This window comes from Conger conger, chromosome 5 (assembly GCF_963514075.1).
Source record: "Conger conger chromosome 5, fConCon1.1, whole genome shotgun sequence".
Taxonomy (NCBI): Eukaryota; Metazoa; Chordata; class Actinopteri; order Anguilliformes; family Congridae; genus Conger; species Conger conger.
Window position 1 is genome coordinate 57,853,924 of NC_083764.1, and position 142,637 is coordinate 57,996,560.

The following is a 142,637-nucleotide window of genomic DNA, read 5'->3' on the forward strand; positions in this document are numbered from 1 at the left end:
GCTTATTGCAATTTGTTTTGTCTTTTAATTCTTCATTATATCTACCAAATAGTTTGTTGTCACCAATTAGGAATCCATTAATACACCTCTGCCTTTAATTTGATCAGTTAAAAATGTTGCATCTTTGTTATGTCATTGTGCAATATAACACAATAAGCACAATGTGAACATGGGACTGATATTCTTCATGGTGCTGTATGCATAGCTATTTCTTACATAACATGGCTTGAGAGGATAAATAATCCCTCTGAACATGAGCACACAATAAAGGAAAATTAGCGGCTTGGTACAATTCTGGGATTGCAATTGTGGCTGGAAAGAAAATCGACATACTCAGTGTTCCCCCAGGACCGAGTTTGGGAGCCACTGCGATTATTTAATGTGAAAAGCCACAATTCCACTCTAGTAATATAGGTGTAAATATATCAAATATTGTCTAAATAATGAACTTATTCTACAAAATGTCATCTGTATGTATTACAATGTAGACCTATTAATAGAAAATAGTTTTTAAATCAGTGATCTCAAACTCGTTGCATTTAACTGCATTAAAACACAGAATCCAGTATAGGCAACAGTTGCCATTTAGACACCAAAAATAACACAAATTCTACTTATAGATATTATGTGCAAACGCACAACGCTAATTCAGTGCTGTATATAAATAAGTGAACAACATTCATTAATTTGTTCATTCATTATCCTAACCCACTTATCCTGAACAGGGTCGCAGGGGGGCTGGAGCCTATCCCAGCATACATTGGGCAAAAGGCAGGAATACACCCTGGATAGGTCGCCAGTCCATCGCAGGGCACATACACCATTCACTCACACACTCATACCTATGGGCAATTTAGACTCTCCAATCAGCCTAACCTGCATGTCTTTGGACTGTGGGGGCAAACCGGAGTACCCGGAGGAAACCCACGCAAACATGGGGAGAACATGCAAACTCCGCACAGAGAGGCCCCGGGCAACGAGGAGGCGGCAGTGCTATCCACTGCACCATCCGTGCCGCCGAGTGAACAACATACTATTATGTAATCAATTCCTTTTGAGACCACTGTTTTGAGACCAAGACCCGTCCTATCAACGATTACTCAAAGTAATCTATCATCCGAAACAGAAGGGGGCAGAAGTAATTTTAGTGATCGCAGACAACAGTGACTATGTACGGCACATGCGCAATACATACCTTCCTTTCCCAGTGTAGCAGAGTAGAAACCTTAGTCTGTAGACGCTGGTCTCCAGGCTAACTGGGGGCGAATAAACTGCGAAATGGTCAGTAAATCATAAAAATATACACGAATACCAATAAATAAGATGCATAATATATGCTCGAATTATTTTCCTGTTAGATGCGGATTATAAAATATTTGGATGCTGTTAGATATTCGACTGCACTACTTTCGCCGGGCAATCTTCAGCATGGCCTAACATGCACGTTTTTCTTGTATTGCGTCTCATGATTCCAGAGAGAGACATGCGACAGCGACGCGAAACATGTCTTGTTAATTTGTTGCCGATTCGAGTTATGGTTTTGGTTATTTTGAGTACAGAACATATCTGGTATCCCGCGGCTAACATCTGTTAGCATGCTAGACTGAATAGCAGCTAATGTTAGTTAGTTCGCTAGTTAATCATCGCCATGTTTGATGCTTTGACACCTGTAATGTAGGCTAACGCCTGCATATTTACACAAATGGATACATTAATAAAAATGTCCTGCTTCTACTTTACACGATTTGCCAACGTTAGTGTATGTCCGTATTTAGTTAAGATATTTTGTAAAGACGACTCTCTGCATGTTGCTGTATTGCTATTATCTTTGTACCTTTAAATAAGTCATTTTCTCTACAGGGTTTCGTTAAAGTAGTGAAGAATAAGTCGTACTTCAAGAGGTACCAGGTGAAATTCAGGAGAAGGCGAGGTAAAAACAATTTTTGGACAATTTTTGTAACGTTAGCAGCTGTCAATGTCCGTCGCAATTGTAAGCAGTGATGTAGTTTTGGTCCATTTGCAATGTTGTCCTGTATAGTGTATTTGAGAGTGACAAAGGTGGGAGTTTTAAAATCAAATGGCTGATGTTTGTACTCCTTCAGAGGGTAAAACGGATTACTTTGCCCGCAAGCGCCTGGTCATCCAAGACAAAAATAAATACAACACCCCCAAGTACCGGATGATCGTGAGGTTCACCAACAGGGATATCATCTGCCAGGTGAGAATACATCTCATCTGTGCGTTGCTTCTTTTACTTTTGTGTGTAAATATGTGTAATATATGGAAGCAAGAAAACCATTTTTGTTGCACGTTCAAGTTATTACAACTGATGGATATCTTGACTGACATTCTGTTGGTCAAAACATGTTAAAGCTTGCTAATTTAAACCCTGTTACCCCCCAGTAGATCCCAAGTGAGAGGGCAGGATAACCGTTGTATGCTCACAAGTGATGTACATATTAAGGGAATTACAGTTGACTACAGCATGTCAGATTGGTGGCAGCTGGGATCGGTGCCAGCTGAACCAGCTACAGAGGAGCTGGTTAGGATGTGTGGATGGTATGTACTGAGCATGCTGGGAAGACGGGTAACCCTGCTGGCGGCTCCGTTTCAGATCGCCTACGCCAAGATCGAGGGGGATGTGGTCGTCTGCGCGGCCTACTCCCACGAGCTTCCCAAGTACGGGATCACCGTGGGCCTGACGAATTACGCCGCGGCCTACTGCACAGGGCTGCTGCTCGCACGACGGGTAAAGACTGCGCTCCTTCCTGGGGTGGCAACACAGATTGTTGTGTTTGGACTTTGGGATTATTTCCCATCTTGTCTTTTTTGTTCCTGTGGAGTTGCTGTCTGGCGGTTTGCTGGGAGACTGCTTATTTAATGCCCGAGAGCTGTGCAAGTCATGCCTGCTGAATTCGGAACCTTTATTAGTTTCAGATTGTTTATATTCCTGTTGCGATATTGGAGTTTCCTGACTGTATTGGAGTTTTTCCTTCGGGACAAAGGAACACAGCAACATGAGAGTAGTAGGGCCTGCCAGATGACTCACCCTGTTAAAGCACTGAGTTTCAGTGTGTGGTGTACCCCACAGTCTGGTATCGGGACTATTCAGTGCTTGTAAGTGGCTAATGCTTTGCCGAGGAACGCAAAATAAAAGGATTGTCTTTCTTCATTGAGGCTGCCTGGGTATCTGCACTTGGTGTTCGCATCTGATGCAATAACAGTGAAACTCTGGACAGCGGGGGGAGGAGTGTATGCTGGCAGCACGTGCAGCTGAGCGCATATGTGTTTGTGCTCTCCTAACCAGGAGTCTTAAGGCTGGCCTACAAAAACAATGGGATTTTCCAGATCTTTCGCTGTTGCAAATGTAGGGTATAGTCCCATAGTCTATTAAATGGTGTTTTAATAAAGTGAAAAAAGTAGGGCTGGGCTATATACTGCAGCAATAATTACCGAATGTAATGATGATCACCACCACCTTGTAGTTTATTGTCTTGATTTTTGTCTTCCCCCCCCCCCCAGTAATTATACCTGATGCCTTAATGAACATTTAGAGTTCAGAGTTCATGTGAAAGGCTGCCGGGAAAATATGTATTTGGTGTTGACAAGCTCGTATAGCTTCCGCGTGATGATGTGATGTGTTCTTGTCAATTGCATAGCAACTGCAAGGTCTTGCTGCTGATTGGCTGTCTTTATCAACCGTAGATAACTGAGGTGACTTTTCTTTCCCTGAAGAATTTCACGTTTACTATGGCATCAGGGTAATTAAACAAATAAAGAATTAAACAGGTGAAAAGAGAGGCAATACCCCACATGGTGGCGATCTATTGCACTGAAAAATCATCATTGCAAAAATCAGCAAGTTTGAGAACCCAGATTTTATGGACAAACTATGAGCAAAAATTTTGGTATTTTTATGATTGGTAGTTTGGGAGGTTAATGTGTTTGTCCCATTCCCCCTCAGCTCTTGAACAAGTTCGGTCTGGACAAGGTGTACGAGGGCCAGGTTGAGGTGACGGGCGACGAGTTCAACGTGGAGAGCGTGGACGACCAGCCCGGCGCTTTCACGTGTTACCTGGACGCAGGACTCGCCAGAACCACGACGGGAAACAAAGTGTTCGGCGCTCTCAAGGGGGCGGTGGACGGAGGCCTGTCCATTCCTCACAGGTAAAATGTTGCGTAAAAACAGGGTGTATGCTCCAGCAGTGTAGGGTAGAAACAGTCTAAACCTTGTTCCTGGAGGTCTACGGTCCTGTAGGTTTTCACCCCATCCAAAACACAGCGCACATCATTCAACATCAAGAGAACTCATCAAGTTGCTAATTGGTAGAGTCAGGTGTACCAAATTAGGGTTGGGTGAAAACGTACAGGATGGTAGATCTCCAGGAACAGGGTTAGTGACCTGGTCTAAACACTGGTCTTTGCTGGTCCTTAGCAACATTGCGATTACAGTTAGTCAACTGAAAGGCATGATGTTGTTGACCTTACAATGTGCGGCGGTTCCTGAGACTTTGAATTGGCGGTCCACAGGCTATTGGGAAACACTGCGCTAATATATTAGAGCCACGGTGTTTTGGGAAAAGATGTCATTCACAGATAAATATTTTAAAAGAATGTTGGAAAGCCAGGTAGTCCTTTCTTTTCCTCCTGGTACTCGTTTGGAGCTGGGTAGTGACGTTCATTCTTTTCCTGATTGCATTGTCACTTTCTGCGCCAGATAAGGATAGCGAGTCTGGATTTGCAGACTCAAATCGCATTAGAGGGTAATATGAGGTGCTTTGCTTAATAGATTTCCTTCCTTCACTGCCTGCTTTAATGTCATTAAGAGACATTCAGAAGGTCAGTCAGGGATGAGGAGTGATTGTCAATGCAGAAGCGGGAGTCTAGTCTGCATTACCTGAGTAACCGCCGCAACCTCTGACTACCCCCCCCCCCCCCCCCCCCAGCACTAAGCGTTTCCCCGGCTACGACCCCGAAAGCAAAGAGTTCAACGCAGAGGTCCACAGAAAACACATCATGGGCGTCAACGTGTCCGAGTACATGACCTACCTTATGGAGGAGGACGAGGATGCGTACAAGAAACAGTTCTCCCGCTTCATCAAAAACGGCGTCACTCCCGACATGGTAAGTGCCCCCCCCAAACCCAGGGATGTGTGCGCTTGTGTGTGTGATTAATAGGGGTGTAATGGTAGTTGACCTATATCGATGTATAGGTTCAAAGGGCAACAGTCTGATCCAGTTGATATAATGCAAAAATTACAGTTACTAGAACTAGCAGCACTGCCAACACCATTGTTTACATTTCCAACTCACTCGCTCTAGTCCCGTTTTTCCTTCTCTTAAACATGATGTCAATATGTTTTTACGCTCTCAACCTCATTTTTGTTGTATGTGTATGTTGTAACAGGATTGTTACATGGATCATGTAGACTTTGTATACTGATTTTTTTTTTTTATTACTATATTGGTCCGTTTTGAAACTTTGAAAATATTGGGCCGTTGCCTGAAGCATCAAAAAGTAATTCAGGCTCTCAAGAGTACTGTGTCCCTTTGCCACTGACAGAATGGCATGTGGTTTAAGCTAACAGCACTGCTCGATGATGACTGCTTTGGGACTGAGCAAACTGTAGTTGGTCCTTGGTTTGCCCGGCTGATGTAACCTTGTTTCAAGACGGGGCTGAGAGCAACATGGCTGATTTAACACTGGAACGGGAGCAGCAACAGTTGCGTCTTACACTGGTGGCTTCCCTGTTGATGCTGGCTGGTGTGGATGTGTTCTATTGGTACTGGGTTCCTGAGTTTTAGCTGACCGTATAGAGTAGCATGGTGATATGCATGCTTTGACTGTGTCAATTTGTTAATGTGGGTAATATATAGTTTGCTTGCATCAATGCTAATTCTTCAACAATTCTAAAAGTGACTGTTAAAATGTAATTTTACTGGCCTAGTGTTGAAGTATTTTATCTGACCATCTGAATGTGCCTTACTACTCTAAATGTACCTGTACCATTCTAAATGTTGGTTGGTGTGTGTGGTCTCAAAACAGAATTTTGAATGGGCAGTTGGAACCCAGGTTGTGAATAAATCCACATTGAACTTGTATAAAACGGAAAAGGCGGTCTGTCGTTGAGCTTTGTGTTTGAGCTGTATGAGCAGGGTGTGTTCTTCCTGCAGGTGGAGGAAATGTACAAAAAAGCCCACGCTGCCATCCGCGAGAACCCAGTCCACGAAAAGAAGCCCAAGAAAGAGGTCAAGAAGAAGAGGTGGGTTTCGGTCTCTTACGGATATTCCTCCCCAGTGACGCCGAGTGGATTTCAGCTGGCCTTCATCTGTACCAACACTCATCGAGCACTTTATAAGGAACATTTTTACTTTAGCACACCTACTTATTATCTGTCAGCCACTTGTGTGGCAGCAGTGCAATGCATACAATCATGCAGATACGGGTCAGGAGCTTCAGTTAATGTTCACATCAACCATCAGAAGGGGGTAAAGAAATGTTGTCTAAGTGACTTTGACAGTGGAATCATTGTTGGTGGCAGACAGGGTGGTTTGAGTATCTCAAACTGCATATCTCCCGGGATTTTCACGCACACTAGTCTCTGGTGTTTGCAAAGAATGGTGCAAAAAACAAACAAAATAATCGAGTGAGCAGCAGTTCTGAAGACGCCTTGTTAATGTGAAATGTCGAAGGTCACAGTAACTCAAATAACCACGCATTACAACAGTGGTATGTGGAAGAGCATCTCTGAACTTAAGTTAACACATCATAACTTTTAAGTTGATAGACTACAGCAGTAGAAGTCTTAAAAAAAATTAAAAAAAGTAATAAATACCTAATAAAGTGCTCACTGAGTGTATAGAGCAATGATCTTTATTACTGGTCCTACCAGGCTGCAGGGTCTGCTGGTTTTTGTTACTAATTGATCGATTAAAGCACTTGGATTACACCGTTAACTCACCTGGTTTCTTGGGTCTGAATTGTTTGCTGACTTAAGGTGTAAAAACAAAAACCAGCACAGCCTGTGGCTCTCCAGGACCAGGTATGAAGATCACTGCTATAGACTCTGGCGTTCAGCCCATCAACCATCACAGCGTTTAACTGTAAAATGCATTTTGTAGGAGTCGGGGTTTATTTTTTTTTTAGGGTTAAAAAGGAAAGGGCAGACAGAAATGAGGAATATCGTGACTGCGTTTCAGCTAACTTCAGAATTGTAGATGTGATAAACACAGCGCAATCATTACGCTGCAGTAAACACTCAAAAATAATCAATTCCGTAAAGATGGAGCCAACGCCATGTTTACAGCCTACAGCTGCTCTGGCACCACAGACATTGTTTGTTGTGCAGTTCCACTAAGTGTTTACCTGTACTTGACCTCCTACTGATGCAGTACTGGAGTGCTTGGATATAAAGTGAAAAGCAAAGCCTGTGTTTACTTGGAACAGGCCTTCTCACAGTGAAAAACAGAGACTGGGGAAAAACCACAAACGGTGAATTACAGTACAGAGAGCTGGCAAGGGCTACCTTTCCTTGGCTTTATAAAAGAGCTGCAACTGCCAAGTAGAAAGCACAAAAACCAGGGAAGATCACACTTTTAACAAGATGGTGGATAACCTACCATTACAGAGGAGTCATTTTTGTGGAATTAATGTATTTTTAATGGTTTGCCTTGCGGTCTTGGATCAGCACAGATAGCCGGTACAAGACTAGTGCTCAGTTTGCCAAGAAATGCTCCCACTTTCCAAAGTGTCTGAACTTAAGTTGCTCAAGTTGACTGACTGTTCAGATGATTGCTTTTGCCATTCTGGCTGCATTGAATACTGGCTATGAGGCTATAGCATGCAGTGTGAATGTTAGGGGTTTATTGTAATTGGCTAGCTTTGAGTACACATGAACTAGCAAAGCAGATCATTTCAGGATGGAGTATTTAGTATTTTAATCCGCTTAAGATAGTCAGAGAAGATAGTCCTCTAGAAATATTACACATTCAGCAGATGCTTTTATCTGGATAGATCCAGCTTACATTCAGCTGAACATTGTAGGTATAATACTTTGCTCAAGGATAGAACAGCAGTGCCCAACCTGGGAATCGAACCACAGAGTTCAACACCAATTCCCTAATCATTCTGCTTACTCCGCAGCAATTACTACTTCTATTATTGGCAATCGGCTGTCCACCATCTATTAAATATGTAATGCAAATCAGTCCCAAAGGTCTTTCTGGCAGTGGATAGAGCATTCTCACCATGATGCCAGTTAACTTCTTCCTTTTAGGGCCTGATGAATGGCAGTAAAAAAATAAAATAAAAAAAAAGCGTGTAGAAACAGGATCCCAGAGTTCACCCTTGGTCGCAGTACGGACTGTGGGGGGGGGGGGGAAGAGCTCCCGTTGTATTTTGCTGCAGCTAGTAAGCGCTAACGGGAGCGCCGCTGTGTTGCAGGTGGAACCGTGCCAAGCTCTCTCTCGCCCAGAGGAAAGACCGCGTCGCTCAGAAGAAGGCCAGCTTCCTCCGCGCTCAGGAAAAAGAGGACGACGACAGCTAAACCCCTCCCTCCTTCACCCCAAATCAATGCTTTGTTCTAATAAATCTATTAAAAAAAAAAGACCCCATGTGTGCGGCTGCTTATTGGGCATTTCCTGTGACATTCCTGTGCTGCTTCTCTGGGGGAAGGAAAGAATGCCCATTCCAGAATCTAGTTTTGTGTGCTTCATGTGATACTTGGCGTCTTCCTATAAGGTTTGCTCTTTTCAAGTACTATTAAAGACTATTTTATGCATGAACTATATAGTTCACCTCAAGTTGAGGCTTCCACAACTTTTAATTTTTTCAGCTTGATACTGGACCACTCAGTTTTCAAGCACCTGTGGCTAGGTATCAGGACTGAGGAGCCTGTTTGCACCACGGCCAAATGTATTTCAGATGCACTGCGGCAAAATAGTTTTGACAGTTTACCATCTGCCCTTGCTGTGTTTTCAAAATCTGTTCTCTCATGCTGTTCAATAAGTGCCCATTAGATTGACTGTAGTGGCCTGTAAAAATGCCTAATGGCTCAATAGCGTTTTACACGTTGAAAGGTTGTCCATTCCACAAGTCAAAACATCAGATAAATGGAGGATAAATATCACTGTTGCACATCGATCCCTGGTCGCTGCCCACTCACCACTGTTTCCATCTGCCCAAGCCATTCCTTTCATTTGTGCCAACAAGCATTTAACCACCTTACAAAACCACTTCAGATCTCTGCTTCGGGTGCTTTTAAAAGGTGGACAGACCCCCTGACTATAACTGTCTACAACATGACGACAACAAGCTAATGCTCAAAACGCCATTGGACCAATAAAACGTCTGTCTGAACATATTGAACAGACAGCTGTGCCTATACGGCCAGACCAATAAATGGAGAAATAATCATCAGTATTGAGTGGAGTCTGTGAAACGAGACGGCTCTATTGACCATGATGTCCATTTGTGGATATATAAACAGCAGAGTAGCATTGTGGTTACAGTATTGGAGCCGTTGTTAAAGCACTGGTACCATGCAGTGATATGCCTGGGTCTGGTACTGTAAGCCGCGCAGCGATGTACAATTGGCAAGCGTTGCCCAGGGTTTCTGTTGGTGCGATTATCCTCATCCCAGCATGCACCTGGACTCAGATTAAATTGGCAAATTACCCAGTCGGCTTTAGCTGTTGGACTAAAGCGTGTAAACAAGTCACAGATAGTGACACTTAGGAGGAGAGCTCTTAGACACGGATGGAAGAGACGATACAAAATCTGGGATATAAACTGGTAAAGAAATCTGACACTTGACCTGAATATTAGAGGATTTAACCTGAGACAGGACACTGAAGCCAGTTACAAGATTGCATTACATTCTAGGGGAAATTTAAAGGTTTACCTTGATCCTTGGAACATTTCAGTGGATATGTGTAATCTAAACCCAGGATTTTGATGCTTTGATTAGGCACTGTCTGAATACATATATTTTTGCAATTTTCTCTAATTAAAATGAATACTAGTAAGGGTTCTGACAGTGACTATATCTTCATTTTGAGAACACCAATGTACCTGATGTGTAAGAACAGCTGGGCAGATTTGCCATCCTTCTATGATGGATCTTTAGAAGTTACATCGGAGACACACTGTGTTGTACATCATTTAATGTGCAAATTCATCATGCTACTTCAAAATGTCAAGGTAAACATAATTTTCTGGATTGTTACAATTCATTCTCATACAGCAGCAGTGGCCTTGAGCACTACATAGTGGTTCCTCGATTAAAAACCAAAAGACGTTACAGGAACATCGTACTCGCATTAACGAAGAGACTAACAAACGAGGCGGCAGCACCAAAATGCTGCGATGAACGAATGCACTTCATTCAGAAGTGAAAAAAAAAAAAAAACCCATGTTCCTTTAATTATGGCAAAGTGGCCGCAGGCGAATCTTTCTGTGCCATCTTGAAGGCACTCCTTTTCTTCTCTGTCCAAATCATACCCACTTGGTGCCAGATCGTCTTTTTTATGGCACAATCCAAATAAACAAAATAAGATGGTAAACGTAAAAATGCAAAAATGTACACGGTACACAAACGAACAAAGAAACAAAATAATGCCAATGCATTTTTATTTTTATTTTGTCCCCCACCATGATTGTAGTTTTTATTTTATTTTTTCTTCACCAGCTTGTCGGCGTTTCCCCCGTTAGTTCCACAAAAAGGCCCGAGGAGGGGAGAGGGGAGGTGACAGCACCCATCCAGCAGCCTTCATTAGGAGTCCTTCGTGTAGGAGATCTTCTTCCACAGCAGGGTTTTCAAGTTGTTGAGGATGAGCGAGTGCTCCATCTCCATCTGGTCGCTGGCGCCCTTCAGCGCCATGCAGGCGTAGAGCTGCTTCTCCAGCTCCTCGCGGATCTCCGAGGGCGCCCCGCGCAGCAGGTAGTCCTTCAGGGCCAGGCAGGCCTTGGCCAGGTTGGGCTGGACCACCTCGGGGGTGCAGCGCCTCTTGGTGAGGTCGCAGGAGGTGCGGCAGTCCGCGCCGTACACGCAGTCGGCGTCCTCGCCGCAGCGCCGTTCGCGCATGGCCTCGCGGAGGCTGGCCTCCGGCACGATGCGCCGCATGTCCACCATCTTCAGGTCGTGCTTGTCGTTGTAGCCGAAGTTGGCGGCGGCCACGTCGCACATGAGGAAGTTGCCGAAGGTGCCGTGGAAGACGTCCTCCACGAACTCCAGCAGGCCGATGGAGATCTTGGCCTTGCGCGGCCAGGACGGGGTGAACCACTGGTCCATGCCGCGGCGGAGGCCCGACGGGATCCACAGCTCCAGCAGCCAGGGCACGCTGATCCCGTACAGGGAGGTGTGCTGCACCTTCTCCATCACGTACAGGTCCCCGCAGAAGCCCAGGAGCTTGGGCGTGTGCTCCTTGTCCTGCAGGATGATCATCAGCAGCACCTCGTTCAGCTGCAGCAGGGCCCAGGCCGACTTGGCCTCCGGCAGGGAGATGTGGCCGTCCTTGTTGCCGTCGGCGACCGACAGCACCAAGGAAGCCAGGTCCAGCAGATTGGCTTGTTCGCCCACCTTCTCCTGGAGAGAAAGAGAATTCAAATTTTAGCAACTCGGAGATGAGATGCAAAGCTAACCAATCGCAAAAAATACAAATGCTAAAGAATTATAAAAAAAACAAAAAAACAAAAAAGAGAAATAGCGAGATGGATTGAAAGAGAGCTAGAAACAAACAGCGAGAGAGAGAAAGGACACAGAAGACCCATGGTTTAGACCATTTTAGTTTTTCACAGGCCTTACATACATACATACATACATACCTCCTGTTGCTCACCTCCACTGTTGACTCAAAAACACACAGCTAATGACAACGTTTTTGTCAAGGAATGCTGGTATGATTGGAGGGAGGGTTATAACCACAAATACAGTTAAATCTCTTTCCTATTTAAGCTCCTCACCTTCAGGTGACTGAAGACCATCTCCTTGAACTTCTCCACGGAGGTGCCCTTTGTGGGCTTGTCGAAGAGCGCCCCCTCCTTCCGGGGCTCCATCTCGGCCCCCAGCTCGTAGTGCAGCACGTCCCCCATCTGGCACTTGACCACCCCCTCCACATCCCCCCAGCTGCCCGTGTACACCTGCGATCGGGAGGGAGAGGGGTCAGTTAAGAGCTGACGGTCGCCCGGGGGGGGCGGGAGACACCAATCGGGGAAGGGCGAACGGCGGGCCCCTGACCTGGTTGTTGGGTTTGGTGGACAGGCATTTCCCCAGGTACAGCGTGTCCTTGTCGCACAGGCTGCTGCAGGCCGAGCCATCGATCACTCCCTTCCTGTATTTATCACACTGGCAGGGGGACGAGGAGGGGTGAGAGATCTCACAGGCCTGCCAAGTGAGAGCCACCCAGTGCTCTGCACACACACTGATGCACACAGACACACACACAGATGTACGCATACATACACACAGATACACAGATGAACACACGTATACACACAGATACACGCATACACACACAGATACATACATACACACACACACACACACACACACACACACACACAGATGTACGCATACATACACACAGATACACAGATAAACACACGTATACACACAGATACACGCATACACACACACACACACACACACAGATGTACGCATACATACACACAGATACACAGATAAACACACGTATACACACAGATACACACATACACACACACACACACAGATGTACGCATAAATACACACAGACACATGCAGATACACAGATACAAGCACACATACAAACATACACAGTAACAGTAAGCCACATAACGGTATATTGACAACACCACCCATACATTCTATTTTCAAAGAGCCAGAGATGAATCAGTGAGGAAAGTGGTGTTTGGTTTTTAAACATCTTCAAAGGCGAGTTTGAGAAATGGCCAAATCACACTATAAACACATACTGTGTGACAGATGGAGACCGTTCTTTGCATGATCTCACCAGTAGGTGGCTCCATTAACCCGTGCTCTTAAAACAACCAAAAAGAACCAAGAAGACTCCCGCTTGTCATTGCGTGTCCGTTACGAGCGAAACTGTACATCTCTACGCATCAACGGATGCATTTCCTCTTTAGCGCACAGAAATTAATAATCATCAAAAGACATCAATCTACGAGTGCCACCGATCTGAGGGGGTGGGGGGGGGGGGGTGGGGGGGGCGGAGAGTGTGGCATCCGGGAGGGCCGCGACAAAAGACGAGGCGCAGCGGAAAGCACGGCGTTGGGCAGATAACCATCTCCCAATTATGCAAGAGAGGCAGCGGAGCGCTGGGGAGAGGAGCTCCTCAGAGAGCCGAGGCTTCCGTCTGTCAGCGCGGACGAAACGAGTCGCGGGGCCCCGGCCAGAAGCCCGACGTGGGGCGCACGCTGGGGGGGGGTCAGGGTTTTGTGTTCAGCCCTTCCGCGAAAGGGACAGGGGGCTCTTTCATCGCGCCCGCTCTCGGCAGGGGGAAAGCCCCCGCCAGCACTCGGAGACGGCTCTATAATCCACTCTTTGTGGCTGGTGTCCCTGGGACTGCAGACTGGTGAATGGGAAGTGGAGGGTTCATCGCTGGAGCAAGCTGGCTCAGGAGCAGTATGAGATTTTTATGCTTTTTATGTCTCTCTTCTGGGGCCCTGTTATTGTTGTACCTGTGCGCATTCAGAATTTGGACTTTCGGTTTGTGGTTCGCATAGTTAACGGATGACGTGATTTAGTAATGTTACCTCCACTCTCAGGTCTGGGACGGTTACTAGTCAGGTTTGACAGTATTGCTCATATTAATCAGGTGGAGAAACAACACACACACACACACACACACACACACACACACACACACACATTTCCCCTACATGGTATGCTAGTCTGGATAAGGGAGTCTTCTAAAGGAATGTATTTTCATGTTACGAAATCAAACCTCCTTAATGGAAAGAAAAGGGGGGGAAACGCTGTGTACAGCATGTTTCCGAGTATGAGGCGGGCTGGTCACAGCAAGAAAGGACTCAAAATACATAAGAAGCAGACCTGGATCAATTATGCAATTGTTTTGGATTCAAATACTTTTTACTGCACTTGGTTGATCTTGCGCCTGCTGAAATTTAGTGTTTGCACTTTTTGAGAGTATTTCATAGGTTCCTATACATCAGACAAGCTCAGTAAAGCGTAGAAAAGTATTAGAAAAAAATGAATAAAGTAAGAACAAACTATCAGTTTTCATAATAAAAGAACTGGGCGTGGAGTGGCGGCGGTTACTCACGATGGCGCTCTTGCACTGGTGACCTCGGCACAGCTCCGTGTAGGAGGAGTACTGCACGTAGACCACCCAGCTGCTGACCAGCACCGCCAGCCAGGTGAAGAACAGGTACTTCACCCTCAGGTAGGAGATCCGAGCCTGCGGAGGAGAAACCAGGTCAGGCGGACCCGCGGACGTGATGGATGGGCAGCGACGTTCCGGGTCAGATCTGGCAGTTTCGATGACGCTCTTTCGTAACGGGAGTAACGGGGGCAAGTTTCTGCACTCAGAGTTGCCATTTTAAACCTCCTTTCATAAACACAATGTACACCTATATCCAGGTCACGTTATTCTTTGTCACCGTCTTTACCTGGGGTGAGGAAAGACAAGACCACGAGAGAAAGGAAGCCCCTGCACCCCACCCAAAAACCTGTTACCCAAGAGCTAACCACCAGGGCCACGGTCCCACACAAGCAGGTTTATTCAGTAACAGGGCTCCAGTCACTTTTAATTAGAGATGTGTGTTCAAATAATTCAATATCTGAATATTTATGTGGTCCCCAAGTGTGAATATTCAAATATCGATCCCCTGTTGCCAAGCAGAGCTTTAGATTATAGTTATTTTTCTTTTTTTTTTTGGTACTGTGAATAATGACTACAAAGACTTCTGCATTCAGTCAGGCCTTGAAGCAGAAAAATGGAATAAAATCAAGGGCAGCCTCGTTTGGTGCCAAGGTTCAGGCTCTCCTCGAATTCAGATGAGATAAATGCACCGTCCGAACGCTTTGTTTTTCCAGACGCGTTTGAATAAAGATCCAAGGAACGAACCTGTGATCTAGCTCTCAGAGTCAAAGTCAAACATCTATCTAACAACAATGATTGGCTTTCATCGCTGTTTTCAAACAAGCAGCCGTATGATTTCCCCGCTGGCCTCAAACGGGCGAAGACCGCGAGGTACACTTCCCTGTGACATGCAGCAAAATGGCAGATTTTACGGTTGGCTGCAAGCCCATGTCAGGCTGCCACAGTGCTGGCGGTGGTGATTATTTAAGTGGGGTACAAAGTTTTGGAAAAGGAGGCTCCTGGGCAAGGGGAGAGGGCAAACGCTGCTCTGTTACCTCAGGTTACACGCCACTATCCCCCCACCCTGCCCTGCGTGGTGGCCTGACTGAACACAGAGTTTTCTGAGGCTCCACTTGCTGGCTGTTTGAATGGCGGGGGCGAGGGAGGGGAGGGGAGGGGAGGGGGGCTGTATGCATGACAAAACGCTGTCTGGGAGGGGAGTCTGATTGACTTGGACGCGGTATAAGGCCTCACTCTGAGCCGTGTAATGAAATGACTCAAATCCATTTGCGCTGCGTTTACAACCCAGGGCCAAAGCGCGAGCCGTTCATCTTTGGTCCAGAATAGCTGCCTCGAAGATCATTAGTACTCTTCCCAGGCTTTGGAATGCACTGGGCACATAATGACAAGATGGCTGCGACTTCCTTCAACTCATAATGGGCTGCGGCAGCTAAGAAACCCCCACACAAAACACATCCTTCTGGAAGCAGAATGCAGGAACAGCACATACACAGTGTTTGGCAACTGAATGACCAGCTGGGCCTATCAGGTTTACGGACAGGGCTCCATCTGCAGTACTGAATGAAATCAGCCCTGACTGTGACTGAAATAGTTCATTAAAGCCAGGTCAGGACAGCACATGGACATTAATAACAAGCTGGTTTAATGAAGTCTCTTAAGGCGGGGCAGGAACGGACTTTGTCCTCGGGGCAAGGGGTCATGTAATAAATGTGTCACTGAAATGTTCTTAACTGATGAGGACGAGAACAAGACAACGAGAGAAAAAATAAATGGAACAACGTAGGCCTATATAATTTTCCATAAATTAATCTATGACTACACATTGATTTACTGTAATTACAGTAGAGAGCGATGTTCGTATAAAAAAAGAACCGCAGCATTCTTGCAGCTGAGTAAAACGGTCAGCGTCTCCTTGACACCGCGGTGGAAGATTTAGCGACCGAAGCTGAAAAGGCCCTGAGATCCGCCGGCTCAGTGAGACATTAAAACGGCTGAGGAGAGAACGCGCGCCTTCACCGCTCGAGCGGCTTCACGGCGCATTAAACCGTCGGCTTCAAATTCACCGCAGCAGCCGACGGCTTCCGTTACGGCCATAGTAATACAGGAGAAGTGCGCATACATCAGTACTGCAAATAGCTACACCAGCTTAAATTAATTCCCAGTGCAGAATTAGTGCAGCCTACACATCAACCCGTCAACCGGTATCACAAGTTCACTTCGAATGTCCTCTCACTCACCGACGCCTTAAGTGTTCTTCCGCTCAAAAGTTTCTAGAATGTCAGCATCATAAAAAAAAACCTTGTATCACAGTTTTTATGCATAAATCTAAAGCTTGAGTCATTATTTGAGCACTGTCAGCATTTCGTACTGTCAGATAAGATGCCTTTTAGATAAATAGGTGAACTATTATAGTTAATATACTCAATAGTTTATAGCCAAATGACACTAAATATAATGAAATTACTGAACCATAAGAATCACACAGCTGTTAAAGTATTGTCTATCACGCTCAGTGGGACGGTGCTGCGCTCATTAGCACACTATTCCAGTTACTCAAGCGTACCATTGTTAGTTCTGAATGATTAACTCGTCAAATTGACTGTCAAAAATACGCATTCAATCGGTGAACTCGTAATTTTCCAAAAACTTGAATGCATAAAACCGCAAAATCATTGACGCTTTTGGAAGCATAAATTATTCTCTCTTGGTAGACTCTGAGCTCACTAAAAGTTTAATTTTGTGGAGATTATTTTTTCAAGAAGAGCAATTAAACTACATTGTTAATGTGAGCTATGTAATATAATGTAATCTTAAAGGGGAGGATTACTTTAATAAATACGGCTTTGTAAAATCTGTATTGCCTTTGGCACGAGTCCATTAGGTTGAAGTGTGTCTCTTCCCTCCACTTACAATACAGCATTAATTCCGTTTTAATTGACCTCAATTATGAGTTCTATCTGGAGTTGAGTCACTCTCACAGATATGCACACAGCCGTACTATACGCAAGTGTCCCACTCGGTCTAATTGTCAGTTTGTCCAGAGCCAAATTAGCATTTCTGTATCCTCTAAAACAGTCCTAATCAGCCCTCTTCACAGTCTCTACTCGAAGTGTGAAATTAACATTCCAGAACAAAAGTACTGATTTTACAAATTAGTTCAAGGTTAGACTTTCATTTTTCAACACTCAACAAAAACATAATTGCTGAAGATAACCATCTTTCACCAAAGTAACTACTTAAAACTTGCATGAACTCTTGTTATAACAGAGGTCTAACTCCTCCTCATTATCCTCCACCTAACATATACTATAAAATAGTTTTTCATAAGTTATAAGAGTCTCATTTAATTCCCAGGGCAGAATTAGTGCAGCCCACACATCAACCCGTCAACCGGTCTTCGAATGTCTCACGCAGCGACGCCTTAAGTGTTCTTCCGCTCCAAAGTTTCTTGAATGTCAGCATCATAAAAAAATATCAGTTTTTAATTTTTATGCATAAATCTAAAGCCCGAGTCAGTCAGTTGTGTACCGTCAGCGTTTCGTGGCCCTGTGATTAATAGTGTTTATTCACAACACCATGAAACTGTAACTCTGTTCGGAAAAGTCACTCTGATTACTGAAATGACAGCAATGACGCTGTACGTAATCTTGGCTAGACTCATGAGCGGGTTCACTTCCAGCTACTCACTTATATTGAGCAGTCAGCTCCCCTATACCTGAGGTCATCCCTGCCTTCGTGTACTACAGATTGCCATTAGAGTACTCTAAGCGTTGCGGGTCAGCATTAATGCCAGCTCCAGGCTTTGATGAATCAACTGTGTTTTCTTCACACCGCGTCCCCCGTGGCCACACTCGCTGTTCAAAGCCAGAAACACTCCCGATAAAGAGCCGTTCTGCATCCAACGCTTAAATCGATGCCGGGAGATCGGACAGGGCCAAGAAACGAGGCCCGTTTCGCCGATACCCGACCCCGCCGAATGTGTGAGTAATTAGAAACCGACGTTAAAAATACATATCGGTAGAACGCAACGCAAGCCCTGTTGCTGTATCCGGCTCCAGATCAGTAGATACCAGTAGATAAGATTTTAAACTCGACTGCGTGTCAGGAAGTTTCACGATGGTTTTACAGATGAGGGTGAAAATTCAAGGTAAACACCACAGTTACTTTAAGCACATTAAAAAATAATAAATAAAATAAAATAAAAAACAACTGAACGGTGATTTCTGCAACTTAATGTAGGTCTGTTTATAAATAGATATAATATAGAGCTGCTGTAAACAAGACGCCTTATAAAATATGCAGCAAATTACCCAGATAGCACAACATGAATAATGCAGCTAACAAGCAGCGCAAGTCTAAACCTTACAGCTGGAAAGTCTGTGTAAAAGCAGGCATCTGTAGTCATATGGGGCCACTGATGCAGTCTGAAGCTTAAAGTGGGAAAGTCTGTGTAAAAGCAGGTAACTGTAGTCCTATGGGGCCATTGATGGAGTCTGGACCTTCTAGCAGGAAAGTCTGTGTAAAAGCAGGCATCTGTAGTCATACAGTATGGAGACACAGACAGAGACTGTAGCTTAAAGCAGGAAAATGTGTAAAATAGACCTGGGTCAAATACATAATTGTTTTGGATTCAAATTATTTTCGATGCATTTACCAAACTTGTCTGGTGTATTGGAACCTATGAAATACTCTAAAGAAGTGCAATCCCCATCATCGGGTCTGCTTGGTTGGCTCAATTGCATCAGGCAAGATCAATCAAGCACAGAAAAGTATCTGAGCATTTCACCCAGGTCTGGTGTTAAAGCAGGGTTCTGTAGTGCCACTGAGTCTCCCCACAGCCGGGAATCCGATCCCCACCCTGGCCCTCTCTCAGCTGTGGTCCCTTCTTTAGCCATAACCCTCTCTGCTTTCTAACCATCTGAATAAAGCAAAACATAAAACAAACTAAACAAGGGCAGACTGTCTCGCTGTTTCCCAAAAATACAAATCCACAGGAACAGATTGTGGCAGGGGGAAAAAAGCGTTCAATACCGTACAAGACGCAAGCTTGTTGTGTGGAGACCATAAAACAAATTACGGCTTTTGTGCTCCAAATCATAATCTGCCATTGAGGCAAATCCATTTATTACCCGTCGCGGCTGCAATAAAAGCAATTAAAGTTGCATTACAATAACAAGAGCGAAATGCGACTAGGTTCTGGGAACGTTATTAGTAGTGGTAATTACACACAGCTTTTTAAAATCCCATTTTAGCACGACTGTCATGTTTTCCGCGGAGCAAACGGCGCAAGAGGAGACGCGCCTCTGCGGAACAGCGGGAGCGCGGCGTGACATCTGAATCGAGCCAGGCGGGAGCCGTCAGAGGCGCGTTTATTGACGCGGCGTGACCCCGGGCGTGCCCGAGCCCCGCTGGGCGCGGCCCCGCCCGCAGCCGGGGTAACCGAGGAGGACTCGCTTCGGGCCCGGAGCGGCCTGACATTTCTAATCGGAAATCCAAGACCGCGGCTCACGGTGGCGTCTCTTTGTTGGGGCGGAAGAAAAGGCGCGGCCGGTGTGAATGCCGCGGAGGGGCTCTCGGCCGTGAAAGACAAGGGTAACGTTCCCCCTGCCCATTGTGCGCTGTGGGCGCCGACACCGATAAGGATCCCAGCTCGGGGGGGGGGGTTGGGGGGGTCAGTGGTAGTAATAGTAGTACAGGCGGCACAGTTTCAGAGCCACGGTTCAGTCTTAACAATTTTGTCTCAATTTGCTGTTGGTGAAGACTGGCTGTACTCTGGAGCTGAAGATAACATGGGGGGGGGGGGGGGGCAGAGGAGGGAGGGAGAGAGAGAGAGAGAGAGAGAGAGGGGGTGGAGAGAGGGGGAGAGCCAGTTCTGAAAGTCTGAAGGCGCCTGTGGATCTGACAGCTGGGGTGGAGGGAGGGAGGGAGGGAGGGAGAGAGAAACAACCTCCTGTGCTATCCCAGCTTGTAGATACTGTAAGTTTCTCTCACTGGAGTCATCTGCTTTTATGATTACTCTCTCCCCCTGCCCTTTCTGCTAACTGCAACTGCTGCGCGTGTGTACTGTGTGTGCATGTGTGCCTGTAGGCATGCGTGTGTGTACTGTGTGCGCACTGTGCGTGCGTGCGTATGGGCATACACGTGAAAACAGGAATGTGTGCCAGTGTGCACATACTTGAAGTATGAGTGTGCGTGTGTGTCCATCCTGCTCTCGAGTGAAGCATATTTTGTGCAACTCCACTTCCTTCCTGTTTGTTGCCGTCAGGGCCAGCATGGCAGCAGTGTGTGAAGACGTCTCCCAGTCAGTGGAGACTCGACCCAGCTGCGCAGTCTGGAACAGGCAGCACCATGCGGAGGAATTCTCTATAAACTGACAGCCGATTTGTACTACTAAGACTCGCCTGCATAGTAATCATAAACAAATGAACGAAAATGAACACGTTCACAGTTGCCGCCATCTGGAGATAAGCTCACTGCACCTATTCATCCCCATTTTGTCAAGTACAGTCAAGTTTCACTGAGCTAGTTGAACATGGTTAACTACGTCATTACCCGTTAAACATGGGTTATCTACACAGCATCACCTTCCATCACCCAAGAAACAAGTTTACTTATACTCTATTTTACCGGCCGAGTCCCACTGACACAGAAATACTTAATTCTAAAAGAAATGAACTAATTCTCTGGTCATTACCACATTAAAACAATTCACAAACCATAAAATGCAATGCAGCACAACACAAAAACAGCAAGCATCAAAAACAACATATCAGTGAGATAAAAAAGGAAGGAAACAGGGCAGGGAGGGGGGGTGGAGGGAGTGTGGTCAGATGCAAAGTGCACCATATCTATAAAAATGACAACTTTGAGCTAACATGGCTGCCATGAGGAAATTCTACAGACAGAAGCCAGCTCAGCTGGCCACAGGGTTCTCCAGCGCTCCGATTTTAGAAGAAAAATCGATGTGTGCCAACTGGAAAAATAATTCAGGATCTACTAATTGGGATGCATTAGTGTGCTCCTACATTTTCTTAAACTTGCTCCTTGGAAAAAGTGTTTAGCGTAAAGCCCTGGTTCATTCTGGCCACGATGCTAAGTAGCGGGCTGCACTGCGGATGCTAACGTGCTCTCTGCCTGCATGCTCGGACGCTAACGTGCTAACGAGCTCTCTTCTTGCCCGCGGCGTTTCTCACAGCTCGCCGAGGGGCCGTCGCGGGTCCTCATGTCTGGCCACAGTCCCTGTGGTGAATTAATCACCCAGGGTTCCTGGTGCTGGCAGCTAGCCTCCCCCATCCCCAGACATTCATACCCACGGCAACGTAGTTTACTGCGCGCTGGGCGAGCTTGTGACAGCAGAAGCGAGCTGGCTGGACTCAGCTGTGCACTTATGGACCACAGTAGGGGGGGGGTTAGACGAATGGGAAATTCAAACAGTCCCAAGCGAGGCTCTGGGTTTCGTTAGCACCGCTGAGGTGCTAATGAGGGATCTGGTGAATCCGTCTAATTAAGCCGTTGCTGTGAGACCGGCTTCCTTATTACCCGCAGACTGGAGGTTCTGGAAAGCATTTGACCGGCTCCTCTGGCGGTCGATAGGACTCCGTGGCGCAGCAGAAGACCTTTGGAGAGTTTGACTCCACTTACATGTTAAATAATGAATGCGCCGGCACTACACTGGCCGAAAGAGTTAACGGCACAGATGGTGTTCATTAAAAAGGCTTTTGCTGTCGTCAGCTTCAAGGCAAACTCTGTAAAAACAGGAATTGTGGACACTTCCATAAATGTAGCCTATAAAAATAAATTGCTTATTGTCATGGTGTTTTATGCTGCCTGTCCTCTGCAAATATGATCTACTTCTACCCGTCCAGGGCTGAGGTGGCTGAGCGCCAAGCCACAAGGCTGAAGCCGCTGTTAAAATAAGCAATGCCCACAGGCCAGAGGTGAGGGTGTCACACCAGGCTGTATGATGAGTATGATGTCAGACCAGGCTCTGCCCAACGGGCAGCACTAATGGTTAATTGCCTGTGTCGAAGGTTGGATTTTTTCTCCCAATTGGACGTTGGGAAACTGCAGACTTCCGAGATGCCGTGAACGCACCATAAGCATGTCACAGCAGGCTCCGCCCACAGGGCAGCACTGAGTATGATGTCATAGCAGGCTCCGCCCACAGGGTAGCACTGAGTATGATGTCATAGCAGGCTCCGCCCACAGGGCAGCACTGAGTATGATGTCATAGCAGGCTCCGCCGACAGGGCAGCACTGAGTATGATGTCATAGCAGGCTCCACCCACAGGGCAGCACTGAGTATGATGTCATAGCAGGCTCCGCCCACAGGGCAGCAGAGTATGATGTCAGACCTACACCGAAACCAGAAAGCCAGGAAGAGAGGCCTTCAGAAGTCCTGCCAAATGACATATTTCCTTTAGGGGAGCTTTAACAACCCTCTGCTGAGATAAAACAGCTCGGTTTGTCTGAGGCTGGCTTGCAGATATTGATGAATCGCGGGTCTTGAAAGGATTCCAGCCTTCATAGAGCTGAATAATTGGATGTTTTCAGTCATATTGGCTCTGTCATTAATTGCCAATTCAAAGATTGATTGCTTAATTACCAAGTGCGGCATTCTGATATGAAACAGGTGGAAGTTTTAAGAGGCTCAGGGTGGTTATTCTGGAGGGAAACCAGAACTCACCCCTCTCTAGTGTCAGCAGGTGAAGGAGCCTTGCCTTGGAGGCGTTTCCTGACCCATTTCAGCAGGTCACTCAGGTCACACAACCCTCTGGTTCCCGTGTCCTCCCTGTGGGCCACCCATCCGTGAAATTGCAGCAACAGGCCCGAGACGAGAACCGCAATGGCCACACAGCACTTTCATCTGATTTATTTTACCCCCAGATGGGTGTGCGTGTGTGAATTTGTCTGTGTGTGTGTCAAGCAGCTCCTCTCTCATGAACGAGAGTGCTCGTGCGGTCTCTCTCACCGAACCGTGACACAGCCGGGATGTCACGGGGAATGTGGGAACGTCACGCGCATGCTGCCGCCAGAAGAGGGAACGTTAACCCCGTCGACCTTTTCTCCAACGCCACGCTCTCAAGACGAGTGTGCCTGTTACGAGTGAAGAGCGAGATTGCACCCAACCTGAGAGGTGTTAGACGAAATATCCACTCCTTCTGGAAGAACAGAAGAAAACAGACTCACGGGTTTCATCGGCACAACAGTGAATTTCCAGCTTAGACCGGATTCTCTCGTGGTGAAGTCTCCACTCATGCTCTTATCCAGAGCGACGTACAGTTGATTAGACTAAGCAGGAGACAAACCTCCCCTGGAGCAATGCAGGGTTAAGGGCCTCGCTCAAGGGCCCAACGGCTGTGGTCACATACTTTAACCACTACGGTACAGGCCGCCCCACTCGTTTCTCTGACTCGAGTTACAGCGTTGTGGCTTTGCGCGCAGAGCGGAGGGGCTGCCCCCTGAAGGAAACCCATTTGATCGTAAAGGGCTTGTGGGGGGAAAAAAAAAAAAGTGGAGGAAAAAGTGGCCCGCGTATTCCTTTTGACACCTCTCCCGCGGTCTGGGAGCGGTGCGGGCCGCGTGGTTTAGAGTGCACTCCCGCTGCACTGCATTACCACTCGTTTCAATTCACCGGGATCGCAGTCACCTGCACGGGTAACTCACACAGAGCACTGCGGAGACGCTGCGGTCTGTAGCACAGGCCGAGACTAACAGACCCCTTCACATCCGCGAGCGACACAAAGCCCTGCGTCCGTCTCCCGACCTATTCGTGTTTAAACAGGACTCGCAAAGAAGGAGCGGGAGGATTGTAAATGTCACCGCGACCTTTACTCCGTGCGGGAAATGCTGAAAAGGCTGACTTGCGTGCCGTTTGAACACGGGCAGGGGAGCGGCCTGGGTCTTGCGGCCTGAGGAGACCACCACTGCTCAGCTTTGCTGTAAAGTCTTGAAACCCCTTTAGCGCGGAGAGAGCGGGAGCCGTCGCGAGGCGGTTGGTCATTATGTGGGAACGGTCCAAATTGATTCTCGCGGGGGTGGGCGAGCGGGCAGGGGGGTGAGGGGGGGGGTTGTGAAACTTATCCTGCCGTCGGGCAATTAAGCGGTAACTCTCGAAAGAAAACAAATACGCGACTGGCTTTGCGAGTCGATACTGCGAGGCTTAAATATCAATGAGGCTGCCTTTTTATCGTCAGGATTTCCACAGCGCCCTTCGGCTGTGGGGAAAACCGCGCAGCACAAGCACTTGTGGCTAATGGCGGTTTATTGAATGCGGCTTTCTTCTCTGCATTACTTTACACGTGCAGAGGCAAACCCATCTCTGCTGGAAAATGCTGTCATGTACAATGAAAATATCTTTGAACCTAAATAAAAAGGAATGCGATGGCATTACCAAAGTGTTTAGCATATGTACGGTTTCTAAAATCGCATTTGTTCCTGTTATTAAACGCAAAAACTATTATTGCTTGTCCGCGCCCCCCCGCCCCCCCTTTCTGAGGATTCAAGCTCATACACTTGCAGGTTTATGGAAAATAATCTCTGTTTCATGAAAAAAAAAACACCTAGGGAGAGTAGATTATTGTGGTTGGGTGTGGGTTCCCACATCCTGCCATTTCTGTTAAATGTACTGTGACTGTAGTCAACAATGACAAATACCTGTGTGCCTCTGGGCAACGGTGCAATCTCTGCCTCGGGCAAAACGAATACGCACTCTTACCACAAGACTGAGTAAATAAAACCTATTCTCAAAAGACGGAGGGGGGAAAAACCTGGAACGTAGCCTGGATATCAATTACTAAACCGAGATTATATCCCAACTATTTCACCATGCTCAATTTGTCATCGGGATACAATAAAAAAATAAAAAAAAGAACAATACACCACCTATTATTTAAAAACAAAAAGAAAACAAACACTCTGAGAGAGGAATACAATTCCACAGTAAGACGCCAAAAGAAGATTAAAATAGATTACTGTAAAGCTCTCGGGAGGCGTCACTGGTTCACAATGCACTGATGAATGAATGGAATCCCAGCTGAAACAGGCCCACCGCTGGTGGAGAGGTCCAGCGTATTTAACTGGTCATAGGATCAGCCAGAGATGGTGGGCTTCGGTCAGAAGGCAATTCTCCACCTCACTGAACAACACCGTTCTACACAGAAGCACCGGGTTGCACAGAAACTCAGAACGGTGCATGGAAGTTACGACTGCATGAGTTAAAGTGAGATACTGTGGTGTAATTTTAAACTGTGAGTTCCAAGACATCTTCAGAAGAAAGCCAATGGATCGATTGGGGGGGGCTGTTCCACCAATGAGGACAGAGGGGAGAGGGGAGCTGGGGTAGTACAGCCCACTGGCAGGACGAGGCTAGAGAGTGTGTGGTGTTCATCACCATCGGAAGATGGGAAGGGTCAGTACAATTTGTAGCTTAGTATATCGGTGTGGGAGATTTCAATCTATTGTGGGCAGCCAGCGGAAGCCAGTGAAGGGTGGTGTAGCATGTGTGTACTTTGGCAGGGTTAAGCCAGGCAGCAGCAGTTACAGAGGCCATACAGCCCAGGCCAGTAAGCCATCATAAGACCTCACAGCAGCAGGCCAGATCTGTTGGCTGCCTCCCTTGGACAGACAAGTCTGCCATAATGACGATTCCAAGAATTCCACAGAAAACACGGAGAGAGTCCAAGGAAAACTTCTTCAAGAACAGGCGATCCAAACTTCCTGGGGTTTGAATCCACCGTCCTTGTCCTTCTGCGCACCCTCCCCAGACCCAGCACCGAGATCGGCCTTATAGGGTCCGATCGTTCATCGGGACCTCGCCTGCTTCTGTGCCAGCCAATAGGCGTGGCCATCGCAGCTTCAAGTCGCATTGAAAACAGCAAATTAGGAGATGCACGGCAGTGCTGCTCGTAAGGGCCCAGGGCCGCTCCGGCGCTCCATCAAATCAGCGGAGTGATTAATGGCTGACGAGGCCGCCTGATCAATGCCGAGCTCGACAGGGAGGAGGCCAGCCGAAGGCCCGTTGTCGACAGCCAGCTATCCCTTCCTCTGCCGCTGCGCTGACCTGGGTTATTGTTCCCCTTCCGAGCGGTGGAAAGACCAACGCGTCGATCGCGTCGCAGGCCTGCAAATTGGCGAGAGGGGGGGGGGGGGGGGGGGGGATAACGTTTTCCCGGGCCTTGCAGCTACCGCCATCGCGGTCCCTGATTGAGTCCTGGCCTCACAGTTGGTGGCCTCACAGACCCTCCAGGGAGATGAGTATCGGCTCGCACGGGCCGATGGACGTTCGGTTTAAATCTTTTTCACAACATGGGGACAATGAAAAAGGAAGTGAATCTCAACACCAACACTTGTTCGGCTGACGACTGAAAGCTCATCTATTATTTATGACCGCAATGCTATTCCACAGAGTTTCATTTCTAATGGGACTCTCCAGCTTGCTGTGGGGAGGGAGAAGAAGGGGGAGGGGGGGGGGTTGGTGGAGGTAATGGACAACTTGTGTTATGCATTAAAATAATTCAAAAAAATACTTCCAGAAAGGGAACATTAATCAGCTTACTCTGACACAGGGGGATAATCAAATGTGAAAATATTCTGGAGCAGATGGTGGGGGCTCTTTGAAGCATTTGAGCCTCCTGTTTGGAGAGGCTCTGTGAAAGAGAGAGAAAGAGAGAGGACAGAGCTTTTCTCATGCTCCCCTGGGAGACGAGCACTGCACTGGTCTCTGAGCTCACAGCCATACTGAAACATGCCACGGCCATTCGGATGGAGTCCCGTTTCTGAACGGCAGCAGCCTAGAGCAGACGCAGTGACTCACTATCGCAATGCAGCGACCATTGTTCTTCTGTGAGGAGGGCGATTCAGTCAAGTCCCTGGTCTGCAGCTGGGGGTGGATGACCATGTGCCATCCTGCAAGGATACAGTCTTAAAACACTGCTTTATAAATACATTCCCATATTGAAAAAATTGTACTCTGAAGTACACACAAGAATACTTGACACATAATTAAAAGTTTATATCAAGTATGCTTGGTATACCATTACATCACGTGGGCTGGGCTCAGCCATGACAGATCGGTCGTCATTGATAAATGACTCTCAACAGTCCAAGTGTTGTAAATGATGAGCAGCATGACACTTTACACAGTCACGCACGGCGCATTCCGCGCTTCCCACCAAGTGTCCATCTCACCAAAACCGTGGTCATGCTTCCCCGACATTCACGGTCACCTTGCGAATATAATTGGCTTGGCGAGCGCCGCTCGTTCGGAGGATCACGCCAAGAATAAGCACATTCGAGTTTCGGACGGAGTCAGCGTTCTGGGAGAGACCCGTTTCTCAGGCGTCGTCAGCGCTCCGGCAGAAGCAGCCCTGCCTTTTGGGGGAAGCACACTTGGTGCTCCCCGTCGCCATATGCAGAGCGCGTAATTACCCGCTGCTGTATCTCTGCCGTCAGCGCTTTTTAAAAAAAAACGGGCAGGATGGATCAGCAGGACGCTTCCCGCTGCGCTTACCGCGCGCCTCTTCGGCGGGAGACGGGTTTTTCGGGAGCGCTGGAGAGCGAGCGCGAGTCCGGGTGCGGCGGGGGGGGGGGGGGGGGGGGGGGCGGTCAGGGAGGGTCGCAGTTGTGGAAGGACACAGACTGCCGGCAGACAAATGGGACTCTGCTTCTAAAATTGGCTGGAGTCAGTGGCTGCTTTCGCTGTCTTATGCAACACAGAGATTGCAGCCAGACACAGTGGACACCATTATATTCATTACCCGTCTCCCCCTGGCCTTCAACCAAGATCATATGTGCCTGTAGGTAATGCAATTTTCTGTTAAACGAATGGATTAAATATAGTTTACTGAAAGCATATTAAAATGTTTTTAAAACAGCACAAATACTAAACATGATTAAATGTCATATGTTTTCATTTTGAAAAATTAAAGGACTGAAGTATATAAGGAAATAAAATGGATACCAAAATCGTAAAACCTCTCCACCCAGATTAGGAAACTTTTGTTTTTCTATGCTATCCCTTAAGAAAACAAAGCCACAGCTGCACATTCATGTTTTCCCCCTACTTAAACTGCCAGTATTACGGAGAAAAGAAAATCTCCCGGCTGTCCATTTTGCATCCTAACAATAATATTTTGGAATGGCAATCAGCAGTACTCTGAGCAGACAAGATGGAGGCAGTGCCTTTTCTTCAAAGCATGGAAGCAGGGCTTCCTGGACTCCTCAGACATCAGTATATTGTGAAAGGGAGCAGGACAATGGGCTCGGCATAAGGCAGATTATTTGTCCTCCCCTCTCAGCTGGAGGTTTCCCTGAGCACAGAACTGGCCGCTCCTTGTAGCTTTTTCTCCCGCCTTTATTTTTAACCCTGCATTTTTCATCTGCCAGCCCTGCGAGCAAATTACACAGACCATCTTATAATCAACTCAAACATCCCATCAAGAGCCGATTACTTACTGCGACCCTGACACGCGCACACCATCTTTTATTTATCCTCTCATACGCGCGTGAGACCTGCCATTAGGGCTGGCTCTATGGACTGCAAGTGGGTGAGTCATTCTTTATTTAACCTTCTCCATGTCTTCTCTGGCAAGCTCAGAGACCTAGGGCATTATCGTGTGTGTGTACCATGGCCGATCTCCAAATGTAAAGACGCTGAGCTACCTCACTGGAGTCATCAGTAAAAGGTCTAATCTTAGCTATTGTGTGACCGATCGTTCCGGATGTCTGATCTCAACAGATTATTTGAGGCTCCTGTACGGCAGAGATGAAGGCGAAGGAGAAAAGGAGAGAGGAAGATAGGCGGGACCACTTTGAGAACGGTGGGATTGTGTAGGAGGAGGCCTGTTGTAACTCTGGCACATTGGTTCTCCTGGAGGAGGAATCGAGAGGGCTGAAGTTAGATTTATCTGTAAGTTGGGGGGGGGCAGGGTAGAGTGGGGAGACTGAGTCCGTCAGCTGTTCCCAAATCCACTCTCCAAAGCCTCCCAAGGTCTGGAATGTTCCAACAGAATTACTGCCGAGGAGAAGTGCATTCCTTTAACATAAGCCTTCTTTTCATCTCTATTAAAATGAAAAAGAAAAGAATAGCACTGGCCCGATATTATTTGTATGCCTTTTGACATCTGCCAGGCATCACTACAACACTGGGGAGATGGATGCCAGATCTCCACCCTGATTTTGCCAATACCCAAATGTTGCTCGAACACAAAAACGCCTCGTTTGAATTTATCCCTAGAAGCGGTTGGCCCACGCTCTGTACCCAGTGTTATCAGTTAACCAGGGAATTACTTTTGGGTATAAAGTGCACCACAAAATAATGAAACCTTCCCAGCACCTTGATTGATCATTTCAATTACTTTTGTGGACAGAAAAGGCAAGCCCTCCGGCTTTATCTGCAGGCCGAGTCCTTTTCGAATGGGACCTTGTTCTATTAAAAAACTCCACATCCTAAATCTCCCCAAATCCGTTTTATCTCAGCGCGACCAGGAAAGCATTCTTTTGGGGCTTTGGTGACAGCTGCAGAAACTAGTTCAAGCATTACGGAAAGAGTATTATGTGACTTCAGTAGTAACAAGAATAGACGAGTTCAACAGCCAAGTTTCATATTTAAAAATCACCTTCCAGGGTACAGAAGTCACAGAGGAGGATGGTAAATGGTAAATGGTTGGCATTTATATAGCGCCTTTATCCAAAGCGCTGTACAATTGATGCTTCTCATTCACTCATTCATACACACACTCACGCACCGACGGCGATGTCTGTTAGCCAGCAGCACCTTGTGTTTTGGTTGGTTGGCGGTGTACTGTGTTTAGTTTAGTTACCAGTCGATACCGTGCTTCTGTTGGTTAGCGGTTCACCATGCTTCGGTTGGTTAGCGGTGTACCGTGTTTCGTTTAGTTACCGGTCGGTACCGTTGGTGCGGTGGCAGATTTGCATTGCGTGTCCCAGCCGTGACTGCAAAGCCGCAGGGGTCAGACTGCTCTCGCTTGTTTTCGCACGCCGTCATTATGAGTCGACACAGAACACCAGCGCAATGTTTCACTTTCTATCGATTTACATCTCAAACACATGTCATGAACACGCTGACAAGCCAATGAAGAAAATCATGCCAATGATTAAATACAAGTCAGAATTTGTTATTTCCATCCAAGGTCTCTAAAATGGCAGAACAGGCTAAGCACCATTTTAATAGCCTGCTGGCTGACGGCAAAGACAGCTGCTCTGATCCAAAACTAAGCATTTAATGGACATGCATATTCAACGCCTCTGTTGTTTCCAAACTTCCAGCAGAGATGGACAGCCCAAAAAACCAGGCTGTGCATCACACGAGCAATCGCATCGAAAGCCGCTGTCCAAAAGCAATCATTTTCCAGACCTGAAGAGGAAATGCTTCTGGAGAGCAAGCTTAATACGATCAGAAACTGCGCTCAGGCAATTTTACACTTCAAGGGCTCAGAAAAACCAACATCATGACAGTAGGACTGTGTATTAAAAAAAGAATGTGTAGCGTGCGGCTGTTTGGTCACCTGTCACATCAAGTCTGAAGAAGCCTGATCCTCTCTGAGGTTTGAGAAAGTACACATCCTCATCATTTCAACTCTGAGACAAGGACAGAACATTTTTAATAAAACACTCAATTCCCCCATGACCTCCTGGCTGGGGCGGGCATATCCGGGCTAAGTCCTGACTGTGTCAGTGCCAATGGCAGGCGGACTGGACTGGGCACCGCTGGCCACAGCGAGGCCCCGAGAGAGAGCCACAGTCTGCCCCTGACCTGACTGAGCAGAAGCAGCTCCACTGGGGCACTGAACTGCAGCCCCTGAAGGGCAGTCCTCCTGCGGCAGCAGGCCCTGAAGCGCAGCCCCTGAAGCGCAGCCCCTGAAACGCAGCCCCTGAAGCGCAGCCCCTGAAGCCCTCCTGCGAGATGCCTGCGGTGGGCCGCGCCTGCTAGTCCTGCATTCGCCTCGGCTGACAGGATGTCGCACATAAAATAGCCCTTCACATGCAACTGGGGCACACTAAACTGCGAGACGGGGCAAAGTAGAGCATAAAAATTGATTCGAAAATGTTTTAGATAATCTCTAGAGGTGGGTCTGAGGTGGTAGAAAAGTGTTTGTCGTTAGGGGTAAACGGAGGGCGACTCTTCTCCGCGTGAGGTAGCCTGTTCGTCATGGTGCCGATACCTCATCTCGCTTCAAACCAGGAGCAGCTTTTTTTTAACGTGAATGCTGCTGAGGGAGTAGCCGTGTGACAGATTTATGGGAAGGAGCAGCCGTTGATGGGGAGAGTCCCTGGCTGAAGTCAGCCACACCGCGCATTAAAAAAGACATGCAAACCCCTGGCTGAAGACCTGCGTTTTTCTCCAGGCCAGCGCCGTTTTTTTTACTGCCGAAACTTCAGAGGAAAGGGAAAAGAACTCTCCGTCCCTCGAGACGGCCGACAAAAGGTTGGACACGTTGAAAAATGGCTTCGCTTTTCATCAAAACTGCACAGATCAATTTGCCTGAGCCAACAACAAAACCGCGGAGTCAAACCGACATCGTTCTTCAGAACCGGCCTCCCGGTCGGTCCGCGAGCAATCAGTCTCATTTTTCCATTTTGTTCCTCCCGATGGAATTACACCTCCCCCCCCCCCCCATGTGCAACACACGCGGGTGCTGGAGTCCAGTAACAGCACGGCTCCACTGGGAATGATGCAGTCTGCACCACAATTCACGGCCCCCCAACAGCTTTCCACCCACTAGGCTATCATTTTATTCAAAACCAAAAACTTTACTTTTTAGACTGAGAGAAAACTAAAACCTACTATTGTTCAAATGTGAAATGTACACTAAAATGTACGCTGTTCTGTATTAGAAAATGTTAGACGCCTTTTTTTTTTTTTTTTTTTGGCTTCAAGCTCACTGCAAATTACTGAAGCAATCAGCAATGATTCAGTTGAAGTCAGCAGCCCTACTCATTGGCCTCTGAAGGAGACATCTGTTATTTCAGATAAGACCTTTTTGCAGGTCACCAGAGGGAGAAATAAATTTGTGGCTGAAACAGGAAACAGAAGAAAGCAATCGTGCATTGAACACGAGCAAGTTAAGCTATAGAAAGCAGGCTCCAGGCCAAAAAAAAAGGTATACGTTAACACTGTCAGGGGTATAAGCAGTGAGAGGGGCGCTCAACACCAGGGCCATTTCCCTCGCTGAAGTGCTCAGCCGTGCACTTGGGTGAAATGCTGGAACCAACCTGCTGCAGAGTAGGAGGGTGCTACTCTGAAACCAGTCATACTCCGGGGAATGAGCTGTACATCAATCACCCCTCAAGGAATTGGGCCAGGTTTTGATGCAAAGCAGATAACAGAGTTGTGAAATCCCCTGCTGAAATATGAATCGGTTTGAGGACAGGGAAAATCTCCCTGCTTTGCATTGTGTGCCGTCTCGTGTCGCTTAGCAGGACGTGCAGCGAAGCAAAAAGCATCGTCTGAAAAGCACTGCAACGAATCGAACTGCACTTTACAGAGTATAGCAGTCAACAGGAGTAACTGTGCCAACTGTGCCAACATCAACCATCTAGCGCAGCCTCAGTGTCCTGCTTGGAAAAAGTGTCCCTGAAGCTTCGGTGATGACACTAGATCATATTTGGAAACGGAAGGGCCTTGTGCCCTTGCACGTGGATTCAGTGCAGGTACGGTGTAGCTTACTATTCAGCAAGGTAGCGAACTAAGCATTTAGACGACAAAAGCATAAAAGGCGAGCAAGGATAAATAGCTACGGCCTCGTGCATGTCAGTTTGGGGAGACCAGGCAAGGTCTGAAGAGTCTTCAACAGGTGCCAGAAGTGTTGAGTCATCACTTGGCAGTCCTCCGTTGGCTGGGCCAGATATTTCCACCACGGAGGGACTAGAAACGTACGAGAGTGCCCTCGCCGTAGGGTCAAACAGTGATTTATGTACGTAATTTACCATTTCCACCCCAGACGTTCGGTAATTTGATTTACAAACGCAGTAACGTTCTCACCGCGTCTCCCCGTGTTGAGAGTCGATTCCCCAAGCTAATAACGGGCACACGGTTCATTTATAAATAATTGAAATAAGATTAATCCTCATGAGAAACGGGAGGGAGGGAGGGAGGAAAAAGCCTTGTTGCTGGGAGAAAGTCATCATCCCAGAGAGGGTCCACGTGCAAGGGCACAAGGCCCTTCCGTTTCCAAATATGATCTAGTGTCATCACCGAAGCTTCAGGGACACTTTTTCCAAGCAGGACACTGAGGCTGCGCTCCTTCCTGGCACAGAAAAGAGGTTCCTGTCATCATTTAAAGAGGTGAACTATCCCCAGAGTTCCAGTCACAGTGTGTCAGCGTTAGTCATTCAAGTATGGCGCTGCTCTTGTCCTGAAATGCAGCAATATTCAAGCTGATTTTATTTTAAGGAAAGTGACCTCACGGCACTTGCAGGTCCTTGACAAAATTATGTTTACGTTTCCATGTCTTCACTCGAGCATTTGTTTTAGGCACCAGATTCTACTGTTTGTTTTTAGATTTTTGTCATCAAAACAAACAAGGGAGGAGTGAAATTCAAAGTAAATATATTTTATACAAAGATCAAAGCGTAAGTAAATATATTTAGTCCGATATATTTATAAAAGTATGGATGGACGTGTGTAAAGGTTTGAAGACAGAGTGACTCCTTGTGTTTATCAGGTGATCTTGTTGGCATTTTCCATCTCGCTATATTCAAAGAAACCCCTTTCAGTTCACATAACACAGCCTTTCCAATTCTGCCCAGTCAAAATGCGTTGGGCTGAGGTCACAGACAAATTCAGTCTCAATGGACATCATTTAATTGGGGGCAGCAATACCATTACATTCAAGGCCCAGTCTTGATATGGGTTAATGATGGAGCCCGTCTCCAAATTTATACTGCTTACAATTTGCTTAAGCCTGGATGAATCACAATGAGGTTTTATAGGGATCAGTGGATTTCCTGAATTTAAGGACACAATAGAACAGGAAAATATATTTGTGTGCAGTTTGGGATTATTGATTGTGTGTTGCAAAGAAGGTCAAATTATACATCAGTCAATGCTGTCTGAATGCAAGCATGACTCTTTAGGCAGACGGGACATATAGATCTCTGTGTCCTAATTAATATGGATTTGGACAAACACACCGTGGAGCTCAATGTTCTTTACGTGTCAGACATTGACAATAACTCCAGGATGTTTGAACATGCTTGGCCTGTGTTTCATACATACATAATTCATCCAGCGGGCTAAAATGCCAGCATTAAGTAACCATATAATTAATGAATAATAAGTCTCTGAAGACCATCCCACAGGCATAACAAATAGAGAGAGCCATAGGGCTCATTTTTCCCTTCAGCTCATTTTCCCTTCCCTTTTGTACACAAAAGTGCAAAAGTTTTGGTGGTTTTGTCCGTGTTACATCCACAAGTTAACATCTGTGGAAAAACTATTTGATGGATGACCATGAAAACAACTGTTCCTCCAATGTTTTCTTGTGGGTTATTGTTTCTCTGCTGGTGAATAACATTCTTTGTGCTACTCTAAATGATACACATAGTCAATCAGAAGAATAAAATAAAAGGGCGTTCCATTTTAATGTTTTTCTCCAAGAATGTCATACCGTATGAAAATGACCTGAGCACATAAAGGGTATAGGGAATGAGACCACCAGCCGTCAGCAAACGCTGACCTTTGATTGGTGCTTGGTGACCGAGCTGCTATGAGCGAAACCGCCAAGCGCCGAGAGATCAGGTATTCGGCTGTGGTTTGGGAGCCCATTTGGAAACGCTCTGGGGGTAAATGGAAACGCTCTGGGGGTAAATGGAAACGCTGGCACTGGAGGCACTGAAATACCGTACCACAGAGCACTGCAGGTGAAATTAATTCTGCTGGTCCGGTCCGGTCCGGTGGGAGAGGGACAAAAACATCTTTTATGGCCCGTGTACAGTGCAATCATGGGGAAAGTTTATTCCGGATCGATACCGTTGACAGTGAGTTTTAATATCGCCCAGCAGCCTCTTGCGTGACTTGCATCAGCAGTGATTTGTGAAGCGCTGACTGCAGTGGAACTGGGTGGAAGTTCTTCACGCAGGCAATGACAAGGCTTCATGTGTTCGAAGCATGCATGTGGGGAGGTGAGGGGAGGGTGGGGGAGCGCCCTACACGCTACACCAGCATGCTTCTGTGCCATTCCACCAATCATCACCTTCACATCTGCTGACCATGCAATATTAAAGGCCTTCTGCAATCACTTTCTTTTCTTTACATTAAAAGCGTTCATTAAGCGACAAGATAAAAATACTTTTTCAAATGTATGAACAGGAAAATTATAACATTTCCCTTTGGTGGAAAGTTTCTCATTTCTATACAGGAGAGCTGGATGTCTGTTGCAGTGTCGGTTCTGTAGATATATTCACTTTAAATTCACGTCAGACAGACTGCACTGCAGAATGGCTCAAATGTAAAGTGCGATGTTAGCTATGCCAGTAACACAGTCTGGATCCTGTCCCAAACCATTCTGTAGTGGACAGAATCAGAACTTTGGGGCATATGGGATAAAAAAAATTAATAAATAAAAAAACCCTCATAAAATGTTAATGTCAACTGAATAAAATAGGCTTGGTATAATATTTAAGTTCATGCTTCATGTGTAGAATCACTGAAAATAATCGGCCCCATGGCGCCAGAGAAAGGCGAGAAACGCGACGGTTTCTCAAGTGGAGGAGTTTGTTTTTCAAACAGGAAGTGCTCTGGATGCGGCGTGAGTGACAGGCCCTGCCTCGGCTGTAAGCTCCTTACTCTCAGCGCCAGGACGCACGCAGACTGCCAGGGGCAGATAACCTCGGCCTTAACTGTGTCCAGCACGGCGGATTATTCATCGGCAGCGCATAAACAAACCGCCGTGACCGGGTCCCCCGCTGGACCGCCGACTTCTCAGGGCACCGAGAGCGTCGCTCCTCCCCCTGTTCGCCTGAGGCGAAACATTCCTCAGGGTCCATTCCCCGGTCCCGGGCCACTAAAATGTGTTTCAGCATAGAGCACCTGAACATTTGAAAAGTGGGTAATGTTGAATGATAATTTCTGTCAGATGTGTGTATTTACAGGATCAGCCAGCTGGGGAGTGCAAGGTTATATGCAACATTTTAAAAGTGTGTCAGGCTGAGGTCTGCTTGCTACTGACAGGTCAAGAAATATTATATCGGCTGAAGAGGAAAACAATCTCTGTTGGAAAACAATCTCTGAAAATATAAAGAATGCTGACAAACAAGCAAAATAACCTGTACCAAGGCTTATATCCAGGATAAATGTTTTCTTTTTCCTTTTGCGATTTTATGTTTATTAAAGCACAACTAATAAAAAATAATGAACACTCCAAAGAGAGGAATGGTTGCACGGGGGGGAGAACATAAACTAAAAAACGGGCGGCATGCTGAAGAGAATCTTCCCTGAATAAGTGCGCGATAAAACAAGCTCCCATCAGAAACCGCCTCGGGGATGTGGAACGTGACCGGAAAAGTAAACATTCTTCGGGGGGGGACCCAGGGGCGGAGGAAACCGCTCTTCCTCTCCTTTTTGGTTTCTCGGCAGAAAAGTGCCGCGGCCCACCAGTGACCGTTGTCAGGGCGTGTCAGTCAGCAGGCCCGCTGTAGGGAGCCCAGGGGCGGGGATCGCGTAACGGGCCACCGCAGAAGCACAGCGCGCGCAAAACGCGTGCGCGCCTGGCTCCACTCGTCAAGCACACAGCTGCGACCCGGCTTTGAAGAGAAAGCCGGTCAGGTGTTCACAGGGACGGGGCGCAGGAAAACATCCATTCTCATTCTCGCGTCAGCCGCAGTTGTCCCAGCCCGTACACCTAAGCCCTATGCCAGGCGCAGTGGCTGTTTATACAGCTGGGGGCGAGATACGCCAACTTAGACAAATGTGTCATTGACATTTTCATAATGTACACCCAACACCCAACAGCCACAAAGCAAGAAGACTGCAAGGCTGCAAGCCACAAAACAAGAAGTGGAAGCGGTTTCCCCTCACACATTCAATGCACCATGAATGCACAACTATAACCTAGCAAGCACTCAACACAAACACATTTCAACTCCTACGAAACTGACATGCCAAAACCAAACAAATCCATTCTGGAAGTCGTTCGAATTTCAGAAACATTACCCCCATTGTATATAGTCTCAATGGGTCTCTCACCAGCATTAAAATGATACAATAGGCACACAACTTATTATGCAACAAGAAACCATGCCTGCTAATCCTCATTAGGGTTTATTCCACAACCACAATTGATGCCATGAAAAAACCACTGTGACAAAAAAGAACCCCCCAAATCAATTAATTTCTCTTACTACATCATGATAATGCTTCAACAGGAACAATATATATCATTATACAAATAAGCTACAAGGCATATTTGAACAATCATATGTGGTGCAACGGTTATAAAATAGAGAAATGCTGAAATCTGTATCCACACTGTGGAGTGAAAATCAGCTCCACAGCATCATCGAAGAAAGAGCACCGGTGAACCAAAGATGTTGCCCTCAGGCACGCAATACAATAGTGTCAGAGTAAAAGGCTCATATCGCTTTCCTCACACATCACAAAAACAAACAGGATGTCACACTTCCAGAAATTTCACCCGATGACATTTGCGTGCCTCACAGTCATGATGATCACAATGTTTTAGTCCTTGGTGCTCATTCCCCGTGATTTAAACATCGGGGCTCTCAAAGCTTTCATCTTTCAATTATTCCCTTCTCCCCCAAAGCCCCAAAACCCTGAATTTCAACTGAATTTAGGAAAAATTGTATGGAATGATGCCATCACGCAAGTGTATAAAATATGCGCTGCCAATTGCCAAAACATAGATATGATGATAAATAGCCTACAATTTATACCCATATGACAATTCATACATGCATGGACTGAACACAACAAATGAAGACCTGAACTATCACAGGAGACGGGCAATCCACCCAATGCAGCCAAAGCGTTTCGAAGGAAGCGAACAGAATAACTATTTTCCCAGGGGGAACTCCATGTATTAAAGCTTCATGATGTAGTCCCCACTGTACTGCGGACGTAAAGCACATAGTGCTAGCAATTTTTAGTTGAGACATACGAACATGACCAACCTCCACACTTTAGCTTCCATTCATGCATGAAGACGAAAGCATAATTTGTGGTACTGTCTTAGCTAGCTAGTTAGTTACAGCAGCGCTGTTGCTACAGCAACGTCCTCAGTGGAACACTGGCTGGGCGTAATTTTACTGCGCTTTCTACAGATCTAACGGAGGCCAAGTTGGCTATTTATCCACCTGAATAAGTATTTGTGTAAATAATTGAATCATTAATGACGAAAGCCAACATCGTAAAGTTACTTGAACGGTTTTGTACATGCATGTACCAAGCATATGACATAAAATTAGCACGTATAATCATAGCTCAAAAAAATGGCAAACTACTTGCTGGCCGGTGATATAGGAAGGCAACTTATAAACTGTAGCTGGGTTCCGTTACCAACCCATAGCCAAGTTCGGCGTATTTCTTCTGTTGTTGCACAAGTTCATTAAACATTTGGGCATTGTAAAACAAGTCGAATGACCTCCGAAGTTTGAAGTAGAAACACCACAACTATTGGCTTGCTAACTCGCTTGCTAGCTGTAGTCTACTAATTGCATTTCGCTACTTGAAATGTGCCATTGAAATCGGTTCTGTGGACACGCCGTCCCGCGGCACACGTCACTGCGCTTAGGAGAAAATAGAAAAAAGAAGACAGAAATGCCTCTTACCTGAATATAGTACGGCTTTTTCAGCCAGGCCCATGAAATCAGACCCTTTGCCATCGCGAAAATGGCACATCTCACCACATCAACCTGCAAAAAGGATTGCCGGAATTAACAAATGTGTGCTTAGCTTGTCTATAAACTGGCTAAATAAGCAATGGGCGTTCCGTTACCTAGTAATTCTTGTTTTTCTTTGCAGATATTTGCAAGTCTGCCTCCGGATGCCACAAAAGCACCTCCTCGGTCAGTGCAGTTGTCTTTGCACTGCAGCTGTTAGTAGACCACCGCTGGATAGTTCAGTCAAACGCAGCCCATAAAGGCGCAGGCACAAACGATTATGCCGACAGAAAATAAGTTGGAATATCGACTAAGACGAGGAGCCTAAGCAAGCATTTCTTATTATTATTTTATTATTATTATTTATTATTCTCACCTTCATTTCGCTTATCTCGTGAAATGAGTCGCATAACAGATGTCAAGAATGCGTCTGTGCGCATGCTGAGCTGAATACCTTTCAACGGTAACTTAAAATGCCGTTTTTCACCGTACCGTTCCCTTTGGACAGCCGTGGGCAGTTCACAAACATTTTAGGAATAAAGATCACTGTCAGCTGTCAAGCATCACTTGTTGCTTTTAATGACACACGAGAGTATTTGAAAGATGTATTCAAATCACTGCTTTAAATTTGGGAAACAAAAAAAGAAAAATCAATATACAAAAAGTTTACACCAAATACCGGATTCACAAGTACCCTCTTTTTATTGCGTATTTCAATAGCATGCAATTTTTAATATGCAGTTTAATTCAGAATCAAACCGTGTCCTTGGGGGGGGAAGAACACTATGCAGCACTTATTTTTGAATAGACTGACAACACGCATCCTTTTTGAGATTTTACTCATGTCATCTTCTGTTACATAAGGTATGGTCTTCGTGATACAATTAAAGGGCATGCAAAGCATTACCTTGGAGTGGTAGGCTACAATGGCCAGGGAACTGGGCTTGTAATTCAAAGGCTGTCAGTTTGACTCCCAGTTGGGATTCTGCCGTTGTACTCAAGGTACCTTAGGTACTTAACCTGAATTGCTTTACTAAAATATCCAGCTGTATAAATGGATTCAATGTAAAAAAAATGTAATCTGCGTAAACTGTTCTGGATAAGAGTGTCTGCCAAATGCCAAAATGCAAAATACCATAAATTCCAAGCTATAAACAGTGCATCCGGAAAGTATTCACAGTGCTTCACTTTTCCCACATTTTGTTATGTTACAGCCTTATTCCAAAATGGAATAAATTCATTTTTTTCCGCAAAATTCTACACACAACACCCCATAATGACAACATGAAAGAAGTTTTTTTGAAATTTTAGCAAATTTATAAAAAATAAAAAACTAAGAAATCACACAATTTTGAGCTTCATGGCAAAGGCTGTGAATACTTATGTACATGTGATTTCTTTGTTTTTTATTTTTAATAAATTTGCAAAAATTTCTAAAACTTCTTTCATGTTGTCATTATGGGGTGTTGTGTGTAGAATTTTAAGGAAAAAAAAGAATTTATTCCATTTTGGAATAAGGCTGTAACATAACAAAATGTGGGAAAAGTGAAGCACTACTTTCCGGATGCACTGTACGTGTTAATTCACTGTGTTGCATGTCAGACTTGGATATACATGTAATCTTACAAGTGAAAATTGGTTCCTTTTTAGCCCAAATGCCTCCTCCACAGGAAAGCATTTGACTGAAAAGGTGTTTACTTAATACAAATCAAAACAATCCAAGCTTCATGACAGATTTTTTAACAGATTTCTGAGAGTTACAACATTGTAGCATTGTCATGACTGTATAACTAATCAGACAACATCAGTGAAAGCATGCATTTTGAATCAGGCTCTTTTAAAGAACATTGTCTACCTTCTGCGAACAACTCACTCGTGCATTAATACTTCCACAAACAAATTTCATCATAATGCTTGTATATTGCCACATATGAAATAATTAATCCACCTATTAATCACATTGGATTGGTCCATTTCAAAATTAAATGCATGTTGTGTTGGCGACCACAAACGTCCGTGTTCTCCCATTCATTTTGACGGGTCTAATTAAAATCAACATAATCAAGACAGCTGTTTACAACACAACTATGCCATCAATATGCACCATAGCTACTTTTTTATTTTCAGCTTCTCAAAATTAGTACATCTTCGAGCGCACGTATACTTTCATTTTGTTTTATGGGCAAAAAAGAGAAATAAATTATTTGAGATCTCACTCCAGTTAGTTGGTCACGTCGACCATACGATCGTCCAGTGCCACCAAGTGGTTAGTGCAAGTAGGGCAAGCTAGTAGAAATCTCCAAGGTTCAGCATTCAGGTCGTTGCTAATATTTACCAACATAGCATTCTGTAACGTGCTAACAACTGATTTAACCGAGATTAATTAAGAATGATTAAAAGATCACCTTGAAAAATAAGGCAGAAAGACTAAGTCCACTATTGCTAAGCGTACTCACTTGTTGTGGACTAGTACATTTTAGTGATAAGAAAGCCAGCCTGTGGACTGCAGTCCACATGTTGTTTTGATATTTTTGCTAGCTAGCTAACTTAATCACTTGACTTAATGTTAACTAGCTAGCTGACAGATGCCACAAGTTTAATACGAGAAAGCAAACGGGGAACAGCGAAAAGTTTATTCACCTCACACAGCAGCCACTTCACTGTGGAATAACCAAACTAACTACCACCAATAGCAAGTCTAGATGCTACGCTAACCGATAACGTATGTAGATGATAGTTAACGTTATTTGTATAGATCCCGATGAATATGAAAATGTTAGTTGGCAAATAAGTGTAAGGGACATACACACCTTTCTTGTCTAGTTGCAGAAAACCATGACATCGCAGAATGAACATGCACAGCTTGTTTCTGCAAAAGGCTCTGCTACTAGTTAGCTAGTTAGCAAATGCTGCCTTCCACCCCATGCCTGCAATGATATCCCGTCCCTCCTTTTCAAATATAGCTCGCTAACGTTGCTAAGCGAGTATTCTGCCGTTTACAGGTTGGGTTCTTCCCACAATGCAACCGAATCTCTCAGCGGGAAACCAAAATGGCGAATACGCTGGGAGAGAACGACTCGTTTGTAATTTTCTAAAAAAAAATATTTTCGAGCTCGTGAAACCGAAGAGAAAGGATCTGCGGGTTTATCAATATAAACATAAGACTGCGCGTTGAGGAGAAGACCACGATTATCGGTTAAGGCCGATTTCTTAAATATATGAAACATTTTGACCCCCTGAAGTGACCGAATGAGGTAAAACTGCTGTGTTTTTTCTGTGAGGTGTCTTGCTAGCTAGGTTCAAATATTCCGCATGATAAAATCCATCGGGTTTCTGCCATATGCACAGTTAACAATGTGCAGCTATCGTCTTAAATATATTTGTACCGTTAAGTTGCACGTTTCGGATTGCATTTACTGTAACGTTAGTGCTTGGTTGTGTTTGGTATAAGTCAAGTGATGAGCATTTCATTGTTCGTTTTGCTAACTGGTCAGCTTGCTAACAAAAGGGGACTGTTCTTCGAAAGGGGAAAACGCCTTGCGGACAGGACACGAAACGAATTTGCTTAGTCGGAAGCTAACGTGACCTCTAACTTTTCATTCGTCCGTTTGGCTAACATTTCGATGCGAAGTCCCACCTGTGTCGCACATGCAGAATGGAGGCATGTTTGACTTGTCTCACATCAATCATCCTTAATGTTGCGCCAGTGGGCTCTCTCAGTTGTTGGTCAATCATGAAATCAAAGGCCGAGTAAATGAGCGTGTACCAGCATAAGTAGTGAATGCTGCCTAAGAATCAGGTAGCCAAGTGAATTAGATACTTAGCGACATTCTTAGCCATATTTGTACCCTCTTATTCGTTATTGTCGCATTTGTATCAGGGAGGATGTTTCAAATTCTAATAATGTTAGTCCCGAGTCAATGACAATGTATTGGATGCATAGCCCGGTACGATCATAACATCCTTTCAGCTAATTGGCTTGGCAACCACTTGCAGTTAGCGAGGGTAATTGGTTAATTAACGTTAATTACGTGATGCCGAATTCTGTTTATCTACCGATGGAGTGTAACTTGACTATTCCCCTAGATTATCTAAAGTAATGTATCTTTTTCCACAACAGAGACGCAACGGGTGCAGCGAACTTGTCTGACCACCAGAAATCGCATTCCCATCGACTAAACAAGTCGCCTGCGTCCCCGGCCAAACTCTCTTTCAAGGATGGGCAACGGGGCACCACGAAACTTGCGAGCAAATTTGAAGAGGGACAAGATGTCCTAGCTCGCTGGTCGGATGGCTTGTTTTATCTGGGAACTATCACGAAGGTAATCTGTGTAACACTATTTCAGAAAGTACCCACATTAACGATTCTTGTAGCAAGTTTAGTTAAAATTTACATTGTTGCATTGGTGAATACAGTGGCCATAGTTATGCGGCGTTATTTGATTTTTTTTTTTTTTTACAGATAAACAAACAAAACCAGAGCTGCTTTGTTGTTTTTGAAGATCGTTCCAAATCCTGGGTTCTTTGGAAGGACATTCAAACGGGCAAGTGCTTTCCAATTAATTTGAAATTCATTACGATTTTTCCATCCCTTTGCAAATGCCTTTAAAACACAGAGCCTGGCTGTAGATGTGTAGTGTGGACTTTGGCATGAAACTAGTCTTTGCTTTTCAACCCTTGGAGACATCAGCACTGGTATCTTTACAATATTGCACATAAAAGCCATTCAGTTTGTTTTGTCTCGTTTTTCCATTTCAATGCACAAGAGTAGTTTTAAGCCTTTCTATTTTCTCCACAGGTATTTCCAATAGAAGACTGACCAACAACCTTAGTTTTTAGATTCATTTAATTTCAGACTGTAATTTTATAATTTTGGCCTAAGTTAATTTTAGCTCTTATTTACTTGGTTCACTCCTCTCCACTATCTGCTTGAGTTCTTTAATTTGTCTCTGACAGTTGACAGACCTCAGGGTTTCTGGCCTTACACAAACTGTAAGTTGCACCAGGCGTCCGGGGACGAGATTAGGGAAGGTACTTTGAGTCTGTGTCAGTGTCCATGTATGTAATCTGTACCTTTACTTTCCCTTCTGTGGTCTACATGATGTTTCAGTGTCCTGTGTTTCATCACAGTGTAGTATCCTTACTGACATTGTTTTTGACACTTAAAGCTATTAGGCCACCACCCAAGTCTTATACTTTGAAGATGGTTGGTCCTTTTAAAATGTCTGACATGGTAAACCAGGCTTATTTCAATTCATGCATACAAAAACTATTCTGATGTTCTATTTGGCATATTTTGAATATTCCTGTTGATGTGTTGACTTGGGGGGCGTTATGATCTATTTGGGAGAATGCATTTTATTAACAGCGAAACCCATTTATACCTGGCTGATGAAAATGCAAGGATTGAAATCTGAATGAACCGCTGCAAATCTTGGTGTTTCTCTTTCCACCCTGTGTGTAAGAGTCCCTCCACCACCCCCACGCCACCCCCTTGGTTGTTTAGTGGGTCCACATTTATTATTTTTGCACTTAACGTTTCTCTTTTTTGCTCGCACCCAGAGCAGGAGCCCTTGAAGTGGTGGTAATGTGTGGCTGTTTGTTGCAGGGGGCAGCGGAGGTGGTGAGATGGTCTGTACGATATGCCAGGATGAAAGCTCCGAGCCTCCCAACGAGATCGTCATCTGTGACAAGTGTGGCCAAGGTACACTGCTTTCACATTTAGGCACTTGGCACAACGCTCTGATCCGGCGCAACATACGAGTGCATTGGGCAAGCCTGGAACAACAGTGCTTGGCCCACAAATCGGTCTGTTGGAACAAATAAATTGTCTATATATGTTTTAATCTTATTTGTAGTCAAGATAAGGGATTAGATTGTAAGTGCAGGGGAAATGGGTGGTTGGTAAGCCCATACAAAGTCAAACTAGTCAAACTAGTAGTTCTTTAATCCTTGATGAGGGGCATAACCGTGACCAAGCAGTTCAGAAACGTGCGTCTTCCTTGCAGGCTATCACCAGCTCTGCCATGCTCCCAACATTGACTCCAGTGTGATTGCTTCCAACGACAAGTGGCTCTGCCGGCAGTGCGTGTTTGCTACGACGACGAAGGTGCGCGCGTCAAAGCCGCTAGCGCCTCTGCAATAAAACGGGAGTGCCGTTAATGCGACCCGTGGCACGTTTGTGTGGTGTTGAGGGAGTGTGTGTAATCGGTGTGTTTCTGCGGCAGAGGGGCGGTGCGCTGAAGAAGGGCCCGCACGCCAAAGCGCTACAGGAGATGAAGCAGTCGCTGCCCTACGCCCTGGAGGACCTGGTGTGGGACCAGGGCCACAAGACAAATGTCCAGCAGTGCTACTGCTACTGTGGGGGCCCCGGAGAGTGAGTCACACACACACACACACACACACACACACACACACACACACACACACACACACACACAGAGTCCAGGGACACCGTCTTTTGTTACTCCTTATTTAAAAGTGAAGACTTGAGCCATGAATGCATGCACAAACAAGCACAAATGCAGCTGTACAAAGTGCAGTGCCCACGCTAATGTCACTGTTGGTGTCTCACACACACTCACTCTCTCTCACACACACACACACACACACACACACGCACACACACGGTCTCTCCGGTGCAGTACCCCCGCAGTAACACAGCTGTGCTCTTTCCCCAGCTGGTATCTGAAGATGCTGCAGTGCAGCAGGTGTAAGCAGTGGTTTCACGAGGCCTGCATTCAGTGCTTTCAGAAGCCCATGCTCTTTGGAGACAGGTGCACTGCTGCCCTTTGAAATATCACCATTTTCATGAAATTCAAAATTGAAATGCTGGAGCGAACTGCCTTTGAGAAAAATAAATATGTTCTTGTACTTTTTTCACATTAGGTTCTATCTATTTATTTGTTCAGTTTGCAATTCTGGACCAGAGTACCTCAAACGTCTACCTTTAAGATGGTGGGTTTAACTTTTAATTTCCTGTCATTTGAGTCCTGTAATATATTTGTTTGATCCCATGAGAAATGTACTGGAATGAAAAAAAAAAAGAAAAAAAGTATGTTTTCTGTTTTTACCCCGTTTAAAACATGGAGCGATTATTTTAATAGTAGATACAATGGTAAATAAAATGAGATTCCGGAGAATTGATTAGAAACCGTACTCTGGTAGAAACTCATAAAGTTGATGGTGCTTTAAATACCTTTAAATACCAGTGTAAACCAACCTTGTGGTTTACGTTGAGCTAGATTTTTGTTAACAATTTTTTAGAAAATAACCCTTAAACCTGATTCATGCTTGATCTGGCACCCTCCGTATGGAGGGGCTATGCTGTACAGACATAGTGTGGTTGCCTTGATAGTTTTAGTGGTTTGAGTCCATTACAGACAGCAGCATGCACTGCAGAGAGAAAAAAATAGTTTTGTTTGGCAATGTGGGTCTGGTGATGCAGGGAGCCTCCATATTAGCTCTGTATGGACCCACCAGAATCTCTGGAACCACCAGGTGGTTGCCGGGTCAAGTGTCAGTTGGGCTTAAGACCTAGTGACCAGGCAACCTTATAAAGAAATTGTCATACAACCTGGATGTTGACACAGAATTTGTGTCGAAAGACGGTGTATCTTGTTTGAGTTTTGCTGTGGTTTTTCCCCCACAGGGCAGACATTGTACACCTGAGCCTATACAATCTGAGCGTCATTCACAAAAAGAAATACTTTGACTCGGAGTTGGAGCTAATGGCATACATCAATGAGAACTGGGATCGACTGCAGCTTGGAGAGGTAGTGCTTAAGTCATTAATGAGATGCTCCCCCTGGAAGGTTGATACACATTTATTTCTTAAATCCAAATGTGTAATGGTTTCCTAGTTTTATTTTTACACATCTGAAATGGTAAAAATTGTAATGAGTCAATGTTGTACATACTAAATGATTGCATCATTACATTGGCTACTACACCACCAAGGGAAGGAGGAATTCATTAGGATTGGGTTTGGCTGGGAAATGTAGTCCTCAGCTGGAGGACTGCAGACTGAAAGCAACGGAATACTGGCAGCATGCACTCCAGAAGGGCATGGAAGCTGTATGTCTGTTGTCCCAGCGATGGGACACTTCTGCATATATTATCGGTCATACTAAATTTTGAACAGAAAATGGGTACAAAAATGTTTATTAATAATAGAGTATTTATTATGTTATCCCCCCCCCCACAGCTTGGAGAAACCCCTAAGCCAGACCGTTACGGCAGCATTCTTGAAGCACTGAATAATAACCACACCATGTAAGTTACATAGTAGTTTCGGACTGTAAGGAACACTCAAACCAGCATCAGAGAGCTGGATATTTCTGAATGCGAGGGCTGTTTGCAGGTTCATGTCAGGGAAGGAGATCAAGAAGAAGAAGCACCTATTTGGGCTGAGGATCCGCTTCCCCCCGGCGCCCCAGAACACCGACTCCAGGCTGGACCGCGAGCCTGAGAAGGCCTCCCACGAGATCAAGATCAAAGGCCGCAAGTCCACCAAGCCCATCCCAGAGCCCAGGTCAGGAACCTCGACAGCAGGCCGGGGGGGGGGGGGCGAGCGCCGTGTCTGCTGCTTTTCACGCGTTTCAGATTGATTTAAGTCTTTTGATTGGTTAAAGAGTCCACACACCTTGTTGGCCGCAGTTGGCTGCTGATTTGAAGGAAACCGCAAAAATATCTGCAAGCGCTGCAGTTCTCACACCCCTGCTCCACAGTAACACGCGCCTGCTCAAGCAGCAGTCCCACAATGCACCACTCCGTATTGGCTATTGTCACATGATCTGGATTTTATCTATTTTTTTTTATTTTTCTTTTTTTTCTTTTTTTTCTCTCTCCTCTTGCCCCTTTTCTGAATGTTGTTTTGATTTTGGCTGATAGTGTAGTGATTTAATTAGGCTAATGGTGTGTCTGACTGAGGGCTTTGGTGCTGTGTTGGTGTTGTGTTTCAGTGAGCTGAGCAACGGAGTAGTGAAGAAAGGAAAGAGGAAGCACACAAGCTGCCACTCCTACGAGACTCTGGCCAAGCTGAGGAGATCGAGTGACCTCCCCACCCAGGTCACTCCCATATTCATTTATTTTACTGCTCATTTAAAATTCATTGGTGTTTTAAGGGTACAATAGGTAATTTCAGACTTCTAATGGTCAAGAGAGGAATAGCAGCAACAAACCCCTTCAAACCACAAGACTTCTTATCCCTCCCCCTTCTCTGTAAATGCAAAGGGTTCCAGGGGGAACAAAAATCTTACCTATTATACCTTTAATATGTTTGTAGTTGCCTTCATCTAAGTTCCTATTTAGAATTCTTCCATGGTATTACCTCTCCAGGAAAATGGAGATTTCTCCATAACAATAATGCAATGTACCAGCAGTTTGATGAAATAGTCCACATATTCTGATTTAAAAGGTCCACAGCTTGAGAAGCAAATGGCTTTTCTCTCCTTGTCTGTCCTGTGCAGGATAATGAAATTCCACCAGCAGTGGAGAAGCATGCATTGGACCTACTGGCTTCGAAGAGGTGAGTGTGTATGTCGCACATGCGCGCGCACACACACACACACTCACACTCACACTCACACACACACACCGGGTAAAAAGCGGCTTCTTAGCCGAGCCTCACACTGCACCATATCTCCCTGCAGCAGCCGAAGTGATAAATCTGTGCCGTCTTCAAGTACCTCAGACGTGGAGTCCATCAGTGCCACGAGCACCACTGAAACTACCTCAACAAGCCTTTCCAGACAGTCCAGGTACAGCTCCGCTCCCCTCACGTTGTGTCTGTTTCACAGTCCTAGACTAAGTTACATTTTTTTTATTGAAATTCTCTGGAAAACTCAATTTCGTCTATGACTAAATTTAATCTGTGTCTGAAACCGGCCTATATTGTCTTACAGTAGAGCTCTAGCTGTTTACAGGAGGAGTACAGAGTGTTGAAGGTTGTTCTCGTTCACCACGCTTGCTCAGAAAATGCATTTTGTGGTGCTGCTTCTGCACAGCAATTGGCTAGGATATATGTCGGGAGGGGGGTTGGGGGGGGGGGGAGGGAGAGGAAGGAAGGAAGGAATTCTATTATCCATGTATTATTTTTGGAAGTATGAATTGATCGATTGATCAATTGACCCTTTTGCCCTTCTTGCCCCAGCCTGTGCAGCTCGAGCAGGACCCGCACCGGCCGCCTGTGGCCAATCACGCAGCCTTCCGCCCTGAGGAGGGGGCGGAGGCGGGGCCGCCCGCGACGGGCGCTGCAGCCGCCCAACCCGGAGATCCCGGCGGCCGTGCCCGAGCCGGCCGAGCCCTGCCCCCTGCCGGGCCTCCACACGGACATTGTGCACAGCCTGGACCAGGAGAGCCAGCTCAGCCACCTCAAGAGCTCCATCACCAGCTACTTCGGGGCGGCCGGCCGCATGGCCTGCGGGGAGAAGTACCGCGTGCTGGCCCGCCGCGTCACGCTGGACGGGAAGGTCCAGTACCTGGTGGAGTGGGAGGGCGTCACCGCCTCGTAGGCTCAGTGTCCGCGACGGGGGGGGTCACGCCACGGGAGGGTCACGCCACGCCACGGGAGGGTCACGCCACGCCACGGGAGGGTCACGCCACGCCAGCCCCAGAACGGGACGAGCCGCCTCGTCCTGTCAACCGGCCGCTGAGCGACACGTTCATACAGCTGGCTTCGTCCATTTCGGGGTTTGGCGTGGCCTGACTTTTCCATCGCTACCCCTGCGGTTATCTTTCTTCTCGGGGGTGGGGGGAGGGGTGGAAGGGTGGGGGTCAGTAGTGCTGCCCAAGAAGGGATCTACTTTGTTTTTTGTTTTTTTGTGTTTTTACCTTGATGATGTTTCGAGTGCCCAATGCTAGGTTTAACACAATGGGGGGGAGGGGGGGCGGTGTCAGACAAGTTGGGTGAATGTAACTGAGACAGGAATGGTGCTTGCCGCTTTGTTTGCTTTTCTCGTCGGAGACTGAATCGAGGGGCCTATGCCAGGACACTGGCCAGATGGTGCAGTAAACTGCTGGGATGTGGTCATGAGCCTTCAAGGGCAGGCAACCCACAAGGCAGACTGCAGAAATATTGTACCCTTTTTAAATGCAGTTTGTTCAGGTTTTATTCTACTTTGGGAATATGCCTTGCCGTTTTATTCAATTTTTTTTTCCTTTTTGAATGCGCACACGTTCTCAGATGGTTAATCTGAAGTGTTTAGTTTGAATGCAAAACCCAATTTCACCCTGTGGCAGAAATCTTTGTTGCATTAAAGACTTAGGTGCCGTTTAGTCCCAGGATTAACCGAAAACAAAGCGTTTTTGTGCATTTTTGCTTCGAGTTCTGGAATTTTGTGACTGATAATAAGCAGTATTATTTCTACGTATTTCTTGTTTTCTTGTTGGACTTCTCAAATAGTTTTTTTTTTTTTTTTTTTCTCCCCTCTTTCTTCTTCTCATGACCAGGTCAGTTGGAACTGATTCTGCTAGCCCAGCTTTTGAACAAGTGTAAACAGCTAAATTCTTGTGCTAGGAGGAAAAGCATTTTCCTTGTGTAACACTGCAACATTCACTTCACTAAGGTGCTCTTAAATGTCCGTTTGAGGGATGAGTTAAAAAATGAGAGCATATGCAATCACCAGATTCTGCTTAATACACATCCTGAATATATGCCATTTCAGACACGCCCTTCAAAGATGTGGGGAAAAAGTTTTTTTAAAGAGGATTTTTGCTGTTTGCTTTTCTCTTTTCACAGCCTGTTCTCAAAATGTGCACTGTACACAAACTCAAGGAGTCATCTGTTTTTCTTTTTTTTCCTCTTTTTTTAGTAATTCCATTACTGGTTCAAGTGTATAGTCTTTGTATTCTTTTTTTAAAATCCGTTTCCTATGCAACTCAATATTCAAGGAACTAACTTTCATGGTTGGTGTGTCAATAATTTAGCCATACCTTTGCTTCAGGAACACATTGCAATATTTTACAGTTACGATTTTGCTCAGGCTTTGTAATTACCGGTGCTATCTAATGCTTTCAGAAAATTGTGCACTTGCATTCAGACTTTGTACTGATCCAGCCAAGCTCACTCGCAGATCTCTCAGGATGTCATCACCTTAAAATTCACTGTACAAGTCTGTATAAGTCCAACTGAGATAACATTGAGCTATGAGATTTTCTTTCTTTTTTTCAGAGGCCAGGATAAATGTACATGTTTAGATGTGGAATGTAAAGCAATGTTGAAGAGGGTAAACCTTTACTGTCGATATCTTGGTGACCTTTCAGTTTTGCATCAGCATTACTTAAGTAATTCCTGGAAGTTTGATTTAAAAAAAAAAAAAAAAAAAAAAAAAAAAGAATTTCAAGTTCTGTATTTGTAGTTTGTTCATAATTGTTCAAAGTCAACTTGGCCCACTTACAATCAGATTAATGTAAATCTTTGATTCCTTTTTCTTGCCAGAATATCTTTTCTGATTAGTAAGTGTTAAATTTTCGTGTCTATACGTTTGGGTGTAGATGTAATTTACTGTATTAAAAATGAGGACGTTTCCGCTTGAGGGAGCAGTGTTGAATCTTGACATTGATACCTCTTAAATTAAAATGTTTTGTATAAATATAAATATAAATATATATATATAAAAACAATATGTAAAGAAGCTTTCTCCCCTGTCTGTTGGTGTGCCAGTGCTAGACTAAAGCTTTCTGTTTTCTACTGGCTTTGAACAGGCTCCTTCAGCCAAAGAATAAAACTTCTTTTGAAAGTACACCGTCATTTGCCTTTGCTTCTGTAAAGACCTGGTAATATTGGTTGTGTGTCTGAGCAAAGCTTTCAGTCAGTTACATCACTGTGCCCAAGGCCAGTGGTAACTGACCCTGTCCCTAGAGATCTACCACAGATTTTCACTCTTATCAAACCACACCTCATTCAACAGCTAGAGATCTTGTTGACCTGCTAATTAAGAGTTGGGTCAAATTATGGTTGAAACCTACTGGATGCTAGATCTCCAGGTAACCACTTGCCATACTCTTATTTTAAAAATGGTCATTCCAAAGCCTGAAAATGACCAATTCAGAACCTATGCACAGCCTTCACCAGGAAGCAGGATTATGGAGTTAACTGAATACGTTCACTGAGTAATTGTCACAAAGCATTCATCTCAAGCTAGTTCCATGAACATAACACGACTTCAGCTCACTCAAATGGCCTGTAAAGTCCCCAGATCTCCGTCAAACAGCGCACCTTTGGGATAAATGTACAGTTTGAAACTGCAGATGATAGAGTCAGCATGGACCGAATGTTTCCAACACTTCGTTGAATCCATGCCATGAAGAGTTCAAACTGTTCTGGAGGCAAAGTGGGTCCTACCTGATTTGCGTACTTTTTAAATCGGTATTCTACCACGAGATTAATCATTTTTTAAATTTAGTTATGATTTTGGCTTGGCTAATATTGTCTCATCGACTTTTAAAGTAACCTATTCCAGAAAGATTGTTTAATTTGGGAGCACTATGCAGTAAAAATTAATAACACTAACGAGATTGGAGATCCAGAGATCGTGCAAATAAAACACGTTTGTAGAATGTTTTTTTTCCACCAGTGGAAACGCAAATATTATTTACCTGGGTTTCCAAAATGCGCCACCATTCGCGGCTCTTGTAGTTCATGACCTTTTGAACACCAATCATTTTCTCAACCGTTTTCCATTTCATCCAATCATATAACGCGACACTAAGCCGACGTTCTGTTTGGATGTCAACACAACAGGATGGGTTTTTACAAAGTTGCAGCGGTAGATGTGAACAAATAAAAACCTCAGGGAATTTAGAAATGGATTAAACGTACTCCAAGTTTGGTAACTAATAATTCTTCATTAATAATCAATTACAAATTCGCAACAATCTGAAATCTTAGAGCGTCACTGTCTTTCAAATAAAGTGAATATGAAAGTTATATGCCGAATAGCTGTGTTCAGTATTTATCTTGGTCACTTGGCTGACGTTAGCTGCCAAGCTTGTCAACGTTAATAACAGCTAGATGTCTGCTTTTGTTAGCTGAAATGAAACTTTACCTAACAAGTGTTATTATTGCATTCAGTTACTTGACTGTGTGTTATCGTGCTTATTACCTAACATAATTAGTTACGTGTTCCGAAGTTATTTTCAAGTAGCTAAATTAGCTAGCTAGCTGGTCGCTAATAGCTTTGCTAAGAGAGGTAGCTAACAATAAATGAACGTTAAGTTATGTTAACCGACTAGTTTATGACACGTTGTAGTATACCTCTAACTAGCTAACTAGCTTCCACTGTCATCGTCTATTGCTAGTTCTCTCTTTGAATATCTAGCTAGCCAGTTAACTTGACACCTTTTAACGTAATGTTAACTTCGTTTATTCGCTTGCCAATTCCTGATCACCAGTGTCATAATTTCAGATTCAGATGCATGGAAATAAAGAAAAAAAAAAACGGGAGCTAAATTATAGCTAAAGCAAGTGACGAATCTTTCCCTTGATAGGACTGGAGGGACCAAACGTGATAGTCATCAATGTTTCGCAGGAGCGAAGAAGATCTTGTAAAAGATGTGGTCAGTTTAAGAAATCAGTTAAGGCAAACGGAGTTCAGTTTGCTGTCTTTGGGGGAACAGCTAAGGTATGTGAATCTAAATTCTCAGTAGCTTACGCGGGTCAGCTTTGTATATCTGCAATTTGCAGACCTGTACGTTTAATTTAATTTCAGAAGCCTTAAGCTGCTGATAACGTTTTATTGACCTATGTGAAAATACGCAATGGATTAATTATTCGCATCATGGTGCGTGTCTACCAGTGGCAGCAGCAGCGAGCACTCGGACCACAGTCCCGGGCGTGTTCCACCAGGTGGATTGACACTTGAAGACCTGCATCGACCCGATGTCACACAGCTACCGTCAATTAGCCCCATTCTGCCAGAAACCTCTGTTAGGATAGCCACCGGCAATGTGACCCACACTGACTACAGGGTATGGAATCGTCCTCAGCAGCCACGTCCTTACGTAAATAAACGAGGCTATATGACAGTTTTGCGATGACGAGAATGCAGCTTGTCATTTTTATAGTAGGATTTTCATTAACAGGCTTGAGAGCATAAGGTTGTGGATTAATGATCAGTCTTCAGGGCTGCCTGGAGATCTACCGTCATTGACTCTAATTTGGCACACTGACTAGCAGCTCAAAGAACTCTAGCTGCTGAAGGAGGCATGCTTGGTCAGGGCTGGAGTGAAAACCTGCAGGATGGTAGAACTTCAGCGCACCCTGCGGCTCTCCAGGACCAGGGTTGCCGACCCCCTGTGTTAAGGCAACCATTGCACTCATGGTTACCAGATACATTATCATAGTGGCCATACTGTGATCTTTTTGACAGTCAAAGGGGATGAATGGTAATATGTCTTCAGAAAAAGCAAGTGCAGTACTTACTCTTTCCACAATGTTCTCCTCTGTGTGCAATCCCACTAGCCACCGTCAGGCACAGGGACTGAGAACTCCCAGCTCAGGAAGACACTTGGAAGCGTCAGGGAGGAAAACTCCTGTCTGGTTCTGGAGAACCAGAAGCTGGTTACTGAACTAGAGGCGGTGCAGTTTGAGCTCGCCAGCTCCTATGCCAAGGTGCTTCCAACCACAACCTCTACTACTTCCTAAAATATTTAGAGCATGTTTATGTTTGTTTTGTATGACATTATGATTTCTTTCATGTTTTATAAAATGTGTCAGGAGAAATGTCGGACTGATTCTGTATCTCTGTATCTGTATTTCCTTCTCGTAGTTCAAGTTGGCAGATTTATTTCTGTATTAGACTGAATATACACTAAAAACATCCAAGGCAACATCCATGTAGTCTGTTTCCATTTGTTGAAATATTTAATAGATTAGAGAAACGAAATGCCCTCTATGCTGTCCCTTGTGGAAATGATACATTTTGTTGCTGTTTTTGGGCTCCAGGTCACAGGCACCACAGCTGATCCAAAGCCCCTCAACCTGTCTGTGATGAAGGAACATATCCAGAGCCTGGAGGAAGCCCACGCCACTGCAATGAGGTGATGAAAGCCTTTTTGTTGTTAACCAAAAATAATGCAGCAGCAACCAGACCTTTAAGGCAGGGTGACTCTCTCTCGAGTTTTTCCTTTGAATGATCCAGCCATACTTTAAGAGTGAAGCTTTGTCTTGAGATGGGCGCGCTCGAGCTGACGCCTCTGTTCTGGTTTTCTCAGGGCGTCTGAGCAGAAGCTGGAGGAGACGCAGCAGTGTGCGCTCTCAAACAGCCGGATGGTGTCCAAGCTGAAGCAGGAGCTCAAGACTGTCCAGGCTGACTTGGCACAGAGAATCAGTCAAGGGAAAAGGTGATGGCTGCTCTTGGTCTCAAGAGCCTAGTCTTCTTTTACATCCTTTCTTGACATTTAAACTTGTCATATTTTCTGTATGAGACATTTTAGCTTATGAATTCCATGTGTTTTAAAACTTTCAATTTGTTCAATCTGTAAAAACAGAATATATACCCGAAGGAGACTTTTCCAAGGAGCAGTTACAGTATCCTGCAGAAATACAGATTATGTATTTCTGGCTTCAAAATACAGCTTGTATTTTGAACCCGGAACCCAGGATGCTTATTTTTGTAGTTCTGAACATTTACCGCTAGAAGCTGCTAAATAGGCTGTTCTGTTTAGAATGGTTGTAGGTGAATGCTGTGTGAAGGAACATACGGGTGGATGTCTATGCTGTCCTCATGGTCTTCTTTCCCTCTGAAAGAACGGAGCAGCAGAGGAATGAAGCCCTGCGAAATGCGGAGAAGTTGACCATGGCCTTCAAGGAATACAAAGGAAACATCTCTGAGAAAATGACCAAGGCAAGGAGTCCATCTCGCCCTTCCCCAACTGCAATGTCCCGAACCTCAAATTCATCAAATGCACATTAACACCTATTAACCAGCCCCATCTCATCATCTATGGGCCTGACTTACTAAGACCATTTGCGTGTGCCAAACCTTTTAGCACACTGCAAACCAGTAACACGACCAAAGATTGGTTGTGGTATCTGTTTTGCACCAATCATTGTGTTATTAGTTTTTGTGTGTTAAAAGGTTTTGCACATGCTGAATCTCTTGCATAAATCAGGACCTAAGGGTTGAGGACATTAGATGTTGTTCGGTTTGGCAGGTCATGGAGAACGAGCTGAAGCTGAAGGAGAGTCTGATTGAGTGTGACAGGGAGAAGGAGGAGCTGGAGACCAGGTGCTCTAAGCTGGAGCGCGAGAGGGCCGAGATGGTTCGGATGATCCGGTGAGACGCTCTCCCTTCCTCGCCCGGAGGCTGGTACAGTGTGTGCTGGTTTACTCAAAATCAGGGCTACTGTGTCGGCAGTTACACTGAAGAAGATTTCTGTCTAAAAGGGGCAGTTCAACCAAAAATTGAATTAAAGTATGTCTACACTTACCCAGAGTACTATCCAGATAGTTTTCACCGAGATATAATCAAATTCTTTTCTGGTAATGAATCCGCATACATTCGAAAAACTCAACAGGGTCTCTTTCCAAATATAATGCCACAGTTACTCGCAAACATCAACGGAGCTCAAAAATTCACATTTTAATCAAAAACTGTGGGGCCTGCAGGCAGCTGAAGGAAGACTCCAGCAAGGCCCAGACACTGAGCGGGGAGATGGCGGATCTCCGCTCGCACGTGGAGAGCTCCTCTGGCGAGGTCTCCAGGCTGCAGCGGGAGCTGGCGGAGGCCAAGGCGGCGGCGGAGGCGCTGAGGAGGGAGAACGGGGAGCTGCGCTCCTTCTCCTCCTCCCAGGAGCAGAGGCTGGCCCTCTGCCTGCACGAGGGGGAGCAGACCCGAGCCGAGCTGGCCGGCCTGGAGGCCATCCTCAACCTGCTCCACCTCCGAGAGGTGTGTACACGCACACCCACGCACACCACACACACGCACACATACACACACTCCACCTCCGAGAGGTGTGTACCCACACACGCACACCACACACACGCACGCACGCCACACACCAGAACACTCCACCTCCGGGAGGTGTGTACCGGCTGGAGGCGCTCCATGCGTTACACACACACGCACACCACACACACGCACTCACGCCACACACCACACACTCCACCTCTGAGAGGTGTGTACCGGCTGGAGGCCCTCCGTGTGTTACACATGCACGCCACACACCATACACTCCACCTCCCGAGAGGTGTGTACCGGCTGGAGGCCCTCCGTGTGTTACACATGCACGCCACACACCATACACTCCACCTCCCGAGAGGTGTGTACCGGCTGGAGGCCCTCCGTGTGTTACACATGCACGCCACACACCATACACTCCACCTCCCGAGAGGTGTGTACCGGCTGGAGGCCCTCCGTGTGTTACACATGCACGCCACACACCATACACTCCACCTCCCGAGAGGTGTGTACCGGCTGGAGGCCCTCCGTGTGTTACACATGCACGCCACACACCATACACTCCACCTCCCGAGAGGTGTGTACCGGCTGGAGGCGCTCTGTGTGTTACGCACGCACACACACGCACGCACACGCACGCACACGCACGCACACGCACGCACGCACGCAAGCACACCATACACCACACACACCACACACGCTCCACATACATACATACATACATATATACACACACACACACACACACACACACACACACACACATATACACACACAAACCACACACTCAAACATACATACACTAAAGCACACAAACACACTGTACGCACACCCACGCTCACACACACACACACACACACACACACACACACACACACACTGCATTGTCTCGATCATATCACTCCTTAATTCACACCCTCACATTTGGATGTCCCATCTCCTGCCTGGCTCCTCTCCCTGCTCTGAGTGGTTGTGCTCCCAGCAGTGAGCTGCCTGTCAGGGTTTTCATTACAGCACAGACTCCAGTAAATCCACACCAGTCCCCCTGTGCTGTTCTGTCAGCGCACTGGGCTGAGGTGATTCATCTTCCAGCCTATCGTACGTGGCATCTGCACTGTGGTGCAGTCAGAATGAAGGTTGTGTGGCAGACTTTTTGGGACAGAAGGCACACACTGTGTTCCCTTGTTTCAGGGCGGGGGCGTCCTGTGTGTGCAGCCCTGCATCCTCCCCCAGGTGTCCGTATCGGCGTACAGCGACCTCCGCAACACTAAACCAGGTGTGTGCCCTGTCCCTCTGTCCGACACTCCTGCATTTTAAATGGTGAACCCTGTCTCTACTGCTTAATTCAAACTGCTCAAATATGCCCATTCCTGGGGTATAATTATCCTTCTCTGAGTGACACTGTTACTCTTAAGTGAAGCTGTGCTCTCTGCCTGTCTCTGGGTGACTGTGTCTCTAAGTGAGGCTGTGCTCTCTGCCTGTCTCTGGGTGACTGTGTCTCTAAGTGAGGCTGTGCTCTCTGCCTGTCTCTGGGTGACTGTGTCTCAAAGTGAGGCTGTGCTCTCTGCCTATCTCTGGATGACCGTGTCTCTAAGTGAGGCTGTGCTCTCTGCCTGTCTCTGGGTGACTGTGTCTCAAAGTGAGGCTGTGCTCTCTGCCTATCTCTGGATGACCGTGTCTCTAAGTGAGGCTGTGCTCCCTGCCTGTCTCTGGGTGACTGTGTCTCTAAGTGAGGCTGTGCTCTCTGCCTGTTTCTGGATGACTGTGTCTCTAAGTGAGGCTGTGCTCCCTGCCTCTCCCGTGGGGCTCCAGGTGAGCGCTACGCCCAGCTGCTGCCTGTTCTGCAGGCCCTGGAGCAGGACAGGAGCAGGCAGGCCTGCCTGGCGTCGGGCCTGCAGGAGCAGCTGCGCGGGGCCCAGGAGGAGCTCTCCGCCCTGCAGAGCAGCATGGCCCAGAGGACCAGCCACTTCCAGCACATCCACAGCGAGCTGCTGGACAAGGCCGGAGAGGCCACGCGGCTGGACCGGGAGGTAGGGAATACCGCCGGGATCTGATGGGATGAGACGCCCAACCGGAATTGCAGGTTTCATAGTCTTGTTTTTCAGTTGATATAGTAATCTTACAGTTGGGAGGTTACTGTGAGGCACTGCTAGTTCTAGAAGTGTGGTGCCCAATCGTGAACCCCCCCCCCCCCCCCCCCCCAAAAAAATGCACTTATGATGACAACTATGTTTAGAACAGCATTTCATGTGTATTTTGCTAGTTCTGGATGCGATGCTTTGACTTATGGTAGAACCTATGCACTTGTAAGTCGCTTTGGATTAAAAGCGTCTGCCAAATGACTAAAATGTAAATGTAAATGTAAAATGTGATGCTCTCGTGATGGGTTGGAATCAAAACCTCTCAGACTTTCATGGTACATGATTGGGCACCACTGTTCCAGAACCTGAAAGGGTATCTCACCTGCCCTCCAGTTCATGCCCATGACTCAAGTCACTTAACTTGGCTTATGTTTTCTGGTGCCATGAAAGCATCAGGCTCTGATTAAGACTCCTGTTCGACTTTGTGTCTCTGGGTTATATATGTAGGATGCTAGTTTGTGTCTGTAACTGTGTGTCTCCCCCTGGTGGGCGGTCTGTGTCACTGCAGCTGAGAAAGAAGAGTGCCCGGGTGGGAGCCCTGGAGAAGCAGCTGCAGGAGAAGGCTGCGGCCTATTCAGCCTCTGCTGTGAAGAACTGTGAGCTGGAGCAGATCCTGCTGGTAACACACACTCTCACATACGCACACACTCACACACACTCTCACATACACACACACTCACACACACTCTCACATACACACACACTCACATACACACACACTCTCACATACACACACTCTCACATACACACACACTCACATACACACACACTCTCACATACACACACACTCTCACATACACACACACTCACATACACACACACACACACACATACACACACACTCTCACATACACACACTCTCACATACACACACTCTCACATACACACACACACACACATACACACACTCTCACATACACACACACACACACATACACACACACTCTCACATACACACACACACACACACTCACACACACACACACACTCTCTCACACACACACACACTCTCACATACACACACACTCTCACATACACACACACTCTCACATACACACACTCTCACATACACCCACACTCTCACATACACCCACACTCTCACATACACACACACTCTCACATACTCACACACTCATCACATACACACACACACTCCCATACACACACACTCTCACATACATACACACTCTCATCACATACACACACTCTCATCACATACACACACTCATCACATACACACACTCTCACACACACACACACACACACTCACATACGCACACGTTCTTGCATACACACACACACTCGCATACACACACACTCTCGCATACACACACACGTTCACATACACACACTCTCACATACACACACACTCACATACACACACACACTCTCACATAAGCACACACTCTCTCGCATACACACACATTCAGACGCATCGGCCCTGACTTCTGTTCATACACAGGAACAGAAGAGAACTAGCGAAGTTATGGCCAACTATAAATACTGTTTTTATGAATGTGAAGGCCCACACGCAAGTTTTTTGTGTTTTTTAGCTTTTCATATCATCCTGGTGCTTTCGATTTGTGTCCCATACGGATTCAAGTAAAACTATTTCAATTTTGGAAGAAGTATGCATATTTTAGCTTCTAACTGCTATTTTTCCTGTTTGTAGAATGATTTCCCATGTGACATGACATATGTCTTTATCAGATGACATTCCTAAATTCCTAAAACACACAGGATGCAGAGGGGGAGGGGGAATTGGGGGCTGGATTAGGGACTTATGGAAAAAAAGCTGCGTCACTGCGCTTTGGGAATGTTTTGTGGGGATTGTAGATACTACAACCAGGAGCAGATCGCTCATGCGTGTGGGCCTTTAAAGGTACTAGCCAGCTAAAGATACTGCTCCATTAGCAGTGCCGCTCAGTCTGGACTCTGTGTGTCTGCGCTCAGGATAAGGACTGCAGTCTCCAGCACGCTGAGGCCCTCTTGAGCAGAAAGCAGAAGGATTTCCAGCTGGCTTTGGAGAAGGCCAAGAAGGCCTACGCAGAGAAGAGCAGGCAGTTCCAGGAACAAATGGGGCAGGTGAGGATTTTCCTGCTTAACTGTCCTGTACATTTATTACGACGCTCCACTTTCACTTTGAAAAGTCACAGTCGGGGGATGTTGAGTGAGGGGACGTGTGATCCCTTTTCTGCTTTTGTGTGTCGGTGTGTGTAATGTGTGTCTGTCTGTCTCAGCTCTGTGACTGTTTTATTGTGTTTCTGTGTGTGTGTGTGTGTGTGTGTGTGTGTGTGTTGTTTGACCAGCTCTATGATGTTTTCTGTGTGACTGTAAACCCCAACTCTGTGACTGCGTGATTCTGTGCCCCATGTCTCCTGTGTTGTATATGTTTGTGTCTGTGATCTAAGTTTGTACATGTGCTTGTATGTCTTCATATGCATGTGTAAGTTTTTGTGGACACATGCATATGTAGGTTTGTGTGTGTGTTTATGTGTTCTCATGCATATGTAAGTTTGTATGTGTGTTTATATGTGTTCACATGCATATGAAAGTTTGTTTGTGTGTGTGTGTTTATATGTGTACACATGCATATGAAAGTTTGTGTGTGTGTGTGTTTATATGTGTACACATGCATATGTAAGTTTGTGTGTGTGTTTATATGTGTTCACATGCATATGTAAGTGTGTGTGTGTGTGTGCCTCAGCTGCAGCAGACTCTGGACCAGAAGAAGGCCCAGGTGCAGGAGCTGGAGAGGAGGCTGTCTGTCACTCAGAAAGAGAGGCAGGTGGAGGTGCAGAAAGCTGAGCAGCTGCAGGCCTCCCTGGCCCAGGTCACACAGGTCAGCCTCCCCTGTAACTGCGTATACATGTGCTTGTACGTCGCTTTGGATAAGAGCGTCTGCCAAATGCCAATAATGTAATGTAATGTACTGTGCTTCACACTGGCTTCACATGCCCCTGTTCCTGTATATACGCCTGTCCCCCAAATCCTTCCCCAGCTGAGTATGGCACCCATCCACATACCCAGAGCTCACTATATCTCCACATACTCAAAGCTCAATATATCTCCACATACCCAGAGCTCAATATATCTCCACATACCCAGAGCTCAATATATGTCCACATACTCAAAGCTCAATATATCTCCACATACCCAGAGCTCAATATATGTCCACATACTCAAAGCTCAATATATGTCCACATACTCAAAGCTCAATATATGTCCACATACTCAAAGCTCAATATATGTCCACATACTCAGCGCTCAATATATCTCCACATACTCAGAGCTCAATATATTTTTTTTTATTTTTTGTTTTTTTTATTTTTTTCTCCCAATTTGGGAGCCAATTGTACCCCATCTAATTCAATTAGTGCTAGTATTAGATACACCGCCCACATCCCGTCCCTCGGCGGCCCTACGAGAGCGACACGCCTTCTTCAAGCTGTCTCGTCACATGCTGGTAACCGTGATTCCGAGGCGCCCGAGGTGCTTTTTGTGCAGCGATCTACTAACCCTGCCAAGTCCCTCCCCCTGGAGCAGCGAGCCAATTATGCTGCTCCACGTGAGCCGGCCAAACTTGGCTTTTGGCAGGACCGAGAATCGAACCCCGGTCCCCGGTGTGCAACTGCAGCAAACTGCAACCACAAGTCCGCTGCGCCACCGCGGCCCTTTCGGAGCTCAATATATTTCAACATACTCAGAGGTCAATATATGTCCACATGCTTAGAGCTCAATATATTTCCACATACTCAGTTAGCTCCATATATTTCTACATACTCAGTGAGCTCAATACTGTTTTTACAATGTGTGAAATGCCTAGTTCCCCTAATAAATTGCTTGAGGGTAAGTCTCTTTGCATGTCATGCCTGGCTCTCCCAAGACAGTTTTAATTGAGTGAACTGAGCTGAGTTCCAGAGAGTCACTCATTAATGCCACGCCCTATATATACTAACCGTTCCACAGAGCCACTGTTTAATGCCACGCCCTATATACACTAACCATTCCACAGAGCCACTGTTCAATGCCACGCCCTATATACACTAACCATTCCACAGAACCACTGTTTAATGCCACGCCCTATATACACTAACCGTTCTACAGAGACACTGTTTAATGCCACGCCCTATATACACTAACCGTTCCACAGAGTCACTGTTTAATGCCACGCCCTATATACACTAACCGTTCCACAGAGCCACTGTTCAATGCCACGCCCTATATACACTAACCATTCCACAGAGCCACTGTTCAATGCCACGCCCTATATACACTAACCGTTCCACAGAGCCACTGTTTAATGCCACGCCCTATATACACTAACCGTTCCACAGAGCCACTGTTTAATGCCACGCCCTATATACACTAACCGTTCCACAGAGCCACTGTTTAATGCCACGCCCTATATACACTAACTGTTCCACAGAGCCACTGTTTAATGCCACAGCCTATATACACTAACCGTTCCACAGAGCCACTGTTTAATGCCACGCCCTATATACACTAACCGTTCCACAGAGACACTGTTTAATGCCACGCCCTATATACACTAACCGTTCCACAGAGCCACTGTTTAATGCCAAGCCCTATATACACTAACCGTTCCACAGAGCCACTGTTTAATGCCACGCCCTATATACACTAACCGTTCCACAGAGCCACTGTTTAATGCCACGCCCTATATACACTAACCGTTCCACAGAGCCACTGTTTAATGCCACGCCCTATATACACTAACCGTTCCACAGAGTCACTGTTTAATGCCACGCCCTATATACAGTAACCGTTCCACAGAGTCACTCTTTAATGCCACGCCCTATATACACTAACCGTTCCACAGAGCCACTGTTTAATGCCACACCCTATATACACTAACCGTTCCACAGAGCCACTGTTTAATGCCACGCCCTATATACACTAACCGTTCCACAGAGCCACTGTTTAATGCCACGCCCTATATACACTAACCGTTCCACAGAGCCACTGTTTAATGCCACGCCCTATATACAGTAACCGTTCCACAGAGCCACTGTTTAATGCCACGCCCTATATACACTAACCGTTCCACAGAGCCACTGTTTAATGCCACGCCCTATATACACTAACCGTTCCACAGAGTCACTGTTTAATGCCACAGCCTATATACACTAACCGTTCCACAGAGTCACTGTTTAATGCCACGCCCTATATACACTAACCGTTCCACAGAGTCACTGTTTAATGCCACGCCCTATATACACTAACCGTTCCACAGAGTCACTGTTTAATGCCACGCCCTATATACAGTAACCGTTCCACAGAGCCACTGTTTAATGCCACGCCCTATATACACTAACCGTTCCACAGAGCCACTGTTTAATGCCACGCCCTATATACACTAACCGTTCCACAGAGCCACTGTTTAATGCCACGCCCTATATACACTAACCGTTCCACAGAGCCACTGTTTAATGCCACGCCCTATATACACTAACCGTTCCACAGAGCCACTGTTTAATGCCACGCCCTATATACACTAACCGTTCCACAGAGCCACTGTTTAATGCCACGCCCTATATACAGTAACCGTTCCACAGAGTCACTCTTTAATGCCACGCCCTATATACAGTAACCGTTCCACAGAGTCACTCTTTAATGCCACAGCCTATATACACTAACCGTTCCACAGAGTCACTGTTTAATGCCACGCCCTATATACACTAACCGTTCCACAGAGCCACTGTTTAATGCCACGCCCTATATACAGTAACCGTTCCACAGAGTCACTCTTTAATGCCACGCCCTATATACAGTAACCGTTCCACAGAGCCACTGTTTAATGCCACGCCCTATATACACTAACCGTTCCACAGAGACACTGTTTAATGCCACGCCCTATATACACTAACCGTTCCACAGAGCCACTGTTTAATGCCAAGCCCTATATACACTAACCGTTCCACAGAGCCACTGTTTAATGCCACGCCCTATATACACTAACCGTTCCACAGAGCCACTGTTTAATGCCACGCCCTATATACACTAACCGTTCCACAGAGCCACTGTTTAATGCCACGCCCTATATACACTAACCGTTCCACAGAGTCACTGTTTAATGCCACGCCCTATATACAGTAACCGTTCCACAGAGTCACTCTTTAATGCCACGCCCTATATACACTAACCGTTCCACAGAGCCACTGTTTAATGCCACACCCTATATACACTAACCGTTCCACAGAGCCACTGTTTAATGCCACGCCCTATATACACTAACCGTTCCACAGAGCCACTGTTTAATGCCATGCCCTATATACACTAACCGTTCCACAGAGCCACTGTTTAATGCCACGCCCTATATACAGTAACCGTTCCACAGAGCCACTGTTTAATGCCACGCCCTATATACACTAACCGTTCCACAGAGCCACTGTTTAATGCCACGCCCTATATACACTAACCGTTCCACAGAGTCACTGTTTAATGCCACAGCCTATATACACTAACCGTTCCACAGAGTCACTGTTTAATGCCACGCCCTATATACACTAACCGTTCCACAGAGTCACTGTTTAATGCCACGCCCTATATACACTAACCGTTCCACAGAGTCACTGTTTAATGCCACGCCCTATATACAGTAACCGTTCCACAGAGCCACTGTTTAATGCCACGCCCTATATACACTAACCGTTCCACAGAGCCACTGTTTAATGCCACGCCCTATATACACTAACCGTTCCACAGAGCCACTGTTTAATGCCACGCCCTATATACAGTAACCGTTCCACAGAGCCACTGTTTAATGCCACGCCCTATATACACTAACCGTTCCACAGAGCCACTGTTTAATGCCACGCCCTATATACACTAACCGTTCCACAGAGCCACTGTTTAATGCCACGCCCTATATACAGTAACCGTTCCACAGAGTCACTCTTTAATGCCACGCCCTATATACAGTAACCGTTCCACAGAGTCACTCTTTAATGCCACAGCCTATATACACTAACCGTTCCACAGAGTCACTGTTTAATGCCACGCCCTATATACACTAACCGTTCCACAGAGCCACTGTTTAATGCCACGCCCTATATACAGTAACCGTTCCACAGAGTCACTCTTTAATGCCACGCCCTATATACAGTAACCGTTCCACAGAGCCACTGTTTAATGCCACGCCCTATATACACTAACCGTTCCACAGAGCCACTGTTTAATGCCACGCCCTATATACAGTAACCGTTCCACAGAGTCACTCTTTAATGCCACGCCCTATATACAGTAACCGTTCCACAGAGTCACTCTTTAATGCCACGCCCTATATACAGTAACCGTTCCACAGAGTCACTCTTTAATGCCACGCCCTATATACAGTAACCGTTCCACAGAGCCACTGTTTAATGCCACGCCCTATATACACTAACCGTTCCACAGAGTCACTGTTTAATGCCACGCCCTATATACAGTAACCGTTCCACAGAGTCACTCTTTAATGCCACGCCCTATATACAGTAACCGTTCCACAGAGTCACTCTTTAATGCCACAGCCTATATACACTAACCGTTCCACAGAGTCACTGTTTAATGCCACGCCCTATATACACTAACCGTTCCACAGAGCCACTGTTTAATGCCACGCCCTATATACAGTAACCGTTCCACAGAGTCACTCTTTAATGCCACGCCCTATATACAGTAACCGTTCCACAGAGTCACTCTTTAATGCCACGCCCTATATACAGTAACCGTTCCACAGAGCCACTGTTTAATGCCACGCCCTATATACACTAACCGTTCCACAGAGCCACTGTTTAATGCCACGCCCTATATACACTAACCGTTCCACAGAGCCACTGTTTAATGCCACGCCCTATATACACTAACCGTTCCACAGAGCCACTGTTTAATGCCACGCCCTATATACAGTAACCGTTCCACAGAGTCACTCTTTAATGCCACGCCCTATATACAGTAACCGTTCCACAGAGTCACTCTTTAATGCCACGCCCTATATACAGTAACCGTTCCACAGAGCCACTGTTTAATGCCACGCCCTATATACGTTAACCATTTCACAGGCCACACTGATATTCACGCATTCCTTTATGTTTTCAGTGAATTAGTTTTATAGTTTCTTGCTCAATATTAATCTGTCCTGTCCCAATGTTGTCATGTGTAGGAGAAAGAGCTGAACGCCGGGCAAAATGAGGAGACGGTGAGGAGTTTGAAAGAGCAGGCAGCAGATTCTGCAGCGTCGGTATGTTGGTCCCCTCTCGGTCCTGCTGCTGCCTGCATCCTGACGGCTTGTTGGGTTTGCACTGACAAAAATCTTGCTTGATTTCAAAGTTCTGTAACGATTATTTATTTTGGGCACAAATAACCATGTCGTGGCATTTTAGGAACATTGAGAGAACTGTTTGTCTTAGCTGTACCTATTTGTACCCTGTGTTTGTAGGAGAAATGTGGGTCTTCTGGGTCCAGTAGTTCAGCGGTTTCAGGAGACTAACTGATGTTAGTCATATGATGTGTTTTTAATTTAATGCTGAAAACATATCTTTGTGTTGTAACACGTTTTCAGGCAAAATAATTCTATTTTTATCGATCTTCTAATTTAATTTGGAACAAGCATGCAGAGTTCCTCCTTCTGGGATGGTTTTTAAAAATATGAATGTGTGGTCCTCATGATACAGAGGTTGCTTCATTAAACGTAAAACACTGTGAGACAAATGTTATTTTTAAATTCTTTTACGGGAACATATAAAATAAACATATCATTATTTTAATTCAATAATTATTTCCAAAAGCAGGCTGAACCAGAAATCATTCCCAAGCACGTATCATTTCAGATGCGGCATGTATCGGTCTGAGATTAGAAAGCATGGCAGGAACTGAAAATGCATAAATATGTAAGAATAATAATAATAAAAAAATATGGAACTAAAGAAATCCATTGTGAGTTCCTGGGGGAAGTGTGTTGTGGTCGCACATACTTTGTGCAGTGATGTCCACTGAGAGCAACACATTAACCACTCCCTGCCCCAAAAGAAGAAGGTTTCAGTACAACAGGGATAATCTTGTAAAATAGAGTTGCAGGAGGGCCCAGTGACCAAATTTGCATATATGAATTTTTTAAACATCAAGTTGTATGACCCAAATGAAGGCATTTCATTAAAATATTGAATATTTTATTGTCATGTGTGGCTCAAATGAAGAATAGAAAAGTGAAAGGCAAAGATGGAGTTCTGCTGCCCTCTTTATTAGGTCAGGGATCTGGAGACGGCTCTGATGTCGTGCCGGGATGAACTGAACACCTACCTGCTCAAAATGGAGGAGACCAAGACCCTGTTTCAGAAGCAGCTGGAGTTCAAGTCCGCTGAGGTAATAAAAATACATGGCGGTGTTCACCATGCTAAAATAATATTATATTGATAATATCAGCACCAAATAACTTATCCAAAAACTAGCCGAAAGAACAGTGATCATCAAAGTTATTTCAAAGTTCTTTCCACCCTCCCTTTACCTGGGTGTCAGGCATGAAGCCCATCAGCAGCACCAATTTCTCTGTTAATTGCCCGGGACTAAAGAAGAATCGGGCTAGTTGTGGATTCAAGGGCCAGATTTGATGATCCCTGTAATAGAACAATGAAGAGAGTGAACAGAATGTGCCCTGTTTGTGCTAACCTGCAGTGGGACCCTGAAACTTACATTGGGAAGTGGAATAGGTAACTGAAAATACAGGTTCCTCCTAAAAGGCAAATGAATGTTTGCGCACGAACACAGAGTGGCAACAGATGTGGTCAGTTATGTCCCTATTCAATATTCCTTCCGTTACTGGTCACATTACTTTGATTAATTATTAATATATTGTTATTATTATTATGTTTGGTTTTGTCGTTGAAAGCAATAGCATTACATAATTTGTTACTTGCATTCAAATAACATGGTCATTTGAGGTGACCGGGACATCGTTCCTGGTCTGTGAACACAATGAAGGCGTTGTGTTCAGGCAGTTCTTTGGTTACTGTTTATGTTTGGAATGAGGGCAGCTAGCTGTGTGAACACCAGCCTTGTGTCATGTACAGCATGTAGTTAGCAGCTCGTAGGCCCTTTGAGAAAGCAGTCGGAGCCTTAAGGCGGGCTGATATGGGACTCGCGTTAAAAAAGGCTTTAATCTATATCTGTACATCATCTTCTGCCTTCGGACAAAAGATAGAAACCACTGCAAGCTAAATCTGCCGGGGTGCATTGACGCATTTCCTGACATGCTGAAAGGCGTGCGTAGTCATTTTAAAGTAACTGAAATAAATGTCATCATTTGAGAGCTGTGACTCATCGGGGGTCCCAGAAAGAGCCGGTGTGGTTGCGGGTTTTTGTTTTAGTGGAATCAGGTGTCTTAGTGCTGGGCTAATGCAAAAACAAACTTCTAACCGTACCGGACCTTTTTGGTTTACATTGGGGACCCCTGGTTCATAGAAACCCTCGTTTACCAAGCCCCTCGTTGGTTTGAATGAAAACCGTTACAGGTGGAGACCCTGCAGGCAGAGTTGAAGAACAACGCCCAGGCTTCCAAAACGTCCAGTAAATATCTGGCCCAGCTGCAGTTCAGCCTCCAGCAGCAGGAGGCGATGTTGCAGGAGAGCAGCGCCCGAGTGTCTGAGCTGGAGGAGAGCCAGGCCCTGCTACAGAGACGGGTAATTTACCCAGCTAGCACAAAAACCTTTGCACAACATTGCTGCAATGCAACAACATTGACAAAACATTATCAGAACGTTGGTACAATGCAACAACATTGACAAAACATTCTCAGAACATTGGAACAATGCAACAACATTGACAAAACATTCTCAGAACGTTGGTACAATGCAGCAACATTAACAAAACATTCTCAGAACGTCGCTGCAATGTAACAACATTGATGAAACATTCCAGTAACATTGTGAGAACAGTCGGGTTAGAGCTGTTGATACGGATTAGAAATTCAGAATTCTTTTTGTCCAAATCGTAGACCCTTCTCATTGCATTTCCCTGAAACGCAGACAAAACATCACCCCCCCCCCTCCCCCTCCCCTCTATCCCGCCAGGTGTCCCAGCTGGAGAAGGACCTGGAGGTGGAGCGGACTGGTGCCTCCCAGGAGCTGAGGAGGAGGGACCAGCGGGAGCAGGAGGCCAACCAGGAGGTGCAGATGAAGGAGAGGGAGGTGGTCAAACTCACTAGCTCACTCACGTAAGTCCTATATGTCTTTCACACTGCTAACGTCGAGCAGTGATGAGAAAAGTCTTCACGCAAATAACTATGATGCTACCAACCTTTCATACTTCACACATATTACTATTGGAAATAAAATTCCCATCATCTAAATGAGTGGCCGTCAAGGACATGCAAATACATTGCTCACCCACACAAATGCAAGCCCACTCCTAATCGCACCAAAGATTGTGAGTGATCAAAGGTAATTATTGTCCTAAGTGCAAGTGAAATATTTACTGTGCCAACCTTACCCTAAAAGCTTTATCTGCACGCCCTAGTCTTATGACTTTATGGGAAATTGATTTGCTGGAATACTGATGTAATCTCAGAAATAAGATACTGATTTTTCATGTCTGGTTAATTGACAGGTTGTGGTGTTGTTAAATTGACCTTTGTTATCAGGCCAAACAAAACATGTTTCTTGTTTGTCTATTTTTGTAGGAAGTATCACTGTTTTATACTGATAATATCAAAATAAGGTTCCTCTGTTCAAAGGGGAACAGAACATTAAACAATGCATAAAAGATACCTTTTTAGATTTGAAATGGACATTGTCACCATTGCAGCCGGTCTTGTTTGGCGACTCCCACAATGCATTGCGGTTCCAGCGGAGTGGAGTTTGGCTCGAGGATAATGAGATTTCCTGGAAGCGGGCTGCGTGACCGTGTCCCTTTGGGAAGCCGTCCAGATACTGTGCTGTCAGGGTTCTATCTAGGGCAGTGTTGAATTTATTAGACGGCTGAGATTTGCGTCTGCTCGCTCTCAGGACTGTGAGCTTATGGCAGTCTCCATGGTGAATAACTGCTAATTCTGAACCAGAATCAGTTGCAGATGTTTTAAAAAGATCTCGAGTGAACGGAAATTAGAAGAAGCCTTGGACAAAAATTTGACTTCAGTCAACTGGCGTGGTGGAGCTTGTTGATAGTTGTCTGTGCAGTAATATGAGTTGTCTGTGCAGTAGTGCTTAGGTTTCTTCTTTCTTCACATTTGGGGAAACTACAAGGGAATTAAGGCCAAAATCCAGTCCTCAGTAATCCAAATAAAATGTCTAAGTGGGTCAAAGTGTAAAGTACTGGTTAGCCGCAGGGTGCTCAGAGTCGATCTCATGACTTGTGAGTGAGAGACTCTGTACTTTCTTCAACTTGTATTATATTAACTATTTCCAGCCTCTGAAATACTCTGGAGAGGCTTTATAAGGGGCTGGTGAGTCTTCCATAACCTTCATTTGGAGAAGGTGGAGCGTGGTGGCGAAAAAAAGCCGTTCGCTATTCAATTGAGCTGGTCAGGTCCTAGCAGGCCTCAGAGAGCCGTACAAACCAGTTTGGGTCACAGTTTGGGTGCTTCGCGACTTATTATTTGTTGGAAAAGTATCGAAGCTAGCTGCAGAGAAGGGAGCTAGCCGCTTGAGAGCTTGCGGCACTCAGAAAGTAGAAGCGATTTAGCACTTGGCGTTAGCCTGGCGTAGTGTCGAAGGTGAGGTGAGCCCGCCTGAGAGGGGCTCCGGAAACCAGAACCGAAGCGGGTTCGCGGTGCCGTTGTGAGCCCCCCCCTCCCGGTCCCACAGGCAGCTGACGGCAGAGATGAGCCAGTGCCGGGGCAAGCTGACGGAGATGGAGCTGGAGCTCCTGCGTCTGCGCAGGGACAGCAGCAGCAAGGCCGCCCAGCTCAGCCAGATGAAGGAGAGCCTGGAGGAGACCCAGAGCATGCTGGAGAAGAAGTCTGAGATGGGTACGGTCGCCCCTCGCCGCCCTGCGCTTTCCTTACGGGTCTCTCTCCTGCAGACGTGAGACCGGCCAGGCCGGGGCAGTTAGGCAGCAGACTTGTAAAGGTTGATATCTGAAACATCAGGTAGAGATTACAATCAGAAGATGTACTTTGGAACATGTAGAGCCGGGCTGCCCAACCCTGTTCCTGGAGATCTCCCATCTTGTGGAATTTTATTTCAACCCTGATTTGGCACACCTGGTCTCTGACTGTTGAATGCACTGCTTTGTTCGGGTCGGAGTGAAAGCCGACAAGACTAGACTAGGTTGGACAGCCCTGATATAGAAAAATTCAAAGGTGTATAAGCAATTTTTCTTCTGTTTCTGTTTAAGTTTAATCAGGGAGTTTAGTTTGAGCTCTGCACATATATATATATATATATATTCATTAGACGTATGAGTGCTTATCTGTCATCTTCTGGATGTATTCTGTGGTATTGTGTTTTAACAGTGCGAGTTGCAGGACCGTGTGGTGGTTGTATGTTAGGGAGCTGTAAAGGGCTTTAGACTCCGGTTTAGACTCAGGTTTAGGTTGCGTCCTCGTTAACCCCGCGCGCTCTGCCCTGCCCTGCGTCTCTCCCCCACAGTGCTGGACCTGGAGGAGCAGCTGCACCGCAGCGAGACGGACCGGCGGAGCTCGCTGCAGCGGGCCCAGCTCCTGGAGGGCCAGCTGCAGACGGTGCGCGGGGAGCTGGCCGGCACGATGGACCACCTGCAGGAGCTGCGCGGCCTGCTGCAGCGCACACAGCTCACCGTGGAGGAGCGCGACTCCGCCCTCCAGAAGCTGGCCGAAGAGCTCAGGTGAGCGGCCCGCGCGCCCCCGGGGTCTGTCCGCACCTCCTCCTCCTCCTCGGCTCTGTTCCTCCTCGGGGAACCCCCAGGAACCCCCCCCCCGTCCCTGTGGTAGGAGGACGCCCTACGGTTTGCCCACCGACTCCTTCATCCTTTCGGCCAGTGAACCAGGTCTGAACTGCACCAGAAAACTGCACCAGAAAAAGTAGGTGCGGCCGAAGAATTAACAACTGCCACGGGTGCACATCCTGGTCTCCGGCATTTCATGTTAATATCTGTCTGATATGATGATATTTATTTATCGTCGTGATCATTTATCGGGTATACTTTGTTTGCTCTGTCTGTTCCTCCCTTGTAGTTGAAACTTTCACTCCCCTGTTTGTTTTGCCTGATAAAGGTTTACTGATCTTGGAGAGCTGTATCCTGTTTTGTTTGCCTGTATCCTCCACAGGGGGTGGGCTCCAAACCTGTCTGTTGGTGGCTTACAAACGACACAAGGTCAATCCTTATTTGTTGCCCTGGAAGTGTCACAAGTTTATCATACGGAGGAAACTATTTGTCAAAGTAGCGTTGGGTGTGTTTAGACCGAATAATTAACAGTTTCCAGTTGCAGTGGCCAATTATTAAAAAGACTGTTTACATAGCCTGAGGCAGTGACTTTGAGTACTCACTTGCCTCCCTCCCTCTCCTCTTAAGTCTATGGAGCCAATGATGTAAGATAAACAAGATTGTTCACTGTTGTTACTTTTGCACACCATCTAATCTACGGCTCTGTTTTCTGGGCCCTCAACAAAGGTGTTTTTGTGTGATTATAAAGAAAAATGTGTTTTTCTGTGTCTTTATTTTACTTGTGTCAAGAAAAAAATGCTGGTAAATGCTTACTGGTTATCCATTAACTGGTTAATGATCAAGCCCTTCCTAAAATACAAACGTTTTCAAGTACAATAAGCACATCCTAAAGGCCTTCATCGCACGATTCGAGTGCTCCGTCACGCGCTGTGGATCCAGAACATATTCCCCCTCCCTCCCCGTACCCTCCCTGCGCGGCCTGCTGAACTTCAGCTCATAGACCCCCCAGCTCTCAAAGATACAGATGAATATTTTTCTCTGCTTGACACAGGCAAACATCTGTAGAGTCACGTAGGTTCTCAGTCAGGGGATCTACCCTGCAGACTCACCCCCCGGGCTGCTTATTAGTTCCGTGCTGTTCGCATGAGCACTGGTGTCGCGTATCTCAGTCCCTCGGGCGTTTGTCAGCATATCACGGTGAACACCTTGTTGCTGTTGTCGCAGGAAGGACAGTAGAATTAATAGCCGTGTTAAATTTGGCTGCAGTGTAGCTTCACTTCCCTGCGCTGAGACCGGCTCAAGTAACCGAGGAGGGGAAACACCGTGAAGTACCATTTCCTCTGAGTTTCCCCCCCTCTGGAGCACGGCCTCATAAACGCTGGCGGTTTGTGGGGCCTAAATTCATACAGCAAAAGTAGTATGCTCATCTGACAAGAGCAAGTTTGAGTCAAAACTTGACATTACAATAATCTGGGCATAACTATAGCTATCTGATTAAAAGCAAATAACTGAGTGAAAATAAATATTCAACAAGCTAATCTAAACTCGTTTTAAAGCTAGCTTCGTATGACTTACTTTAATTTAGCAAGCTACCGAATCTTGCTGTGCAGTATGTCCAGGAGGTGAATCGATGGGTGTTAATCCTTAATGAACCATCTTAATATCTGTAACATTCATTCATGTTTGTACTGAATTTAGAATAAAGGCTGATGATATTTTTTGAATCCCTTACTTTGCACTCTTGCATGTTTCTCAACATGTTTTTATAGAAGCTGAGTATATCCAGTGAGCAAAAGGAGAAATCTAGTCATCTAGAGGGGTGGAAATCTAGGTTGAGAGTCATTCTGACATAATCTGACTAGGTTAACCCAAAATAACTCCGGTTTTACCAACATATAGTCGGCTATAGTCGGCTAGTAAGCTTTCCCTTTTAAACGCAATGTAGCCACTTATACAACTCAATGGCAAGACTGTTTTTCACCGACTTTTCGCTATAAAATGCCGGGTAGTGTAGTTGTCTGACTGTCTTCCAGTCATGGTTTGGTAATGAAGCTTGTAAAACGGTGTCTGTGGGGATGTCATTAGAGGGTGGTGTCCTGTCGATCTGTAAGGGCCGTTTGTTTCACCACAGGGAGAGTCAGAGGGAGCTGGAGGAGCGTAACCACGAGGTTTTGGACATGGAGGTTACCACTAAGGAGAGGCAAGAGGAACTGCAGAAGAGAGCGCAGCAGGTAGAGCCCAATGCATACACTCACACTCACACTCACACACTCACACACACTCGCATACTCATTCACACACACGCACACACACACACACACACACACACACACACACACACACACACACATACACATACTCATTCACACACACACTCACACACACACACACACACACTCACACACACTCACATACTCATTCACACACACACTAACACACACTCACAAACTCACACACTCACACACACACACACACACACATACACACACACACTTACATACTCATTCACACACACGCATACACACACACACTCACATACTCATTCACACACACACACACACTTACACACACACACTTACATACTCATTCACACACACACTCACATACTCATACACACGCACACACACACACACATACACACACACATACTCATTCACACACACATACACACACACACGCATACTCATTCACACACACACACACATACACACACACACACACACATACACACACACACTTACATACTCATTCACACACACGCATACACACACACACTCACATACTCATTCACACACACACACACACTTACACACACACACTTACATACTCATTCACACACACACTCACATACTCATACACACGCACACACACACACACATACACACACACATACTCATTCACACACACATACACACACACACGCATACTCATTCACACACACACACACATACACACACACACACACACACACATATATAAACACACTCACACACACACATCAGTGCAGGCGTGTGATGCGGTGAGATCTCTGACCCTCCTCCTCCCTCAGCTCAGCCAGCTGGACGTGGCGATCCAGGACCACAAGCTGGAGCAGGAGCGCAAGGTGCTCCACCTGCAGAGGGCGCTGGAGAGGTCTGAACAGGAGGTCCAGGAGCGGCAGAAGCAGGTGAGCCTTCCCCCGGCTCGCTCCTGCTGTACCTGGCTCTTTCCAAAGCCGTTCACCCCCTGCTGTTCCCTTGCCCTGCACCAGCCACTGTCTCTGGCCTGGCCACGTTACTGCTGCCTTCTATTCTTCCAGGCCCTAGGAAACCGTGGCCATGACAACGCCCACCTCCTTTGGAAGTTGGGTGAACAACACGGATTTCGAATTGGGAGAGATTGGGTTTACTCTGTAAACAGCCTTTTTCAAAAGCAAACACAAGGAAAGTAGCCAGCTTGATAAAAGGCTGGTAGTGTGAGTGCAATTGGAATATTGATTTTTTTCACAGAAAGAAAAAATCACATTACAGTATTCTTGTCAAACTGAAATCATAACACAACGGTGCTAGTCCTGGAGTTTGTTCTTTCTGTAGAGTATAATGGGGAGAGGGAACACACACAGGGTGTCCTCACACGAGCTTGCAGGAATGTAAAGTGCACTTAACTCATCAGCTGTACTTCAGTTTAAGGAATTCAAGAGGTCCTACAGCTGGCTATAACATCTACACCAGTAATGTTAGAAATGCAGTGTGCCAGAGGCGCAACAGGCTAAGACGCAGCAGACTTGCGGTTGCAGTTTGCTGCAGTTGCACACCGGGGACCGGGATTTGATTCTAGGAAAAAAGCCAAGTTTGGCCGGCTCACGTGGAGCAACATAATTGGCTCGCTGCTCCAGAGGGAGGGACTTGGCAGGGTTAGTAGATTGCCGCACAATAAAGCACCTCGGGCGCCTCGGAAGCACGGCAACGGGCATGAGACGAGACGGCTTGAAGAAGGCGTGTCGTTCTCCTTCGGGCCGCGGAGGGACGGGGTGTGGGCGGTGTATCTAATACTAGCTCTAATTGAATTAGACGGGGTACAATTGGCTCCCAAATTGGGGAAAAAAGTGAAAAATCCAGTAGTGTGCTGGGGGTTTTGGGGGGGGGGGGGGGGGGTTATGGCTGTACCTGTTACGCAAAAACCTATTATTACGGCTGTCATTCAGACCATGTAGAATCCTTTGGGGAGAATACAAAGCCCTTCTCGTCATAGTTGTAGCCTGTTGTATTATTATTATGTCCACGTTAATGTCTTTACTTCAGCGCTGTATTGTAAAGCTAGCCTGGTAAGCCACATGTATTGTCTGCCCCTGTGTCTCGGGTGCAGGTGGACTTCCTCAGTGAGCGGTTGGAGATGGTGAGGTCACAGCTGAGTGTGAAGGAGAACCTGGAGAAGGTAGTGTATCTCCCTGTGGGACTCCTCCTAGAAGAGAGGATGTGTCTTAGCTGGGCCACCCAAAATCCATGGGGAAACGGGAAGTGGAGCGGTCACGTGGAATTTCCGACTCGGGACTTTAGGGAGCAAATATTTGTCAAGTTTACGGGGTTCAAGTCAGACCCGTTCTCAGAATAGCCCCCTTCAGAGCATTAAATGATTGGAATAGCCAGCCAGCCTAGAATGGCAGGGGAAGTTGCTCTTTGTCATTGTACACTGTTCTCTAAATTTGAAAAAATGTTCTCCATTTCTCCAAAACATTGTGACAGTTCAGTTTTGAAATTTTAACAGAAGTGACAGTGTTTCCCCTTGGATTTTTTCCAGCAGTTGCGCATGGGTTTCACAAGGGGGCTGGTGTTTACAGCGCAACTCGATGTTGCATGCACACACATGCACACACAGCTGATTCGCTACTCGGCTGATTCGCCAATGTTTGTGCCAGCATCTCATGCACGTGCACCATGAAGCCAGTCATTAACCGCTCTTATGCGTTTACCACTCGATACGGATGGGTTGGGCTGCAGACAAAAGGCAAGACCCTCACACTGCACCCTGAAACCACTAGCAGTGACCAAGGACATTGCGTATTAGAAGTTGAGTTGCGTGAAAGTAAATGAGCTCAACCCTCTACGCAAAAGACCCATTCAAGCCTGGCTTAAAAAATAGCAATGGCACAGTGCCACTTCTATGTGGGGGAAGCACATAAAGTGGATTTCAAACCAAACTCTTTTTTAAATATTCATTGTTTCTCCACCTCCACCTCAACCTAGAGAGGGGACACTCTAAATACGGCTGACTAGAAAACAAGCACTTTCGCATGCCTCTTTGAACTGCTTTGCTTTTTAATTATTTTTTTTAATATTTGACAATAATTATGTTACATAAGGCCTTCCTCTGTCTAATGAATGATTTGACAGTTTTTATGAGTGCCTGTTTCTTTTCTTTTATTTATCATCAATGATGTGCACATACTGTAGGTCTTGATTTCCCAATACTGAGGCTTTATTAGGAGGAAGGGAAAAAATAGCCTTTTGTGGGTGTTTGGAAATCCCCATGACTCTGATCTACACTTTCCTCATACATTTTTCTGCTCTCATACTGTTTTGCAAGCTCTTTGAACAGGGTTTCTAAGGTGAGATGGCACTGCTGAAATTCAGCACGTCCGCATGTAAGCAGTGTGATTGACTAACGGTCTGTGTGTGTGTGTAAGCGCTGTGATTGACTAACGGTCTGTGTGTGTGTGTAAGCGCTGTGATTGACTGGCGGTCTGTGTGCGTGTAAGCGGTGTGATTGACTGACTGGCGGTCTGTGTCTGTGTGTCTCAGGACGCTCTGGAGCAGGGCCAGCAGCTGCGTCTGTGTCGTGAGCAGCTGCAGAGGTCTGCGCAGGAGCAGAGGGATCTGCGCAGTCGCTGTGAGACTCTGGCCCGGGAGCTGGACTGCAGCACCCAGCTCACCCACGAGAGGGTACGACTCGCCCACAGCCCTGCACCCTCTCATAAGCCCCCCTATGAAAACAACCTGCAGTACGACTCACCCACAGCTCTACACACCTCTCATAAGCCTCCCTATAAAAACAGCCTACAGTACGACTCACCCACAGCCCTGCACACCTCTCATAAGCCTCCCAATAAAAACAACCTGCAGTACGACTCACCCACAGCCCTGCACACCTCTCATAAGCCTCCCTATAAAAACAGCCTACAGTACGACTCACCCACAGCCCTGCACACCTCTCATAAGCCTCCCAATAAAAACAGCCTACAGTACGACTCACCCACAGCCCTGCACACCTCTCATAAGCCTCCCAATAAAAACAACCTGCAGTACGACTCACCCACAGCTCTACACACCTCTCATAAGCCTCCCTATAAAAACAGCCTACAGTACGACTCACCCACAGCCCTGCACACCTCTCATAAGCCTCCCTATAAAAACAGCCTGCAGTACGACTCACCCACAGTCCTGCACACCTCTCATAAGCCTCCCTATAAAAACAACCTGCAGTACGACTCACCCACAGGCAATAGGAAGCTAGTGGAGGCCAATAAGAAGCGGGGTGACATGAGCCGACCTGGGCTGACTGGTGATCAGGCGGGCTGCAGCATTCTGGACCAGCTGGAGGGGCTTGATGGCACACGCTGGGAGACCGGCTAGGTGGGAGTTGCAGTAATCCGGGCGGGAAATGACGAGCCCCTGGACTAGGAGCTGGGTGGCTTTCTCCGTCAGGAGATGACGGATACGGCGTATATTGTACAGAAAGAACCTGCAGGTTCTGGCAGTGGAGGATGCTTGTGGAGCCAGGGTGAGGCAGTTATCAAGAGTCACCCCAAGATTCTTTGCCGTACGGGAGGAGGAAACTACAAAGTCCTCAACAGTCAATGAGAGGTCGATTGACGGAGAGGACTTAGCAGGGATGTAGAGAAGCTCAGTTTTGGCAAGGTTGAGCTTCAGGTGGGGGGAAGTCATCCACGCAGAGATATCAGCCAAGCAGGCAGAGATCTGTGTGGTGACTTGGGTGTCTGGGGGGAAGGAAATGAAGAGTTGGGTGTCATCAGCGTAAGAATGATAAGAAAAGCCATGGGAAGAGATAACAGAACCAAGAGACATGGTGTACTGCGCAGCTCGATGTTGCATGCACACACATGCACACGCAGCTGATTCTTGGAACCACAGCTGATTTGCCCTCTCACACTGCATCCTGAAACAACTAACAATGACCAAGGACATTGCGTATTAGAACTTGAGTTACGTGAAAGTAAATGAGCTCAACCATCTACGCAAAGACCCATTCAAGCCTGGCTTAAAAAATAGCAATGGCGAAAAAAATAGCAATGGCAATGGTCTATGTGTGCGTGTAAGCAGTGTGATTGACTGACGGTCTGTGTGTGCGTGTAAGCAGTGTGATTGACTGGCGGTCTGTGTGCGCGTGTAAGCAGTGTGATTGACTGACGGTCTGTGTGTGAGTGTAAGCAGTGTGATTGACTGGCGGTCTGTGTGCGTGTAAGCGGTGTGATTGACTGACTGGCGGTCTGTGTCTGTGTGTCTCAGGACGCTCTGGAGCAGGGCCAGCAGCTGCGTCTGTGTCGTGAGCAGCTGCAGAGGTCTGCGCAGGAGCAGAGGGATCTGCGCAGTCGCTGTGAGACTCTGGCCCGGATGCGGTGCTGTGGGCTCGACTCGCCCACAGCACCGCACAACTCTCATAAGCCCCCCTATAAAAACAACCTGCAGTATGGCCTGCCCACAGCACCGAGACTGCACCCCTCTCATAAGCCCCCCCCCCTTTAACTACAGCCTACCGTATGACTCATAAGCCTACAGTATGACTCACCCACAGCACTGCACCCCGCTCATACAAACAAACCATACAAAAATGACCTACAGGCAGAGGTGGTGGTTTTTTTTAGTTTTCTAGTGAATATTTTTAACGGTACTCATTCATCTGAAATGTAATTCCCTCATCTGTAATTTTCCAGCAGTGCAGTTTGGATTGGGTGCTGGTATAGTGTAAGAGTTTGGGAACAGGGCTAGTAACCTAAAGATTTTAGGTTCAATTCCCTGGTAGGACAGTGCTGTTGTACCCATTGAACAACCTGAATTGGTCAGTATTCCAGTGGCAAGAAAATGTATGTCTAAATTTGTCTTCAAATATGGTCTGGTCTTATTAATAATAACACAGACATATTTGTTGTGTTCTTTTCCATATTCAATGCATCATTCAAACATTCGCAGTATCGGTTGGAAAGAGTATGTGAACCTCTAGGCTAATGACTTCAATAAATGCTCATTGGAGTCAGGAGTTAGCAAACCCTAGAGTAAACGCTAAAGGCTTGAAGGAATCATTGGAACTAGTTAACATCTCTGTTCATGAGTCTGCCAAACGCAAATTATTGAACAGGCATGGTGTCCAGGGCAGGATGCCACAGAGGAAGCCCCTGCTCTCCAAAAATGCATCGCTGTGCGCCAAAGAGCACCTTGACACTCCACAGTGCTACTGGGAAAAATGTTTTATAGACTGATGAAACTAAGGTTGAATTGTTTGTGAAGAACGTGCATCATGCTTTGTGGCTGCTTTCCTGCCTCGGAAGCTGGAGAGCTTGCCATTATCGAGGGGAAATTTAATAACCAAGTTTATCAAGGTGTTCTCCAGGATAATGTCAGGGTGGCTGTCCACCAGCTGAAGCTCAGTAGAAGTTGGGTGATGCAGCAGGACAATGACCCTAAGCATCAAAGTGAATATATTACAGAATGGGTTCAAAAAAAGAAAATGCGGCCAAAGGCAAAGACCTTAACCCAACAGAGATGCTCTGGAATGACTGAGCTGAAGCAATTCTGTCAGGAAGAATTGTACTTTTTCCACCAGCACTGTGAATGTTAAATGGGTGTGTTCAATAAGGACATGACAGATTATAATTGTTTGTGTACATTGCTTCAGTACATTGTGTTTGTGTATAGATGAAGATCAGATCACATTTTATGACCAATTAATGCAGAAAACCAGGTGATTCCAAAGGGTTCACATACATTTTCTTGCCACTGTATATCCAGCTGAATAAATGGACACTGTCAAAATGCACATTTCTGGAAGTCACCCTATAAAAAAAGCAGATGTTAAAATGAGTGACAGTTGTAGAGCTGATTTTGTGATTGCACTTCCACAGCGTAATTAAATCCTGCCTGCCAGTAGCATCTCAATCAGTATGTTTTGAATGTGGAGTCAGTTGTTACCTCTGTTGATTGTGTTAGCTCCACACGGGTTCTGACATGCAGATTGCTCTGACACAGCGGACTAATCCCTTCCGTGACTAATTGAGGAGGTCTCAGAGGTGCTGAGATCACCAGAAATCTCTTAAGCAGGGCGTAGAGATTCTGTACAGTATATTCCCATGGATAATGGAAAGTAGGATGGAGGGGGGGCGGCGTGTTTTGGTAGCTGTACAGTAGAATTCTGTTTAAAATAAAATGATTTCATGTACCTTAATAATTCCCTGCTTTGCTTTAGCATGTCTGTGGATTGGCTGTTTTTTAAAGGCAGTTGTTGCATCCTTCGAACGTTTTTTTCTCATTTAAATTGGTTGAAGTCCCCCCGCTCGCTCCCTCACGCTCTCATTCACTCTGCTCACAGGGCTTTGCATAGCGCCCGTACACAAATCCCTGTTGACAGAAGCTGTGGGTTCCTGAGAATACGCTGTTGACTTTTCGCCGTCCTCGTGTCACATGCAAACCCGGGAGCACACAAGGCCTCACAATGGCGTGTTTTGACCCGGGCGGGGCGGAGGAGGTTCAGCTGTGTTTACACGCTCCGGCGACCGCGCGGCCTCTTGATTGGCTGGGCTGGTGGACTCTGGAGGTGGAGACGGGGTGTCGGACACTGGCGGGGTGGCACTGCAGGGGACCTGAGCCCCTGGATGTCGGCCCAGACGCTCCGTTTCTTGATCAACCCTTGCCGTTCTGCCAACTGCATTACATCACGTTACATCTTATCCGGAGCGACGTGCAGAGCTTTTTACATACTATACTGTTTACACAGCTTTTTTATTACGCATACTATCCGCTGGATATATAGATTAGCATTTCAGGTTAAGTACAACCGCAGTGTCCTACCAAGGAAACAAGCCTGCAGCTTCCAGGTTACTAGACCAGTTCCCCTAACTGCTGCCCAGTATCGTACAATGTAGTACAAAAAGGCCAAGTGGGCCTTAGGCCTACAACTGCATCAAGCCATATCATAGGCCTCTGCCTAACTGAAACTAACTAAAACCTGGCGAGTCTTCAAAGGTTCACCAGATGCGGGGCGGCTTTGAACGTTGAGCTTTGAACCCTAAACACTTGCTTAATCTGCATGCTGCAGATTACCAAGAGTTTGAATGGCGTAATATAAACTTGCCGTGTTCCGAACACCAAGTTCGCTCACCATGTTCCGAACAGCGCAACTTTCATGACGAATAACTAAAGTTATTAGTTCCAGATCAGCTTTGGGTTTTGTGTGCGTGTAAAGTCTAATTCCTTCCATTTTCAGAAAAACTTGGTATATGGTAATAGTGCTCCACTGTAACATTGTGGTGGGGAAGCAGTTGCTAACGAGAGACTATGAACCGGGCAGGCTTATACGGCGGTGTTCGGACCTCCGTGAGCTAACACGATCTTCCAAACGCAGAGACAGTTATTCGTTGTTTTCTCTATATTAATTATTGGTCCAATTCACATCAAAGTGTTTTAGTGTCCGGGATAGTCAATAAGGAACCTTAATCATGAACCACATTCCTCAGGAGAAAAACTGCCATTGTATGGATGTTAACTTCTGGAGTGGGGCTTCCACATGTTTACGTTACGCCCAAAGGAGACTTAGATTTCCATAAAATAACAAAGCGAAATAACAAATAGAGTCCCAATGGAAGGATGTATAATCCCGCTGGACACGCAGTGACTCAAACTAACCGAGTCACTATACAGCGAGCAGAGATGCAAAACGAAAGTCGACGTCAGGTTGGGTCAACCAGGCTCCAGCAGGAGAAATACACTGGGGCAAACAAACCGAAGGCTCAGGCAGGAAGCCAAGTGGAATAGGACGAGAACGGTCAAAACACAGAATCCAATCAGGAAACAGATCAAAAGGGGCTAATGCGAGGATCGAAAGTCCAACAAAATGGGTCAAAGCCACAGTGTCAACAAAGTAATCCCAAATCCCCTCAGTCCACTGACAAAGGTCTGAAGAGCTGGTATCCCTTAGTGAATGCAGATGGCAGCTTTTTCAAACGGAAGAACCGGAGGCGGAAATGGCCAATCTGGGGCAAACACAAAAAGTACAAAAAACATGAATGCTTCGTAGAGATCATAACAACTGCCATCAAGTGTTGGCAGTTGTTCTGGTACGTGTTCTGGTTTTGCTTCCGTAAGTCACTGCTTATGGCATGAGGAACACCGATAAACCTGAAGGTGTTGTCTTGGGTGGTCTCAAACTATAATCTCCTGTTGTCATGACATTTGCACACGCGCATGGGTTGCATTACAGCTCAGAGTACAGGAGGAGTGTAGTATATGGGTGTGTGTATGTTAGGAGATTTTACGCTGCTCCTCCTGTTTGGCAGGCGGCACGGGATCTCAGGAAGAGTATTATATGGATGTGTTTGGCAGGAGGCTCGGGATCTCAGGAGGGGAGTGTATTATATGGATGTGTTTGGCAGGAGGTGCGGGATCTCAGGAGGAGTGTAGTATATGGATGTGTGTTTAGCAGGAGGCGCTGGATCTCAGGAGGAGTATTATATAGATGTGTGTGTGAGGAGATTTGACGCTGCTCCTCCTGTTTGGCAGGAGGCGCAGGATCTCAGGAGGGGAATGTATTATATGGATGTGTGTTTGGCAGGAGGTGCAGGATCTCAGGAGGAGTGTATTATATGGATGTGTGTTTGGCAGGAGGTGCAGGATCTCAGGAGGAGTGTATTATATGTATGTGTGTTTGGCAGGAGGCGCGGGATCTCAGGAGGGGAGTGTATTATATGGATGTGTGTTTAGCAGGAGGCACTGGATCTCAGGAGGAGTATTATATAGATGTGTGAGTGAGGAGATTTGACGCTGCTCCTCCTGTTTGGCAGGAGGCGCGGGCGAAGCAGCAGGTGCAGGAGCTGGCAGCGATGGAGGCCCAGGCGGTGCAGAGGGAGGCCGCACTGCAGGTCACAGTCACCTCCCTGCAGAAGGAGCTGGAGCGACTGAAGGAGGCGCACCACGTGGAGGTACCCCCCCCCCCCCCCCCCTTTCCTCTTTCATCACCACTGCTGAATTTAAAGTGGGAAGCCTGAGGAAGTGTGACAGAATGGGGTTGGCTTTGGCTGGTGTCTCTCGAGACTTAACCGATTGGTTACTCGCTTGTTCTGTATTCGGTCCAAGACTGAGAGGATCATACATGCACCACAAAATGGCGGCTTAACCAAACAAGCCTCCCAGCCGTGCAGGGCGCGTGCGCTTTAACCGGCAGCGTTGACCCGATGCAGGGAGATGCAGGGCTCGTCCTTGTGCTGTCTGCAGAGCCCATTTTAACCTCATTCCTCTGGAACGTCCGTTAGAATGTACAGACATTCAGTTTCCTCTTTATATCGGTTGATGGTTTCGTGTAACCTTGGAGAACTTTCGTTTAGAAGATCAAGTGACTCATGAGACTGCCCGGCCTTGCAGAAATGGGAACACAGTCCAGACTGGTGCTTTCGCTAAAAGGAATAAAACCTTTTGGCCGCCCACACTGGACAGGGCTGTATGAGAGACAGAATTTGAGATCTGCTGTGAGACTTTAACTACCCTAATTCTAACCGTGTTAAACCGTGTGCCGTGTGTGTGTGTGTGTGTGTGTGTTCAGAATGGGTGAGGATTATGCCAGATGGTTTTTCCATAAACACAGCAGCGCTTTCAGCAAACCCAGCAGTTATTATCTCATACTGTGGGCTTCTTTGTCCCCCGCAGTCTCCGTTCTGTAATGTGAAGGGTAATAATTCAGTGTCTGTAAAGTGTTGGCCTTGGTCTCTCCAGGTCTCTTTTGTACAGCAGTGGATGTGTGTTTCTAAGTGTGGAGCTGGTGTACAGCAGTCAGTGTGTATGAATAGTTTTGAGCTGGTGTTCGGGTGTGCAGTAGTCAGTGTAAAGTGTTGAGCTGGTGTTTGGGTGTACAGTAGTCAGTATAAAATGTTGAGCTGCTGTTTGGGTGTACAGTATTCAGTGTAAAGTGTTGAGCTGGTGTTTGGGTGTACAATAGTCAGTGTAAAGTATTGAGCTGGTGTTGGGTATGCAGTAGTCAGTGTAAAGTGTTGAGCTGGTGTTTGGGTGTACAATAGTCAGTGTAAAGTGTTGAGCTGGTGTTTGGGTGTACAGTATTCAGTGTAAAGTGTTGAGCTGGTGTTTGGGTGCACAATAGTCAGTGTAAAGTGTTGAGCTGGTGTTTGGGTGTACAGTAGTCAGTGTAAAGTATTGAGCTGGTGTTGGGTATGCAGTAGTCAGTGTAGAGTGTTGAGCTGGTGTTTGGGTGCATAATAGTCAGTGTAAAGTGTTGAGCTGGTGTTTGGGTGTACAATAGTCAGTGTAAAGTGTTGAGCTGGTGTTTGGGTGCACAATAGTCAGTGTAAAGTGTTGAGCTGGTGTGTGGGTGCACAATAGTCAGTGTAAAGTGTTGGTTGAGGCTGTGGTGTTGAGTTGCTGCGCTCTCCGTCCCGCTCTCCCAGACGTCCAGCCTGCAGCAGACCCGGGCCCACCTGCTGAAGCTGTCGGAGCAGGGCCGGAGCTCCCAGGAGCAGCGGGCCGAGCAGCTGGTGGAGAAGCTGCAGTGGGTGAGGGCGGAGCTGGAGGAGGCGCAGGCCAGAGCAGACGGCCTGCAGGAGGAGCTGCGGTCCCGCCAGGAGGAGCTGCAGAGCGCCAGCGAAGCCCTGATCATCAAGGTGCACCCCGCCTCTCTCTCCTGTGTCTCCTCTCCCTCCTTACTCTTTCTTCTCTCTCTCTCTCTCTCTCCCTCCCTCTCTCCTCTTTCCTGACACAGTTCCAAGTGTCAGACATGACCACATAAATAAGAACTTGGACTCTGTTGGTTCATCTGATTAGAACAAACAAAGCTATAAAACTTGGCAGATACACATGAAGATGGCTAAGATACTGTTATAAAAACAGAATAAACAAGTTGAGTAACAGCAAATGAAAATGGCAGTAAATGGAGTCGTAGGCTGTGTTTGAAACCGCATATTTGGCGTTCTACTCGTACTTCATTTGAGTGAAAATCAGCCGGAGCTGGTCTGAGTAGTACGCCATTATGCGGTTTGGAACGCGGCTGTAGCGCGGGCTCTGTAATGGCGGCTCGGCTCTGTAATGGCGGCTCGGCTCTTTAGCCTGCGTTTCCTGTCTCCAGGAGTCAGAGGTCACGCGTCTGCAGGCCAAGATCTCCAGCTACGAGCGCAAGGCGGACCTCCAGAACGCGTCTCTGCTGTGCGAGTCTGCGTTCCAGCCCCCTGCGCCGCTGCCCTCCCGCCAGGAGGAGGCGCCCTTCTCCGACTGGGCGGACGAGGAGTCGCTGGGCCTCCCTCCGAGCGTGAGGGCCTGCCTGAGGGAGCACAGCTGGCAGGGCCTGAGCCGGCTGGACACCTCCTCGTCCTCCGAGCTGTCCTTCAACCCGCTGACGTACGCGGCCAGCGAGGACACCCTGCTGGGGCCCCCCGGGCCCCCCGGCCTCCCCGGCCCGGAGGACACCTTCACCAGCATGCTCCAGTTCCTCAGCCGCACCGCGGCCGCCCAGGACAGCGCCCCCTCCTGGCTGGGCAGCTGCAGCACACTGTCTTCTGAGTGCCTGGTGAGGTTGTCCTGCTCCTGCTCTCTCAGTTTCTCTCACTCCCTCTATCTTCTGTCACTCTCTCTCTAGGTCTTCCTCTCTGTCACTCCTCTGTTGCCCTCCCTTTTCTTTTTCTGTCTCTTTCCCTTCTGTCTTCTTCCTCTTCTCTGTTGCTCTCTCACTCCCTTTGTCTCACACTCTCCTTCTCTCACTCTCCTCTCCCCTCCCATCTCTATCTCCATCTCTCTATTGCTCTCCATCCATCTCTTTATCGCTTCATCTCACTGCCCACCTACATTTCTCTTCCATCCCTCAGCATCTCTCCATCTTTAAACATTTTATTTTTTTTACATTTTTTGAATAACAAATTTTTCCTTCCTCACTTTGGAAGCTCCTGCCTCCATCTCTCTCTCTCTCTCTCTCTCTCTCTCTCCACCCCCCCTGTAACAGCACCTGTCTCTGTCTCTGTCCCTCGCCTGTCTCCCACGTGTCTGTGGGTCGATGATAAAAACACAGTGAACGTTGAGACGTCCTGGTCTGTGCTATCAGGGCCTGACACACATGCACATAAAAGCTGCTTATTCAGTCTCTTTCATTTCCAGAAGGGCCCCAAAGAAGCACACCGCAGTTCTACAGGGGATGTCTAACCGAACACCCGTGTGTGGGCGAAATAACCATTCAATGGGGCCAACGTGGTAACATTTCAAGGACACTTTCTTTTTTTTCTTTTTTTTTTTCTTTTTTTTTTTTTTGCACTACCTCACTGGTCTGACCTTCTCTACTGTGTACTAAACAACTCCAGTATCGTTGTGCATCATCTGAACTGAAATTGCTGAACGGAACAGCTACAAAAACTGCATTTTCTACTGAACTCTTTCTTTTGAAGTGTCAATTATTTGACTAAGTTGCATATATATGCGTGCGTGTGTGTGTGTGTGTGTGTTAGAGAAATGCTGAATATGATTTTATACCCTGCAAGTCTTCTGTGTAGGCAATGTCACTGTTGTCAACGCCAACTGTCTTGAATTTTGGTTGAATCCAAACCTTTCATGACCATTTATGGCAGTCATTACCTTCAGCTTGCAATATGGCCTATCAAGTGTAGCATTCTGTAGTAGTTGACATGTTTGTAAGGGAACCTAGCTCACATGCTGTAACAGACTGGATTTTAGAATGGGTGTGTGTTTTATTCAATTCCAGCTCAAATTTCTATCGTTCTAAGCTGTTATGGCAGTCATCCTTTGTGTACTGTGTCTTGACCATAAATGTTTTTTTTCATGGAAAGTTGTTAAATAATTTTTTAAGTGAATAAATTATTTTTGTCTTATGTTTTTACAGTGCGTTTTTGCTCAGTGGATGTTCCCAGCTGCGGTTTATGTCCGTCTGATTCTCACACCTCTAGTTTCCTAACTGTCAGCATGAACAATGAAATTCTTCCATAGTTTCTTTGTGAAATGTGAGTTCATTCCTCCTTTTACTTCTGCTTGGCTTGTACAGAAGTGGGCTATGTTTGGCCGTTTGAAATCCTTATTGGTCATTTACCCACAACCAAAGTGTTTGGTTGATCTGACCAACCATTTCAGTTACCCCTGTCCGGACCATGTCCTGTAACTGACTTTAACATTCAAGTCGTAACAGACATTTTCCAGAGAGAGTGTGTTCTCTTGGAGGCCCCAGTCAGGTATAAATTTAGGCTGAATGAAAATCTAGCATTTAAGAATGAATCCTTGGCTAAAAGTATACACCCAGGTGCCCGCTAGCTTTGCTTGGCTAAAGCAGAACTGCTTCCATCTGGAGTCACTTCACAAAAAAAAAAAAAAAAAAGAAATTGTACAATAAGGTCTGTGTGAGAATAAGCTGGTGAGACAGCTGCATGGGTTAGGGGGGGGGGGGGCACTGTCTATGTTGCCATGGTAACATTAGTGGTGGGGCCAGAATATTAGGAAGTGATTATGTTTCAGCATCTGCATTGGACAAAGTAGTTTCCACCAAGTAAAACGAATGCAATTCTGAAATAACTTTTCTTTATATCTTTTCAGACGACAGTAGATTAATTAGCACCATTTAAAAAATTTTTTTATTAATAAATAAATTTTAAAAAAAGCACTCTGTGTTTTACTCCGTACAGTAAGACTGCAACGCCCTTAGGAGTTGAGCCAGCTTGCATTTGACTTGCAGGGCGGCGGCGTTTCGTGAGCCCTGCAGTACTGGTCTTGCATGGCTGCTGGGCGCTGTTGTTTTGGGTTGGGCTGCTGTCATAGCGCTGCAGCCGCTGGCTGTAAACAGCCTTGGCTGACTGATCCTCTGCAACCGCCGAAAGGCACTGCCTACCGCAGACACGAGCAGGGCAGCATGTGCACACATCCTGCCTGTGCTTATGTCGTTGGCTGGGGGGGGGTATAGAAGTGCATCTCGAAAAATTTGAATATCGTGGAAAAAAAAATATTTTATTCAAAAAGTGATATATTCTAGATTCATAACTTTATATTAAATATTTCAAGCCTTTTTCTTTTAAAAAATGTATAATCTTGATTACGTCTTACAGGTCATGAAAATAAAAATCCAGTATCTCAAAATATTTGAATATTATATAAGACCAATCAAAAAAAGGATTTAAAATACATATCATAATAATATCGACCTCCTGAAAAGTTTACCTTCATTTAAAATGAATTAAATAAATGAACTTTTCCACGATATACATTTTTTTTTAGATTGTGTGTGTGTGCGCGCGCGCGTGCGTGCGTGCGTGTGTGTGCAGAACATGTAGCACCATACTGAAAGGAGTGACAGTGCGGCTCTCGCTGCAGGCAGCCTGTAGCTCATGTATCCCTCCAGATGGTGCGTGGGCCTCTCCTGCCCATATCCCTGCCACACCGTACTGGAAATCAAACTCCTATCCCCAGGGGTCCGTCCATGAACCAGGGTCCGAATTACACAGCTAATATTGCCAGAATTATTGCCAGAAACTCGGCCCCCATTATAGAGATTCCTCTGTGTATCAAATGTACTTTGCAGACGTGTGAACGAGAGGGTGTAGTTTGTTTTGCATGGAAGAACTTGCCAGGGAATGCGGTAGTCGAAGAAGCCCCTCAAGGTGTTGAAACCGGGTTTGGCATTTTATTTTTTTTCAGTCTGGCAGTTTCAAAAGAAGAGATGTGGTTTGAGGTTCATATCATGCTTGCTAGCAGAGTTTGTTCCCTTCAAAGTATCAAAGTAGTTTTGTTCCCTTTTCTTCTAATGGAATCACCAGTTTTCAGTTCTTTAAATGCGTTCTCGACACTATACGGTATTTGCATTATGGTGGTGTGACCATAATGCAAATACTTAGGGTATGTTCATCTTCCCACCTGTTCAAGTATGTCTTTGTTTAGTGTGGCATTAAGATCCTTTTTTTTTTTTTTTTAAACCTTAGTGGTGTATTCATGGTGTGAAATGACATACAGTGCACACACAGTCGTAAGATTTCAAATGTAAACCAAGCATGACAAACATCAAACAAAAGAAAGAACCAAGCCCAGTCTCAATTAAGATGTTGCAGTTGATTGTAGGACTTTCAGCTGCCATTCAAATAAATGTAATATTATTTTTCTATAGTTTTTTTGCGAAGTCCTTTTCAATGTGGTGTTTGGTGTGCAGAAGTGACACGAGTATGCTTAACTTGTGGAATTTGTAATGCGAGTTTACACACATTTCCCTATTCTCCTGCTTTCTTTATGATTAGCTATGGTGCAATATTCTTTCAAACGTTTACTTCACTGTTGCTGAAATAAGGATGCTTTGGTAAGTAAATGTTAAGAAATAATATAAAAATAGAACTGCCTTCTTAATATTTAGAATATTCATTAATATTGACTAATGGGAATAATTGGCTTGTAGTCTACATTGGAATTGATATTTCCAAGACACCACAGAAAGGAAATATTATACTTCATATTAGTTTTAAACTGCTTCAAGAGTTTTTGCAGCAATCGGAGGCATTGCGTGAGCTGTTGTTTTCTGATGGCGTGCAAACTTGAGGAAGTGGTTTTGCTGGTTTGCACAGCAGACACAGTAAATATATGTATGCCATTTCGAAGCTTCTGTCAAGTGTCAGAAATGAGATGGCTTGTTTTCCATCTGGAGAAAATAAAAAATATCTTGAATGATCCAGCAATAATCTATTCTTTACCAAAATCATCAGAGTTTGGTTGGATATGGAATGCTGTTCTGTTTTCGTTCTAAATTTTAGTTTGAGCCATTTGTTGAGAAAAACCCTGGTAATTATGTTCGTTAGAAAAACCGATAAGTGGGTTAATATCTACTTAATATCTGAATGGTTTATTGGTCTTATACTTGCATTCATTATGTAAATCTAGATCATCTGAGATCAGTTAGAAGTGCCGATACATTTTATAAATATAAAAATGAAAATCGAAAGATACCTTTTCTTGCACAACAGCATTTTCCAACATAGGATTGGAGTTGGTTTTGTAAAGTACAATTATAAGCATTACATTACATGCATCCCATTAATATTTCTTCATTTCAAGGTTTGTTGCAATCCTAGAAGAACTGATGAAATCAAGTAATGTCACAGACTGTTGTTGAAGCGTGTCAGAGGTTTTTTCTGTGCGATGGGGGGAATTTGTTGTCATTTCTTCCCATTGCTTGACCCTCTCCCCCATTCCTCCCAGTCTCCTGACAAGCTATTATCCAGGCTAACCTTTGAAATTGCACAGTGGGAGCTAGAGCCTTGGCAACAGTTTCCATGACGAAAACCCAATGGCTCATTGACCTTTGGCCTTGCCACCGTATCCAAGGGCACAGCTTGTGTCCAGCGACAGTTCAGGAAAACTCCTCCCAGCGATGACTTCCCCCTCAGCACCCTTCCTCTCTCTCTTTCTGTCTCTCTTCCTCTCTGCTGCAGAGCATACCCTCTATCTGCTGCCATTTCTCCCCCCTTTCAGGCCTCTATCTTGGCTGGTTTTATCGCGGCTGGCCTCTCATTGTGGAAGCTGGCGCCTAAAACAACAGTCTGCTCACTTTCCATGGCTGTTGATCCGGCTCACTTTGTGGTGGTGCCGCTTGCCATTCAGGGGGGGTTTAACGGTGAAGGCACACATTATAATGACATTATCCACGGCTCTGGTGACCTAACATCCTGTGTCTGATTCCCAACCCTGTTCCTGAAGATCTACCGTCCTGTAGGTTCAAACCAACCCTAACAAAACAAAACACACCTCATTCAACAACTAGAGATATTGTTGTTCTGCAAATTAGTAGAATGTGGTGTGCTAAAGTAGGACTGACATCAAAAACGGCAGGACAGTAGATCTCCAGGAACACGGTTGGGAACCACTGCCTTATGTTTGCTCCTTGAATGGTTCAAGTAATATTACAGGCAAGCTTAAGGAACTAAAACGGGGGGGGTTGAGGAAAAAATGAGCACACATCCACCCACAATGCAAGCAAAAGACTGTAACCACTGAACTGCTATAAAGCACTTGAAAATGGCAGTTTCGATTTTTTTTATATCTTCTTTGACAGGATATTGGAGACAGCTGTGCAGATGCTAGCTGAACGGACTGAATGTTCTCTTACATAAGTTGCTCTGCATAAGCATGTAATGCTTTGTCATGAGCTTGAGTAACAAATCTGTCATATCATGCCTGGGATAAGGAGTGTAATTTGAGTATTCATTACAGTCTACAGTTCAATTGATGGCAATTGAGATTACACAAACCTTGACGTGTTTCCTGTGACACTAACCGTGTGTGAGGACGAGATTAGCCATCATACATCATACATTACTCCTGCTGAGATCCTGGTGTAAAGTCCAGGCAAGTTTGAAATTACCAGCTGCCCGCTGTTTCAAAACCTAGCTTGAGCGGTCTGTCCTGTCAATCAGCTACCAGCCTAGCTTGTGCAGTTTTTTCTGCAGGGGAGCTTTCTTTTCTCTCTGGTGATTTAACTCTGATGTGAGAACAAGTATCCCTTGGGCCGTTGAAGGGCATCTTTTTTTATAGGGCTTATAAAATGGCCGCCCATTCCAGTTGATGGAGGAGTTCCCTGTAAGAGACTTCACACATAGTATGTGCTATCACTATGAGCTTGAAGAGATTAGCTTCACTAGATGCATAAGGATTTATTGCTCTGTTTCATTTTCACTCCTTCATGAATGAAGAACAGTTTTATATTAACTGAAAACAGCAGGGTCCAATCTTATCGTAAAAGGGCCAATGTGTATGCAGGTTTTTGGTTTAGCACAGCACTAAGATGTCTGATTCTACTTTTCAAAGTCTTTATTGAAGATGGTTATTAGTTATTCAGTAGAATCAAGTGTGGTACTGTTGGACTAAAACAAAAAAACTGCACCCACACCGGCCATTTTTGGATTGGTCACCGCAGACTTTATAATCACATGAGTAATTTTCATATGGAAAGCTCTGGTCTCTAGTGAGACATGAACTAAGAAACTATGTTATAAATAATATATAATATTTAAAGAGGGAGAAGCTGTTCTGTTTTGTTCCCACTTATTCTTGGTCACAGCAACGTGCATAGACCTGGGTATTCAATTTCACAAGGAATACTTTGGCTGGCTGGGACCTTGGCACCCGCCCAAATTTGTCGTGGAATGTGGCTGTAAAGGCAGTGTAGTTAAAATGTGTTTGTCATGTGACCACTGGACCTCAAAATCCATTGTGTTGCCTCAGAGCCAGTCTCTTCCTGTAGGCAGCCGTAAAGGGGCATTAACTTCTTATATGATGTCTGCCTGGCAGCGAAAATGTTTTCATGCTTGCTCTGCGATTTAGAATGGCCATTTGCATCTGTCCCCTTTGGGTCCAGGGCTGGGTGCCTGTGCAGTTGGTGCATGCAGACCACATTCAAAAGAGCAGCTGCTGTAGGGCAATAATGCTGGGATGCCTTCGTTACTTAAATCCTCCCTCCCTGGGTGACGGTAAAGGCGGTTATCTGTCACCATGCGTCACTTTGTCCATTCTGGCACATTCAGCTTTTGATGGGAAACATATGGTGCATCACTGCAGCGAATGTACGGTTATTTCGTTTACATTTTTCATTAGAGACTGCACCTAAGTGCCACAAAATACTTTTATTTCCTCATAAAAAGACAATGTTTGATCCCAAAGGATTTCAGTTTGGGCCCTTTGATGAAAGGAATGATCACTGGCTTATTGATAGGTCGTCCGTTGAATAAGCGAATGATATTCATGCGTTTGGTTGCCGCCGTAATGGAGACATCACTGTGCAGTTTAATAGATGCATCTGGGAGAGCAATCACAGGTGATAAATGTTCATTGTCGTGATGTGCTACAACGCTTAGAGTAAAGCTTTTCTGCAGCGGTTGTTCTTTTTCTCTGCGTATTGGACTGCGGCAGGAATCGTTCCAATTGAGGTGGCCTGTGCATATCGGGCAGCTTACCTTGATGTTGTAATTGGTATTGCACATTGTGAACTTATTTTCCAGCAAATGAAGGAGGCAATCTTGAAACAGGAAGGTACTAGTACTACTTTGTATGCGAGATTTTCACGTTGCTAAATATTTGACTTGGTTACTTTATGGGTTTTAAATTATATTTCCATTAGGTTACATTACATTACATTACATTATTGGCATTTGGCAGACGCTCTCATCCAGAGCGACATACAGTTGATTAGACTAAGCAGGAGACAATCCTCCCCTGGAGCAATGCAGGGTTAAGGGCCTTGCGCAAGGGCCCAACGGCTGTGCGGATTTTATTGTGGATACACCGGGATTAGAACCACCGACCTTGCGTGTCCCAGTCATTTACCTTAACCACAACGCTACAGGCCGCCCCATATGATGTATTATATATTATATATTATATATTATATATATATGAACCTGATAGGTTCCCCAATCCCTGTGCCGTGTCTTTGTATGTTTGTATTCAGTTTGACATTTTGAAGAACATTTCAAACAATCAGTTCGATCCTATTTTGCATATTCGTCAGTGTTTAGAAGAATTCTGCATACTTGCCAATCTGGTCTGGGAATATTTCTTCCACCTGTCTACTTTGCTCCCAGGGTTAATGGAGATTATGTGCCACTCCCTTTGATTATTGCATCAGCGTGCCAAATACACTGGCTTCAGAAAGTATTCAGACCCCTTCATTTTTTGCACATTTTATTGTGCTGTAGATTTCATTTTAAACTGATAAAATAGCCATTTTTTTCCCATCAACCTACACTAAATAATCCATATTTGTTTTTGATAGATTTGCTAAAGTTTCTACAAACATGTTTTCACTTAATCATTATGGGCTATTGAGTGTAGATTATCCACTTAAAACTAAATCTACAGCACAATAAGGTGTGCAAAAATGTGAAGGGTTCTGAATACTTTCTGCTGAAATCCTTCCTGTCCTTTCCTGTTTATCTCCCTTAGAATGACAGATTCCATCCTTGTTTTGTCTATATGCAAAAATGGCAACACTTATCCATAGAATTTCTATGTGTACATTGTTTTATTGTGTGACTTGTGAATGGTGATGCCTGTTTAATGCAAAGTTATTTTTGTACACAACAGGCAACCAAGAAATGTTTTATCAAATCTCATGTCCCTTTAATGATAATGCAGTTTTTTTTTTAAGGGAGCTACACTCAGTGAGCACTTTTTAAGGTATTTATTAGACTTCTACTGCTGTAGTGCATAGTGCTGTCTCACTATGAAGCATACCGGGTAAAAGCAAGGCAGTTCAATTACAAAATCAAGTTAGAAAGGAATGAGCTTTTATGCCCCAAACCTCCTGAAGTAAAATGCAGGTACTTGTCCCTGATTGGGTGACAGGCAGACCAATACACATTATTTTGTATGCATATGATGTGACCAAGGAAACCAAATGGTAATTGTCAGCAAAGCAGACAGTGAACCCCCCTTGATCATTCAGTATGGGCTTCCTAACCCCCTTAGATCATTCAGTACGATTGAGGTGTTAGATGACCACCCAAGGGCAATGAAGCAGGAAGTGTATTCTTCCCTACACTAGAGACTAGTGTGCATGAAAATGTGCATGTGCGTGAAAATCCCAGAAGATCAGCAGTTTCTGAGATACTCAAACCACCCTCTCTGCCACCAAAAATCATTCAATTTTTTCATTGATGGTTGACATGAACATTAACTGAAGTTCCTGGCCCGTATCTACATGATTATAGGCATGGCACTGCTGCCACACAATTAGCTGATTAGATAATCACATGAATAAATAGGTGTAATAAAGTAAATCCTAAAAAGGTGCTCAGTGAGTATAGATGAGTTCAGAGCTGTTCAGTAGCTACAAACCTATATACTGCATCTAAATGCAATTCACATCATGTACCAGGAAGCAACCCACTACACAGGATGTAGAAATCTATCTTCAGAAAAAAAATGTGGTTCTGAGGCATTGTGTGCAGATAAGAAGCTGCAGAAGCGTACTGCACAAAAGTTAATTTTCCATCTGTTATCAAAATGAACATTTCCATTTTTTCCATTTTATTTCAGCCTTAACGTTTCTTATACCCATCCATGCATGATGACATGAAAACAGTACTATTCTCTGAGACTATTGAAGCATGTTCGGTTTTTTCCTGCATTGCACACATTGAAAACTCCTAATATATGCATTTCCGGAAATGTGTATTTCATCAGTGGTTGTAAAAAGTTAAAACATATTAAGTTTGACATAAGTATAGCCTATATGTAGCTGTATATTGTCCCATAAACTCAATTCAGTATAGTTTAGTGAAGGCTTTAAGTCTGCTAATGTACAACAAGAGTGACTAGAAAGCCCTATGAAAGTGTTTCTCAGTTTTAGTCTGGGTTCGCTTTAGAAGAATGAATAACTCCTCTTTGATAATGTTGTAATTGTACACAGGACAGGGCTCCTGTCTTGTCCAACATTTCCTCAAAGGAAGTAGAAGCAGGAAGTTGCTTTGTGGATCAAAAGGGATTTTATTCCCAAAATTTGGGATCATGGAAAACTTTCTAATTAAAAGGCGGTGTGTGTATAATTTTGGGAAAGTGGATTGGAAAGATTCTTTTCTTTGAAGTTAGCTGAGCAGCAGGAAAGACTTCGTGCTGTATTATTATGTTGTGATAGGACCTACATAAGAATAGAGACTTTCTTGAAAGGTTGATTAAACTGTGAATGACTTTTACTTTAATCATGTAATACTCATCTATTACTAGTTTTAAAAACCATGGATACCAAATGTACAATGAAATCACGGCTAAATTAGAAGTTCAAGTAGACAACGGAATGTATTATATGTATGTGCAAGGAAGATGTCACATACAATAATACATTAAAGAACTACTTTTATTATAGGACTCGTAATATTCATCCATTAGCTCAGTTTTCCCATTTGTCCGCCTCAAATGATGAAATGACAATGTTTTTAAAGAGTATATAAGCATTCAGGAAGTTCGTTTTCCTCTATCTCAGTCCAATTTGGTTTGCAAGATTTCAGAAAATAAATTAAATACATCGGTAGGAATTCGTAATTCACTCAGAATTTCCTTTCACGCAAAAAAAAAAATTCTGTTCTGTTCTGTTTATATTGTAGGAAACTGTACAGTATGCTTGTGCCAGTTTGGATGTTAATGACCTGTTGACAAAATATTTTTGCATAAAATACGACGTGCGCAAACAATATTATGGTAATGTTTTCAGTGCGTACAGAAAAAAAAAAAAAGTTTTAGTGTTTCCTGGTCTTCGACCAACCAATAGGGCTTTCTTCACTAATGGGCAATAAACTGTGTGCTACTCTGACTCACACAGCCCAGTTTAAGTAGGAATAGGAACCTACATCACATCTGCCCTCTTTCTCCGTATCTCCGGCTCCAGTGTAACTACAACAGCAGACACTGTAAGTAGCCTAAATACGATACTTTCACGAACAAAGCTTTGAAATTTAGTGGTCTCCAAATAAACGAACATATAATTGTACATTTTGTAACTTTCTGGCGTTCATTTGATGTTTGAAATTTTAAACTACAAACAAATTATCGAATATAGAAACTTTGAGATTGAACTGTGGAGATTTTGTTTGCTGCAGTCTTTTTGAGCTAATTTTGTTTCGGGGTTTGTGCAGAAAGTTTCCACTGACGATTCAATATCCAGATGTGAAGACGACCTCGTTTTCGTTTTGGGAACTTGGACGCTAAATTTCCAATGACCACCGAGGCCAGATTGAATGTGATGAGTCTTTTCCTTTAAATGTGCAGAGCCGACGGAATGACTGACGCGAATATTTTGAATTGTAATAACGTTGAAACGTGTTTTATGAGGCAACACAAAATGGTAGCTATGGTGCGTAATGACGGTACTATAGGTGGCAATCTATTCTGCATAAGACTTGGACGCAGATTAATTGTCCGTGCCCGTTAAGTGACCGTTTCAAATATGCATAATATGCGTATTACAGTATATTTTGAAAGAAAAGTAGGGTATCGGCGTTAAGGTTTTGGGGGTTGAAATAAATGTTAACCTCGGTGCAAACAATCCGACGTAGTGATAAATGCAGGTTGTATAACCGGAATGCAACATTTTCCAAGCTGTTGTGGAGTCTATGTCAAGCTCGGTCTGGGGAAAAAGTATTTCTCAACCAGTTTACAAGCAACAACCCGCCAAACTATCTAGATTCAGGCAATGCCGGAACATATCAAAAACTAGAGCTACATGGCAACAATTTCGCATTTCACTGTTTGAATACATTGCATTTGGTTGTAGTATCATCTTTATTACTATAGCAACTATGTGTTGCTATAATTATCAAAACTATACACGCAGTTTAAATTAGATACATAGTATCTGTCAGAACTTTAAATGTGGAGGGTAAATATGAAACTATTGAGCTTTTTTCGGTGCCTTTAGAATGCAGTTTAGAGCAATGATTCCTGCTTCCACTGTTTAACACCACGACACAGTCGCCTAAATGACAACTGAGCCAGACTAGCGAGCACATTCACCAACGTATGAAAAGCAGAATTGGATCCAGAGAAGAAAAAAAACCTCAGGGGAATCACAATGTTATGCCAATGCAGAGATCACAATAGAGAGTTGAACATCTCTGTTCAACAAAGCAAACTCGCACATGGAACGAAGGGCTCAGATATACATATGATATATAGTGAGATGCAAACAGGCGCAACATAGATGAAAAAGTATATTGTAGCCACACTGTACAAGGATGGGATTCTGATGTGGATACTGTTAATTCATATTAACTGGTCAGATTTGCAATTGGTACCATGCACCATGAATTGTTTTTTAAATTCATTCATTAATGCATTGATTAATTCACCTGCTGGAGTGGCCATTCATAGCTCATAGAGAACACAGCGTAGCTTGCATTAAAATTACGCATTGTTTGATTTGAAGAATAATGGATTTGTGTCAGAGCAGGAGACGGATGTAGGGTAGTGTTATCAGTAAGATGCACACATACACATCTTTGTGTAATCAGCCGCAAGCTGCATGCTGCCAGGGCAACACTGCTGGGCTCATGTTACTGTGAATTAAAATCAGGCCACCTTAAAGAGGCCCTTCTATTTATGTGTGGGCGTGTGTGTGTTGGGTGTGTGGCAGGCGGGCTGAAATCAGCAGTAATGAAAAGCTTCAATCTGTAGAATAGTTTGTAGCCTAAGCTTCGGACAAACTAGTTTTCAGAGCTGAGGTTTTTTTCTCTGTCAGTGTAAAAGGTCACTAGCGTTCTGTGTGAGATATTAAATCTCCCAGTTAATCATTATACTGCCGGGAGAAAATGGCAGATATGTGAGCAGGCATTTTTATTTGTTTACAATGGGCTCAAAGGTAATATGGTTTGGTTATGGTAATATTTCTTTTTGATTTTGGTTTCACCTATGCTGTAAATCTGACCTTGGTTCCCCCTGTCATGATAACCTCTGTATTTTAATCTTCGGGACTTCAAAAACTAACCTATCCTGGTGTCAGGACAATTAAGACATAAAACACAGGTCGGCATTGTTTCATTTCTTTGGTTTTATGAAATCAGTTGTGTTGCTGGTTGGGTATTTGGTTAACTTTAATCAAAATGCATAAGGAATACAAAGAACAGTTGTAAACAGTGTAAATAATGCTGTGGATAGATAAGCACGTGTCTGTTTATTCAATGGGGTTTACAGTTCTAAGTCCACTGTTCATTACAGTGCGATATGTTTTTTAGAGAAATATGACACCTGCATTGCGGGGCGGTGCACTCCAGTTTAGGCCTGTTTTTCCACGTCTCAGTGATTTCCATGGAGGTTTTAGTATTTTGATGCAAATCGAAAATGTCAGGACAACCAGGGGTGCGAGAAGTGATTTTGGGATTTTTTTTACCCTCATTGGGCTTCTCTAGTATTGAAGTTATCCATGATCCTGCCCCATGAATTATTACCACCTTTCCACTTAAGACAGTGGGGGGATAATTCATCTTTTCTGCAGTTTTAACTGTACCCCATTTACCATTTCATGCACATCCCATTGCCCGTACTGTACATTGAGAGCCAGGGTACATATTTTGCAGTTCTGCAGTTCTGTTCACGTACGCTTTCAGTGTTAGGTAACTGTGGCATCTGAACCAGATGGAGACCCTGTCTCTGTGACACTGAGATCTTCCCCTGCTCCGTCTTTTCCCAGGCCATGGTGTCCCACAAGGAATTCCAGAATGCCGGGAAGGAGGCTGGGCTCCAGATTTGGCGCATCGAGAACATGGATCTAAAGCCCGTCCCCAAGCCTCTGTTTGGAAACTTCTACACCGGCGATGCCTACATCCTTCTCTTCACCACCCGTGCTCCATCTTACTGCATTCACATGTGGTTGGGTGAGCAGCCTCCTCCTCTCTCTACTTACTCCTGTCACCCTGAGAGGCAGCATCTGATAAAATGGGGTTAAATCTGTCACCGTTAACGGGTTAGACACCTGAACTACAAACTAACTTGTGTGATTTAAAACATACGAGACAAAAGAGGTTTGTAACTGCTCTCGGACAGAAGGGCTCCAGCATGAATGGGGGTTTACATGACTCATGTTTTCCTTGCATTTTTCTGTGCCCACATTTTAAAATTGTTAGATTTGTGGTCCTGTAGACAACAGCACACTTTTAGTAGTGGCCAGGCCTTGAAGTAACAAATTAGCAATTTGTAAAAAGGGAATTATATTTAAATGAGTATTAACCATTTATATTTTTAGCAATTAGGAAAATGTGGGACTGTGTGTGTTAGTATGTCTTGGTATTTTTATGCATAGTTATTCCTGTTGACTAATTTAGTCCTACAAAAATAATTAATCTCACATAGATACAGATGCAGATTCCGATAGATTGCATGCAGATTTTGATCTGTGAAGGTTTTGGCTGTAAGTCTGTGGGTCTATAGATAGCTCCTCTCATCTACCGTCAGCGTTCTCAGTATTTATAAGTCTGCAGTGTTTCCTCTTTCAGATGTACTGCAGGCTCTGGTCCTAACCGCAATTGTGAGTGATGGGTCCAAACAGCCAGCACAGTCCTTTGATCTTTGGTTAGCCTCTTCACAGATGGAGAACCTGAAACTTGCTTACACTGTATAATAGCAGACACTTAGAAATGCAGAGCATAGCTATATTTATCTATGTCTGAACACAGAGCATATAGTTTAGTGGCACATCCACAGACAAAATGACTACCATTAAGCTGTTGTGCATGTTCATACATGCTCTTTCCTGCCAACCCAAAAAACACAACATAGTTCTGCTTTGTTCAACCAGTCTTCTCCCTGGTCTCTCGCATCATTTCTATGGTGTTTTTGTGAATTCCAGTGGGTGCTTGTCATTGTGTAATCATTGTCCCATTCCTCTCCAAATTTTGAGACTAGCATCCATGGTTGCATCCCATACACCACACTAAACATGTGGTCATCTGTCAGAACAACAACTTTTAAAAATGCTGTCATTCACCTATTAGTGTGCAGCTGTGTGGCTTTTGATGGAATGGCAGCTTTCCAAAGGCCACTGCAATGGATGGTTATAGCCAGTAGAGTGACTGACCACTTTCCAGACTCAAGTCTGTGATATGAGCAATAAATTGAAAATGACAGTGTAGGTGTACTTCCTGGTTTATGCAGCAAGACAAGACAAGAACTATATTCCTTCTAATTACATCTTGTTATATACTGGATGTGGTTACAGGTTAATTATTATTAGTAATATTTTCCTTGCTTAAATATTGGCAGGTGACAAGCCTTAATGTGCTGAGTGGCTTGTTCTTGGCTGCAAATGTCCTACTGTTCACATGTTCTTCTAACATCTACCAGATAAGGCATCGAGCAGATGTTCCCCCCACACCTTGCTGAAATACGTACTGTAATTGTTTCGGATTCTAACAATTTTCTACACTTTAGCTTGTGGTGTATTGGAACCTGTGAAACGCTCTCAAGAAGTGCAAACCTTGCCTTCTGGTCCTCTTGGTTGGCCCAGTTGCACCCAGGCAAGAATTATTTAGTATTTGAATCCCCAAAAAATGGCGTATTTGACCCCGGTGTGGTTCTCCCCCCCCCCCCCAGGTAACGAGTGCTCCCAGGATGAGAGCGGTGCCGCGGCCATTTTGGCGACTCAGCTGGACGACCACCTGGGGGGAAAGCCCGTGCAGTTCCGCGAGGTGCAGAACAACGAGTCTGTCACCTTCCTCGGGTACTTCAAGTCTGGCATCAAGTACAAGGTGAGTCTTCCTCACGAGGCTGAGAGACAGACATCTGCCCTGGATTCCAGGACCGCAGCTGTGTTCACTGTGGTTTCTCTTTTCAAAGCTCCATTGTAAACATTCAATTTTCTTACCTTGACTAAATACAGACTAAATACCTTGAAAATAATTTGGTTTTGGCATGATGGCTGGAACAAGGAAACAGCTTAAATGTCTTTGTTAGGCAGTGTATACCATATGGTACAGAGTGGTTTAATATTTCATGAAGAGTTCTGTTATTGAGGGATCCCTTTTGTCTGGATTGTTAGTATTGTAGAACTGAAAGTTGGCTTCAACGTTATTACCCTCTTCTGTTGCTGGTTTAGGTTATTATTCTCCATTTTTGTTCTCAAATTGAGAACCACTTTAATTTCAGTAGGTCTTGGAGCTTGTCTTCATAAATCACTGGCTCTCATTCAACACAGATTGGATGCAAAAATGTGACACTTACTTAGAAACTAAGTTAAAGTTATCCAGTTTTGAATGCAATATTTTCTATGTTTATGATGCTGTTATAATACAGAACGGGCAGGCCTGTATTGACATAGGACCTTAACATTGAGCAAAAAATGGTATGGTACAGTTCGGGAAGTATTGTAAGAGTCAGAATCTGTGCATTTGCTTTTATTTGAATCTCAAACAATGTCCTTCTTCAGAAGGTCATCTGCAACCCATTACAATGGATCTCATTACTTTCCAGTCCCGCAACATTCTTTTTACAGAACTTTTTACAGAAAGTTGTAATGAAAAAACTTACTTTCTCAAAGCAAATTACAAGCAGCTAGCAGAGCAGGGATGGATCTGTTTTCAATTTGAAATTATTGAAGTATCAGATGCAGCAAATGGCAGCAGTATCCTATGGTTCAAGGGTTGTGGTGGATAAGCAAAGCACAACACTGTGAGTTGGATAGCTGTGGATTTCCCTGTGTTTAGGGTAAGATATCACAAAGTATCAGGGATTTGGTGCATCTGTCACCTTGGATAAGAAGATTTTAACTAATCTATGTCTGTCCCTTGCCTCTTGCTTGGCTCCATGGAGTCAATGGGGTACATTTGGGATGAAAACAGGACACAGACCAGATTAAGTCGGTGTTTTTGAAATTGGTGGGGCGCTTAAAATATTCGGATTACCAGCTCAAGCAACAGCAAGGTCACATCAGAACTCAATTATTGATCTGGACTAGATGCACCAGTAATCGCTTGCTTGAAATACATGCTCATTTCTTACTGTCATCCAAAATACATGGTGTCCGGCAGCATTTTTTACACAATGGGTGGGGTATGAAACGGTCCCAGAATGAGTCTCCATTCGCATTTAATGGATCCCTGAGAAGTACTGCATTTCTCATTCCGGTCCCGATATTATAAAAGTTTAAAAAGCAGTGGTGTAGGCTATTTGTTGGGGGACCCGGGTTTGTAATCAGTGGTTGCAAATGTAATTTCCACATGGATCACTGTCATTGCACCCACGAACAAGGTACTTGGATCATTTCAGTAGGTAAGGTATTTCAATGGATATGTGTGCTTTGCGGGCTAATCTGTTCAATTTTAATGATGAATCAGAACGCACGTTTTAAGTGTCGGAGACCTCACGGCCATCTCAACCTGTCGTTCCAGCAAGGGGGAGTGGCCTCTGGCTTCCAGCACGTGGTGACCAATGACACGAGTGTGAAGCGTCTGCTGCACGTCAAGGGCCGACGGTCCATCAGGGCCACGGAGGTGGACCTGTCCTGGGGCAGCTTCAACACGGGCGACTGCTTCATCGTGGACCTTGGCAAGGTGGGCGCCCCATCGCAAGGGCCCTCCAACAAGGCCTCGTTAATCTGACATGCAATTGATTTCCCCAAGGAATTCCATCGTGGAGTTTCACCACGCATTCGGCCAAAGCAGAAACAAAGGTTATGCGAAATAACCTTTGTGTCTCTCACACCGGGTTTGTTATCAGGAGTTGCCGGCAACAGACGTATTGTTCATCCATGACCGCACTGCACGCGTTCACTAGCTAATACATCTACTCAGTCAGTCAGTGGCAGCAGGTACATTATATTACAGATCCAGAGCAATGTACAAGTGCATTACCATAACCAGGGACAAGTGCATTGAAAACCCTTGAGGGAAGTCCAATTGCAAGTGGTAGGAGTGATCACATCCATAAGAACTTGCACCCTGTAGATTCATCTGATCAGGGCAAACAAACAAAAGCAACAATAAAACAATAAAGCATACCCTTAGCAAGCTAGCTAACGTTAAACTCAAAATGCCAAAACATTTGAGCACAGGTGTCGTCAAAATCCGAAACAATACCCATCCCTACTCAGATATCGTAACCGAGCCGTTTATGAACTGTCACTCACCCCCCTCCCCCCCTCTCAGGACATCTACCAGTGGTGTGGAAGCGAGTGCAACCGCTACGAGAGGCTGAAGGCCGCCCAGCTGGCCATCGACATCCGCGACAACGAGCGCAGCGGGCGGGCCAAGCTGCACATGGTGGAGGACGGGAGCGAGCCCGAGGAGCTCCTCGCTGTGAGTCGCCGTGGTTCGCATCCCGGCCTCCGTGGGAAGGGGTGGACACAATGGGGTCCTGTGTGTCCTGTGGGATCCGGAGTGATTCGGTAGGGGAGGGGGAGGGGGGGGGGTTAGTGGGAGCGCTAATCTGAACCAGATTCCCCTTCATTAGGCCCCACATTCTCGCTAATGAGAGATCAGCGTGCTGGCTCAGCACAGGGAGCTCCCCCGCTTTGTTTATTGGTTTGGGAGCATTCAGGATGTTGGGGGGGGGGGGGTTGTGTAGACAGAATGTTTGCCAAGAGTGGAAAAAGACAGCCCAAGCTCCACTTGAGGTCCATCTGAATGGACCTTGTTTGGGCCTTTTGGCCTTTTTGTGCTGATATGAAATGCATTCCTCTTTATTTCAGGCCCTGGGCCCGAAACCTAAAATCCCAGCAGGGTCCACCGACGATGAGTTAATGGATAGAACCAATAAGAAGAAGGCCGCTCTGTACATGGTAACGCATCCCCACCATTGCGACGGCCATATCCCATTGTGTATGAATGCAATCCAGCGTCAATACCTCCCACAGTATCATACTTGCATGCTTTCTGCGCCCGATAACAGTGGAGTGAATCACGCAGATGCAGTTTCTATTTTAACATCGTTTTCCTCTTTTCTTTTGCATCGGCAAATTTTCTGTTCCCACTGTGAAAGCTATGCATGTGGTCTGGCCATTGTAGGAAATGGAATTTTAAGCAGACCACAATGATGTCAGCACAGTCAGCTTTCGAGACAAGCTGCCTGTAAGCAGATTAAGGGAATACTGAACCCTCCACAAAGCAGAAGATTCAAAAAACGTTCAAAAGCCTGTGACAAATTAAAATAAGTATTTATGCTGTGAGGGGACATTTTGCTCTAGATTGAGCTGGTGCCTGCAGCTTAGCCCGATGCTGTCCTGTTGTACCCTGGTGACAAAAACAGAACAGAAAGATGTTTTTAAACAGCTGGTAGCTAGTTGACCAGCAAACTACCATACCTAGCTAGGCCAGTTTATTACCTGCTTGACCAACTCAATTTCCAAGATAGTCAAGCTGGCATGTCTGGATTTTACTGCAGGGTCACTGTTCTCACGGTGTGGACGCTCAGCGTGATTGTACTTTTCTGGCCTAGATCTCCGATGCGACGGGCTCCATGAAGGCCACGGAGGTGGCCCCGGCCAGCCCCTTCAAACAGGCAATGCTCTCGCACGATGAGTGCTACATCCTGGACAACGGGGTGGACCACAAGCTCTTCCTGTGGAAAGGTATTGCGTGCCACACCCGGCTGAGAGTATAAGACACGATAGACACGCCGGCTTTTTGGGTTTGGCTGTGAAAAGCTTGAATGGTCACGCTCCGCTGCTCTTCACAGGGCCGAACGCAAACCCGGCGGAGCGCAAGGCGGCCATGAAGGCGGCCGAGCAGTTCATCAAAGACAAGAACTACTCCAAACTGACACAGGTAATGTCGAGCTGTTTAAAACCGCTTCCTAGTTTGTTCATGTTGTTGACTAAGCCGGCTGCATCATAACAGCAATGGCAACAACAACACATTTGTGTTCCATGTGGACTTTTTATTGGCCAATATCCATGGGTTTGCTGCATAGTTTCTTCAAAATTCAGAACCTAGCTATAAGGCCAGTCTTATATTAATGATCCCAAGATTTGGACCTTTTCTGTGCATTGCCCTACAAATTTTTAGCTGGTGCTGTTATCCAGATTTACGGTGTTAGAGAATGGATAATGTTGACAACATCTGTCCTCTATGCACGTAAGTCAGTTCTGAGTTGGATGTTTTGTTCTTACAGGTCATCAGTTGATTAGTCATCGTCCTTGCCGTCAATCACCATAATTATTGCAGTCTGATACCACTTAATGTTCTGAGTCATTGTCTGGCTCTACATAAATACAATGGCTCAACTGCAGTGTGCTTAGCTGGAGTTTAAAAATCAGGTTTAAACCTGTTGGTCACAGAGCTGCATTACAACCAGAACAGCTAGTCAAATCTGTGAAATAAGGATTAGCTGTGCCAGTTGTAATGCAGATCTGTGCTTTTCAAAGCAGTGCCGTATATTTTAGTCACTGAGTGATGTCACCAGTCAGCTCACTTCTACAACCTAGGCGGTATTGTGCATTTACCAAGCCTTTCTTCTTCTCCTGCCTGCAGGTCCAGGTCTTGCCAGCAGGGGGTGAGACCACACTCTTCAAGCAGTTCTTCTCCGACTGGAAGGACAAGGACCAGACCACAGGTCCCACCAAGGCCTATACCATTGGTCGCATTGCGCACGTGGAGCAGATCCCCTTTGACGCCTCCTCTCTGCACTCCAACAAGGCGATGGCTGCCCAGCACGGCATGGTGGATGACGGATCTGGGAAGGTCGAGGTAAAAGGCCATTCCCACAAGTGTATCCCTGGTGGAAATTCAAGCTTGTTCCCAGCCTGGTTTTGAGCTGGTCCAGCTGCTTTGAAGCTGGTTTGGAGATGGTCAAGCTGGGAACACGATGGTTACGATAGCCATGAGATGTTCCCAGAGATCTACCATCCATGTAGGTTCATTTCAACTAACAAAGCATACCTCATTCAAAAGCTAGAGATTTTGTTGAGCTGCCTTTAATAGAATGAGGTGTTGAAATGAAAATGTACAGGGCAGTTGATCTCCAGGAACAGGGTTGAGCAGCTCTGGTCTAAAGTATGTAATTCACAAAATGTGAACATGGACACAAGGCACAAAATATTAATGGAACAGTTAAGAGTAGATTTTTTGGGTTGGTGTCACATCCTGAAATCTGAAATACTATTTAGGCTACTTTACACTATACGCAGGCTAAACTTGAAATGGTAATAAGTTGCTCAGTGCATGAATTAAATCAGTTTATACTAATGTTGCTTTTCATGTTTGAAAATAGTATTGGGCAATTTAAATTAAAGCCATGGTTTGGAGTACTCATGTTCCATTCAGTGGGTGGTGAGTATCTGTGTAGCATGTCATGCTAGGTCTAATAGGTCACACTGCATTAATGTGAAGCAGCACTTGAAGCATTCTCATGGAATGTGTTTTTGGTAGATTTGGCGTGTTGAAGGGGGGGCCCAGGTCCCAGTGGAGCCAGCCAACTATGGACATTTCTTTGGGGGAGACTGTTACCTCATTTTGTACAGCTACCAACAGGGAAGGGAGCAACACATCATCTACACCTGGTGAGTGTGAGAGGTGTAAACACAAGGGGGCACTATAGAGTACATACTATCCGGTGGATATTCTATTGTAACATGAAAGATCAGCTAACACAGGCCTAGTCATGAACCAAACAAATTCAGTATTTGGCTTATACTGCTACCTACTGCACTAGCCACTTTACTGGACTACTGTTAGTCTTCAGACATTTCACTGCACAAGCCATTATTTGTCTTGTAGCTCCTTTTGGTGACTTTTTATACCCGTGATCTTTAGACTCGTATTGATATTGTCAACTCTATACTTATTTTTGGTCTAAGAATCCCAATGTACTAGTACTTATACTTGTTACACATGCCAAATAAAACTTAAACTAGAACTTCTGCCAGCAACAACAGTGGCTAACAATTGGCTATTTTTAAAGGGTTACGCTGCAAAGTCAGAAAGCTAGTGGGCACTGTTGTAATTTGCAGTGCTGTACTGTAGAGAGGTTAAGTGAGTTCTGTGTGATGCTGTGTTTTAGGCAGGGGCTGAAGTGCAGTCAGGATGAACTGGCTGCCTCAGCCTTCCTGACAGTGAAGCTGGATGATTCCATGCGTGGTGCCCCAGTTCAGGTGAATTATGACTTAATTTAGTCTCCTCCCTTCTGTGTACTTTAGTGTGTGTGTGTGTGTGTGTGTGTGTGTGTGGATTATTGATAATAAGTATGACATTAAATATTAACAATATGATTTGCTGCATTCATATAAAAATGGTCCGGTGTTTATATTGTGATAACTGCTGTGTTGATTTATTCTATGCTGAATTTCATAGTTTACACAGTGACCAACAGCGGACAGTATTTGTTCGTCTTAAAACAGAACTATGGTGACAGACTAGATAAGGAGCAAATAAGGCATCGTAAACTGTATGGGTTTATGAGTCTGCATGGTTTTAATTGTTTGTACAGATAATTTTTTTACAATGCGAGACGGTGGAGACTGAATTAGGGTACGTACGGTAGGGTAAAATATTATCCCAGTTTTTGTGTCGGGTACAGAGCAATACCTCTCAAACATTAAGTTCTTTACAACATAAGGCAGTGGAGACTGAATTAGGAGACAGAAGGTAAAAGATTATCCCAGTTTTGTTGTGTCTGGTACAGAGAAATACCTTCTGGACAGATGAGAGGCTTAAAAGGATTCTCTTGTTCTCAAGTCTGAGGCTGGTGGTTGCAGTCTCACTGTAGCGCAATGTCGCCACCTGCAGGTGCGGGTGACACAGGGCCAGGAGCCGCCCCACCTGATGAGCCTGTTCAAGAACAAGCCCATGATCATCCACAGGGGAGGGACGTCCCGTAAGGGGGGCCAGACCCAGGCCGGGAGCACGCGCCTCTTCCACATCCGCCGGAGCTCCACGCGGGCCACCCGCGCTGTGGAGGTGAGCCCGGCCCACAATGCACCGGGACATGACCCTAACATAGGTGGTCCGATCTGGAGAGCTAGTATCACTGTCAATCACACTGTATTGTAAGTGCTCCCATTGTGTTGAGGTAGTCATGGTAACGCCATGGTATTGTAACTGATAGAACACATAAAACAAAAGTTGGGAAAGCTAATATTTAACGACAAGATAATTTAATTAGTAACTGAAGTGAATTCAGTCATGAAGCAGTGTGGCTTTGTCTGCACTCAAGTATTTTAATGCAGTGTTAGTTAGAAGAAACTATTAAAAACTAAAACGTTTTTTGCTCATTTAAAAAAAATTTTTTAGTTGGAAATAGCTGTTGCAGAAGCCCTCTATCTGTTGAATCTCTTCAACGACACCCACAATTTCCTTTATCACGTATGCACGTTTCCTGTCGCTGCAGTAAACGAAATTAAAAAAACATCCCGAAGCTGGCATTCAAGTTAAGCCCCTCCCCCTCCAGGTGGAACCGTCAGCCTCCTCCCTGAACACCAATGACGTGTTTGTGCTGAAGTCGCCCGACTCCCTGTTCGTGTGGAAGGGCGTGGGGGCCACCGAGGAGGAAAGCTGTGCTGCCAAGCATGTGGCTGGCTTCCTCGGAGGAAGTCCAACCGATGTGCCAGAGAGCAAGGAACCGGGTGAGGCTTCAAAACGTACAGCCTAAGACACTAGCGTCTCTGTCATCCATCAACACGCTTTTCCAATCGCTTGCCTTCTATGGGCTTGGAAATTTAGTTTTTTTTTTCTTCTTTTGGCTCAAATGGGGTTTTCAGGGTTTTCTCTCTGCAGGTACTCTCTTCAAATGTGATACTGTGTGACAGCCAGATTGATTGACTGATTGATTTATTGAAATATACACTCTACCACTACTGTCTATACTACCTAATGTCTGTTGATTACATTAGTGGACTCTGATGGGTAGATAAATGTAAGTAATTAGGCAAGCATTATAGAAGGACACTGTACACGTGTACAGAGTAGTGACCGCCATTTTGCTGTCCACAGCTGGATTCTGGTCTGCTCTGGGTGGGAAGAAAGAGTACCAGACTTCCAAGAGTCTGCAGAACACAATGCAGCCCCCTCGGCTGTTTGGCTGCTCCAACAAGACTGGCCGGCTCATCGTAAGTGAGGGGGGTCAGTCTCTCAGCTGAGAGCTCCAGGCCTGGGCTTAGTGATGGGCTTACTGCAGCAAGCACTCACATATTCTTTCTTGTCCTTTTCTTTATTACTTTCCACCCCCACCATCCATTCCCCCCGGTCTCTTGTCACTCCTTTATACAATTCTCTGCCTCCTTTTCTCCCTTCTTTCTCTCCCTTTCTCCTCATTGTGCTCCTTTTCCCTTTTCATTTGATCTTTCCTTTCCATTCTCCTCTCCCCCTTTCCATACTCTTCTCTCTCTCTCTTGCAGGCAGAGGAGGTTCCAGGAGACTTCACCCAGTCCGACTTGGCAACCGATGATGTCATGTTGATGGACTCGTGGGACCAGGTCAGTCTGTGTATCCGAGTTCATTCTCCCTGACGTCTTTTCTTCCATCACACGCATAACCTGCTCCAACCACATCCCTTCACAGACCAAAATACTCCTCACTATTTCACTATTTCAGAGAAAAGTGAAGAAATAAAATCCTTCGCTCAAATCCTAGATCCATATGTCCTCGAAGCTCACAGCTTTTCTATTTTCCTTTCAAGATCTTCCTCTGGATTGGCAATGAAGCCAACGAAGCTGAAAAAACAGGAGCTCCAAAAATAGGTAAATTGGCTGGGAGTGAAAAGCCTCTTGGTTAGCGCAAGATAAAGGAGCCGATAAGCTTCATTGAACTGTGTCTCAGTAGTAACAATACTATTGTAATTTCATTGTAACTGTTGACATTTGGGATGTTAACTGGGTTAGAAACTGAAGAAGTGCAGAGATATTGCGTGATTGTATGGTTTTAAGTTCTGTGTTTGGTGAATTTCCATCTTCTTTCCTCAGCCAAAGAGTATGTGGGAAGTGATCCATCTGGACGCAAAGATATGCCCATAGTGACCATCAAACAAGGCTTTGAGCCACCTACCTTCACTGGCTGGTTCCAAGCCTGGGACGCCAAGATGTGGGACTCAGACCCCCTGATGCGCATGCGGGACCAATTTTAAACTCACCACCCCCTCCTCATAACATCCAGCTTGTGCTTGGCGACGCAACCGTGTACATATTCAATCTCCACATTTCGACTTTTGAGGCAGGATATTTACCTATGTGAGTTTCACAGAGGCTATATGCTGTGTTACTGTTCTCTGTTTGACAGCACAAACAGCGCATCTTAAACACTCCCTCTGTATCAGACTGCAAATGCTCTCTGTCCATATTTGTTCTTTTTTTTTTTTTTTACTTGCAATTTCGGCTTTTAGTAACTTTGCCATGTACTAGACATTTTTTTAAAGGGACAGAGATACCAAAATGACCTGTTCTCAGCCAATTACAAGGCACTGAATGGCTAAATTGAAACATGCATTTTTCCATTATCCTGAGTTGCCAGAGGTTTGTCATCCATGAGTTGTGGAGGCTTGTTTACGTAGCTCTCATAAGGACTATGGAAATTGCTTGCTATTGTGACATTCCTAAAGCTTTTTTAAAAAACTTTATTTCTGATTGCTAACTGTGCTTACTCTTAATAAACACCCTGCATTTTCAAAGGATTTTTGTCTTGATCTCATTGTTAAGTAAAATGCTGAAATACTGGTATGATTTTAATTGACACTGAAGTGCATAATGTGCCTTTATACTCCCTGTGTCACATTGTAAAGATACTGTTGAACTACACCAACTATACTTTTGATTGTTCAAAAACATCATTAATTATTTACCTTACAGCTTGAAATAGTTATAGTGAACATAAGGTTTGCCCGCTGTAGTTTTCAGACCAGTAATTCTAAAAGGTCTGACTGACTTGAATCAACTTGCAGCAACATGCATTGCATGCAGTAAGGTATATGTTTTCAAGATGTTGTTCACAAATGCATTCTTACAGCGTCATATTGGCAAACTACAACAGAAAGCCTCCTCTTATATGTGTATACACCCTTCCTGTTGAAAGCACAGATTTAAATCATTTCATTGTGTTAATAACAAGATTGTTTTTGCTTATATGTTGGGTATTGGTGTGCATGTGCATACCTCAGAAAAGCACACACCTCCCACCAGTCCATGAACGGCATCTGCAGACCTGGACAATATTTTACATTTGAAGTAGCTGTTAGCTGAACCACAAAGCAATATAATTGGACTTAAAGGAATGCTCAGTTTTCCACAGTGGAAATAGCCACTACACCACATCCTTCTCTGTATGGGTAACTCTCCGAGACCAAATACAAAACAGATTTCCCCCTTGTGGAAATAGAGTGGCACAAGTAATCCCAAAGCAGATGTGTGTATCATACATTCACATTTAATTAAGGCTTTAGCCCAATGCACGGGGGACTCCCGTTTCTTCTTAAAGAGACAGTGTACCCTTTAGCATGTCATGTTAATTTCATTAATCTTCAATAACTTTTAAACTGACAAGGTAATGAAAAATGTGGAACAGCAAAGGAAGTGTATGTTACTTGTGTCAAGATTACATGTGAAAAATCACCGTCAAGCAATTGGGGCACTGGAAACAATCACCATATGGAAACTGTGATGGAATGTGCATCAGATTGCCCCACACCCCACACACACACCTGCCTTATAACATATTGATAAGTGCTTGGTTCATTTTGATACTGTGATACTACTGCATAAAGACCCTTGCTGCAAGTGCATTGCCCAAAATGTACAAAACACATACTGTGCAATTAAAGGAACAGAAATGACAGAGGCCCATAATATTCAGATATACAGTGATGTTAATCTAAAGTCCACTGTGGTGACATATACCAAATACCTGTACCTTGTTTTATAAAAAGGTAAAAGGGGGATACCGATTGAACCTGAGGAAATTATAACAGCGTCGGCTTTTCGTGTAGCCCATATGAATATGGATTACTGTGAAACCACATCACTACTTTAAAAGATAGAGTATGGCCTATATATGATTTCGTACACAAGTAACAGCATAACGAAACGTTTGTAAATTGTAGTCAAAATGCAGAGTATAACGAGAGTGTACCACGCTGTTCAATGGAACCGGAAGAAGAATAAACTGTGAGTGTTGCAATGTTGGAAGATCGTTTCCGGAGATGGTTGGAGCCTGTTCCGGTGCTGACATAGTGGATGGAACTAGTCAGCCAGCTAACATTCGTATAAATTAGCTAGGTATATAATTCACCTACAAGGATTTTAAGTTCACGCTTTTGGAAATCTGTCTACGAATCTTGGAGTAAAAGTAGATACAAGTGGAATAACAATGACGCCGACACCAGTCACAGTGGCTACAAGTTAGCTAGCTTGCTAGCTATGTTCACAACAAAAAGCGTTCGTGGGAACATCGTTCACCGGCGTGGGGGACCAACAGCTGCATTTGTTTTTGTTAGCTTCAGTCAGTATTTTTTCTAGTGTTACCTATATCACATAGCTAGCTATATACAAGCTTTCAACTAAACTGTACATTGGGCGGGTCTTCTGTGAGTTTACGTAGCTAGCCAGCTAGTTTGCTGGTTTTGTTCGTTTGTGGATAGCCGGTGAACCTGTCTTCACATTAACGTTAGGCCGTCGTGGAATTCTATTGCAGATATACATTGTTTTTTCGTCAGCGTTGAAACGGAACCTTTTAAACGATGGCCTCTTCGTCTGGGAACGACGACGATCTCACCATACCAAGAGCAGCGATTAATAAAATGATCAAAGAAACTCTTCCCAACGTTCGGGTTGCAAACGATGCCAGAGAACTCGTGGTGAATTGTTGCACCGAATTCATTCACCTCATCTCGTCAGAGGCTAATGAAATTTGTAACAAGTCTGAAAAGAAAACAATTTCTCCAGAACACGTGATTAATGGTGAGTTCCTCGAAATTGATATACATGCTCTGATGATGTATTGTTGCGTCGGTCAATTGCAGGTATTTTATGTAAAAGCTAGCTAAACCCTTTGAATTACGTACTTCAGGTACTAATTTCCGGTTGCAGTTTTACCAACTTATGCTTATTAATGCTTTGCTAGTCAATCCCCATGACGTTAGATTCCCTGGTGGATAAACCTGAACTTCTCTGTGTGTTCTGAAAACCGCTGACCTGAGGATCAACATAGGCAGCATTTGCATGACTTCAGTGGGTGGTTTGCTATCAAAAGGTACTATTGTACTCGAACCGTAATCTATGGAATAATCGTTTTTTTTCTTTTTTTCTTTTTTTCTTTTTGCATCCGTGTCTCTGTGCAGCACTTGAAAGCTTGGGCTTTGCTTCGTACATCACCGAAGTGAAAGACGTCTTGCAAGAGTGTAAAACTGTAGCACTTAAACGAAGAAAGGCAAGCTCCCGCCTTGAAAACCTCGGCATTCCCGAAGAAGAGCTGCTCCGACAGCAACAGGAGCTGTTCGCCAAGGTAAAACTCGCATTCTGCGAGCATCTGAACGCTATTGCCGCTTGTCGGTGACGGCGCGTCTAATGACTGGGAGTTTGAAAAACTCGGTTGACAGTGCAGCCTTGACTTAGACTTGAGAACTCAGCATCACCAGGACAGGTCTGATTATAAAATGTAAAATAAAATTCTACAGAGCAGAGCAGAGAAGAGCTCGATGGATTCCTGTTGTCCGCTTCAGATGGTCATCTGGTGGTATGGGCTACTTTGGTCATTAGCTACAGCTCCCTTACCCGTTGTTCGCCAGGAAAAGACTGCAGGATCGGGGCCGTGTGTCCTTGGGGTGGATGCAACTTCAGCCTCTCAATTTCCCATATTACTTTACATCACTTTGTTCATCTTGAATTGCTATATGCATTATTTTATATAAAATGCTGACACATCGAGCACAGTTGTAGACGGTACAGTCAAAATGAGCTTGCATTATATGAATTTGACGTCAGGGATCTGCAGTCCTCCCATTTCATGAAATTCATGGAAAATTAATGGGTGCTTACTGGAAGAATAATTTAGGAGCACATCTACTAATTGGGATGCATTAGTGTGCTCATAAATTTTGAAACCAAGGTGTCCTTGGAAAGAAATGTTAGTGTCGAGTCCTGAATTTTTCATTTCATGGGGAAATTTTAATCTCAATGGTCAGTTTTTCTGCTGTAAGGAAGCTTTATGACAGCGGTGTCCAATCTTTTCCGAAAAGGGCCAGTGTCGGGGTGGGTTTTTGTTCGGCACTAAGACACCTGATTTGACTTATCAAAGGTCTTGATTGAAGACTATGATTAGTTAATTACTTGAATCAGGTGTCATGGTGTCTGGCTGAAGTAAAAACCTGCACCCACCCTGGCCCTTTTTGGATAAGATGGAACACCCCTGCTTTATGATGAGAGGGTTTGTAGTGTGATTGTTACCTGCTAGCTCTGTCCTGGGTCTTGACATGTCTGAGATTAATATGTGTATGTGGTCCTGAAGGTGTGTGCTTTATGTGAGTGTGTGTGTATGCAGCCCTGACGTGTCTGCATTGCATGTGTATATGGGGTCCTGATATGTCTGTGTTATGTTTGTGTATGTGTATGCGATCCTGTTGTTTGTGTACATGTTTGCATTTTGTGTCTGTGGTCCTTACATGTCTGTGTGCACGTACATGGTCCTGACGTGTCTGCGTTATGTGTGTGTGTTTGTGTACATGTGCGACTGACGTGCGTGTGCCTGCGTGCGTGCGTGCGTGCGTGCGTGTGTGTGTGTGCGCGTGTGTGTGCGTGTATACATGTGGTCCTGACGTGTGTGTCTGCACTGTGTGTTTGTGTACGTGTGGTCTTCGTGTGTGTGTGCGCGTGCATGTGTGTGTATGTGTGCACGTGTGGTCCTCGTGTGTGTGTGTGTGCACGTGTGGTCCTTGTGTGTGTGTGTGTGCACGTGTGGTCCTCACGTGTGTGTGTGTGTGTGGTCCTCACGTGTGTATGCGTGTTTGTGTGTGTACGTGTGGTCCTCACATGTCTGTGTGTGTGTGTGTGTTTGTGTGTCCTCACGTGTGTGTGTGTGTATGTGTGTGTGTTTACATACGTGTGGTCCTCACGTGTCTGTGTATATGTATGTGTGTGTGTACATACGTGTGGTCCTCACGTGTCTGTGTGTGTGTGTGTGTGTGTGTGTGTGTGTGTGTGTGTGTGTGGGGGTACATACGTACGTGTGGTCCTCACGTGTCTGTGTGTGTATTGCAGGCGCGGCAGCAGCAGGCAGAGCTGGCTCAGCAGGAGTGGTTGCAAATGCAGCAGGCTGCGCAGCAGGCCCAGTTGGCCGCCGCCTCGGCCAGCGTGCAGCAGGCCGGCTCCTCCCAGGACGAGGACGAAGAGGATGACATGTGACCCCGCTCTCCCAAATCCTCCCTCCCCCGCCAGGAGGACGCCGCCGCTGCCAGGCTGCGTCTCCTCTTCCCTGGGCGGGACATCACCAATGTCCAGATTTTAGGACCTTTCCTTCCCACGAGAGTCTAAACTGATAACGTTGTGAGGTTCTTCCCCCCCCCCCCCCCCCCGTCAGACTTTTGTTAGGTTGGCACCAGGAGATCTCTGCCCCCCCTGCCCAAAACCCCTCCCATTGGTTAACGGTGTTTGGGCATCATTTGACAGCATATTCAGCATATGCACCCATCGACTCCCTTGTTTTTGTCCACTCCCCTCTATCTTTGGCTTTGTAAGGATTTGTTCTAGATTTGTCATGTTCCTGTGCATCGAAGACTAAAGAGGCATCAAATGCAGTTCAAACAAAAGATGCAAGTGTTCACTTGACTGGCAGGATCATTGTAGATGGGTAGACTTCATGTTTTCCAAATATTGACCTCTTTATGTTGTGACGTTTTTTTTTTTCTCCTATATATTCGATTAAAAATTTCAGTTAAATAATTGTTGCAAGAAGATGTTCTTGCTTAAAGAGATTTTTTTTTTCCCCCTCGCCAAGTTTCTTTGAGGGTTTTTTTTTCTGTAAATTTAAATGAAAAATGTGACTATGTGAACTTTAGGTATTTTTTAAGACATTGTGTATTTAGGGCTAGCCCTGATTTCCCCTATACAGTATTGCGGTGAAAGTAAACCCTAATGGTCATAGGAATTACTTTTTGTCTTGTAGAACCAAAGAGAAGAATAAAATGAGAGAAACAGTAGAAAGATGGATTTAAACATGAGAAGCTATGAACTGTCATTGAGCGAGTGCCCTCGGTAGTGTTCTGTAGCTACAGCAGGCTGACTAACTGTAAGCCATGTGTAAAGAGCTGCATTGTGGGTGAGTGACGACGTGACTCCTGATTGGTTACAGCTGTCCGTAATGACCGTTCTCATGCCTTCTCACAAGCTGTATTCTGAGCAATAAAGTCCACATTTTATAAAAAAAAAAAAAAAGTATATGAACGCTTCGTCACGTCTGTATTCTGAAAAGAGGCATCGTAAACTTTTTAATGAACACCCGACCATGTCCTGAATACAGTAAGAAATTGTGATGTGCTCAAATGCTTTGTGGAATTGTAGGGATATATTGTGTCCCTTTTCTGTGGAAACATTAAAGCAGCGCTACTCAGCTCCACGTCCTGTGGGCTGCAGTCTACGCTTTTCTGAACCAAGCAGGTAAAACGATGAGTGAAATCAGGTGGTGTCGTGCAAGGCATGAGCAAATACTTGCGGACACTGAGGCCCACTGGACGTGGAGTTGAGTAGCGCTGCATTGGAGGACAACTTGACCAATACTCTAAATGCATTGAAAGCCAGAGGGTGAAAAAATGTTTTGCATCATGAATCTAGCTGTTCTTAATTGTTGCTCATTTTTCCTCTAGCATGTACATTTAATGTGAAAGGTATCATACTATTATTTTATGTTGTTATTTTACTTGGATCACACCACTTTTCCAAGATCTCTTCAAACAAAGTACATAATGTATCTACATAATGTGTAGAACATGATATTTTTCTACCTTTGATTTAAATGGCATCAGATATGCAACTGTCTAATTAAAAGCTTTGTCCACTAACCAAGGTGTACTTAACAGTTCCAAGTCAGGTGACAAAGCTCTCTCATTCTATAATCCATTTTACCTGCACTAACTGAAGTAACTTACACCTGAACTGCCTCATCTGGAAACCGCCTCTAGATCTAGGGTTATTACAGTAAGTGCAATACTACACCCATTTTGTTTTTTTTATCCTATTTATAAAGGTGTGATAGCCAACTAGTCTGAAAGCTGAGCACTCAAAATGGAGTAGTTGGAGATGAACGGCTGGCTAAAAGATGTTAAGATCCTACACGAATAACTGCAATGCAGCTCTCAGCCTGGACTGCTGTAACATCTTTCTGGCCAGCTTACCAGCGTGTGCCATTAGGTAACTGCTACTGTCCTGATCTCCAACCTGCTTAAGTTCACAAGCCAGACCTCTTTTGAGCACCCTTCACTGGCTTCTGGTGGCTACTTGCATTCTATTCAAATCTCACATTCTGGCATAGAAAGCTGAAAGTGGTTCTGCCCTTTCCTGTCTTTCCAACGGTGATCACACCAGACACTCAGAGGCCTGTCCATTCAGCATCCGGCTCCTCATTACATTACATTATTGGCATTTGGCAGACGCTCTTATCCAGAGCGACGTACAGTTGATTAGACTAAGCAGGAGACAATCCTTCCCTGGAGCACTGCAGGGTTAAGGGCCTTGCTTGAGGGCCCAACGGCTGGGCGGACCTTATTGTGGCTACACTAGGATTTGAACCCCCAACCTTGCATTGACGACTACGCTACAGGCTGTCCCACAACTCCTCTCTGTCCTCATCCCCCCATGGTGGAACAGCCTCCCCCAATCAGTTGGGAAAGGCACATTCATTGGCTGTCTTCAGAAAGTGTCTCAAAGCTCACCTTTTGAAATTATACCAGGGGCAACATACATTAGCTCAGAGGGTCAGGAGGTACAGCAGTCTAGCATTTGGAAGTTTGTTGGTTTGATCCCCCACCCTGGGTGTGTCGGAAGTGTCACTGAGCAAAACATCTAGCCCCCGATTGCTCCCGGGCTACGATTCTGTCTCAATGTGAATGGGTTAGGGTGAATGAGGCTAAAAATGTCTGCTATATGACAAAATTGTAGATAGTAAAAATACACAATAAAAAAAAAAAGATTGTGTAATTTAGCTTCTGACCACAGGGTGGTGCTGCTGTTATAGCCAAAAGGGCATAATCGACTAAGGATCCTCGTCATTCAAAATGGTAAATGGTAAATTTACAAGGATCTGGTATGTCCATGGGGTGGCAACATCACGGAGGTGGTATGAACTGTTTGTAGTGGTCTCCACCAGGTCAGGATAACAACTTTATCGTGTGCTTACTTGATCTCTGTTGAAGTATAACATCGTGTTCTTTGTGTTGCCTCCTGCAGCCGCGAGAATGGACAAACTCAACCGAAAACATCTGAGAGTAATGGTCCACCTCCAACTTTTGAACAGGCCCGCGTTTGAGTGCTCAAGCAGAAAAAATATTTTTGTACCAATGCAGAGGTTAAAACGATTGCTATTAATTTCTATAATGCCAATTAAGAGACAACTATATGGTTCGTCCTGAGAAAAAAAGGTCCGTTTCTTCATGAAAGTGATGCCAACGGCTTCACTGCTGCTCATTTATTATCATTAGGCGCACATACGTTACAGTCTTTTACTGAAGTCATTGGTATTTGCATTTTGGTTAAGACAGGGCTATCAAATAGGCTTGCATGCGTAACCTCTATTGCACTGGGGGGGGGGAAAGAAAACCCAAGCAATATAGCCTACAGCAAGTGTCAGTATTTACGACAAACAGTATCAGAATAAATCTTTGCTCTTTTAGTAAAGAAAATGTAGCCTACTTTTTTTTTATTTCTTGAACAAACGCTGCTGTTGGGAAAAAATGGTGTGACTAAGTTTTCACCAAATAGGGGTTTTCTTGGGATTAACAATTACACTGCCAACTATTTTGGGTGGAAGCAGTCTTATTCAGTCTAGATTGAAATAGAGATACAGAGGAACATTTTAAATACTCAAGTGCATATAGAAGTAAATCGATTTTCTTGACATGCACGTATATCATACTATGTATATGGACAAATACTCTGAAATGTTAAGTAACACAAGGCCAACCAAGACCCAGGCGAAATATCCTGAAGTAAACTGAAGTGGTTTCCTTTATTTAGCTTGTTTAATGAGACTCGTTTCAGGAAACATCTGTGCTTTGTGCTGAGTCATGCATTTTCTTGTTTGGTTTTTCCCACTTCTGTTTAGTTAATTTTGCAATCCAATACCAAGCGGCAAGAAAAAACAGAAAAAAAGAAAAAACATTTTCTATTCCCTATATGCCAATAAACATAAAGTTAGTGTTACACATTCTGGATACATTGTTTTCAGATGTGCTTATGAATTTCAAGAGCTTATATAGGCTATATGGGATTCTGATATTGTATTCAAAAATTGTTTTTGACATCGGCTATACGTTACTTGTTATAGCCTCTTTTTGTGATAGCCTAACACCTACATTTCTTAAATACGTAAATGTACGTGCGATGGCATACTATGGAACCATGAAAATACTTGATATATAAAAAATCGTTCAACTGCAATTGAACTGTGCAATTATAAACTCTTGCTTTATGCGTTTGCATCTCAATTACGACCAGCAAATTCATTATTCATAATTTAATGAAATTAATTATTTTATGTATTAAAATTCCACCAAAAGTCACTACCACCATTAGTCCTAAAGCGAAAAAAGCTGTTCAACAAATATTCTATAATTTAAATTCAGTCCCAATTGCCTTGGCTGTGCTCGTCCCTGACCGGCCAATTAAATCGGTCTCTTTGTGCAATTGAGCTGGAGGGAGTATTTTAGTTGGTATCGTCTTTAATCAAAGCTGCTGCGCTGGTTTGGACGCGACCCTTTCGAAGCCGGAGGAAAATGAGGGGCCAATCTAAATATTGTTGTACAAAGAACGGTGTCTCTGCGTGATCCTCTTGAAGACACGGCAACATCGCCACAGGAGCGGCTATTCGATCTTTGTGTAGAACTACCAAAGGGGGGCCGGGGGGGCTCCCGAAAAACTCCCACGGAATAGCTGGGCCTATCCTGCTCCGTGCATTGAGCGCCTCAGCAGGAGAGCTGGGTATTACCCTGCCCGAGAGCCGTGAATTCCGGAGAGTTCTTTCTGTCTTTCGCGCAGCTGGTGGCAGGGGATATTACAGCATGAAAGCGGCGCTGTCAGTCTCAATCATTGTTACTCGCGCTGATGCATTCCAGAGGTTCTGCTGCTCTCCATATTTTATGGCAAACTCCAGAAATAGTCAAACGGCGGTTGTCAGCATTAATATGTGCACCGTTTGAGAACTTTGAGGGCTGCACCGTCTATTATTTCATGAAAACGAATAGGCCAGTAATTTACAAACATGGATGTTTCTAGGCTATAGCCTACCCAATCTTTTTATAGACTACACGAAGCAGTGAACACACTCATGAAGTGTATGTGAGATGAGGGGAAATGTTTTATTCCTATTCGGCAGCTTCGACTGTTGCACTGAACACAACATCATGCACCGGAGACTAGGCATGTAAAATGCATGGTTTTGAGGAAAACATCGGAGTTCACGGAGTCCAGTCTTAAAGTAGATGAGAGTAGATTTCATAACATGTAGCCCAATCCGCAAAATGGTGCACCCCAAAATATGTTATGCAGAAAAAAACATAGGAAATGCATTTCGACCATGGCATTTTTATATGACACAGTTTATTTATTTATTTATTTAGTCAATCCATATATTTTCATTTTTCTATTGAGTGGATGCTTTCATCCACGGGAGCTACTTAAAACACAGTACACAGAAAACCATTCCAGTACCATTTATTAATTATGCTACAGAAGCCTGACAGCTATTGCAGTGCAGCAGCCTACATTATCGAAAAGAACCCTTAAACTTAATGGTTTGATGGAAAAGCTTTAGGATGTGACGAGGTTCATTATTATTGTCATTCAGGTGACCCAACTTCAAACAGTAATTTGGGGGGAGACACTATGAATTTGCCCACACTAAGGAATTGTGTTGCTATAGCATCAATATATCTGAAAATGCATCACAATGCAGTGCATTATGTGACATTAGGCAAAACAGCCATGATGAAAAATGTTTAAACACATGGTAGCAACAAACCTGTCACATATTTAAGTGACTTCAATCTTCAAGATAAAAGGCAGTTTGAAACACCTTTCTCAGAATATTGTGAAGTATCATTCAGGATTTTAAACACTAATACAAAAAAACGTGAGATATGGTGATGTTATGAGTTGTGCAGTATTACGATTTATATATTTTAAATACAGAAATAAAAATACTAATGTGAGTGTATTTATGTGTTATGAAGATATTTAACCCCACTATTTGTGATACCATACAAATAAATATATTCGCAACCAGCGTTATTAAATAGGTTATTTTTATTTACAAATGTAATATACAAAGACTCTACACCTGCAATATCATCAAGATGATCTAATTGGCTCAGTTTCAACAGATGAACATAAATAATTTTGGACAGCTTTGCTATATGCTTGGAGTGATGCTGCAATTCACTTATCTTTAGAATGCATGGATCGGACTGTTGCTAACAGGTAGCATTATTGGCTCTAGGTGTGTGCATTGACACAAGAAGAGGGCCTCTTTTAAATGTCCAGCACACATTATGGCCCAGGCGTAAGAGGAAGAAGTCTGGTCCGAATGCAAACTATCCTGATTGGCATTTGTCATGCTAATTCACTTCCCGTCCTGGGAAATTGCCCGTTTATCCGTTTTGCAGAATGCGGTTTGGGATTCAGGTAAACAGAGATGAATAGGGGTAGCAACAATCTCCTAAAGCATTTGGTCTGAGATTAATTATAAATTAATATTCATTTTTAATAAGTCTGTGGCCTGTATAGATTATTTCACAGAACAGGCTAATACAGCAAAATAGTCATTGTAAGGTCACGCACAATCACCCATCAACAATCACTGGCTATATTCCTCCGTTGGCCTATAATTAGCGGTACAGGATTTGGCAAGTTGGCGCACGCAGATGGAAAGCAAACATATATCTGTGCAGAAATGTGTTATCTACGTTGGTGGAAGTTAAAAATACTGTTGCACAAAAGGGATGATTTGCATAAAATGTAATTCGTTTGTGTCCGCAAAATCAAAACCTGGAAGAGAAGCGATTTGGAGCTGGGGGGGGGGGGGGGAATCTGAAGAACTATATAGGCAAGCAATTTACCAGCAAATGCATATACTCCGCTATTGAGAGCTCAGCGGGCGCCTGTCGCTTTCAGGGCGGTCATGTGATTATTCCTTTCCCCCTATAGTTCTCCTTTAAAAAGCTTGAAGGCAGCAGAGAGCCAGCTCCTCTTCAATCTCAGACTCTGGCGTGGCTGCATGTGGGCACACGTCTGTCGGAGTCACCTTAGTTTCTTTTAATTACAAGGCTTTAATAAACTTTAAAAATGGCTGGAGCAATTATTGAGAATATGAGCACGAAGAAGTTGGTGATTGTCGGAGTTATTCTGCTCTTATTCCAAGTGTTTTCGTTCCTTGTTGGAGGCTTGATTGGTAAGTTGAGCTTTATTCATTTTAATGTTCTCCCGTGTTGGATCCTTTGTTAGCTGTTTGTTACAGTATCATCGACTCGCTCCTGCGATCTAATTGGTACTCCATTGTGAATCGAGACCTTGAGCTGCGTGCGAGTGCGAGTGTGTTTCGTTCTTTGTAGAGTCTTTTTAAAGATGGAAAAGTTTTTGGCCTAGTTTCAGTTGTGATTTGTCGATTGTTAAAGAAATGCATATCGAGTACAGTGGCTGCTTCAGTTAAAAGTTCTAGCTTGGATTTAAGTTTGTGAACTGCGTGCTCTAGCTACATTGAGGCTTTTGAAGGAGCGTTCTGAATCATGTTATTTCCTCGTCATTTCGCCTAGCCACACATGAGATGTCCCTTTTTCGTTGCTAGCATTATCGTTCGGGTGGAGTGAAAGCAATTCGTGGATTTTACCCACTGCAGAAACTCAAGTAATTTTCTTCCTTTGCAGTCTCGAACAACACCATGCACGCACGAATGGTGGTAGGCTACCACAAAAATGAACCTTACGCAATTTCTAAACTTTTGTAACATTGAACTGAATGGAGGAGACTGCATTTCCGTTGGATAAGAACTTGATCTTGTTACAATAATATTCAATGTTTACAATCACAGACCTTCTATTCGTGTGTGGTACATATCACTGTCAACTCCGATTTGAATGTCATCAATCAGAACCAAAACGTGAAACGCCTCCTACGATTACCTTAAGTCATTTCTGTCCTTTGTAGTGAACCTTGATTATTGAATTTGCGATTTACTTATCAGTCCGAGCTCAAGTTCTAAACCGGGGGAAACTGAAGGCCGTTCGCTGTAAGACGGGTGTGCCGTTTGGGAGATTAAGCTGGAATGAAGCAATATATCGGTAAATTAATAAATGCATGCATATGTATAAAATTAAACAGTATCCACTAATCCTGATTTAAATAACATGCATATCTGAAGATGGCAATTTTAATATGGCATCCATTTGAAACGTGTGAGGTGGTTATTTTTCAAGAATCATTAATAAACGTCGCATTAAATGTTGATCCTGTTCCTCTTTCAGAAAAGAAGTCCTACCACCATAGCATTTTTTTATTTTAATTTTAATTGAAATTTTTTACTATTGTGTGTGCACGCAGCACTTAACTTTGGTTAAGAAATTCCTAAAATTCAGATGCTCATTCCCTTTTGCCTTGGAATGATTTATCATATCAGTTGTAAATGACATCATTAATAAAAGCCCAGTTTAACAGTAAGTTATCCACTATCTCACTGGAAAGGAATTTGAAGGCATTGTTCAATAATCTGAAACCCTCCCAGGTATGAAGTAACTGCATAGTATTGTAACTGTAATCCTCCTTTTCCTTCCCCCCCCCCCCCCCCCCCCCCCCCCCCGGGCTGATCTTTACTGTTCCTACTGGTTTCCATGAACCCCTTGGCTGCTTGTGTTGTGCATTTCTTGTCTGATCCGCTGCTATTCCTTGGTCTGTCTAAATTATTTTTCCTTCTCCTTCTATATTTATTTCATGTTGTCTCTGGGCCTGCAGCAGAATTTCCATAATTGTGTGCGTTTGGTTTGGGCCTGGTATTCAGTAATCAAAGGCCTGCCCGCCTCTCGTCTTGGAAAGGCCATGGTGTCGATGGTAACCTCCCTGTTGGAGTACAAACGGTTAAGACTGAAGCGGTTGACATTATCCTTTGGGGGTTCCTGGCCGGTCAGCGGTTGAAACAAAGGTGGAAAAGCAGCGGGATTGCAGCACTCCTAGTCGGGGGCTGAGTAGCTGGAGGCCACCGTCTCCTTCCTGTCTGCGGCCTGCAATCGGCCAGATTTTTCCCTTGTGGTGTCCTATGACTCGCTAACCTGAAATCACTTATTTTTCTACTGTGGCTTCCTGTTCTGGGTATCCTTTGGTTTGGTTGAGCTTGATACTTGTTGAAGGTTTTTGACCCATCTTTTGCTCTGTTCGGACCAGGTTTTACCCTGTACTATTGTGAATCGACGGATGAGTGTGGATGTACACACATACCCAATGTTAAGTAGAAGAACCGTTGGGACATTTTGACAGTTGGTTCCTCCTCTTCATGTGGTGCTCTTCGTGAGATGTTCTCTCTTTTGGGGAGTTGGGAGCGCTCCCGGTCGCCTCGGTGGACAGCGGAGTCTGGATCCCCTGTGATAAATTAGCTTGGTTAGGTCATCCCGCCTGTGTTTGATTTAATGAAGCCGAATGCCATTGTGTTTGCTCAGTGGCCGGTGGCAGCCAGGGTAATTGAGTAGAAAGGCATACTGCTGTCCCTGTTATCGGGCAACTTCGACGCTGCATGAGGTCACTGGGCTGAGGGCCGCTGTCATTGTGGATACATTGTGCTCAGGCATCCTGGGTCAGTGGCTAATTTGACTTGCAACAGGTCCAGTTTGGTATATTCCATATTCTTATTATGAAACATTTTTACATTGTTTTGGCTGGAGCTTGGGGCTTCTTCTCTTGTGCCCACCCCACCTGCAAATGTGTTTCAGTATGTTGTGGCGGAGTGGTGAACCTGTTTAGCATTAAGGGTTAATACTTCTGTGAAGTGTCAAGGACGTGATGTCTGCGGTGTATATGCATGCTGGGGTGAATACAAAATGGAGGCCCTCTGCTGTGTAAGTGTCCCAATCTGTAAATAATTAGATGTGACTCCAACAGCTAATGGAAACCATCTGTCTGAGTATGGTTGAGAAATCTGGGATGTTGGTTAGTTTTAGTTTGTTTTCTGGTTGGATGTGTGGGGGTGTGGGGGGTTTATACTTGTTAGTTGTGCTGCTCCTTTCTAAATTCTATTCTATAACTTAGAAGGCAGAAGGAATTTACCTGACTGTTGTGCTTGCTGTGTTCATTCATGACCCTGTTTCTCATGACCTCATTTTTGTAATTCAATTAGACCGCCGTACTGCGGGAATTTCTGTGCATTACAATATCGCTCTGAACATGGTTCCCCAGCTGCGTGCGTGCTCAAAATATTTCCCGGTGGTCTAGTGTGAGCATGGCTCTGTGATCCCTTTTATTCTTGTACTTTCTGCCTTACCATCAGAAGGCACATGAAAGCAGCATTGCTGTCCGCTAGTTTGAGCCCACGGCCTGGGCCTGGTTATCATTAGCCTTTTGTTCCCGGTCGTTTATCGTGTTCAGGTGTCCTCTGAGTGGCGCGGGACTAGTTCCATTAGCTGACTCATAATGAGCGCCCACCCCCTCCAGGAAGTTAACTTCAGAGATGCTGCTGCTCTCTTATGTTGCTGCTTAGATCTTGTGCCATGGAGGGAATGCATTTGATCTTTTTATTCTTCCTCGCGGTGCTTGGAGGGGGGGGGATGGGGGGATGGGAGCCTGTCTTGTCTTGACGTGGCGAGATGTGAACCGGCTTATTCCCAGCCAGGTGCTTGTTAACGTAGCGCCTATGTTGTAGGTTTATGCTGTAATGAATTTCCCATCCACAATGTGCCTTTTCTTCAAAGCCTCCATGGGGAAATGGAGTCCTGTCTGTGCTGGTTGGGATGTCTGCGTCTTGCATTGTTTCAGTTGTTCGTGCTAATTGTTTTGTGTTGGGGATATGATCAGGGAACATTGTGTTTGTATGTTTATTTTGAAGAGGACAATGTGTAAGATGCCACATTTCCATTCCCTGTGCCTTTTTTTTTTTTTTTTTTTATATAATTACTTAGTTGGGCCATTCCATGCCAACTCCAGGAGGTTGCACCACAGCACCGGTGGAGCAATTTGAAGTACAGCAGGTGTTGTGATGAAAAACACATTGCGACACGAAATGTGATTTTAGAGGTCCATATCTATGTCCATAGAAAAGCCCTAAATCTTTGTCAATTTGTATGTACAGGTAATCTTGTCAGAAGAATCCATATCTGCCCTAGTAGATATGCATCTACTGTTGTTTTGGAGATATTTGGCCTGAAAGTTTACTTTAAAATTTTTTGTTTTTGTTTTTGTTTGATGTCATTGTGTAAAGATGAACACGTTACTCATAACATTAGCTGATCTATGAAGATTTGACACATTTAGACCCCACCAGAAACCAGTCAGACCCTCAGTTAAGTTGCATCATTTAACTCTTACAGAAAGATTTAGCTTTGGTATTCAGTGGGTTTTGTTTAACACCCTTCCAACTATCCTCACTTCATACATCAATGCTTACCTGTAACACCCCTATTATCTTAGATGGAAGAGTCTGATTGCAATTACCACTATAGTCTCTCTGGGCTATTCCACTTTATACATGGGGTTTAATCTATTACAGCATACATTCTAGATCAACTTGGGCGAGGGGGAGACATTTTCTTTTATTTATTTTTTCTGTCAAGATAGATTTTTTTTAAAAGCTAGGAGAAAAAACCTACCCAAACTTTATGGAAGAGTTTTATAGCAGTCCCTGAGAAAGTAACACTTTAACAAAGGCATTAAACTCTGTTTGAGAATATCTCTAATTCCGGAAGAAATTGTGTGCTTGTGTGAAGCAGGTGAACTAGTGGAGCGTGAAACTGAGGGTGGTCTTCGAACTGAAGCTAGCAGCAGGCTTGAGAACTGGGTGGATCAAAAGCCACAAAGATCCTCTTTTTTTTTTTTTTTTGCTAGCAATGTAAACCTTTCCGCCCAGGAATGTAGCCAATGTTCCACCGGCCAATCGCAGCATATCTGCTCCAATTCCACTGCCCCCCAGGCACTGTTTATACTCTCCTGTGTTGTGTGACAAAGCCGCTCTCTGCTGGGGTGGCATCAAAGACTTGTCCGACATATTTGTTTGAAAGGGAAATTTCTGGATTAAGGGAGGGGAAGAGTGTGTGACCTCGATATGACTGACCCTGCTGTAAATCCTGTTTTCTCCCTTAATCTCAGCTCCGAGCCCCACCACCGCTATCCACTACCTGGCCATGAAGTGCGTCGATGCTCGCAAAGTCCAGCAGTCCAAGTGGTTCATGCCTTGGGGCCCCAACCAGTGCAATAAGATCCGAGACTTCGACGAGGCCATGGTGAGGATGATTGAGGCCAACGACATCGTGTTCGCCGTCCACATCCCACTGCCCAACAAGGAGATGAGCCCCTGGTTTCAGTTCATGCTGGTCATCATGCAGTTCGACATTGCCTTCAAAGTCGTCAACCAAATTGGTAAGGGCTGGCTGTTTGGTCACCTGATGCAGCTCTTTTCTATTGGACTGTGAATAATTTTTGTTCTAAATGATCCCACGATGCCCAGGGATTCATCTACCTACTCCAGATCTGGTAATGCAATTTTGAGTGTGCTGTAATCATAAAAAGGTGCTTGTGCCTGTGTTCTGCAGGTGCAGAAAAAGGCTTGACACACACTTGGAAAATGTATGAAATTTTTATTATAATTCTTTATTACTTAACATGACATTTGGCCGTTGTTGCCTTTGTCAAATTCCAGATCAGGTTCTGACTCGGTGTTATCAGCCCCCTGTATTTGACCTCAGTTCTCTTATTGGACAGTCAAGATTTGGGTTTTGTGTGGTTTGTGGGAAGCTCTGCGAACGCTCCGTCTCGCGGCCGTGAGCTGAACGCATGAGCACCCAAAGGAATTCTGCTCTCGCTTGCGCGGTTAAGCGACTGTCTCGCACATGGCGCTGGCCTAACAATGATGGATGCGCTGTTTTCCTGCACAGTAGTGCTAGGGGCCTGATGTATCAAACAAAGGCTTGTTTTTCAACTAGTGAAGGGTGTAACCAAATTGAGCTGTGGTGTTTTTTTTAAATTGGAGCTTGATGAGCAGAACCGCACTCCCGTGTTAGACTTCATAGACTTCCTTTCCCTCTCCAGACGCTTGGCTATAAACAGCCAGTGAAACATTAACTATGCTGGTATGGGAATGTCTTTACATGTTTGGTTGATTGATATAATTAATGCATCGCTCCCACGGCGGGACGGTTTGCCCTTGCGGTGAATATTATAGTGAGTGGCAAACCAGAAATAGCCTTGAAAGCGTTTGGTGCAGTACAGGGGATTGTATGAGATCACTAACTGCCATTCGAGGGGATGTAACAGCAGACAGAGAAGCTGAGGGAGGGAGAGCGAGCGAGCGAGGGGGAGAGAGAGAGAGAGAGAGAGAGAGAGGGGGAAGCAGGGAGCGAGGGAGGGTTTTTCCAGCCACTCCTCAAAGGAAGTTCCGGTGCTACGCCGTCTGCCGTAATCCGCCTTTTCCTTGTCTAAACAAGATTGCGGGATTGTTACGCCCGTAGCACAGTGAATATTTTGCCCGTTTTTTCACTCAAAGACATTGAGAGGGTGGGGGGGACTGGCTGTAGCGCAGAGCCGGCTCTCAATGGGGGGATTAAGGGATAACATCGGCTGCTAATGAAGGGGGCGACGCCGCGCAAGGCTTCATGGGAAGGCCGCTGGAGGGCCGGGCTCCTCGGGGGAGGGCCCCCGAAGCGGAGCATGCTGGGTAACGGTTGGCTGTTTACCTGCAAACCCTTTAATGCTGGCTGATTTGAAGAACGTTTCACCGTGATTTTTACGTGTCTGCAGTTTTTTATGGAAGGGGGCCTGTAATCAGGGGAATCTGGGCATGACGTTGCTGTGGTTACCCTGAACAAAGAAATTATTAGTATTATACGTAAATATGTATACAATTGTAATATAACCCGTTTTGTCCTTAAAAAAAAAACCAGCAAGTACTGCAATGAAAATAATATTCAAAACCCCACATTTTTTAAATCCTATCCTATGAATATTATGGTTCTGGCGTCCTGATTGCTTCCACTGTGGATGTAGAAACATTTCTCCTACTTGCATTCCTGGGCTTGAGGAGCCTGCCGTGTCCTCAGTCAGCAGGGCTGCTGAAAGCCTCTTCCCAGTCCCCATACCTGTCCAGCTGCTGCTATTTACCAGCCCGCTCTTAGCAGCTGGGGCAGCCTCGTCAGATCGGCTGCCAAGAAGCGTTCCGCCGCGGCCCTCTGGCCTCCCGGCTCGACGTTAATGAAGGCCCGGTGGCTGACCGAGCACGGCCTTCTTACCGGGAGAGAAGAGGAGGGCGAGTTATACCCCGAATATTTTTACAGTATGCCGTGGATGCTGCGTGGGTTCTGCGCTCGGTGTTAATTTGCGTCGCCAAACCGGTTTTGTTCTCCCGACCGTTTGGTACGCCGTCCTCTTCTGAGAGCGCTGTGATTTACGCGATCCTTGTGACCGGGTTTCCAATTGACGCTAATGAGGAGGGAATAAGTAGATACTCTTTATTTATTTTTTTTAAACACTGAATGAGTGAACTCGACAGAGGATTGAATTAATTGATAAAAGAGGCAACATAACTGTAAACAGAGCTCCAATCCCCTCTCGGCGCAATAAAGCCGGGTTCCCGAAATGAATACCCCGGCAACAAGCGGGCCTGGCGCCGGGCCAGCAATAACACAGCTGTTGAAATGGCTTAGTCGCCGTGGCGATGGCCGCTTCGCGCGGGCGGAATGTTTGTGTGCTGTAAGCTGACATTCAGGCTCTTGGCAGAGAGAGTGGGGTTTTGGGAGAGAGAGATAGTCGAGAGAACCCCCCCCCCCTTTCCTCCCTCGCTCCCATTCCCCAAATCCTTGTTCTGACCACAGATTTTTTTTTTTCTCTCTCTCTCCCTCCCTCTCTCTCCCCTCTCTCTGGCTTGTTTCATAACAGCACAAGAGTTCCTTTAGAAATGTGAAGTGCAGTGGCGTGTCGGTGCAATCCGATCTAAACCGGGGCCGGCGGTTTAGCACGCATGCCTCAGCCCCATGGCATCCTGGGCCATGCGGAGTGGGTCTCGGCTGACGGATGAGTCAGAAACGGGGCCTTTTTTCGGCGTTTAGCACTCCCACTCTGTGCCTTTTGAAGGGGGATGTAGGGAGAGGGGTTAGAATTCTGACCGCTAACATGGGCGTTTGGCTGCTCTGCCCCTTTTTGTAAGGGAACAAGTGAGACCCTGCTGCATGGAAGCCTGTGTGCTTTCCTGTTTTGTTTTAGTTTTTTAAATCAAAAGATTCTGTTTGAGGAAGACTGTATACTGTTCTTTTGTGTATTCAGACTACTGGGTGACAGTCTTTAAACTTGGGAGGGTAATAATGTCACAACACCAAAGCTGACTGTTTACTCCCAGCTGATGGGTTTTTATTGCCTTTCCTGGGGGATGTTAAACATCTTATGGAGACTGGGGTAATGACATGCCAAGCTGCCCTGTCAGGTGACATCAGCCAATATTAACGGCAGGGGATGGATGTGCGTATGTCGTCTACACTCTCTTCTAAATGTCAGAATCTAGTTCACCGGGTGTGTTTATTCAAGCCTCTGCCAGGCTTCTCCCTGAAGGCCAAGTCGGCATGTCCGTCATCAAGGATTCATTTTATTTCAAGGTCCCTGTACCTTTTTTATATGTGTGTTTATTCCCAAATGTTATGTGGAATGTTCCACTGCAATCTTAAGCGCTTTGCTCTCCGCCAGGAGAGAGCCCTTCGTCGGACGATGTGTTCTCACAATGTTGCTGGAATGTTTTGTGAATGTTATAACGTTGCCAGTACACAGCTGGCACGTTGTGGGAATGTTTTGCGTCCGCTCAGCTTTCACTCTGGAACCCATCAGCGTTTGCGCCAGAGGCTGAAGGTTGTTTCTCACAGCTGCCGTGAGCTGGAGGGTCAGTAGTGTCTGCAGGGTCAGTAGTATGCTTTTAGGCAGAGGGCACCCTGACGATTAAAACTCCCTCCCTGGACAAACTGTGGTCTGTGTGCTACCCTGTGGGATTCACAGCCTGAGCTGGCTCTGCTGTGGTTAGCATTAGATTCTGGACCATTAGGCATCTCTTGGTAATCTGCGACACGGGTTAGTGCTTTCACTTGCTATGCCAATATCCATATATTTCTGCAGTGTTGACTTAGAGGGGCAGTTCACCTTAAAAATGAATTTAAGGTAGCATTTGGGTTAAGTGGAAACCTATCTATCTGTCCAGATGGTTTCACTGAGAGTAGAGTTCTCTACATATCTGCTGCAGCTCACTGATAAAATGGGACCCATATTTTTGCGTGTGGCGCTCCAATGTCCCAATTTTTAACAAATGTAATCTTGGAAAAAACATTTTTTAAATTGTATCGAATAAACGATTCTTGTGAAATCGGGCAGGCAGCTTGCTTCATCTGCATAGCCCGTCCGTTCTCCCTGTTGCTAAGACCCTGACGTTTCATGCAGAGGATGGAGCAGAGGTCACCATCGATGTAGGCCTGGCGTATCGAGACGACTCGGTCAGCGAATGGACGGAGATGGCACACTCCATCGAGAAGCGGAAACTGAGCTGCAACTTCACCACCAGCAAGGTCAGCTGGCCTGTGTTAACATGCTACGCAAACTGACAAGGTTACATTATAGTAAAATATATTCTGCAATGACCTGCACCATATTATCTTCATTGTACGTCGTGCGTGTGCTAAATGCCATGTAATGTAATTCACAGTTTAGGCTAATTTGTTCTTAAAATGGCCATTAAAAAAAATTATGCATTTTAAAGTGTTCTATCAAAACTGATTTGAGATTCACCACACCAAATGAAAAAAAAAAAAACCCAAAAATAAAACATAACAGGGTGTACACAATGTAATTACAAGGATGTAAAGGGCAAAGATTCTGACTGGATTGAGACGACCTGTGAACACCCTTCCTCATGGAGCGCGAGTCCTTGACCGACGTGTGCTCCGTGTCCGTTCCGCAGACGTACGAGAACGAGGGGAGGTACTACGAGTGTGACCTCCTCCCCTTCATGGAGCTGGGGAGTGTGGCCCACAAGTACTACCTGCTCAACATCCGCCTTCCGGTGAGCGAGCGCAAGCGGGTCAACGTGGGCATCGGAGAAATCAAGGACATCAGGCTGGTGGTGAGTCCCTCCAAGCACTACAGCTAAAGCGCTACTTTCAGGCCTTACCGCTGCGAAGTTTCAGCTGTCAGAAAAGAAGGGAACTGCACGTACAAAGAAGCAAAATCCTTGCCTTGTTATTATAGGCAATTCACTCAGGAAAAACGGTTTGCACTAGATCCAATTATAAGGGTTAAAAAAAAAATTCATTTACAGTGATGCTTTGTACCCTCTCAAAGAGGCTGTGTAGCCATGTGTTTGTCAAGACCGAGGACACCACTTCATTAGGTGGAATATTTCCCTCTGTCCAGCTGCGTACTCGCTCTGGCTCCTTGCTCAAGGCCTGTTGGGAGTTGATGATGGGCCCCTATTCAACAGTTAGTTCAGGTCAACTTTTTATCTTGGGGCCCGAATTGGTTTGGTTTTGAACTGCTTTTTCAGACATTTGTGTTCGACTGTACGTAAGGATAAGTAAAATTATCAGCATTGTATGACACCGGAATAAATGAACCATCTGACCGTACTGTATTGCAAAAATATAAATTCCTGTTGTATGAATATGAATCCATGTCTCTTTATATATCAGGTGTGGTTTATTGGCCCTTTTGGCCAAGTAGAGTATGACTGAACTTGATTCCATTAAAATAGCACAATTTAATGAGCCATGTAATTTAATTGGTTGTATGAAATGTTTATTTGGAACCGAATGATTTCTCACTGTCCTAAAGAACAGCAGAAAATCCTGGCTCCTTTTCCTCCACATGCAGGGTATCCATCAGAACGGGGGCTTCACAAAGGTGTGGTTCGCCATGAAGACCTTCCTCACCCCCAGCATCCTCATCATCATGGTGTGGTACTGGAGACGCATCACCCTAATGACACGCCCCCCTGTCCTGCTGGAGAAGTAAGCCTTTTTTTGGAGGGTGGGGGGGCACATACAGCAACTGCTGCTAATGGGTGACATTAAGTAACATTTTCTCTAAAATGGTTTCTGTATTCACATGCCAGAGTACAGTAACACCCTGAATGCTGCTTGCGTGAGGTGCATTTTCTGATTGATCGACGCTGTTCAACACTGTCATTTGCTCTTTGTTGCTGACAAATTACTGTATACAGGTGCCTGTGTACTGTAGTTCCTTCACAATCCTTGTTTGAATTTTATGAATGTTGAGAGCTGTTCTATGCATTTATGAATGCTCATAATGCTCTGTGAAGCATCCGTTTTCTTTTGTGCATTATATGCTGGCCTAGTGCTACACTAGTGCATCCCTTTATTGCTGTATTATTTGGGACCGGGCTCACTTTATGAAAGTAAGAAAAATAGAAAATAAAAGCTCTGGTGATGTGGAGCGTTTCATTTTGTGTATGTGTGAATGTCAGACCGTAGAGTTGATCCTGTTGCATGTGGATAAGCCTTTTTACACAAGCACTCATCGTTCTGCCCATCCACTAACGGCTGGAGTTTCCCTAGAAACACAAGGACCCTAGAGTTGTGTCCTCGTACGGTACGTGCAGGGAAATGATTTTTTCATGTTGTGAACTCTGGCGGCTGTCTGATGTCGTGCTGCTCCACTGAGACACCAGGACAGAAATCGGAGGGCTTTCTAAACTCGGCAGGGGGAAGAAAACGAGGAAAAGCAAGCTTGCGTCTCGGGTGCTCCCTGCTGTAACATACTGCGGGAGCGGAGCCAAAATGGCGTTCCACTCCGCAAGCGGAGAACGGCCGACATTGGCATTTGGATAAGATTGAATTTGTCTGAAAGCTCTTGTGCTTCACGGACCATAGTTTGTGTTTCAAATTATAGCCCCCTTGTGTTCCTGCCTTGGCTTGCGTCTTGAAAATTTGCATGGACAGTAAATCAACTTTTGGTCTGTCGGCAGCAGTGCTGGGCTTGGCCGTATGGCTTCATTGCTCATTGCTGTGAGTTCTCAATCCCTTCCTTTTGATAAAGCGTATGAATATCCTGCTGTGTTTTTGGATGAATCGTGTGCTTTTCATGCAAAGCGTTTGGTTTTGCGATGTATGCCGTACGGTCCCTGGTGACCAATTTGCTGGCGGAACAGGCATGCGAATGCGGCAGAATTCTTCTGTGTCTGGCGGGTTTCTGTTTTCGACGGCGATTCGGAGACCCTTTGTGGATTAAGAGCCGCGGAAACCCTGAAGCCCGGCCAGTTTGAGCCTTTCTCCTCAACCCCCACCTCACCTTCCCTGCAAGTGCGAGACATTCCTGGCATGCCAAAGCAATGTGGTATCTCTCTCCTGCCGAGGCCTTTTCGACTTTGTTGGCTTGTGCTGGAATGCGATTCATGTTTCAGGACTTTATTTGAACCTTGTGACCACCCCCCCACCCCCCTGCCTCCTCTAGTTGTGCTCTGACATAGGTAGGCCCAACAGTTCTGTCTGCCTCTCTCATTGTGGCTTGAGGAGGTATGCGTTAGCTTTTAGGCAAACTAAGCAGTAGGTACACTTTAGTGGTAGGACAAGGCGAGCATTACTGGGCTGAATAGCCTGTCCTCGTCATTATGCTATGCTGTGTATCATTTGGCCTGTGTGTCTGTGTGTCTGTGTGTCTGTGTGTCTGTGTGTCTGTGTGTGTGTGTGTGTGTCTGTGTGTGTCCTGCAGGGTGATCTTTGCATTGGGGATCTCCATGACCTTCATTAACATCCCTGTGGAGTGGTTCTCCGTGGGCTTCAACTGGACCTGGATGCTGCTGTTCGGGGACATCCGGCAGGGCATCTTCTACGCCATGCTGCTGTCCTTCTGGATCATCTTCTGCGGAGAACACCTGATGGTTCGTGTTCCCGTGTCTGACTTCCGTCCATGCTGTACGTGATGCGGGCCTGCTTTTAATCAAGATTTGTCCTGAGCTTTTGACTTCCAAGTAAATGCAAGTTGTTGTTTGTTTTTGTTTTTTTCTTCTTTATAAATGCAGTTTGGTAAGTTCAGAAATCGAGTTCAAGGAGGACCTTGAGTTTGGAAGAAATGAAACCATTGCATTTAGTTGAAGTCAAAGTGAAGAGCAAATGTTGATTTGAATCCAGTCCATGTTCTCAATCTGCTGTGTTTCTATGCATTTTGTATAGTTGCATTAAGAAATGGTATCAAGTTGTTTTTAGAGAGCTGTCCTCATTGGTTCATTTGTATGGTGGAGAAATGTGAAATGGTGTATATGCAGCCTTTGGTTGTTTTTAATTTAAATTTTTGGTTCTCTCCTCACAAAAGGATCAGACGGAAAGGAACCGATTTGCTGTGTACTGGAAGCAGGTTGGGCCCATCGTCTTTGGCTCCTTCTGCCTGTTCATCTTCGATATGTGTGAAAGGTGAGTGATCCATTCCAAATTGGTTGCTTGTTATTGTTAAATGTGTGGAAGAACAACTTGAGGAAAATGGCGTTGATCATGCACTTATCAATGGCTTCAGTGAACTTTGTCATGCTTCCAAAAACTTTCAAATGATGTTTTTATAAAAACACGCCTTTTTTTAGGCGTGTATGGTGACAAACTTATGCCAGCTACTAAACCTGTGTTGGTTGAAATGAATTTGAACATGGATACAGGACTGGGCAGAGGTCATGTAAAATTTGGTCTTTCAAAAATAATGAGTTTCTAAATATTTAAACATTTGCTATAAAGACCAGTAAACGGTTCACTAAATCAAATCACTATTTCTTGTGACCGCCCTTCACCTTTAAAACTGCATCAGTTATCTTAGGTGCAGGGCCCAGCATTTTTATAATATAATCGGCTGGTAGGTTGTTCCAAACGTATTGCCTTCATTCTTCTGCAGACTGCAGCTGTCTCATTTGCTTTTGGTTCTTTTGGTTCAGACAGCCTCAATTTTGAAATTTTCAAAAGCTTGTCTGTTACCTAATGTTAGTTTTTAAATTGCATGAAATTAACATTAAATTATTTAGAAAATTAATGTTTGGGAAGTCTCATATTTGCTCTCTTCTACTGAAAAACAAAACGAGAACATCTATGCTTTTTGCCCAGTACTGTATATGCCATGTAATTGTCATATGATTGTATCCTATCCTGTCCATATAGTAGTTGATGCAAATCTGACAAGCCTGTTGAAAATGAAATTGATGGGCTGGAGGCCCAGGGCCCTTTGCATGAAGGACGTATTGTGGCAGTTCAGTGTGTGCCAGTTGGACTTGCTGCCACCCTGGTGATTTATGGGTAGTTCTGGAGAAGGTGGCATCTCCCGACACAGATGAGACGGAGTAATGGCAGTCGGCAGCGTGAGCCAAGCGGGGCAGTAAATGAAAGTGAGAGGGCTGTGTTCTTTTTGAGCGTGGTGTCACTCCCATCCGCGGCTGAAAATGTCACCCACCAATCCGGCGGTTGTAAATCAAGCTGACAGCTGGCAGGCTAGCTGGCCAGAGCTCCATGAGATTGGTTTCCTTGGCTTTTTGAAGCCCAGCCACCTCTGGCGCAGGTCGTCTGAATGGTGTTGCCTGTGAGCACGGGACTTGAGCCACTGTGTAAACCTCAGCAGACTCCGTGCAGAAGAGCCTGGCAACTCCACTAATAACACCGTGTCAAATTGGCCTTGCTGAGAGATCGCTCACCTCGCTATTGTTTTCCTGTTCGGCAGACGCAATTATTCCGGGGCAACTTGAAAGCTTGTTTACCTTGACGTGTTTCCCATTCAAGAGTTTGAAGAGCCGGCACTAAATTGCAGGCAGTGTTGTACAAGACTGGCATTTCCATGTGAAATATCGCACTTCGCTATTAGTTTTTCTTTGCGCGCAGACCGATTTATTTTGTTTCGGATCTTGGCCCTCTCCTATAACCTCTTTTACTCCCATCTCCAAATCAGTGTTTCTTGAGGATGTCTATCCTGGCACCTTTGCCCAAGTTTCTCCAGGAATAAAAAGCTAACTGAATATATTTGCTATTGTTATTTTGATCGATTATATTGGAGGATGTTTTTTGTAGATGGGTCGGCAAAGCATGCTGGAAAGTGCAAATGTTTTCAAGAAAAATAAAAATTTTAATCTGTTTTCCAGAGGGGTGCAGCTGAAGAATCCCTTCTACAGTATCTGGGCCTCGGATGTCGGGACAGAACTTGCCGTATCCTTTCTTCCCGAATCCTTTCGAGTTGATGAGGTTTCCTCGTTCTCTGCCTGACCCTATCATCGCTTCTGCCCCACGAAAAATGAGCTTGTCTTTCAGCTTGAACGATCCATTTCTGTCTGTCAGTCTTCAGTCACTTCGGTTACCATCAAGCAGAAACCACTCCCGTGACCAAGCAGATTAAGTCGTGTAAATCCATCGTCATTTCATCTGCTAGCTGAAATGTAGTCCTGATAATAAAACAAATTTCCTTAGTTGAGTTGGAGCAGGTCCAGTTTTTTTAAAAGCATTATCGTCGGTTTGGGATGTGGGCGGTTGTGGAAGGCGCTCTGTCTTTAAGGAGCCGGCGTACTCTGGGGCTTCTCCAGCGCGTCTCCCCTGTAGTTTCTGTGCGTCCCACCAGCCCGAGGCCCTAACGCAGCGGATCTGCATGCAGCTCGCGCCTTTCGCCCCCCCCCCCCCTTACCTCCGCTGTTTTATTAATCCGCCGGAGCGCTTCCGACGACGAGACGCCAAATCCCAGCTGAAAACCGCCGGGCCAATTTAATGCAAGTTTAATTAGCACTGTGCTCCCCACCCCAGAAGAAAAAAAAAAAAAAAAAAAAAGGAAAAAGAGAGACTGGTTTCAGAAGTGCTGCATCTCTCACCAACGCAAACAGCTCCGCCCCTCCACCCACATTTCTGCCCTATAAAGACGGCCTTTTCTTCCGCCAGCCAAGTGGAACATGACATATTTGTTTGCTCTTGAAGCATTTATGAGGATTTTCTGACACTCGGCTGAGAGAAGGCAGTGCGATTAGTAGCTGTAGGCGCGAACAAGGCGACTCTGTAAACCCCCCCCCAGCCCTGGTCCAGTCCCCCTCTGTCCTTTGGGAATGCCCTCTTCACACCATCCGAGCGGAATGATGTGTTCCGGCTCGCGCTCCTCTGTCCTGCGTCAAACCCTCCTCGCCTCGAGTCTCCGCTCCCGGATAGGCCTCCCCGTCCTCCTCCCCGCTGAAGCATGGTGTTCTCCCTCTCTCTTCTCTATCTCTGCTCTCTCTGCTCTTGTGCTCTTTCATAACCCGCACCGAGGAGCCTTCTGTAGCCTGGGCCAGTGTGTGCAAGTCTGGGCACGAGCCCGAACGCCTCCATTCCTACTGCTCCTTACATTTACATTCACATTTTTGTCATTTGGCAGACTTTTAATCCAAAGGAATTTACAAGTGCATAGGTTCTTCCACAAGTCAAAGCATCACATCCATAACTAGGAAAATACACGTGAAATGCTGTTCTAAACATATAGTCATAAGGGCAATGATTATTTATTTTTTTATTTTTTTTATTTATTTTTTTGGGGGGGTTGGACGAGAGGGATAGGGATATCAGAAAGGGGGGCAGGGGAAATCAGGAGGGAGGACTAAGGTAGAGTTTGAAAAGGTGTGTTTTTAGTCTGAGTCGAAATAGGGGGAGGGATTCTGCTGTCCTGACCGTGGTAGGCAAGTCATTCCACCACTGAGTTCCATTCCATCTCCTTGTGTTACCCTGGCTGAAGGGCGTTGCTCTCCCTTTGGATTGGTGGATATTCTCGGTTTTTATGTTTTAGAAAGGTGCATGTGTGCCAACACACTAATTCTGCACCTTGCAGTTTAGCGCAACCAAGATCAGTACACATAAAAAAATGTGTGGGTGCTGTGTTTTATGGTTTTGGTGGTCGTGATTGATGCTGTGTGATATCGCCCTCCTGACTCAAACTTCAACTTGGCCAAGGTTGTGAAGATTGAATGGATGGAAATTCTGGCTTTCAGAGTCTGAGGGTCTAAAAGTAATGGAAAACTTGGACACAAGGAGCTTGGACCTTAAAGTTGGATGCACATTTAGACCCAGTCATAATTGCATAATCCACTGCTTTAACCGCTGAGTAGTGGTGAAATCCGGTAGCCCTGTGGCTGTCCCGGACTAGGCCTGCCCGCCATTGGTCTATACCGGGAGGTGTACCATGAAGTGAGATTATGGGGTTAGCAAGCCAATTTAACCTTTAACCCTTTCAGAAACTACCGTATAAACCTTGTACTTTTTCGACAAATCAAAGTGACTGCTAGATTATTGTTTTGAGCCCCTATAAAAACCCTACTACATTCTCAACCAGAGCCAAAACCCCCTTGGGATTTTGGTGGAGCCGCTTCATATTGGCCTTGGGACTGAAAGGATTATCTCATCTTCGGTTTTCTGTATCACAATGTTGACTCCTTTTAATTGGGGTAGGTCATCCCACTTTCCATGTGATCCTATTTTCAGCAGGAGGGGCTGAAAAGGGCAGAGCTTTTGAGTTTCTGAGCTTTAGGTTTTTG

General features: G+C 45.1%; 7 protein-coding genes across 14 annotated transcripts in view; 6 read left to right on the plus strand and 1 right to left on the minus strand.

Moving 5' to 3' along the window:
* Positions 1 to 1,141: 1,141 nt before the first annotated feature.
* Positions 1,142 to 8,601, plus strand: rpl5a (ribosomal protein L5a). Its single transcript, XM_061242928.1, has 8 exons — positions 1,142 to 1,281; positions 1,861 to 1,930; positions 2,103 to 2,218; positions 2,615 to 2,749; positions 3,965 to 4,167; positions 4,947 to 5,124; positions 6,175 to 6,263; positions 8,444 to 8,601. The coding sequence occupies exons 1-8, from the start codon at positions 1,279 to 1,281 to the stop codon at positions 8,544 to 8,546; spliced, it is 897 nt and encodes a 298-aa protein (XP_061098912.1). The 5' UTR covers positions 1,142 to 1,278; the 3' UTR covers positions 8,547 to 8,601.
* Positions 8,602 to 10,147: 1,546 nt separating this feature from the next.
* Positions 10,148 to 42,928, minus strand: dipk1aa (divergent protein kinase domain 1Aa). Of its 3 annotated transcripts, none has more exons than XM_061243410.1 (6): positions 42,839 to 42,928; positions 39,151 to 39,234; positions 14,284 to 14,418; positions 12,237 to 12,344; positions 11,963 to 12,139; positions 10,148 to 11,585 (listed from the first exon to the last, which is right to left on the minus strand). In XM_061243410.1, exons 2-6 carry the CDS (start codon positions 39,202 to 39,204, stop codon positions 10,773 to 10,775), a joined length of 1,287 nt encoding a protein of 428 aa, XP_061099394.1. In that variant the 5' UTR covers positions 39,205 to 39,234; positions 42,839 to 42,928; the 3' UTR covers positions 10,148 to 10,772. The 3 variants fall into 3 exon arrangements, with proteins under 3 accessions (XP_061099394.1, XP_061099392.1, XP_061099393.1); XM_061243408.1 differs by lacking the exon at positions 42,839 to 42,928 and adding an exon at positions 42,012 to 42,105; XM_061243409.1 differs by lacking the exon at positions 42,839 to 42,928 and adding an exon at positions 39,318 to 39,440.
* mtf2 (metal response element binding transcription factor 2) lies at positions 42,189 to 49,920 on the plus strand. Of its 3 annotated transcripts, none has more exons than XM_061243404.1 (16): positions 42,189 to 42,455; positions 43,322 to 43,523; positions 43,664 to 43,745; positions 44,158 to 44,232; positions 44,810 to 44,905; positions 45,210 to 45,310; positions 45,429 to 45,577; positions 45,882 to 45,977; positions 46,090 to 46,158; positions 46,853 to 46,976; positions 47,408 to 47,475; positions 47,564 to 47,734; positions 48,165 to 48,270; positions 48,672 to 48,730; positions 48,855 to 48,962; positions 49,355 to 49,920. In XM_061243404.1, the coding sequence occupies exons 1-16, from the start codon at positions 42,451 to 42,453 to the stop codon at positions 49,713 to 49,715; spliced, it is 1,872 nt and encodes a 623-aa protein (XP_061099388.1). In that variant the 5' UTR covers positions 42,189 to 42,450; the 3' UTR covers positions 49,716 to 49,920. The 3 variants fall into 3 exon arrangements, with proteins under 3 accessions (XP_061099388.1, XP_061099390.1, XP_061099391.1); XM_061243406.1 differs by having other exon boundaries at positions 44,158 to 44,193; XM_061243407.1 differs by lacking the exon at positions 44,158 to 44,232.
* A 3,014-nt stretch (positions 49,921 to 52,934) lies between these two features.
* On the plus strand, positions 52,935 to 88,980 carry ccdc18 (coiled-coil domain containing 18). Its single transcript, XM_061242914.1, has 28 exons — positions 52,935 to 53,033; positions 53,692 to 53,825; positions 54,000 to 54,171; positions 54,665 to 54,814; positions 55,148 to 55,242; positions 55,417 to 55,545; positions 55,952 to 56,048; positions 56,359 to 56,480; positions 56,813 to 57,092; positions 58,296 to 58,380; positions 58,917 to 59,134; positions 59,754 to 59,864; positions 61,199 to 61,330; positions 61,953 to 62,087; positions 67,410 to 67,487; positions 68,492 to 68,608; positions 69,754 to 69,921; positions 70,312 to 70,454; positions 72,043 to 72,206; positions 72,829 to 73,042; positions 75,234 to 75,333; positions 76,152 to 76,268; positions 77,447 to 77,515; positions 78,880 to 79,020; positions 85,146 to 85,283; positions 86,757 to 86,969; positions 87,431 to 87,868; positions 88,450 to 88,980. Exons 2-28 carry the CDS (start codon positions 53,722 to 53,724, stop codon positions 88,492 to 88,494), a joined length of 3,975 nt encoding a protein of 1,324 aa, XP_061098898.1. The 5' UTR covers positions 52,935 to 53,033; positions 53,692 to 53,721; the 3' UTR covers positions 88,495 to 88,980.
* Positions 88,981 to 98,589: 9,609 nt separating this feature from the next.
* On the plus strand, positions 98,590 to 113,394 carry scinlb (scinderin like b). Its single transcript, XM_061241674.1, has 17 exons — positions 98,590 to 98,723; positions 101,498 to 101,681; positions 103,396 to 103,550; positions 105,189 to 105,350; positions 105,945 to 106,094; positions 106,487 to 106,576; positions 107,233 to 107,365; positions 107,473 to 107,561; positions 108,267 to 108,482; positions 109,164 to 109,294; positions 109,795 to 109,885; positions 110,520 to 110,690; positions 111,181 to 111,355; positions 111,723 to 111,838; positions 112,127 to 112,204; positions 112,408 to 112,468; positions 112,691 to 113,394. The coding sequence occupies exons 2-17, from the start codon at positions 101,501 to 101,503 to the stop codon at positions 112,849 to 112,851; spliced, it is 2,160 nt and encodes a 719-aa protein (XP_061097658.1). The 5' UTR covers positions 98,590 to 98,723; positions 101,498 to 101,500; the 3' UTR covers positions 112,852 to 113,394.
* Positions 113,395 to 114,917: 1,523 nt separating this feature from the next.
* On the plus strand, positions 114,918 to 118,921 carry LOC133129207 (protein Dr1). Its single transcript, XM_061243141.1, has 3 exons — positions 114,918 to 115,672; positions 116,053 to 116,216; positions 117,968 to 118,921. Exons 1-3 carry the CDS (start codon positions 115,453 to 115,455, stop codon positions 118,109 to 118,111), a joined length of 528 nt encoding a protein of 175 aa, XP_061099125.1. The 5' UTR covers positions 114,918 to 115,452; the 3' UTR covers positions 118,112 to 118,921.
* Positions 118,922 to 125,133: 6,212 nt separating this feature from the next.
* Positions 125,134 to 142,637, plus strand: part of wls (Wnt ligand secretion mediator) — a 25,215-nt gene continuing 7,711 nt past the window's right edge. For 2 of the 4 annotated variants that reach the window (XM_061243659.1, XM_061243658.1), the window contains exons 1-8: positions 125,134 to 125,363; positions 130,250 to 130,519; positions 134,567 to 134,691; positions 135,084 to 135,245; positions 135,992 to 136,128; positions 137,849 to 138,017; positions 138,449 to 138,546; positions 140,241 to 140,319. In XM_061243659.1, coding sequence (XP_061099643.1) covers positions 125,258 to 125,363; positions 130,250 to 130,519; positions 134,567 to 134,691; positions 135,084 to 135,245; positions 135,992 to 136,128; positions 137,849 to 138,017; positions 138,449 to 138,546; positions 140,241 to 140,319 — 1,146 coding nt within the window. In that variant the 5' untranslated portion in view covers positions 125,134 to 125,257. The remainder of the gene's footprint in view (positions 125,364 to 130,249; positions 130,520 to 134,566; positions 134,692 to 135,083; positions 135,246 to 135,991; positions 136,129 to 137,848; positions 138,018 to 138,448; positions 138,547 to 140,240; positions 140,320 to 142,637) is intronic. The other 2 variants (XM_061243661.1, XM_061243660.1) reach the window with 1 other exon arrangement.

Excerpts from the sequence above, each read along its gene's own strand:
- rpl5a (XM_061242928.1), top strand. Across the intron at positions 2,750-3,964 it reads GGCTGCTGCTCGCACGACGG|CTCTTGAACAAGTTCGGTCT; the intron begins GTAAAGACTGCG and ends ATTCCCCCTCAG. Across the intron at positions 4,168-4,946 it reads GGCCTGTCCATTCCTCACAG|CACTAAGCGTTTCCCCGGCT; the intron begins GTAAAATGTTGC and ends CCCCCCCCCCAG.
- dipk1aa (XM_061243410.1), bottom strand. The coding sequence starts at position 39,204 with ATGGCAAAGGGTCTGATTTCATGGGCCTGGCTGAAAAAGCCGTACTAT. Across the intron at positions 12,345-14,283 it reads ACCAGTGCAAGAGCGCCATC|TGTGATAAATACAGGAAGGG; the intron begins GTGAGTAACCGC and ends TCCCCCTGCCAG. Across the intron at positions 12,140-12,236 it reads CCACCAAACCCAACAACCAG|GTGTACACGGGCAGCTGGGG; the intron begins GTCAGGGGCCCG and ends TCCCGATCGCAG.
- mtf2 (XM_061243404.1), top strand. Across the intron at positions 43,524-43,663 it reads ATCTGGGAACTATCACGAAG|ATAAACAAACAAAACCAGAG; the intron begins GTAATCTGTGTA and ends TTTTTTTTACAG. Across the intron at positions 43,746-44,157 it reads TTGGAAGGACATTCAAACGG|TTGACAGACCTCAGGGTTTC; the intron begins GCAAGTGCTTTC and ends TGTCTCTGACAG.
- ccdc18 (XM_061242914.1), top strand. The coding sequence starts at position 53,722 with ATGTTTCGCAGGAGCGAAGAAGATCTTGTAAAAGATGTGGTCAGTTTA. Across the intron at positions 56,049-56,358 it reads TCTCTGAGAAAATGACCAAG|GTCATGGAGAACGAGCTGAA; the intron begins GCAAGGAGTCCA and ends TCGGTTTGGCAG. Across the intron at positions 59,135-59,753 it reads CCACGCGGCTGGACCGGGAG|CTGAGAAAGAAGAGTGCCCG; the intron begins GTAGGGAATACC and ends GTGTCACTGCAG.
- scinlb (XM_061241674.1), top strand. The coding sequence starts at position 101,501 with ATGGTGTCCCACAAGGAATTCCAGAATGCCGGGAAGGAGGCTGGGCTC. Across the intron at positions 107,366-107,472 it reads CAAGCTCTTCCTGTGGAAAG|GGCCGAACGCAAACCCGGCG; the intron begins GTATTGCGTGCC and ends TGCTCTTCACAG. Across the intron at positions 112,205-112,407 it reads TGATGGACTCGTGGGACCAG|ATCTTCCTCTGGATTGGCAA; the intron begins GTCAGTCTGTGT and ends TTTCCTTTCAAG.
- LOC133129207 (XM_061243141.1), top strand. The coding sequence starts at position 115,453 with ATGGCCTCTTCGTCTGGGAACGACGACGATCTCACCATACCAAGAGCA. Across the intron at positions 115,673-116,052 it reads TCCAGAACACGTGATTAATG|CACTTGAAAGCTTGGGCTTT; the intron begins GTGAGTTCCTCG and ends GTCTCTGTGCAG. Across the intron at positions 116,217-117,967 it reads AACAGGAGCTGTTCGCCAAG|GCGCGGCAGCAGCAGGCAGA; the intron begins GTAAAACTCGCA and ends TGTGTATTGCAG.